The sequence below is a fragment of the Lonchura striata genome, chromosome 3 (assembly GCF_050655825.1).
Source record: "Lonchura striata isolate lonStrDom1 chromosome 3, ASM5065582v1, whole genome shotgun sequence".
NCBI lineage: Eukaryota > Metazoa > Chordata > Aves > Passeriformes > Estrildidae > Lonchura > Lonchura striata.
This window is the reverse complement of record NC_140705.1, coordinates 6,696,069-6,840,247: the sequence shown is the minus strand read 5'-3', so window position 1 is coordinate 6,840,247 and position 144,179 is coordinate 6,696,069. Positions and strand designations below refer to the sequence as shown.

General features: G+C 40.2%; 1 protein-coding gene across 2 annotated transcripts; it reads left to right on the top strand.

Moving 5' to 3' along the window:
• Nucleotides 1-40,898: 40,898 nt before the first annotated feature.
• PTCHD4 (patched domain containing 4) lies at nt 40,899-143,860 on the top strand. 2 transcript variants are annotated; one of them, XM_021529768.4, is made up of 3 exons: nt 40,899-41,700; nt 65,746-66,226; nt 118,396-143,860. In XM_021529768.4, exons 1-3 carry the CDS (start codon nt 41,101-41,103, stop codon nt 120,027-120,029), a joined length of 2,715 nt encoding a protein of 904 aa, XP_021385443.1. In that variant the 5' UTR covers nt 40,899-41,100; the 3' UTR covers nt 120,030-143,860. The 2 variants fall into 2 exon arrangements, with proteins under 2 accessions (XP_021385443.1, XP_021385444.1); XM_021529769.4 differs by having other exon boundaries at nt 40,900-41,526.
• The last annotated feature ends 319 nt before the right edge of the window (nt 143,861-144,179 follow it).

The following is a 144,179-nucleotide window of genomic DNA, read 5'->3' as shown; positions in this document are numbered from 1 at the left end:
TTCACCTGACACCCAGTGTCACAGAAAACACAAAATGCATGTTTACCTTTATTAGTAAATATAGATTGAAAAATCTGTATGAATAAATATAAGTTGTTATGGGCTCTTCACTCATTTAGTATCTTCCATTATTTTGACCTCATCACCTCACAAATTTAAGAGAAATGAGAAAGCTGTAAGATTCAGATTTTAAACTTTCTTTTCACACATTGCTTTTGACAGCTCTGATGACCTGATTTCCTGCCACCTCCCTGTGATTTCAATTTGAACCTGAGCGCTCAGAAAAAAAAAATTAACTTGGATGAGTCTGCAAATAACTTTGTATGTTCTCTATATTTTTCCATATTTGCATGATTCCGCTAATTTCAGTGAGTGCTCACACAGCTTTGCAAACTTAGGCACAAATTGATCAGGACCAGAGCTCAGTTCATGAAGTGTTCCAAATGACTTGTGAAAGTCGATGACACCGTGATGCAGTTTCACAGAGCAAGATGAAAAACTTGGGAGGCCTCATGGATACCTGGACCAGTACCCCCCATCATAGCTGGAGTTAATTCAGCACTCAGCTTGTCTGTTTAAAGACAGCTCAGTTAACAACAGCCTGCTCTGTGCTGTTGGTGAAGGAGGAACAGCAGTATCCTGTAGCATCAGCAGGATTCAAAGGCAAGAGAAACAAGCAAAGGGACTTTGCTTGAATTGTTAATGAATTATGGAAACTCCAATGTTAAAGAAGGAGCAGAGATAAAATGGATCATTCTCACAACCAAAGAGAGGAGAAAAAGCTGAAGACTCTGCATTTATCAGAAGAGTTGATTCTGCTGCTGAGAACATTTTGCCAATGAAAAAATTAAATGACACGAATTATGGAGATTGTTTAATGTATGTGACTGGTCTGAATAGAAGAAGTACAAAGGCATGTCAAAAGAGTGGGAAAATTAGCAGATGAATTTGGCAGCTAGCAAGGAAAGAAGGCCATGTGCAAGTCATCATGACAGCACAAACCAGTAAACAACCAGGGAGGGCTGAGATGTGGTTTGATGCAGTAAGAGAAGATTGGATGTATATGTGGTGAAAAAGCCTCTCAGAAGAATGAACAGAGAAATTGAGCTCTGAAGAGGCTGGGAGGTGTGGGAGAAGTCTATCAGAAAGCTGCAGGTCTACAAAAAATGAGGCTAGAACAGAGCTCATTGGGCATGACTGAAATGAAAAGATTAGAAAGACTTGTGGTTTTGTTTTTACAATGGTTTTTGATGCAAGAACATTACCTTGTGTTATATTTTCCATTTAAAAAAGTTCTAGTACAAATTCTAATACCACCAGATGTTTGCCTCAAAGTTAAGTCTTCTGTGTGAGAAATAATGTTATGCTTTCTCACAGAAGCAATAATGAGACTGATTTAAATCCTTCTCTCCTTTCTAGCTAGAACTTTTGCTTAAGCATCATCCCCATGAGCTACCACAATGTTCCTTCTTGCACAAGCTATACCCCCAAGGAATTGTAAGCCAGCACTGTAGCTGAGCTTGGGAAGAAGAACATGAGGCTACTGACCCATTATTCCCATGGGACACTATAAAAGTAAAATAACTGAGTTCCAGGGCATTCAGGTTTTCAACTCTGTAAACTTATCTTTAAAAGAAACCTTTTATGGGAAAAATAGCTTTAATCAGCAATCCAGTCTTGGTGAAAGAAAAATTCAGTGTAAGTTCCACATACATTTCTGTAAAAGAGATCTGGCAAGGTAAGAAATATCAAGACCCAGGTGGTTTGAAATGGGAGGAGGCTGGGTCACTACCAATGGCCAGGTGATGTGGCTGATCAATGAGATGGAAGATGATGAAACCAGTGGCAGTGGGTAAGCAGGGCTGGGGAGAAGAAGAATGAAGAGGAGAAGGAAAAAAACTCAGCATTTCCTATAGTGGACTGGGTTCAGAAGAGAGGGTACAGGGAAAAGACCTGTGAGCAAACCATTGTAATTTGAACATGGTACAAAGTGCAAAAGATTTTTGCTTCCTTCTCTTCACTTTCAGGAGCCAGATGATTCCATGTCTCCAAGGTACCTAATAAGAGTTAAAAGGAAAACACTGGGGCGGGGGGGGGGGGGAGAAAAGAACAAAAAGGGGGAAAAAAAACCCATAAATTCCATTCATGGATAAACAAATCTATATCCTCCTGTATCCACAGATCTATTAGTGTAAGTATTTTAATTTAATTTAATGCTTTGGTCATAACTTCTCAGTGTGGCAGGAAAGTAAATCAAATAAATAGGTCTGCAGTGGCATCAAATTCCATCCTCCCAGCTGTGTTGTGAAGCTTAAAGATGGTCACATCCATAGACCAAGCACTGAAGTTTGCTAGACATTTATTCCTTATCTGTATTTTAAAAAATGTGCCTTTTTCTTGCCCTCACAGAAAAAGGTTTTTGTGTCTAAATCTGTCAGTGGGATTCCTTTGAACCTAAACCCGTATTTTATAGAACCATTTTTATTCATAATTGTAGCTATGGGGCCTGATCCTATTTTCACACTAGAAAATGCAGTCGATTTCAATCCAGCCATTTGTGGTCGGACTTCTGTAAATGAGATTAGAATTGAGCCTATGTCAAACACAGTAGAGCCAGAAAAAGATTTATTTCTCTCATTGAACTCTTCGGGTGAGGATTTGTCCAATTAAAACATATTATCTATTATACTTTGGACAGCATGACCAAACTAAACTAACACTCAAAATTGGATGTTTGGAAGGGACAGGTTTCTGTTTTTCTTCTTCAACATGAGATCATTTGAGAGCTTTTGTTGATCTGGGAACTTTTCTAAGACACAATTTTTAGGGCAGGAAGACCTGCCCTAACACCTTTGGCAAAAGGCCTGGGCTGTTTTCCAAAGAAATGAGTGGGTGTTGTTCTGCAGGGTGCTCTGAATTTGAGGCTTCACACCCTTTTGTAGTCACTGATGTGTTGCAAAATTCATTTCATTCCCATGCCTTCAGGAGATCTGTGTTTGTGCACTGAGCAGGGGCTGTTCTTACTTCAGGTTTGGACAACTGATCTGCCAAAACTTGGCCTAAATCCCTGTTGATCAGTAATCAAATAATTGCCCTTCTCTAGCACTAATGAGCCAAGAGATGTAATCAAAACAACCAGCCTCACCCACAGGAGTGCATCTCCCCATCTTACCAAAAGCCTAAAACGTAGCACAATAACTCTTGCACATTTCCAGTGCCACCCCCAAAATGTCCTTGGGTGAAACAATCTCAGGTATGGTTTTCAATAATTGTGCCTGTGTCTGCCAGCAATTTCCACAGAGGATTCCCTGGAGCCATGCTCCCATTGCCAGGCCTGTTTATGAATTTTCTTGTTTGACCTTGAAGATTTCCATTCCATCTCCGAGGGAGGTGGATGCTGTGCATTCCACCATTTATGGGATAGTAATGCCTGGACAACCACAGTAAGTGTCTGAAGTATTAAGTGTCAATAGGTACCTAAATGCCCAGGGAAATCCAGGAGATGTGATTAGTTTCAAGATATTCTAGACACCCAAATATCTTTGAGAGTATGCGAGAGATTTTTTTTCATTCTTCATTACTTTCCCTTGGCTTTCCCTCTGTTCTTTCAATTTCTTGAGGTTTCTCTGATGCTCCAAATATTTGGCCCTGTCTCTAGAGATACAAAAATGCTGATCCTATGGACCTCCGCTGTCTTTTGCAGATCTCTTCTGCTTCCACCAAAGTCTTAAAATAAAACTCCTTTTCATTACACTTTGGCATAAATTTTTGGATATGATATTAGGATAGTGGCAGTATTTACCAAAACTATAAAAAGAACATGAAAAGATGATGTGATGAAGGAAGAAAATAAACAGGAACACAATAGTCCTTAAACTAGACCCTTTTAAACTTAGATATCGCATTCTAAAAGAGCCAGCAGTGCAGATAAAAAGGAATCACATCAAGAAATGTGAGCCACAGCCCCATTCAAAGGACTGCTCTGTAATTAGGTTTTTTTCCCTCTTGGCAGACTCACTGAATAACTGTTGAAAGAACCACTGATGTCATTGGAAGCACAGATCCAGAGCCCCTGCCACCACAGCACCATGGTCATCCTGAGACCCTTCTGCAGGGTCCTCAGGTCACATCAATGCACTGAAACCCCTTCTGAAAGGCAAATTTTAGTGTGAAATCTGTCATTCTTTTGTGGATCTAAGAACAGTTAAAGAGGTCACTGAACTTCAAGCTCTCTGCTACCTATTCTAGGTGAGAAATGATAAATGGTCATTAAAGCAGTCCTAAATCCATGCCAGTGCAAAGTGAAACAGGTTTCATAAAGAAAACCTCTCAGTCTTTTCAGTCCATGTCTCACTCAAGTCAATTAAGAACCATTTTTCAGCACAGGGTAGGAAACAGCTCTTGAGGCTGAAGGGGGTGAGTGATGACAGTGACCTCATTTACTGCTTACAGAGCCATCTGAGCATGTACCTCAGGAACTGACAATTACTGCTGGCACCTGCCCCTTACATGGCAATTTCATGACAGTTAGCATATGCATGGGCAAATATTAACTATTTATATTTACTGCAGCTTCAATAAGATTAGTGGAGATTTTTAGGCTGTGCACAGTGACTTCTGGATATGAGCTAGAAATGAAGAAGTCAGGAAAAACTGTTGGTTAGAAATATAAATGGGCATTACCTGTGTTTAAATAGGGTATATTACAGTATTAGTAGGCATTCTTTATTAGTCATATGGCATATTTTAAGCAGTATTTACAGGGATAATTAGTTTTAGACAGTTTGCATTCACAATTCCATGCTTATCTGAGCAGGCAGTTAATGCAATGAGAAGAAATCTTAGCTAGTGTACCTGTGTTCAGAGATGAATTCTGGGGGCTTTCAGGATACCTGGGAATAGGAGCCTCAGCCTAATCACAAGCTCAGCATCGGGGAATGGCAACTCAGCATAGAAACCTTCTATTATTAGTGTATCACCTAGTACACAATCTTCTGTACTTCTCTGTACCAGTTTCAGGTGAGTCTTGTATTAAATTATTTTAATTCCTATAAAGTAAGTTACTGCAGACATTGGTTTTCTAAATAGTTTAAGCAAGTGAATCTCATTCAAGCTGACTTTCTGATCAGTGTGGGAAAGGACCCAACCCTTTACTTATTTTTTAATATTCTTCCCACATTTTCTCATGCTCTTTATTTCCTAATAGGTAGCAGCTCTTCCTTGACATTTTATCAAGTTTTCATACTGCTTTATTAGATGTTATGCAGCTGAAATATTGAAGTATACTAAATTAAAATGTTTAAATTATAGGCTTGATACACTGCAGATGCATTACAAAATTTACTTGTAGCATGTAGTTAAGTGCATTAAAAAAACAGAGAGCTAAAGCACAAAACTAGTCAGCTGTTCTCTGTCAATGAGAAACAGGGTTTCAAAAATACTTTATGTAGAGTCCTGGTTGACGGGAGACCATGTGGTTCTCCCAGGGCTGAACATGCATCCTGCTTTCATTGCTTGGGGGATGAACGATGTAGGTCCCTATTAATCATAATAAGGATTGCAATAAATCATAACAAGGATTCTGTCCCGACCAAGGAATGAAGCAAATTCTGAATCTGGGGCTGATTGCAGAGACAAGTTAATTCATCAGTGAATTGTCAGCTAAGAATGTGCCTTAATCTTAATTACTGGTAGATCACTATGTTAGAGCCCTGAAACTTGTCTAATACGAAGAGCAAACATGGTGTCAGCATGGAGTGATGTGCTAATCTCCCATCCTGAGGTGATGCTGGATGCAAACAATTCTGCCTAAATTTGCAGGCACCTCAGATCTATCGAGTTCTCCTTGACGTGCTTGCCCCAGATGTAACACAGGAGGCAACAGAAAAACACTTCTCTGCCTTTCATACTGGAAGCTTTGGGATCTCAGGATCCCATGGACATGGGCTTTGAAAATTTGTGCATGAGGGAGAGAACATGCAGTTTCTTGCACTGAGACAAGGTAACCTGTACAATCTTGTGGTCAGGCCCCTTGTGGGATATTAAGATAAATATAGCTGACAATCATCAAATATTGATGATTTTAATATGTGGCAGAGCTGTCCAAATCCCATCTATAATAATGGAGAAAGGATTAGATTCTTCTAGGCTGAAATGCATTTTAAGACACATGTTACATGATTGATTTCTTTAAAGTCCAGAGGAGGTCCCAGAGATAATCAGGGGGCTGAAGCACCTCTCCTACAAAGAGAGGCTGAGCTTTGACTTATTGAGCCAGAAGAGAAGGCTCTGGGGACATCTCATTGCAGACTTCCAGTTCTTTGAGACAGCATGTGAAAAAGAGAGAGAGAAATTTTCTACACAGGTATATAGTGACAGGACAAGAGGCAATGGCATTAAGCTAAAAGTGGAATATTTTAGATTAGATATTAGAAAGAAATTATTTTCTCAGTGTGGTGAGATCCTGGCACAGGTTGTCCCGAGAAGCTGTGGCTGCCCCATCCCTGGAAGTGTTCCAGGCCAGGTTGGACAGGCTCTGAGTGGCCTGGTCTAGTGGCACGTGTCCCTGCCCATGGCAGGGGGTTGGAATGAGGTGATCTGTAAGACCTCTTCTAACTCAAAGCATTCTGTGAGTCTGTGACAGTTTTTATTCAAGTGAGAGTCTCCTTGACCTGTGATGCTGAATAAAGTTTTGCAAGTTATCATGAGATGAAAAATCCATGAATTTGAGTGTGTAAAGTCCCTGAGCTGTCACAGACACCAGCTAGTACTGGTTTCTGGTCGCATTTAAAAATGTTTATTTAAGAAAAGTAAGTAATCAGTCAAAAACATTCTGTGCTTTCTTGCCAAGATCTTCACCTCTAAATAAGTGCCATCCTCAGCAGTGTATTGTCAATGTCATTTATTTCTTTGTCTAGTTCCTATGCCAGAAACTTCTCTATCACTTCAGATCTTCATCTTCAAGCATATTCAAGCAATCTGTCTTTTCCTATCATTTCTGCCATCATTATTTCCCTCTCTTGGATATTGAAGCCTGGAAGCTCATACAAAGCAATTATTGCTCTTTTTCTAACTTGGCAGCTTTTGTTTGTAGTTCACAGTGTTTTTCTTTCAAACTTGTTTCCTCCCAAACTTTTTTCCTTCTTACTGCACTTCTTATTTTATTTTTGGTGCCTGTGAGCTTTTCCTTTCTAAGGTGACCTACAAAGGATTTTTTTTTTTTAATTGGACTTATAGTTTCTGTCTTTCTGGAATACAAAGATATTCTTTCTTTTTGTTTGTTTATTCATAGCAATTATTTTTTTCTTGGCTATTTCAGGAATGTCAGTGCTGGCCTTTTATGATTTTTCTGGATGCTACTTTGATTCTTCCCAAGGACATTTATTATTAGTTCTTACATTGCAGCTGACTGGATATGGGTGTTGAAAGTTTAATCTGTTATCTCCATAAAATATAATTACTTGTACCCACCAACCTTGAAACAAGCCCATATTTATATAAAAATCCCTTACTATTTCTCAGTGAAAGCAAAATTTACTAGTTACCTCATGCCTTCTGGAAATGTTCTCCAAAATGCTTGCTTCATTAGATATATATCATCATCTTCCCTTAGTCTCAGCTAGGCTTTCATATCTATGTACATGTGCCTAATATTAATAAAGTAAAATCTTACAGCCTACCACTCCCTGTCCCAGGAAGAAGCATATTGTACCTAATTTCCTTCAAAACTTCCTGAAGAAGATTTCACTGACACTGTGTAGTTCTCTAGTTTTTAGTTTCTTATTCCAGTATTAGTGCCTGAAACAGGCTCAGGTGCATCAAACCTTAAATGCCTATTTCTCTTCACTGAGTGTAAAGACCAGAAGCTCTTGCAACAATACACATTGCATCTCAAACACAAATAGAATTGTTAGGCTCCAGGACTTTTTTCCATCCTTTTTTCTCTTCCCTTTTCCCTTTCCCTCTCCTCCTTCCTGGGCAAGGCTTTGTGGTTTGCACCAGACCACGCCCCGTGCCAAGGACACCTCAAATCTTGGCCTCTGTGCTCTCAGGAGCAGCAGTTGACTTTTGTGTGACCTTGAAAACACAGTTTATGCCTGGACCTACAGGGACCAATTCAGTTTTTGACACTGGAACTCTATAAAACATGTGGCCAAGCAGTGACTTCTGCCAGCCCTAAGGGGATGCAGCCTGAGCTGGAAGGTACCTGTGCCACCACAACAAAGAGCCACCTAAGAGAAAAACTTCTCCTGTCCCTGTAGTTTACATTTTTCAATGCTGATTTTATTTTTTTTTTTTTTGTGTGTGATTATCAGGGCCTTTATGTTTATTAGCTCTTCTTGCTTCACAGGTTTTTTTTTTGACTAGTGGATTCTCTGTCTCTCTTTTTGCAGTTTGTTTTATTACACAGTGTAGACCAAGATCATTTAATCCTCTCTTAAGAGCAAAACCTTTTTCCTCGTAGACGTTAGTAATTTCTCTTCCTGGGTGATGAACAGTCAGGAGAGTATTAGATATAAGTCCTTTGCAGGGTCTTTTTGAAGGGCCATTAATAAGAAATCCCTCTAAATGGATACTAATACTTAACGGGTAGGAAACTGCACGTCGGGAAATTCATAGAACTATTTCACTCTGTGAAATATCTCCCCTCAAATTTTGCTATTATGGCTTTCATCATAAAACCATTTGGGTTAAAAAAGACCCGTAAGATCATTGAGTCCAACCACTGAGTCTGACTGTTGCCATTTGCTGGAATAAACAGCAATCCTGTGTTAAGATGAAGGGATCTGTGCTTTGAACACCGGTGAAGAGAAGTAGCTGTTGAATGGTGTCCTCTCCTGCTGTGGCCAACAAGCTCAATGACAGAGATAAATGTGTGCTGGCAGCGTTACTGGATCCATATTTCAAGCAAAAATTGAAGCCTCACTTCTACAAAATGCTGACAAGGCTATCTAGAAAGATGAACCATTAAGTGCAGGATCCATCCTCCCTCCCTCTCTTATCTGCTGTGCTGAGAGCTCTGCAAGTTGGTATTTCACATATCAGCAGAAAGATCCATCTGATGAAGTTAGGGAAGTCTTCTGAGTGGCAAAAAATACCCTAAAATGAATCTCATCCCTGTGTCGGTGTTTTAGGTGTTCTATTGCACCTCATATACCACCAGGCACTTATGTACTGAGGAATGAGCTGATCCCCTAATGCACTGAGCCCCCAAATGTGAACTGTTGGATGTATTTGTCTTCAGCTCAAGCTGAATCCCCCCCATGTCTCTGTCCTTGCAAGGAAAGGCTGTGGCTGACCTGAAGGTGTGGAAGCAGGACAGGAAATTAAGACCACTGGCTGCCTTAGAGGACATAGACACAGTCCCTGAGACCAAAATATTGCCATTTATTATTTCTTGATTTCTTGTTCCTTAATTGAAAGGAACGTGCCATTTGTTTCTATATAGCTCAGCAAATATTTGTGAACAAGACTCTGGTTACTTTAATTCTCTCCATTCTAAGAAATCTAATTGATTTCTGTTTTACCGTAGAGATTCATCCATCCATCAGGAGCAATTTTCAGATTTGTCCTACATTTCCAGAAAATCCTCTCTGACTTGAAATAAGTGGTTGACTGCTAAGTGATGGCCACTTGTAAATGTCAGCACCTTCACTCAGATTTCTGAGTAATCAACTGTTTTGAAAATTAGGCACATTTTGTCTGAAGAAGGAATTCCTGCTTCCTGTGCATGAAATACAATATCAGGAGAGTCCTTGTAGTCCAGGTTTCCTGTGGTTTTATCCCTATACCCACCATTTTCATGGAGGAGTTGGCCACATTTCATATGTGCTAGCTGTTTAATTGCTTATACTGGTAATGCTGATAATAAATTATTTGGAAAAGGCAAACTAATTTCACTGTTTAATATCACATTTAGGAAAGCCCAGAAGAAAAAGTCAGGGGATTAATCTAAAGAAGTATCTTGATTAAACCTTTGTTTTGAATTAGAGTGGATTGGATCTGTAGGGGTGATACAGCCTTGATTTTTCAACATTTCCCAAAGCCAGTGTCCTTTTGTGCTTCCTGCTGGGTGATTCTTCAGAATTATGTATTACCTTCAGCTCTATTTAATTTGTTTCCATACAAGGGGTGTCTGAAAACGACAAAAAAGTGTGCTCTTAAAAGCGTAGCCATTATAGTATCTTCTTTTATTGTCTGCTGGTTACACTGTGTTCTATTACATTGCCTGAAAAATAGAGTGTCTCTTCCCTGATTAGATAGAGAGGAAAGATGGGCACTGTATTTTGTCAGAATTTACAGCAAGTCATAGGGTAAATGAATAAAATATTCTAACTTAGTATTTACCTTGTGTTTTCCTTTGCTGACTATTGAGATCTCTTCATATTCTTTCCTTTTATATACCAACCTTAGCCAGAAGCACATTTTTCTTTTTTTTTTCTTTTTCTTTTTTTTTTTTTTTTTTACTTATCTTCATCATTTTTTTACTGGGTGCTGGAACTTATGACAATTCCAGGTCTTGCAGCAGATGGCAGTTTTCTGAGAGGGCTGGCTTTTCTTGCACTCCCTAAAATGGGGCTTTTAAATAAGGGAGTCTTCTAAAATCAACACTAAGAATTGTTTACTCTTTTGCTTTGTTCATGTGTGTGGAAATGAAGAAGTTCTGTGATGGATAAATCTAAATCAAAAGCCAGAATTGCAGATTTCTCTCCCCAGAAGTTTAGCTTTAGTGCATGCATTTGTCTCCTGTTTCCCAGCAGGGTGTGGAGACCTTTCACATGAAAACTGCCATAAGAAAACCAGCCTATGAGTAAAGAATTTCCATCTATTACTCAGTATCTATTACTAGTTCTACAAAAAACTATCCCAGTGGAAGAATATCAAGGTCTACATTTCTAAAGGAGGTTGGTGGTTTTGAGGAGCCTAATTTTCAAAGTAATTAAATTACCAAAAATAAAGAAAAGCCCCTTAGAGCCATTCTTGACAGTTCACAGTCAAGTCATGTATCTTCCTTTTCTCGTGACAGGTTGGCTTTGGGTTTTGGTATTGTTTGTTTGGTTGGTTGGTTGGGGTTTTTTTGCAAGCCTGAAAATCAGAGTCAACTTTGTAAGTTTGAGGCATTTAGGAGAGAAGGACTTCCATTCATGCAAAGCAAAGAAAAATGAAACACTCTATAAATGAGCCCTAATCCATCTCCCATGCCCAATTAAGATGTCAATACATGTCTTGCCTGACTTATGTCTCCGTTCAAACTTGACATTGGTAAAACAACATTCCTAACCTCCACTCCTCCCCTAAACTTGCATTATTCTCTCCATTTCAGTCATTCTGAAAAATAACACTTTCACACTCATCAGTCAGCTTATCATTTGGGCATGATATTTACACAGATGGATTTCTCTCCACTGCATCAAGCTGTTTCTAAATCTCACTGACACTTCCTGACTAAAAGCTGCAAGTATTTTAATCCATGTAAGGAGTTAAATTATATCCAGGCTCTTGTCACCTGATGTCTCAAGCTTCAATAAACACAGTTCTTCCCATTTCTTTTTCTCATGTCTTTTGCAATGTCTATAAAAACGATAACATTCAGATTAGGTGGGTTTTGCAAACTACTCCCTGTAACATCCTCAGTTTCTTTACAACTGACATTTTACTTATCTATTAGAAATTACCTGCTTAAAGAGTTTTGAAGGAATCACTTTTTCTTTTATATATGTACAGTAGCTGTAGAAATTTCAGTAAGATTAAAAACAAAGATGGCTATTACCTTTAAATGCAATTATTCAAATAATTTCTAAAAGTGAATAGCTTTAAAAAAATACATTGAAACAGCTAGCTCAATTCTAGCCAAATATCTGAGTAATCTTGTGAGAGTCATCCCCATCTTATTGAAAATAATGACCTGAAATAAAGGTAAATCTGAAAACATTTGGAGCTATCCTTCTCTATAAGACTCCAAGGCACACATTTAAATGGGATCAATGTTTACTTCTCATCTTTACTGAATTGATAATTTATTTTATTCCAGCTTGGTTACCCTACAAAATGAAGCTAATGCCTCCTAATAATGGCTGGCACAGAATACTGTGCTGCTTGGACATGTTTACATGAATTTTACATAAATGAATAAGTAAAATAATGGTGTCTGTCATTGCAATATTTATCATTACTGAATTGCAAGTGCACAGTTTAAAGGCCATAACTTGCTAGCAATGAGAATCTGCACAGGTTGCTTAAGCAAACGTAATTTTTTCTGTGATTTTAGTTTCATCTGCAACCTAGTGGCCAGCTGTATTAGCTGTGATTCAGCTGCCAGCAAAATAGAGTAGTGTCAGTGTAGAGCACCTGCAGACTCCCTGCTCTTCTGGGCTGTGTCACTGGAACCCTGTGCCAGTCCCATTCAGACAGGTCCAGCTGACTGGGGACTTTTGGGGAGCTCCTGGAGAGGGGTGCTGTTGGGAAGGATGGATAAATACAATTGCCTGGCAAAAGATTCACAGTAGTACAGCCAGGATGAAAACAATCCTCCGTACTGGCTGGACAATACCCTTACCTACAGGTAGGTCCAAAAGTCAAATGGACTGTTTCATCTCAACCCCCAAAATGTATGGTTCATCCCACACCTGTAACCCTCCCCTGAAACATTGTCTGTGACCCCATTGGCCCAAGTCTTGTTCCAGCCCACCTTGAAGCCCCCTGATAAGGGGTCTCCAAGGGGCCAGACGCCCTCTTGGAACTTCCCCTCTCTTGGATCTTCCCCTGTCTTGGATCTTTCCCCCTCTTAGAACTTAGCCGTCCTGGAGCCCAGCATTACCTACAGGGTGCAGGAAGGCACAGGTGTCCCACAGGATCCCTGTCACCTCTGCCAGAGCCAGGAGGGAATTTCAGATGTTCTTGTGCACCTCTAAAGGAGCAAAGTCTGATGTGAGAGTTGTGATGAGCCCCTGGGTCATATATAAACCTTCCTGCAGATGCCTGCCATAGCTGTGAACTGAGAATGAAATAACATCTGAGATGTCTGTGTCAGCAGACAGACTGACAGACAGACAGACAGAGAGGAGAGGGAATTCCCTGAAATTCAATCAGCTCAGCCTAAGACACAGAGAATTCAATGATCCCTGAATATGTCTTGATTATTTCATCCAATTGGCTAGGCTAAAGAAATGTCATAACATTAGATTTATAAAATTTGTGGAAATTATTCCTGTCCCAAAATGAAAATGAGGGAAATAATAAGGAAACAGAGCTCAGGATTTTTACTTAATGTAAATCTGTCTGCTGACAGAGAACATGGATTGAAGGGGGTGGTTCATCAGCACTGAAAGCACATGACCCTGTCACACAATCTGCAGAAATAGCTCCTAAAGGCTGGTACAGATCAATCTGAATAGTCTGAGGTTGTGTTTTAGAAATGTCCTGCATGTGCCAAACCCCAACATAATATTCCTGTATTTAGTTATTATTGTTACCGTGTACTTGCAGATAGTCCTTCAGAACTGGCACAGAGGTTGACAAGAAATCAGAATCACCTCACAACCCAGTTCTGACAGACTGAAAAGGTGAAAAATCAACCTTAAGGGGTTTATTTCTGAATCTACATGTGCAGAATTTGAGGATGAGTGAAATACCAGGATAAGCCCAGCAAGAGGTGGCAGGAATTGGCAGCTGAACCAAACCCAAGCTCCAGGAAGGCAGTTAAACTCACTCCAGGGGAAAATGTTCTTACTAAGGATAGCCAATTCTACACAGCTTTTTGTTTCTTGATTTTCAGTTTGTCTGTTTGTGGCTTTGTAGCCAGTATAAGAGAGGTGGCAAATCCCCCAGATCCCAGATGGTTTTCAGGACATGGTTCATAGGAATATGGAGAAATTCACAGGACTAAGACATCCTGTGATATATTTCCAAAGTGCACAGGCTACCTTGGTGTAGGATTCCAGCCTTATGAGGGGAAGAATGTCCTTTATTTTGGTTACCTTTCATATTCCCAACATCCAGTGCAATGCCCCTACATCTGCATTCAGCCTTATTACTCATGTTTAAATTGGCTTAATTAGTAGCATTGATTGAAGTGAGAATCATGGGAGTGGGGGGAACTTATGTAATAATTTTTCAGTACTTTTTGCTAATTTAATTCTGAGTTGTCAAACACTCGAACAACTGTCAAGGGCTGTCAGCCATGGAGTGGATATTGTATTGGAGCTTGGGCCAAGTTTTACCCCACCCCAAGCTACTTCTAATATTAGCTCAGGTATTTAGGAGAACAGAAACAGTGTTTTAAACCACTCTTATCTAGCAGCTTGTTGTGACTGCTGCCTGAGAACAATTCCTTAAGGCTGCCTGAGCTGGAGCCAGCCTGGATGCGAGTCAGTGCCAGGCTGGATGCTGAGCTGTTCTCAGCTGGCCACTCAGAGGGTGTTTGCAGCCATTCAGAGCTTGTATCATCCTAAGATTTTGACTTTGTGAGGTTTTAGCAGATGATTCCCTCATATCAATAGATTTCAGTGTCACTTCCTACCTATGGACAAAATCATCATGACTATAAGTTCTTTGAGCTTTAGCTTCAGTTCACACATGAAATATGCCTGGGGCAGGATCTAGGTTGGTCATAAATCTCAAAGAGAAGAGGAGATAAAAAGAACTAACCCATCAACAGACTGTTTAATTTCCCTTGCATTTAAAGTGATCTGTTCCACGTTGTTTTAGCTGAGAGATCACATTCAACATGCAGAGCTGAGATTCCATTACACAGTTTATCACATCCCTGAGTTTAAATCAGGAGTAACACTCCCTAGTGCTTATCATGGCCACTTGTGCTGCATATAAAACCTACCAAAGCCCCTCCTCCATGAAGTGAAGGGGATCCACACAAACATCAGCAATCAAGGTGGCAGGCCCTCCAGTGCCTCAGTGCCCAGATTATATATATAATTACAGCTGTAACATAGTTATAATCATATAAATATAACATTACATATCAATTAAATGCACTATAATATATAATTATAGATGTATAATATAGCTATATTACATGTATGATTTTATCTGTGCAAGAAAGAGTATAAATATAAATATATATGAATAAAAATCATACCTTATGCTCTTTCATGCATAGGTAAGTACTAAATCAGGTCTTGCTGTGTATCTAATGAAATGCAAATAATGTCTCCACCAGCTTTTTTATCAACTTACCTACACACTTCCTGTGTGCTCTGCTCCTGGAGGGACAGCCATGTGGGTGTGGGTGTAATATCCACAGGGTGTAGGGGACTGCAGCAGTTCCCTTCCCCAGGGTTTGCATTTTGGTTATGATTTTCTCTCTGGATAACACAGGAAATGTCCTATTTGAGATTCTCTGACTACTGCTTCCACAAGGAGCAGGATTGCAATGTCTATATTTCTCCCAGTGATCCCTCAGGCAGCTGCATTCCCTTAAACACCTGGATGTTCCACATTATGCAGACTGTTCTCTGTAAAGGGCTGGGATAAATGATGAGATTCAACTGCTGGGGGAGTAACCTAATCAACATACAAGGTCACATTCAAAAGCTTGAATGTTGCTTCTCAATTAGAGCTATGTATCAGATGGAAGGCAAGAGATTAAATATTGATGATTTTCTTCACTGGGTTACTGACTTTTTTCAGGGAAGCAGTTGCAATTTCTCAGCCCATATCCATGTGCCAGATGCATACTTCCACTAGAGTTTTTTTTTTAACTTAAGTCAGAAGAATAAATCTCAAATAAAATTTGAAAAAATACCCTGCAGTGAAGACAAACTCTGAGGTGTTTTGTTGATTATTTTGTTTTTCCCATTATTCTTTCACATTCTGGGTAGAAATGGCGAAGGTAATTAGCCACATTCCATTTCCAACTACCGCAGTTTCTTGATCCAAATTCTACTCTATATCATTAGGGATTGCACAGATAGTGCAGGACAGATTTGAGTTCACACATGCTCAAGGCAGTGGGTACTTCCAGGTGATGGGTAGGGCCTTTGACAGGAGATGTTTCTGGATGAGATCCAGAGGGAGCCTTGGTGCACTGAAACACCTGAATCTGCCACTGTGAGAGATGTTCAGGACAAGGGAGTTGGGTCACTAGCACTGAATAGTTCTTCTTACCTCTTCTGCTTATAAAAAGTGACATGTTAAAGTATTTCAGTGACCAGAAGAGATTTTCAGCTGTGTCTTTCACAATGACAGTTTCAGAGCTGTGCAGCCAGAGCCCTCTATGCACCATTTCCTTATTTACTGACTCACACAGAGGTTGGGGTTGAAAGGGACCTTTAAAGGTTCTCTTGTCATGAGCAGGGACATCTTCAGCTACATGGGGTTGCTCAGTGCCCTGGCACCCTGACCTTAATCCAGCCTTGCTCCTTACCCTTTTACCAATGATTCATTGCCTCCTCAGCATTACACATCTGTGCTGTGGAAGAGATGGGTGTAATTTTTCAGTGATTTGCAGACTCATTGCACAAAGGCACCAGAGCAGTTAGAAAGTTGGAGAACAGCTTCTGACTACAAATATTGACATTTACTCAAAAGTGTTCCTTTTCAAACTGAAATATTCACTCCCTCCCCTGATAAAAAAAAATGATCTGACATCACCTGGTCTTATCACAGAATTACAGATTGGTTTCTGTTGGAAGGGACCCTTAAAGGTCGTCCAGCTCAACCCCCCTGCAATGAGCAGGGTCATCTTCTACTTGACAGTCTGGACAGTGCTCAGACCCCCCTGAATATTTCCAGGGATGGGACATCCACCATCTCTCTGGGCACCTGTTCCAATGTTTTACCGCCCTTGTTGTCTAAAAATTCTATTTTATGCCTAATCTAAATCAAATATCTTTAAGTTCAAAAGCACTACCCCTTGTTCTATTGCAATAGACCCTGAAAAAATGTTTCTTTTAGGCCCCCTGAAAGTCAAAAAAGCCCATGAATTTTCTCTGGAACCTTCTCCTCTCCAGACTGAACAACTCCTTATGAAATGATCTGAAGGTAATGAAAGGGAAAAAAAACCAAAAAAACTAACACTTTCATGTCAAAGCCATGAAGTCCATCATGTCCTGAAAATATTTTGTTTGCCAGGTCCCTTTGCTTAGACTCTTAACCTTTCTTGATCACTGGATATTTTTGCTGTGATAACTGCCTCATTGCATAATTAATTTCACTGGAGAATTCATTTGTACAGTCATTGCTTTGCATTTTTCAATAATTAATTCCCTGCAAGTAGGTTCATATTTTTTGTATATTCCCTATAATATTCCTGACTTGTCTTTAAGGTTACTTGTCGTAGGCACATTCTTCTCTCTTCCAGGACTTTTCATAGAGGAGCACAGAGGAAAGAAAGAGAAAACAACTTCTATTTCTGCTCCTTGTTTTTCCCATGTGGAATGTGTTTGGAGAATCATTTACCTGGGGCGATTGCTTGATTGGATTCTGGTGAGCATTGTTTAAACTTGATGGCAAATCCAATCCAATCCAATCCAATCCAATCCAATCCAATCCAATCCAATCCAATCCAATCCAATCCAGTCCAGTCCAGTCCAACCCAATCCAATCCAATCCAATCCAATCCAATCCAATCCAATCCAATCCAATCCAATCCAATCCACCTGTGTCACGAGAGGGTCACGAGTTGTGAGAGAGTTAGATATAGTAGTTAGAAAAAGTAGGTATGTAGTTTTAGTATCTCCTTTAAATAGTATATTAATGTACTATAGTATAGTTATAATAAAGAAATCATTCAGCCTTCTGAACTGGAGTCAGACATCAGCATTTCTTCCCACCGGGTTCACCTACATTTACAATAGTTACCAAACCAATCTTCTCCCCAGACATTCTCTCTGTCCTTTTCTTGTCTCCCTTCTCTGCCCCTCCAGTCCTCACACAGCAATGACAATCTTTGTTCCTTTCCTTGAGGGCAAATGAACCCAGTTTCAGGATACACACAAAAATAAAATAAATTGTGGATGGATGAGGCAGCTGCAAGGCTTTTGGAGAACAATTCAAGCTAATGTCTGGCTAACTGATCTTGGCCATGGTAGGGTAGTCCCAGGGTCAGCAGGGTGGGCTGGAAGTGGCCAGTAAGGGTTTGTGAGGTCTGATGTTGAGGACTTGGAGGACTTTATGAGGTTCCAAAGACCTGGAGTGAGTAAAAGGACCTGAGAGGAGATTTCAAGGTTCCTAGTGGGAGAAACACGTGATGAGGCAATTTAAGGGTTTTTTGGAGGGCTTTTGGTAAAAGGAGGTTGTTTCTCTCTTCTCATGGTGAATAATAAATAGAGCAAGTTTGGCAACTCTTGGGAGTTTCAGGAAATATTCTGTGTATTTCTGCATCATATCACTCAAGTCTTACTCATTTTTGCTTTGTTTCAAATGTTATCATTCACAAAATTTGTGTTTCTTCCCAGGACAGCTGTTTCTCAAGCACAGCCTTGATCTCAATACCTGTTTCACAATTTCACAGAAAGTGATTTTTTTATTAGTTGATGTCTCCACATTTGAGTTTTCTGATCAAACAAATTAATGTTAGGGCAAGAGTGCTTTGGGAATTTTTTATCTGTATGATACATGATACTGATCACTGTTAGTAAGTAACTGGCTTCTTGGTACCACTTTGTTTTTGCAAAATTGATTCTAACTCCAGACTTTTTAATTTTGGACTGGAGTTATGCCACTGTTCACAGAATGGACTTGTTGTACCCCTTAGGTAGGTACAGTCAGTGAGATGGATCCTCCCCACAGTGTCTTAGCAGAATTTGTTACGTGAATTTTTATCCTTCCAGATTTGTAAATTTGGAAATATTTAAATTATTGGAAATATTTTCTGTTTCCTTCTTCTTTTTTTTTTTTTCTTCCAAGTAAAATTTCTGCCACAAAGCTTAATTACTTTCTAAAGGAGGTGAAAAAAAGAAAACTCAAAAAAATTTAAGCAACATATTATCTGGCTCCTTTGCTCAGTCCAGAGGACACAATCCAAATTTTCCTGATGACTTTGCTTGCCTTTGAATTAAGTTCTGACTGCAAAGTTTGGGTTTCAGGCACATTTCTGAAGAACAAAATACTGTTCAAATCACCAGCCCCAAGGGATCTGTGCTTCAAGGGAAAAAACAGGCAGAGGACAATTAAATGATTATATCTGGATTTGTCAGGTTTATTGAGACTTTTTGTATCAGAGCAAAACTCACATCTTAATATGTCAGGGCTCATCTACCTTAAATAGTCCATGGTATTCCAAATATTAGGTTCTAAGTTGCATCTGAAGTATTATCAGTAACCATTGTTAGAAAAGTGATACACTCTTTAGGGATTAATCCAAATATCACCAGAGTTGTTAGGAGCTTTACTTTAAATACATTGGATTGGAGATACAGCTGATTAATCCACTTTTAATCTGCTGATTTCATGGCCTTTTGAAGCCTGGTATGAGTTCACTCAACCCACAATCTGCAATGGCTAGAAGCTATTAATAATGGCAGCCTGACACTGACTTTGGGTTATGAAATCCTTTTTCCCTGAGCAGCATCAGAGCTGGCTTTTCACCACTTGTGTCTCTGCAACTTCTCCTCATCTTGGACACTGGAGGGGCTCAGGTGTGCACACAGCCCCTGAGATGGGCTCAGCTGGTCACAGCCTGCTGCTAAAACACCAAAGCTGTGCCTTAAATCCCCATATGGGCCATTTACTTGAGAGCTGGACACGATGATCCTTGTGTGTCCCTTCCAATTCAGAATGTTCCATGAATTTGTGAATAGATCAGATCCTTGGCCCTATTAGAAGCACAAAATCTTTGCTGTTGGAGTTCCTTATGCAGGCACAGCACATCAGGATTAGCACATTAGATGGACTCAAGATACTCAGAAACTCTGCCCTTGCTTATCCCTCATTAAAACAAGATTTAATATGAACTTTATTTGAATGCATTAGCATACATATATTACCATTATTTCTTAATATTTCATCATGAAAACATATTAAGAAAGCTATATATGGGAACTGAGTCTCTACTGGATGAAATTTGCCTGCATAATACACTCACACAGAATTCAAGCTTTCCCTCATGCCCGCCAGAAGAAGGTATTGTTAATAACATTTAAATAAAATTTTAAAAACTGTGAAGACAGAGGTGTACATGGTTCATTGCCATGGAAAAGGAAATGAAATTTACAGTTCTAAGCAGTTAAAAAAAAGAAAAAAGAGAAAATAATTTAATGATTTAGATTTAACATTTCATAAAATGACAATTCCAAATTGAAAAAGTAATGAGTTACGCGATATATTTGTTAACATTCTTATTCTAGTTTAGAATGGAAATAATTAGTTTAGAATGGAAATATTTTAAAAATTGTTTCCAATTGTGCAAATCTCAGTGTTTCCCTCAAGATTGAAACTCTCATTTGCTATTGAGTTGCAGATTCCACAAATATTGTGTACAAATTCTGGCAAAGACTATGCCTTCCATTGGGGAAAAGAGAAAATATTCTCTCTTGGCTCAAGCTCTTCCCACACTCAGTAAATGCCTGAAACAGATCTCCAGTTCCCCAGCATTTCTTGCTTCTTCCTGCAATAACCTGTGTCCGTGTTCCATGTGCCCTGTAACCCTGACAAGGGTTTCTCCCATGAGCTCACTTTGTGATGGTATTAACTCTGATCATTAAAATCAAACCTTGGAATGTAGTTTTCTGGTAGCATCCTGATAATGAAGAATAAATATGTGTAAATATGCTTTTCTTGTCATCTCAAGGAGATTTTTCAATGGGATTGAAACTCTAAATTAATGCACTTCACAAATTTTTATCAGCTTTAATCTGAGAGGACTGCAGAGGTTTTATGCTCAGTCATCTCTGTCATCAGTTGCTGCTGAAGAATTTACAGGCTCCATAGGTCCTTTCTTTCTTATGCAGAGACAAGTGTAGAGTCTATAGAGCTGATAAACTTTGGATTAAGTTTTCTCTTATAGAGGAAACTTGTGTTTTCTTCAGCAGTTTTGAAGCCCTGCTCTTTTCAATAAAGAATTATTTTCTTCACAGAAATGGACTCCTGGGACAATCTGCATAAAGACTAATTCCATTTGATTATATTTTTATTTATTTTTACAAAGCCACATATTCCAAAGAAAATCTATCTTTCTGTTAATTTCTGTATAGATTTCAGGTCCAATTGTTCATTCTTCCTACCACCCAATCACACTGAATCGAGGAAGAGTAGCTGTGGCCTCCAAGAATATCAATGCATGTTGCAGCTTAGTTATTAAAATAACCCAAACAAGCACCTCCCCTTACCCCCCAAAAAAAACCCCAGCAGTTATTTACTTCTTACTTTAGTTCCCTTTCATTTTAGTGGTAGCTTAATGAGATAATTTTTAGAAGATGTAAATAAAAATTATATTTTACACTCTTTGAGCCATTCTCCAACATTTATTTCAAGCAGTCACATTCCTTTTCCTCAGTTTTCTTTCTGTCTTACATCTTTCTGCTCTTCACTTGCTGTCACAAGACAAACTCATTGGGATTTGTTAGAGTTATGCTCAGCACCAAGTTATGAGAACATATCATGTTTACATTTTTGGCTAAAATACCTACAAAATTTTACATCTGATGTTTTTTGACATGTACTGATCTGTGAAACTTGGTGTTAATGCAGTCATGTCAAAAGAATTTAAAGAAAACAGAGACTGGTAACTGAAAGTTGAATTGCTTTCTTCCCCGCCCTCTCCCACCAGATATATCTTGTATTATGTATTGGGCTTTTTTAAAAAATGCACATACTCTTTAATGTTACTGGAAAGTTAGGGAAGAACAAAAGGGAATGTGTTTCAATGTTGGATTCCAGCCAAACATTCTTTGGCAGGTCTGAGTGAAAAAAGAAACAATGAAATTTTCAGAAACCTCCTTTAAAGAGAGATCTTTACCAGAATAAAAAAAAAAAAGGAAAAAAATTAAATTTCCTTAGCATATTAAAAAACACTAAAAATTTTAGAAGTGAAATCTTGACTTCATTGAAATCCCTGGCAAAACTCCAACTTGTTTCAATGAGACAAAGGTATTTGTTGTAAACTCTCTGATCTTAGAAGATTTTGGCTGATGGAAGTAATTGCAGATGATCTAATTTGGACAAGGAACAATCAATTAAATGATGAGGGATGTCACAAGGTTCAGCAGCCCACTGAAGAAAAATGTCTTATCCTGAAAGATACCAAATATCAAGTCAGGCAGGGTTTACTGCAAAGAACAAAATTAGACTCACCCAGCGTTTGTTCTCCTAACTCAGGCCTCTTCTCTGAGCTTGTCAGGCTGAGGTTCAGCTCCAGCTTCAGACATATCCACGCTGGCACCCACAACTGGGTGGGTTCCTGAAAGTGTTTCAATTGCTATTAGGATCAGAGGGAAGCTGGTCAAGTAACCTGCAAAGCTATTTAACTCATGCTGCACTCAGTGTCATGATGCTGTTCCCAGTCACTCAGGGAGGAAAGCTGCTCCTCTGGAGGGAAATTTATCCCCCTGATTTTCAGACAAGATGGACTGTGCTCCCCTGCAGACCATCTGACTCCTCACTGATCACTGAAGGGGCCCAGAAAATAAAAATAATTAAGCTTAGACCTCCAAACTCTCTTTCAAATAAAAGACTCTTGTAACAGGAGGGTTTTTGCAAACTTTTGTGGCAGGCTGGCGTGTCATTCAAATTGATCCCTAATCATTACAGACATCCTCTTGACTCCAGGAGCTTCTTGTCAGACAGAGGACGGTGATGGGGTAATAGCCAAGAGAAAAATTTCTGTCTAGGAAAGAAAAAGTCAGAAAACTAATGGCAATGAAACTTTGGGATCAATAAGATGCTTGAAATTTCTATGGAGGAAACACACATGAATGTTTATACCAGCCTTGAGCAGCACAATCACCATGTAACATCATGCCTTCTGCATAAAAAATGTCTTAAAGCATTTACCTCTCTTGGCATGAGACTTTTTTTTGATGTCTGACTCCTACTTAGGCATGAATCGTTAGTGTGCTTCAGAAGGGAAGATGGTTGAAAATAGAATCATTGCTGTTTTAAAAATAGGAAAGCTATTAAAAATAGGACATTACAGCTAGAAAAAAAATAACATTTTTATAAGTAAAGGCTACTGTGAGAAAGGCAATTCCAGGAGTCTAGCATTCACAAGCTAGAAAATGACAGGGATGTAGTGTAAAAAAGCTATGCATTTAGAACTGGAGATAAGGAAACAATGTAAATTTGATAAATGCTTACCTTGCCATTGGAAAACAGGACAGATATTTATGTCTCTTTTGGTGGCTATACATAAGTGTTGTCTGATATCCACCAGGAGCTGTGCACACCTGCCAGAGCCAGGCAGGACCACAATGCACTTAGTGCCAAACTTTCTCCTCCTGAAGGTACAGTTAAGCAATTTGGAAGTTGTCAAATACCCTGAGGGACTGGGAAGTAGAAATTATGGAGGCAACATGGCAAGATCAGCATCTCTGCAAGCAGGAAGCAGCATGAAATCCTAAAGAGGAGAGACTGTAAAGCTGCCAAATTAATATTCACAGCCTCCTTACCAGGGCTGCACATCTTACACTAGAAATTCAGTCCCTCAGTGGGAAGTGAAGTCTTCTTGTTAAAACTAAAAGTATTGCCTCTGCTTCTAATGAACATCAAAATCCTAAAGGTAGAGCCAAGGTAGAGCTAGGCTAGCTCAAGGCTCACAGGAAGCCTCTATGAGGGGTAACAGAAGCAGGAAACTTAGGCTGAAGGCAAAACATAAATGAAAGTGGTCAAACTGGAGAAGGAGCAGCTCTGCAAAGGTTGATGTAAGATGATGAATAAAGAAGGAATTTCTGTATAGACACCACTGTGCATTTTATACATGAAATTGAGCTAGATGGTCAAAATGCTGCCACATACTCTCAGCACTTGAAAATTTATCAGCTTTCTATCCTGGGAACCGAGTCTGTAAATTTCATTAATTGGCTACAAAAGGCTATGATCTTTGCTTTTCAAATGGTCCTGTTTATTACAACATGAGAAATCATCAGTTAGGCTAACAAGAGGGATGAACTACAGGGGTCTCTGCATAGAGAAATTATCAACTCTTCTAAAACTATACAGCCTTGAGATACTGGAAAATCTCAGGAAGCACATATTTCTTGAGGCATTATCAAACCAAAGACAGGGACTTTTCACTAGATCCACAATTTAAGAAATGCTTGCTATAGAGTTTTAATTTTTTTTTTTTAATTTTTTTTTTTGGTATTGGAAACACGACAAAACATTATGGCAAGAATGAGCATAATTTTCCTGTTGCACTGAGTCAGTTTTGTCAGGAACCACATCTGGCCAATCTCAGAATCTTGTATCTTCATGCAGAACTAAATTGATGCCAATTAACAGCATTTTTTTTACATTCCATTAAAAAAATTCATTACTGGGCACGTGGTTAGGGTGATAATTCCCCATATAGCCTGGTACTACCAGGTTGTTCTCTTATTTGTTCCTAGCACAGCAGATGAATTATTAGCATCCATGGAGAGGCTGAAATTCTGCAATGATGTCTTGCTCCACGCCCTTCATGCATGTAGGGAGGCCCTTTGCTCTAGAGAAAAGAAGGAAATAGGTCTCCTGTCCATCCACCTGACAGGACTTTTCCCTCTTCTTTACCCACTCAGATCCATCCATTAACTTTGATGCAGCCCCATCCCCTGTGTGTTCTAAGACCTGCCCTACTTTGCTTGGAGCCTTCAGTGGTGTGAGGCTGGAAATACCCACAGAACTGTAAATTCAGTACCAAAATTTGCCTAAGGGATAATGTCACTGCAATACAGTGCTGTGACAGGATAATGGTCTCCTGGCACAATAAAACTGCCAAAAAGAAGCCAAGCAGTTTATGGATAATAAATGTCAAATGGAGGTAGATGTTTATTTTCAGAACATCACAAGCCTATTATCCTGTCAGACCCTCCTGTTTTGATTTCTTTATTTTTGTTATGGTAAATGAATAAAGAAAAGTAAGGAATGAGGTGTCCTGCAGGCCAATCACATGCTCATTCAGCCTGAAGGCTCCAGTAAAGCATTAGTTTACTTCAACATACACTTTTTTGAACATCTGCCTTGCTCTGGTTCACTGACTGAGCTTCAGTCAGACAGGAATCCCCCCCACCTCTTCCAGGAGGTGTTTGTGTTTTAGCCTTGTAGCTCTTGCTTCTGTTAAAACTTTTAGTCCTGTTAATCTCCATTCCAGTGGAGGGGAGCACATAGAGGAAAAACAAGGAGGAAATGTTTGTCCCTGTGTCACACTGTGGGCATCTGAATCAGCTTGGCAGAGATGAGCATTACATGGTCTTTAGAGGGGTTCAGTGGGAGTCATGGGCAGAGTCAAACAGGGCGTATTTATGTGGGTGTGATCATTCCAAGTTTCTAGAGGTATTTCCATTTATGTCCATATTGCAAGTAGATGTGGGTAGCGTAAATCCAAAGACATCTTTTATCACAGAAATCACAAAATGGTTTGAGCTGGAAGAGACCTTAAAGTTACAAATCCCCTGGAGGCAGGGACACCATCCACTATCCCAGATTGCTCCAAACACCATCCAACCTGGCCTTGAACACTTCCAGGGATGGGCCATCCATAACCCTGTGCCAGGGCCTCACCACACTCACAGTAAAGAATTTTTTTGACATCTGCTCCCTCAGATGATCAATTGCTTTATTATATCATCTTATACTATATTATACTATACTTATTAATAAACTCAGTAACCCTTCCAGCCAGTCCAAAACAGCTTTGGCCTAATCAATCCAAACACCATCCAGTGTCCAATTAAGAAATTACCCTTTGGTAAATGAATCTCCATGACACATTCCACATGTGTACAACAGCAGGTGCAACAAGTGGAGATAAGAATTGTTTCTCATTCTTTTCTCTGATTTTCTCACAGCCTTCCCTGGGAAAATGGCTGGGAAAGTCTGTGCCTGCTCTCTGTGGCCAGAGAGCTGCTGCCACACTACATTACTATTAATTTTGATTAGTATTAATCAATAAGTATAGTACTGGTTGAAAATCTGTGCCCCAAAAGATGGCACAGTCTGTTGCTGAACAAAAAAAGAAGAGGAGCTGGTTGTGCTTTATTTGCTGCTGCATATAACAAAACTCAGAGCTGCTGTAGTCGTGTCATGAGCAAGCCATGCCAGCGTGGGTCTGGAGAGTGGGTATAAAGGGAAGCAAGCAGGAGTACCTGAAATGGGGTGAAAAGGGTGTTTCCAATGGAAACGACACTGAAGTAAAAGCCATCATACAAGAAGAATGCTGGGGTGACCTTTGTTCTCACAAACATTATTTTATGTGCAGCTTTCCATTCACCATCTAAGTCAAAAGGCCTCCAGAAAAAAAAGCAGCATGACTAAGGGAACTCTTGGCAGCTTTCCTGCACAGAGAATGGCAAGGACATGATATCAAGCTTCAGATTTCACTCTGTCCCCTTTCTCTTCCTTCACTGGTTCTCCTGAGATTGCTCCACCTTCTCTTGGGGGAATGGCACTGCATTAAGATTCTTTCACTCTCCTTCTTTCTTTATGGCTGAAAGAAAAACATCCAAGACAAATCCCCTCCACAGAGGAGTGATCTGGACATAAGCCCTAATATTCCATGCACAGCAGTCTGGACATCAGCACACGTATTGCCTAGGAATGACTTGAACAGCCAGGATTTGAAAACAGCATTTCCAGGGGGAAGATGGATCTGGGCACCAAGGGAAAGGCCAGAGTGTTGTGATAAGGCTGTTTCAGGATTATCTCATGGTAGATGGATGCAGTTCTTTGTGCTTGCTGTGACTCTTAATTGCATCTGTCCACAGAGCCTTGTTAATTAACGTTGTTACAGAAAGGAGACAGATTTACTGAAACTTTCCACATTTTCTGCACATAGGGATACTTCCATGCCCTTTCTGATTGGGTTGTTCTTCCCAGTTGCAGGGAGTGATGTCTTTGGTGAACAACCTGGATGAATGGTGGCAGCACAGGTGACACACTCTCTGAGAGTGAGGTCATCTCACCTGACTCAACCACCTTTACACAGGCAGGAAGTGACAGGACAAGAGGGAACAGTTCTAAACTAAGAGGGCAGATTTACATTAGATTTTAGGAAAAAACATTTAACTGTTTAGGATGGTGAGGCCCTTACACAGCCTGCCCAGAGAAGCTGTGGCTGCCCCAGGATCCCTGGAAATGTCCAAGGCCAGGCTGGGGGGCTTGGAGCAACCTGGGATAGTGGAAGGTGTCCCTGTCCAGGGCAGGGGGTGGAATGAGATGAACTCTAAGGTCCTTTCCAACCCAAACCATTCTGGGATTCTCTGATCTGAAGGTCAGGGGTCTGGTCTAAACAAACCATCAAGGAGCCATCAATAGTGCCTGAGGTAGACAGTCATGTCCATAGGCTGCTTCATCCCCATCTAAAGAGTTAAAATTCTAAGATGAACCCTCTGGTGAAGATGTCTTTTTGATGATTATTAAGGGACCTACCTAAACTGATAAGACTAGGCACATGTTTTTAACAGCCAAAGCAATGTGAGCTGTAGCCTACCCCATAAATGAATTTCATCACTTCCTATTGCATATTATTTCAATATTGCAATACAAAATACACTCTGTAAACTGAAATCAGAGGAAAAACGAATAGATGATAAAATTATGAAATTTAATTATATCAGATGAAATGATGGGATTTTCAATTATGTTTTTATTTCTATATTAACAGTCCTTAATATTTAATTTTACATTCTGACACCTCTGTTAATTTTAAAATAAGACTGAGATATTACTTCCATTTATATAAATAATTTAAACTAATTTCAAGAAGTTTAGGGTTCTTACCAAAGTATAAAAATGTGACATCATTTAAACTGTGAAAAGCGCTGAGCAAGTAGCAGGAAGTTGGAATTTAGGAATCAAAAAGTTGGGAAATTCTTTATTTCTGTCTGGAAGGATGACATTTACTATGGTGATGCTGTGATAAAATCTTAAAGAGTTCTAAAGCTATCTGATCAATTAATTTGTACATATTAAAGTTTAGCTTCATCACAGATGCAAATCATGTATTTAAAAGCTCTCAAAACCTGCTTATGTATCTAGGACATATAAGATAATTTTATTTAACTAATAAAAATTATTTTTAAAACCCTTGGCTTCTGTACTTTAATTAAATTCCTGGATCCATGTGGAAGTCATTTGGCACCTACTGTGCAGGGGGAGGGGAAGTTAATTACATCTTTAGAAAATAAGAAATTTATCATTCACACTTTTTTAAGCAAAACAGACATGAAAAACCAGAAAACCCAAATAAGGATATTCTGTTATTTTGTAGATTTTGTTATGTAAATGCATACACTTAAGAAATATCCAATATTTCCAAAAGTGTGTCCCAGATTCTGCCGACCACTGAAGGTGAACATAAGAACACACAAACACACACACACATACACACACACACACACACACACACACACACACACACACACACACACACATATATATATATATATATATATATATATATATATATATATATACACGTATGTATGTTAAAAGTATTTTTTCCTTTCTCTGTGCTTTAGGAAAAAAAACTCACCATCCATGTTTTCACTTTTTTTCAACTCTGAGGAGGGTAAGGTTGGAGAAATATGATCTGCTCCAAAGCTGATGAGTTTTGCATCCATAGCTCAAGACAAGGAATATTAGGAAAGTCATAGAAGGTTTCTAAAACCTTCTGGGCACAGAGGTTGGGAAGAGGAAGGAGTGTGATATTGCTGGTGAGACACTGGCACAGGCTGCCCAGGGAAGCTGGGGATGCCTCATCCCTGAGTTTGTTCAAGGCCAGGCTGGACAGGGCTTGAAGCAGCCTGGGATAGTGGAAGGTGTCCCTGCCCATGGCAGGAAAGTGGAACTGGATGATCTTTAAGGTCACTTCCAGCCAAAACTATCCTGTGGTTCTGTGATGATTCCATGACTCTACGAGGTTCACATCATGTTCATTAAATTGGTCCTAATATGCAAAGTGCTTCATGATCTTGGCATGGCATTCCTCAAAGACAAATTAATTCATCTCCTTTTGGCAAGACAGAGCCATTCACAAAAAAGACAGGGCAATCAGGTTGACTTATAGCAGAGCTCTGTGCAATTAGTTTACTGCAATTCTACTTCATAATCCCTCCCCATGGGAGAGTGTGTCACTGAAATCAGCTCAGCAAAGATAAAAGAGGTTCTTCCTGGGTTTCATAACCAATTCAGCAGGGCAACTTAACTTTGTGGGAGATAGAAACAGAAATATTTGAACAGAGGTAAATTTGCTTTTGAAAAGTTTTGTTTATCTTTTATTGCAATTTAATTAAAAGCCATTGATAGCAAATGATGAGGTTTCCACTGTAATAAGTTGCTCAGGCAATCATTTTCATGCTGATGATAGAAGAATATTGAAGTAAAATCCAATAATTAAACTCAGCAAAGAACATCAAAGGAAAATTATTCACTGAGGCCCCAATTCACGGCTTGTTCAGGTATGACATCTCATGACAGAACCTGCTTGCCATGAATTCTGTCTGATTTTGAGGCTGTTTCTTGGATAAATGACATGAGGGAAGTGGGCACTGATTCCTGAAACTTGCTATCATGCAGATATGATTTTGCAAGGGACATAGAGAGAGGACTGCAGTGACAGAGTTCTCTGCAGCCTGGGGAAAGGGCAGAGGCTGTGATGATTTATGCCCCCTTTGGGATGGGAGCAGAAGATGAAATCACATTACACCAACCCTGACTTAGCTCGTCTCCTTATGGCTTCCCATGAAGAAGCAATGGAAATGGTCTTTCAACAAATGAAACAGAGGTGACCTTTTTAGTCCAAAAATAGAAATCAAAGCTTAGAGTACACCATAATACAGCATTGAGAAAGGATCTTTCAAACAGCAACTTATCCTTGAGCTGTTCACTAAGAATTAAATTTTCAACTCTGGACCATACTTGCCCAAATCAAGTCTGTTTCTGGCTCATCTCTTCATAATTTCCAGCAGCACTGATGTTAAACCAAATCAGGCCTTAAGGTGTAAGCAGCAGTATTAAGTGACATGACTTAGAGACACATTCCATGTGATGTAGAATATTTTGGAAAATATCCTGGTTTGTGGTTATTTTTTTTTTTTTTTTTAAATGTGCTCAGGTTGTGATGAAATGAAAACTCATTCTCCCTATTTGATCATAATTATAACTCAAACTACTTGGTGATACTAGACCAAAGAGTCTTGACAAATCTGCCACAATACATCCATTTGGAAAATGAAACCATGCAGGAAAATTACTTTCAGGAAGTCATTTTCTAAGTAGTTTTCTATTCATCTTACTTTAGAATTAGCATGACCATCTTTTTCCAGTTTTTTATTTGTGATAAAATAGCATTAAATAATATTAGCAGACACCCTACAGTCTAATAGTTAGCAACTGCTTTTAGCTATATTGAAGCCTGAGGCAGAAGCAATTGACACTTTTCTTTACAAAACTACATTTCTGCTCATTTCCTTCTATGCACTTTCAGATATTGTTTCATTACCTCTGGTTGACTGGTTAGTGACCATTGGCTTAATATTCCTCCTCTTTCTTTTTAAAAAACTCCATTTTATTTGCTCTGTCCTATCTTATGGGACCTTACCTGAAGTCCAGGAGTTCACAGATATCAGACAAAAATTCCAAGATATTTTCAATTTGTTATCTGAGAATCCAATTTAAATTCATCAGTGTTCTCAGAACCTCTTCTACTTTTGTTCTGCTTTAATTTACATTCCTGGCATCACTTTTTTAGCCACTGATTTGATCACACCTCACCCTCTGGTTGAAAATAGAAGCAAAACTGTTATCAAATATTTATATGATGAAGAGTCTAGAGGATCCAGTAGAAAAAAAGGTTAATTAATATGATATCCCACAGTGTCCATTCCCTCATGGAATGATCTAAACCATCACACACCTGAGGTCTTTGGTGGGGATCCATCAAAGGCAGAAAAAATTGCTGAAAGGAGACAGTTTTAGAGAACCACTAAATGCAAGTGGAGAAGGAGGGGGGAAAGCAGAGGGAGATGCATTTTTGTAATGGGCGAGGCTGAAGTAACTGTCAGACTTTCAAGGAATAGGTGAGGTCTGTGTCAGGTCAGAATTGTGTGTTGATCTCCCTGCTCTGTACTAATTCAGGATTAACAGGTTCATTTAGGACTGGGGCTTTTATATTCTGCAGTTGCTACCTCTCTCCTTTCCTCTGTATTCCCCCCATTCCTCTTACCAAAGTCATCTGAAATTACCCTCCTGATTGTGTTCAGAACACAATCACAAAAAAAAGAGAGGTTCTGTAAAACACAGGAAGATTTACATACAGGCCAAAGTATCTTGAGTGCCCAAGACCTTCTAGAGAAATGTCTTCCAAAAAAAAGCAGAATCCAGGGGATGTTCCATAGGGTGGGAAGCCTTGTCCATAATATGTGTCAATAAAAAACAGTAAATTATATCTCCTGGGAAAGCCACAGAAGCAACAATAACTGAACTGATTGGGGGGGCGTGGGGGGGGCGGTGGGAGGGGAAGGCAAAATTAATGAAGAATAAGCAAGTAAGAGGAGATGTAATTAATTAATACTAGCCACCAAAATTTTACAGAAAACATCTCATAAAACAAATGCAATTTAAATTTTTGATGATTTTCCAAGGGTAGCTAATTAAGGTGATAACAAAGCTATAATCTATTTAGAGTTCAGCCTGATGTTTGACTTTTTGCTGCATAATATTTAGATTAAAAAATTGGCTTCACATCATGTTCATAAGGCAAATCATAGGAGATTAAGAGGGTAATGCACAAATCTGCAAGAGGATCTGTCATGATGGGAAATTATGATGGAGAGAAGATGCTTTTAGAAGTGTTCTAGACTGTTGCTAGGTCTGGTGCTATCCCGTGTTTCTGGAAGGCTGGTTGCAATTGCCATTAGCTGGACTCAATGATCTCAGTGGTTTTTTCAGTCTTAATGATGCTCTGATTGTTCTGACATATCTTTTCCTTAGGAGGGATCCAGTTTTCCTGGGTTGTCTCTCTAACCAACAGCTGTGGTCTTGGCTCCTATCACAGCAGTCCTACAGTAAGGACCCGAGGTCCCAGACAAGAAGTGATGAGAGGTGACTTGAAACCCTTGTAACAATCCACTTTATCTAATTTAGGTGATTGAATTTAGGCAGGCAAGATTTCTCCTTGGAAGCCTCCAGAGCACCCTGACTATCTCCACTGACCATGTCGGGAATTTCAGCTCTTTTTTGGGAGGAAATTGACACTGAGTCTGATAAACTGGATCACGTCCCCTTGGATCACTTGGCCTATATAAATTTACAGTCCAAACTGATAGGGAAATCTGTATCATTCACTCAGCCTTTCTTGCTTTTAAATTCATTAAATTAGTCCAGTGCGACAAAAACCTGATACCACACATGGGAATCACCTTTACTCTCTGTAGTGCATGTTCTGCATCAAGTGTTAAGAGCATCCAGAGTTTTCATTAAGGACAAAATATGACCTGAATTAAATTTTTGCTTTGCCAGGAATTTAGGGCATAAAAATTGAATTTCCAGTTGGTATAAGTGGAGACAAAATCACTGAGTTTCTGGTTTTATAAAGAAATAAAAGACTTTCCTTTTTCTAACACTCTGTTTTTCTTTTCTCTTTGCCTATGACTTAGTTCCAGTCATTCATAATCCATTCTTCTATTTTTCTATTTTATAGTCATCCCACAGGAATAATGTGAAATATAACCAATCAGTATTTGTAAAGCACTTTGAGGCTATCAGGTGGAAGGAAGTGTATAAATGCAAACTGTTACTATTGCTCTTACATTGCTGCCAAGGGACCTGCAAAAAGAATCAGGTCCCCATATATTCAGATATACACAGACTTAGTCACACCTGTGAAAGCCTCAGAAGATACAAGCTGAGGAAGCATAAGAGGATAGAATTTTAATAAAATATAGGAAAAGGTCATTCATGGATTGTTTATGAGTTCAAGACTGAATCACTTTTCTGCCACAGATTTTTGCTCCTAGCACTGTCCTCAATACCTGCTTTTGGAATATTATTACTGTGTTGTCTATACTGGTGTAATCTAATACAGCTTTTATGAAGCAATTCTCATGGCTATGGTTAGACATTCACTTAGTGACAAGTTTCATAGGATGACACAAGATATGGTCAAGTGTTTCTCATTATCAGCTACACATTGTCTGGGGCAGACCCAGACCTCTGTCCCAGATGTTGGCATCTACATTTGATTAGGCAAATCCCATCCTATAACTACCTCTGTCAGTAGATTAAACACTGCCAGGGAACATTCCCAAGCACTGGAATGAAATCATGTATATTCTCCAGTTTTAGGATGGTGCCTGGAATTATTCTGGCTTGAAACAACCAACACTCTCCCAATGCATTCCTGATGTGGCTCAGGATCCAGCACCAGCCAGGTGCCATTCCAAGGGTTGGTTTGGATGCAGCTACCCTGTTCCAGAGACAGGGATATTTCATGGCTGTAGACACTGACAGGCTGTGTCAGCTGCACTCAGAGATAGAAACTGGACCCTGGCACTGCTTGGTTTACCAGGGGAGTCACACCCACAGCTCGACACCCATCACAACTGTGACTGGGAGCATTCAGTGGTTCACAAAATTGTGTGCTGATGTCCAAAGCTGATGGAACATTTACAGCCCTAATGGATCAGAGCCTTTTCAGTACTACTCCATGGGAGCAGTGTGGCAAAGGCAGGAACAAGACCATATTCCCTGCAGGCAGCTTTCAAATGCTTCATTCTCTGCAACCACAGTCACTCTGGGTTTGGCTTGGTTTTTTGATTGTTCTTTTTCCTGTTTGTGTTCCCGGGGTTTTGTTTGTTGTTGTTTTTGCTTTAGGATTGTTTATTTATTTGCTCTTTGTTATTTTTTGTGTGGTTTTGTATTTTTTGTTTTGGTTTGTTGATCTGGCAACATTTTTCAAATGTTGCATTACTCTGTAAAAGACAGAAAGAAAGAAGCTGTGCTGATACATTTTGCATGGACTCGTGACCATGTAGGTTTGCTCTTCATGAAACAATTTCTCTGGCTCCCAGTTATAAATATCTTAAAGCAATGCAGCTTTTAGGAGTAATAAAGCACTTTATATTTAACCTCCTTTCCTAGGTAATAAATTAACTCATTTTCTTATTAGTTTTTACCTTTTATCGAAACAACCATGCCCTCATGATGTTTAACAGCCAAAAATATCACTAGGAAAGTTATTGCATACCTCTTGATTTTGTGGCAGTCTAAAGGAGTAAAGTCCTGGATCTGGCTGCTCTTTGCTCCCCTCATCAGTTTTCCTCACCTCACTCTTCTCTGTCCTCACAGGATTCACAACAAAGGCCATCTCAGGCCACCTCCAAAACAGCAGACTAAGGGGGACAGAATCAGCAGAGGCAGCTGCAATAAAGGAGAAGCAAGAAGCCTCTTAGAGGATGTTTTATGAAGGTGGTCTCTTCCACAAGATCTATGGTGTTGCCTTTCAATCCTGAGTCCATCACTCTAAACAGAAAATAACACTGCTGGGATCAGGGCATCACCCTCTGATCTGGGCTAAGGACAACACTGCCCTCCATCCTCCATAAGGAGCTGAAATAGCACAAGGCAAGCATCCAAGATGTTGTCAGACCAAGAATTAAAAACATCTATTTTCTTTCTGGGATTCCTGTGCTTAGGACAGATTTCCTCCTTCCTCTGGAACGGCAGCATTAAAAATACATTACAGTGCTTCCCCCAGCCAGTTTGGATACTCACAGCACACATTTGGTGTCTGTGTAAAACCCTCATGGAGGATGTGGGGAGCAGGAGTAATTGACAGTGCCACAGATCTCCATCTAGGGATGGGTTGTAGCAGGCACCTTGGTCTTCAAAGTACTTTTCCAAATAGGCAGAGCCATGAGAATCAAGTCCTATGGTGACAGAAGAAATGAATATTCATTGCTTGTCTTTTATGGTAGTAGGAAGCACAGCAGCAAGAACTGAAAAGATGGTGTTTAATTGTTTCAGAAGTGATAAGGAACACACATGGGAATGCATTAATTTGATTTTTTCACTCCTATGAGGTAGCTTCCTCAGTCATTTCCATTTTCTCCAGATGAATCAATATTTTCTCTCTAACAAAAGAAAACAAAACCACAACTTAACCTCCCCACCCACACAGAACATATTACTTAACTGCCTGCTGCTCCCAGCTATCTTCACAAGCTGTGTTCTTGCAGCATTTTAATTTTTCAGCCCTCTCAAGAAATATAATAACATTAACATTATGCATTTTATGATGCTCTTATTTGTTACAGATCTGGCAGTTCTTTTCTAACACTGGGAGCTTTTATCAGGTTACAGTGTTAATTAGCTGTAAAAGCTTAGAAAATGGCAAGAATGGATTTGCAACCAAAACCAACCATAAACAATTGAAAAACCTGTCTATATCTTTCTAATAAATTTCCAAGAAAGCTTCTAATTTGTTGTTAAAAACCCTCAAATTTTATAAGATTTTCAGAATTAATCAGGGGGAAAAAATTAAATTAAAACATGCTCCCAAAAGCTGGATTGACAAATATTTTGTTTCAAAACTCAGCTTGTTGTAGGAGAGACAAAACAATCCTCTCAATGTAGAATAAAGCACTGTGTTTACACACAATATTTTTCAAAATCTGCTTTTCATATGTGAAAGAATTGGCCAAGTTTATCCAACAAATATTAACTCTTTGAAAACCCTAGATTGGCATTCTTTACTTATGTGAGCAGTATTTTAGCAACTTCCCCAACTGCTCTGCAGATGCTTAAGAAAATAAAACCCAACTAGGGAAATAAAACTTTCACAATAAAGCTGAATACTTGAAAATATATCAATACATAATCCAATACTTGTTGCTCCCATACCAGAGATTCAAACACTCTTTAGCCTGTACACTCACCTATTACCACTACAGCCTCCTGTGCCTCTTCTGACAGCCTGGCTGTGCAGACTTTTCAGCAGTGTCTGGTGTTTCTGTACAGAATCTCCAGTGCCAGTGGGTGCAGGTTGCTGGTTCTGCAGGGCTCGACATTCTCCCTAAAAGGCACCTCAGTGTTTCATTCCCTCCCCTTCTTCATCCTGGAGGGTTTTCTCAACTATTTCAAGACCACCACATAGCACAGAAACAAAACAGCCAATTCAACCACACTAACCACTGGTTTTGCTTTGTATTTTTTCCCCTGAAGGGTCACCCCAGTTCTTACATCCTCTCACCTCTGCTCTCATCCCCCAGTAGGATAAACAAACCTCCTCTGTCTCCTCCTTCCCATCCCTGCTCTCCCTGTGCAGTGCTGGCCCTGCTGCTGTTCAGTGAAGTTCAAAACTGAAGCAAGGGTACCAAAAGGATTTTTTTCTTATGATCCATATTTCTAAAACTAAACTCTATAGCACATAAGAGTTTTTCTTTCCCAGTTTGAAGTAGAAAATCATAAAAGTGTATGAACATCAACTGCTAGTTGGTCTGAAGTTTGTTTTACTTGCTCTAATGTACACAGCCTCTGTTGCTATTCTGAATTATCCCTCTTCAGTATTTTTTCACTATTTAATGTCTTTTTTTACCATTAATTTTTGCTATATCCACCCAGATTAAACCATAGTAACTTAAAATCACTATGTCAATAGGACCTTTTATGCCTTTACTCTTTTTTGAATCTCCATATGGCAATCTGGCTTCCAGGCACCCAATATACCTTTTTACAGCACCTAATAAGTGTACCTATGCCAACCCCTCAAGACTGTTGATAATTCTTATTTAAACTATTGAGTCTCAGTTGCAATTTGATCTGAACACAGTCCACCAGCACTGCATCATCAGAGGGACTGTTCAGTCCTCCTTGCTATAGGTTACCCTGCAAGTAAATCTGGTTTGCTTTGACTTTCTGCTCTTTTCTAAAGCTTTTTCCAAAATCATGTCTACTTTGTCTTATGCTGTAATCCCATTATTTTCTTTGTGCTGAATCATTTGTTTCCAAAGTTGTCTCCTTTCTGGGAATAGGCAACTTCAATTATTTTCCTCAGACAGACCTGCACTTTTTACAAGCTGAATCGTCTCAAATATTTTGGAGTGTTTTTAGTTTCTCTCTGTGGTTTGCTGTTTCTCTGAGCTCCAGACTCTGTGAACCATCACTCAGCTCCCCCAGCTAACGTCCCTGACATGTCTGTTATTCCACTTTAAAGAGGATTCATTGGATGACACCAGGGAGGATATAAATATCAGCATATCCCAGCACTGTTCTCAGAAAAGGTGCTGATGCCCTGCTTGTTTCTGAGACGTACTTCAAGCTGACTTTTTAGATCCTCCATGGATTTTGCCATTTGGGATGACCAATATAATGCACTGCTCACTTTATCATCCATGTTACCTGCAGGGTAACACTTGCAGGCACCTTCAAATCAGCAGTATCTGGGCTTAAAACCAGCCTGAATTTGAAAGGCACAAAGTGCTTGCAGCACCCATTCCAGTATCTAAAAATTAAACCAGTTTTAGGGGCACTAATGCTGGATTACACGTTGTTACTGTGTACTCCCAGGGACAGGCAGGACCAGCTGGCAGTGCCCTTTGGCACTATTCTGTATCTTCCTGCTCAGGAAGGAAGCAGCACAGTCCCACCTGTCACCGCACAGTTTCCTTTCCCCCTCTGTCTGCTCTGTGTTTCAGCCGTGCCATGCTGGAATGCTCCACTGCAGCATCCTGGCCCTTGTTGTCCTGGTGTTGTCCTGGTGTGGTCCAAGACCTCAGAAGCTGCAGTAGAAAACCATCCTTTGCCATATCTTATTCAGGCACTAGAGGGACATGCCTGTCCCAGCGTGGTCCAGTCAGTTTGTGCTGTGTTCCTGAGCTGTTCCTGAGGTCACTCCTGTAATGAATCATCTCAATTACTGTGGAATTGTACACATATTACTGAAATACTGGGGAATGGCTTTAAGCTTAAAAGGGTGCAGGTTTAGATTAGATATTAGGAAGGAATTCTTTACTATGAGGGTGATGGATCAAGTTGTTTAGAGATGTTGTGGATCCCTATCCCTGGAAGTTCAAGGCCAGGTTGGATGGGACTTTGAGTGACCTGATCTAGAGGAAGGTGTCCCTGCCCATGGCAAGGGGTTGGAGCTGGATGTTTTTTAAGGTCCTTTAGAACCCAATCCATTCTGTCATTTTATGATCTGGCCAAGCTCCTGAACTCCTCAGGTCTATGAAGGACTCACTGGACAAGGCCACAGCAACAAAGAGAAGTGATTCCAGGTTTCTCCCTGCCCGACCAGCTCCCAGCACCATCTCAGCTGCAGGAGCAATAGGTGCCAAGGATCCAAAGGCTCCAGACCCACAGACCCACAGACCCAGGTATCGCTGCCACCCACAGCTTAGACATGGCCACAATACTTTGTCAAGGGCTGTCACAAGCCTGCACGTGTAGAAATTAGGAATCAGGCTCTGGCTTCCCACTCAAGGTCTCCCTTCTGTGTGTAAGTACAAAGGCTCCATAAAGCCTTTGCATTTGGACTTTATTCTCTAGGAGCACTCAACCAGTGGCATAAGTACATCATAAAATAGACAAAGAGCTGTAATATGTACCAATGGAGCTTAGCATTTCCTGAGGTTATTGAGGAAGGCAGTACCTGAAGATGTGCAGATAGATGGCTGACAGGGTCTTTTTTGCAGAACTTCCCTCCTTAGACCTCTCCTTGTTGCCTGTAAGAATTCCAACCCACATTTGCAGATCAACTATATCTAAGCCACTAAATAAAAACAGCCTGAATTTGAAAGTCATGATGTGTTTGCAGCACCTAATCAAATACCTAAATATTAGGCAGCTTTACCAAATGAAGTTGTTTCCACACTTCTGAAAGGCTTACGGCTCCCAAACTGAATCACTGCCTTTACAACCTAGCACAGGCCCTCCAAAGTCATCTCAGTTTGGCTCCTGCTCCACCAGTCCTGTCATAACAGAGTCATAGAGCCAAAAGACCTCAAAGGTCATCAAGTCCAACTGCTAGTAGCAGTAGAAGTATGTGTAGAAGGGGTGTCAGCATAGAAAGGATTGCTGAATATGCTGTTTCTTCTCCAAAACACTGATAAATACTTCAAGCTGGGTGCAGCCTGATGTTTGTCAAGTACTGAATCAGAGAGAGGCTGCTAACTAACATTTTTTGAGTTCCCGAGTTTCCAGTCACCTTCTTTTTTCTGTAGGGGTTTATTACGGAAGAGCCTTGTTCTCTCAGACTTTTCAGTGTCCTTGGTCCCATCTCCAGATAAGTTTCTGCTTGACAAAACTCACTAAAACATAGCAGAAATTTGGTAAAAGGGGAGACACCAAGCAGAGAGCTGCATTTTTTGTGTTTTGCTTTTTCGTTACGCTTCTGTGATTTAGAATTACAAGTTAAGTACAAAGCTTCTGCAAAGCCATCCTGCCTTTCCTCCTGCCTTTCCTGCAAGGGGCTGTCAGCTCTGCTGGGGCTGGACCTGCTTTCCCAGGCACTCCTGGCTTAGGCTCCCAGAGGAGCAGAGCTTGCTGCCTGGAGAGTTGGTGGGCAGCTTGCCTGCTGCAAATGCTTTTCTCTGCTGCTCTCCTTTGGTCCGAAGGAGCTGCAGAATTCTCCTACTCTTATGTAATGGTCTGCTAGTGTCTTTGGTGTCTTTGCTTGGAAAACCTCTTTTTCAGCCGGAGGGTGTCAGGAGCTGTGCCCTACCTCTCTTGGGTCACTGCTGAGAGAGCAGCTGGCCGAGGGAGATGTGCCAGGGTGTGGGCAGCAAAAGGAAAAGGAGCAGCTCCTCTCCCCTTCCTCCCCTTGTGTCCAGCATTTCCCGGGGTCGCCCTGTTCCTCACAGGAGCATGGGCCAGCTCCGTCTGGGGGACTCCGGGCAGCAAATGGGGGGAAAGGGGAAATTTAGGTTGGGAGTTCTGCCTGGAGCAGTGTGTACCGTGTGTCGCGTGTACCCCCGCCCCGAGAGCCACAGCGCGGATGGGGCAGAGCCGAGTGCGGAGGGGATGCGGGGGGACAGCGGGATGGGAGCGGAGCGCGGCTCGGGGGATGCGGGGGGACAGCGGGATGGAAGCGGAGCGCGGCTGGGGGGATGCGGGGGGACAGCGGGATGGGAGCGGAGCGCGGCTCGGGGGATGCGGGGGGACAGCGGGATGGAAGCGGAGCGCGGCTCGGGGGATGCGGGGGGACAGCGGGATGGGAGCGGAGCGCGGCTCGGGGGATGCGGGGGGACAGCGGGATGGGAGCGGAGCGCGGCCGGGAGATGCAGCAGCCGCGGGACCGGGGCATGGAGAGAGGAGTGCGGCGCGGGGATGCTGCAGCCGCGGGACCGCGGGACGAGAGTGGAGCGCGGCGGCTGCTGCCGCTGCTGCTGTGGGAAGCGGATCGCCAAGTCTCCGGGCCGAGCTCTCCCTCCTCCGGCAGCCGGCGGGGATGGGGAGGGGGAGCGAGGGAGGGGCGCGGAGGGGTCGGGGGACGTTAAAATGCAGCATCATCCTCCGGCCCCGGCGAATTCCGCGTGTGTGTGTGTGTGTGTGAAGGGGCGGAGGGGAAGCGGCAGCCCTGCCCGCAGCTCCCGAGCAGGGGGCTGCGCGGGGCTGCGCGGAGCGGAGCGGAGCGGAGCGGGCACTGCGGAGCCGGCAGCGCTCCCGGCGCAGCGCCCGAGCCTCGCCGGGGAAAGGGGGGCACCGGGCGGGAGGGGAGGGAGGGGAAGGGGGGCGGCGATGCTGCCTGGCTTGGGGGAGGGAGGAGAGCGGGGGGGAAAAAAAAAGAGAGAAAGAGGGAAAAAAAGGCAAGGAACCCCCCCCTTCCTCCCTCCCCTGCCCGGTCCCTTCCATCTCCGGCACACACACACACACACCCGCACGCACACACACACCCCATTGATCAATATTTGGCTGTCTTGCTGCAACTTGCTGCAGTCTTTTAAAGGAGTAGTAGAGAGAGAGGGAGAGAGAAAGGGAAACTGGCAGGAAGGGGTAAGGAGCTACACATGTCACATGTGCTTTCTAAGACGGCCAGGAGCATCTGCAGGCTGGATCTGGTGGAGGATGCTGCGGCAGGTGATACACAGAGGGCTCCAGTCGTTTTTCTACAAGCTGGGCTTATTCGTGAGCAGGCATCCGGTGTTTTTCCTCACTGTGCCCGCAGTCCTGACCATCATCTTCGGCTTCAGCCTGCTCAACCGCTTCCAGCCTGACACTGACCTGGAGAGCCTGGTAGCCCCCAGCCACAGCCTGGCCAAGATCGAGAGGAGCTTAGCCAGCAGCCTTTTCTCCCTCGATCAATCCAAAAGCCAGCTGTATTCGGACTTGCACACCCCGGGGAGGTATGGCAGGGTGATTCTCCTCTCCAAACCCGGAGGCAATATTTTGCATCAGGCTGATGTGATCCTGCAGATCCACCGAGCCGTGCTGGAAATGAAGGTGAACTACAAAGGCTATAATTATACTTTTTCCCATCTGTGTGTGTTGAGAAATCAGGATAAGAAATGCGTGCTGGATGATATTATTTCAGTTCTAGAGGATCTGAGGCAGGCTGCCCTCTCCAATAAGACAACAGCCAGGGTGCAAGTGAGCTATCCCAACACTAAATTAAAGGTATGCTCTTACTGCATGCTTTTGCCAATTAAAGAGGCAGCACTTCATTTCTTGTCCTAAACAGCAAAGAGAAATATAATCATATCTATCTCTCTCTTATCGAAATGTGTGTGATCTGGGCTTTCCTCGTGAAGCAGCTGAATCCGGTGCCTTGCTTTTGTTCTGGGCGAGGAGGGAGGGTGGGGAACTGGACGCTGCCGGAGCAGGAGAAGAAGGGAGCGGAGAAGAGCCTGAGCACCGGCAGACCTTGCAATGCCTCGAAGGTTCAATTCATGGGGGGAAAGGGACAGGAGGTCGGTGGGGGGTTGAGAGCTGGTTTGCACTATCACCTTTTCCAGCCTCACTGCTGTGGTGGAATAATTTGTCTTTAATGTGGTCAGGAAAAGCTTTCTTCAAAGGCACAGTGAGGTCCTGTGTCTCCCTGCCAAGGCTGTAAGAGCAGCAGGAGGTTTGGGCCAGAAGCAATTTCAGGTGTCCTGCCTTCTTAACCTGCATGCAAAGAAGGTGAAGGGAAGTGGGATTGTTGTTTTTTTTTTTCTCTCTCAGTGTAAAAATTATTAACTCTGTCGCTGATGGATGGGCTAGACTTTTGGGATGGATCCCACCAGCTAGAGGCTTCCAGCAAAGTTGAAACAAGGTAAAAGGTGAAAGAAGTTTCAGTCCTCCCCATTAAAAGAATAAACAATTTGGCACAAAGTATCTCAGGACTATTTCCCTGGCACACAAACACCCATCTGCTTTCCTTCCCATCTGGAGCAATTCTGTTCACCAGGACTAACCTGCTGTGAGTAAATAAGGTACAAAGTTTGCAGGTAGCTCATGAAAGAAGTTTTTGTGGATTACAGTATATCTACATGATCCCCTGGGCATTGAACCAGAGGCAGGATTTATTTAACAGAGTGTACCAAACTCCCTAGGACACTATTTACCCATGGCTCAGGTCATAGGGGAGAGGACATGCTCCTCTTTGTAAACCAGAGATCTCTGGGGTTATCTCTTCCCTTTTTCAAAGAGTTCCTTGGGGGTAAGGGACATGCTCTTGCAAGTGCCAGCACTAAGATCCTGAAGTTACAATTTGTTTCTTACTGTACATGTACCAGAAAAAGATCCCATAAAGTCAGTCCCTGTTCCAAAATCTGAAGCAGAGACATAGATTGATTTTATTTGATTGTCTTTTTCCTTCAATAAAAGTGCCAGGTGGAACAGCTTGGATTTGGTCCCATGGCTGTAGATGTTACAGTAATTGCTTTGTACAGAGTTGTGGCTGCCTGAGTGGAGTGTGTGAAAATGAAAAGGTGTCCTTGCTGAAAAGTCCTGAGTGCAAAGAGTGCTCAGATAAACAAGTTATTCTGGATTAAATATCCCTGGATGAATTTTATCTTCTAGTGTGCTGCAAAGACAATCCTGCTACTGCAGAATTAAAGTGAATCCTTTACATTTTACTTAGTTTTAGAATTAAAATTAAGGTAGTTCAATGGATAACACTGATAATCTAGACTAACAGTGTTATAAAGCAGCTTTATACAGAAATAGTCGTGGTAGTAGTCCTACTCTCTCAATCCAGGTTAATTCTCTTCTCTAGACAAACCCTAACTGATCTTATCAAAACTAGGATGCAATCACTTGCAATGTGGTTTTTTCTTGGGTTTTGTTTTTTTTTTTTTTTTTCATTAGAAGATTGCCTACAGCTCCTCCTTTTTTTAAAGATAAAAGCAAAGGAAAAGATAATGTGGTCTGAATTAGCTACATATTGGACTGCTATATAATTCACACACAGAGAAAGGTTTTCCCAAAACATAGAAGTCTAACTCTGAGCACTACTAAACACCATCCCAGCACCTTCAACCCCCCAAAGAGTTGTATTTCATCTTCTGGGTGAGGGAACAAGCACCCTTAAGTAACTCAGTTTAAAACTGGACAGAGCAGGGAGCTTTCTGCCCTCTTGCCAGTGAAAGAAGATAAAGCCACCAAAGCCTGTGACTAAACTTCAGAGAAAAGCCAGCAATTACAACCCATTTCTGAGGGTCCTGCTTTTACTGAGAAAGAGAAACACACTTTGCCACAATTTTCCTTCTTCTTATATGTTAAGGACTCTATTATGGATCTGTGGTCAGCCCTGAACCTGGGCTGGTCTTCAGTGATGGTGTGTCTGCAGACACTCACCTTCTCTGGTCTCTTTGGCTCCAGCTGCTGGGATTAAATTACTGTTTTGTATAACTAATTCACTATCTTATCTCTGTCATCTTTGCTGTCCCATCTACCATGGGTTACGAAGTTGAAGGGTAACATCTCACGATCTCCTTCAAACCATGGGCAAAATCTTGGTTTAATCCCAGCTCTCAAGCTGTTTACTTGACCTCCCTCACTTTGCTCCTGTGAGCAAAGGATGTGGAAACTCAGGTCTGTATTTCTTGTTTTGTATTTTTTTTTTTTTAAACAGAAACATCTCAGATGCTGCACCCATTTAGGTAGATGAGTTTCTGGATGTTCAGCAAAGGGAGACAACCCCTGTGACTGTAGCTGTGAGGTTTTGTATTTCTTCATACCTGAGTTGTGACATTAAGGAAAAGTTGTGGCTAAACCTCATGGGACTGCAAACAAGAGGACCAAATCTGCCTGTTCTTATTAATTGTGAGCTAGTGCTCATCACATTCTGTGATCCGTGCTCTTGGGGTTCTTCTCAGCTAAACTTTCCTGCATCATTATAACCCACCAGTATCTTCTAGGCTGCCTCACTTTCCCAAAGGTCATGTTCCTTGGTTAATACTGGTAGGTTTTGCTATTTTTTTAAATAATGGCTTCAAATTAAACAAAATTCTTCTAAAAACAATATGGGGATTTCAAAATCATGAAGGTGCCCCATATGTATTTAGTTTACAGCTGACATGGGTCAAGTGTCAAACTGTGGTCTGGGACACAATGACAGTGTTGAGCTGTTCCGCTTCTGCTCCATCTAGGAGCTGCAAAAACATCTTGTAGTTTATTATTTCCCTCAAACCTTGTGAGAAGCTTTTACTTTGTTTCCCTTCTCATCTCCTGATGGAAGCCAAATCAGTTCAAACCTCTCAGGTGAGGCTGCCTGAAGGGTGTCAGGGGGTGAGTTCTTGGCAGGCTTCCCACAGGAACTTTGTGGGGACCCCTCAAGCAGGTTTCAGCAAACTGCTCCAGTTTTGAAGCAGCTGCTATCAGGCTGCAAAATCTGATGAAACTGCTTGGCTTTTCCTGAAGAAATCTGGATGTGAAGGATAGTTGTTTAATCGTTACTTGCTGTAGTGTTGGAAGAACTTATAGCCCTAAATACTTCTACTATCACTATCCCTCCATAAGTCAGGAACTTGGGCTCTCCACTCAACAGGGAAGGAGCAGAGACACAACATTCACACTCAGAGCACAGATTGCAGGGTGGTTTCAAATGCCTGAGATAGGTTTAAAATCCACTCTGGCTACTTAGGGGTGATTGTAGGCAAGTGCAGATGAACCAGGCTGAAGGAAAATGCCAGCTTTCATTGCTTTGGGAGCACAGTAGTCTGCTCACTGCAGTCTGCAGCCCAGCCAGAGAGTGACTTGCCCAAGGTCATGCAGATAGACCGTGGCAGAGCAGGAAAACAAAGCTGGATATATGAAGTCTTGATGAAGACTTTTGAAATATTTCCTGGAGAAACTTTGCTCATGCTTTCCTCAGTTCAGGACATAAAAAAGATGCCTCTGTGCTTGGGGTCTGGACTGTGCCTTAACTTGCACAGACTGGACAAATTTGTGCTGAGCACTCACTGTCAGTCATCAAACTGTTAAATCTCAAGTTTTGGCAAATATCAACATTGTTTTTGTCAGCTGGCACTTCCAGAACTGTAACTGTGTGTGACTTGGGAGACAGCATGGGAAAGAGTCCACTCCAGATCAGTAAATCTGCTCCATCCTGCTGATAATGGTGTGTGGTGTTCTTAGAAGTGAGCACATTGTGCCTCTGCCTCAGGGCCAGAATGTGGTCTGAGGCACAGTCTATTTGTTGGTATAAACAGAATTATTGATTACCTGAGGATTACTTCTTGTGTACCATGAAATATGAGGGAAGAGATTGCTTTTTGACCCTGATTCGCCTATAACCAAAGAAAATTTTCTGTCCTATTCCAGAAAAAGCCAAAAAAGCTCCAGATAAAAATAATCAAAGTTATTTCTGAACACAGTCTTTATATGGAATGGAAAAAAAAGAAAAGTATAAAAACATTTTTTCAGGTATTTCATCTTTATTGTTTCTTTGTTGCTTTTATGTTTATTTGCTACTTTGTCTGAGAAAAGATAGTAACTGAGAACTTCCCTGTCTGAGTTCAAAATAAATATGACAACTGCTGGCTTAAAGAAAACTTTTATATCTGGTCAGCAGATTGGTTCCTGTAATATTGCCTTCAATTAATTAAGTATCAGTCATTTATGAACACTAGGCAAAACAGCAGCCAATAAACCAGAAATCTCTATTACCACATTTGTGATAAACACATCAGTTGGATATTGAGTCTGCTCTTGCTTAAGCTGAAGCATTACTTGCATTCACTCAACATCTTGAAACCTCTAATTGCAGTTTTGCTACTGGCCAGATTCTCAAGTTTTCTCGCATTAGCAGCTGTACTTTCAAATGAGTCTTGCTCCATTTGCATTTGTGGAGTCTTTCTGACTGCTCTAAGATTAATCCCTCCTTAGATGTCCCTGAGGGGGACACCTCTATGGGACAGAGAAAATATGAAACCAGAGCCCACTTCCATCAGAGTAGGCATCTGTGCACCAATAATATCCACAAACTGATTATCCCTGCAGTAAAATCATTTAGAGTGCAAGATTGCCCTAACTCAAACAAGCAGATGCTTCTTCAGAAGCAGTGTGGCTCTGCACCCTTTTGTGATACCACCTGTTCCAACCCAAGCATGTGGTTCAGGATTTTGTGAAGTGCTCTGTGGCTGGAAAAATCTACCAAGTCAAAGAAAAATAATAAAACATGTGCAGGGAGAAGATCAGAAGAGGGAGGCTGCAGGCTGCAGATAGTTTTCATCTCAGCATCGCAGATGAAGACAGGATGGGCAGGCTGAGCTCAGAATAGCTGCTCAGTAGCATGAAAGCAAGTGGAAAATGTTTGAAGCATAGGAGCATCTTCTGGCTCACAGATTGGGAAACTAATCTGGGGGAAAAAAGAGGCACTTCTACTCTTCCAACTGTGTTTCCATACTGCCCAGCAGCACTGGGGAGGGCTCCTGACCCTCCTCACCTGGATGGGCTGGTGGAGCTGTGCCTTTGCTGGGAGATGCCTCTGTAGATATCAGCTTTTGAAGATGTGATTAAGCAGCTCAGTTTGGGCAAGAAATTAAGTATTTCCTTTCATTTTTAGTAGAATTCTGCACTCCTGCCTTTGCTTAGTACATTAGGAAGGGTCTCTGCATTGTCTCTGACAGCCAAGCATTAAGTTAACACTCTCATGTACAGATAAGTCATTCCAATGTAAACAAAGAGCAGAAAGGTAGCAGAGACCAAGCAAGGCAAAAATGAGTGTTTGGGTGCTCTTTCTGAATTGCCATTCTTCAGTTCAGAACTTAACATTCCTTGTCAATCTCTGAGGGACATTCCACCTTCAGCTGACCAGGAGTGTAGAGAGCAAGTTCCTTGGGTGTGGGGCTCCATCCTTCCCATCCAGCACTGAGAGTTCTGGCCATATAGAAGACTGCAAAGAAAATATTCTTCGTTGACCTTTTGGATGACCTTGGTTGTCTTCCCCTCCCAGCTATTCCACTTTTAGTTTTGTCAGCACTTACAGGAGGACATGGCCTTTTGTGCAGTGCCAGGCCTTGATGTGAATAATAATAAAGAAACAACTGGAAGGTTGTTTAGGAGGAGAGAAGAGCAAAATGCAATTACAAAGCCCTTCTGCTAGTAATAATGGCTTATCCCTGGGGATCCCTGGGGTGGATGTCATATGCCTGCCAAAGGGAGAAAGCCCAGTAAAACTTTGCCATTTTCCCTAAAAAAGACAGTCCCTGGTGGACATAAAAAACATTTATTTCCTTTACATAAAATATTATTAAATATTTGGTTAAAGCTTGCCAATGTTTTTACAATGGCATGGTATCTTATAACAGTTATCCCTGTGTTTTCCCAAAAGGTCTTTGTAGCCCCCTGCTGTACTGGCTGTGTGAGCTCTTGGAGGGATCTGAACTTCTGTCTTCAGATTTACAACAGATGGGTATTCTTGATATCTGTAACAAGAATGGAACAAATTCAAGTACCACCAAGCAAGGCAGAATAAAATTTATTAACATTAGAAAAGAAGACATGACATATGCCCAGATGGAGAGGAGACCTTGTCTATCCTATTATAAGGATATACCACTTCTATTCTATGGTAGAAGTGAGAGGAATCTTGTAAGGACAAAATTAGGCTGATAAATATGGCCAAAGAGAAGTTCTTAAATTATTTATCATCCTTTATGCTTATGTGGGTATGCATTTACAGGCATATCTTAGTTGGCAAACAATGATGTAGGTAAGGCTGGGGTAGGCATTTGGAAAACAGTAATCTAAGAGCAAAATCCATATTAAACCTCTTCAGACATTGAGATAAAAGATCTCTCTGCAGTGGTTATTACAAAAGAACACGCTGACTGGTTCTCCAAGAGAAGTCAATCGAGTTGGGGAAACCGTGATCTTGCATTTGTATTGAAAGCTTTTAATTTATGCAGGCCCCACATCCACTGCCCCTTCATACTGCAAGCAGTGAGATGTGGCTGAGACTTGAGCTGTAAAACAGCTTTAAATACAAAAGAAAGTCTTCAACAATGTAGGAAAGCAGATACGAGAGGCTGAAGGAGCGAGCTATGAAGTATTTTATACCTCTTTTTCTCACTGCATTTGTGCTGTTCTCTGTTTTCCTACCTACCAAGGGGCGAGGTGCTCATGTGGGGAATAGGCAGTAAAGGAAGTTCTTGGAAGTGAGGCTGTGAAGCATCCTACAAAGGGAGAGAGCAGTGACCGAGCTCCTGAGCATTGCAGAGATGCTCACATGCAGTGGCACGTGTCATTGCCCTAGCCCTGGTGTGAATTGGCCTCACTTTTACACTGATCAGACCACTGAGAGCAGGAGCTTAAGGTGAGGTGCTGGAGATCTCTGATGACACTAGCAAGGGTGAGCTGGTGGCAGCAGGAAGATTTCTATCTAAAAAGATTTACTGTGGGATCAGCTCAAGGGCAAACTTGCAATCATTTCTGGTGGCAGTTCTGGTATGATGTTTTGCTTAAGTTTTTCTTCTCCTTAGCACCACTCATACATGGTAGGCAATTCCTACACAACAGCATTCCTGCATGCCCAGCAGCAGCTCTGCAAGATACCTGAGGGCCTTCACAGCTGTGAGTTGGCCAGATCAGCTTTTCTCCCCAGTTTTATGTTTTGCCACAAAACACACCCTCCTCCAGTCCACTCTTGCCAGCAAATTGGCATCACAGACAGGGAACTGCTGGGTGAGCATGGGTTGAGAGACTGGCATAATTAGCTGGCTAATTCAGAGAGAGTTTTCGTCTAATAATGATCCATAGCTAAAAAATTAGTTGGGACTACGTGTGTAACATTTTCTGAGTACGTATGATGGCAAATATTTTGGTGTCTTGCAGAATAATTCTTCTTTAAAAATTAAACAAGCCCTAAATCCTGCTTATCTGTGCTGAGGGCATCTGAGAAGGTAAAGGGCAGTCCTGCCTTCCTGCCCCACCCCTTTGAAGCCAACACACACCGAGACTCCTAGTGCAATGCAGTGTAAGCAAGGGGGATTAAAGATTTATCTCCAGCCTGCCACACTTATTTCCTTGTGCTAAGGGTGGGACACCTGGGAGGGCTGTTAAGGAGTTCCACAATAGTTCCAGGGAAGTCCAAACACTTGCCATGCATCTCTCACAATCTGTAAGGATAAACAGCACGTACAGGGCTGGTTCTGAGGCACCGAACCCTCGTGCCCAGTTTGGCACTGAAACAAGACAGAAAAGCTGCATTTGTGTACGACAGGGTCTTGCTTTTCTTACACTTTGTGTAATTGTTCCCACCAGTGTTACATGAGCGTTGTCAGCCTGATGGCAGGTGCTGTTCTTCCCACATGCATGGTGCATTTTTGCACACATGTCAACAGCTTCCTAAAGGGTACTACAATTCAGCAATGGCCACGGAGGTTTTAGCTGCTTCTGTTCTAAATGCTGAATTACCTGGACTAAATCATGCATGACCTGGCTGGCCCAAAAATCTTCAGCTGCATCTTTTTCCATCTGAAATGTCTATCTGAAATTTCAAGTATTCTTGAAACCAAAAGCATTTTTGAAACAATGTCCACCCTGCCCTTAATTTCATTTTGAAGGATGGAAATATTCAGGTTCCCACAATTTCATTTTGACATTCCTCTAACAAAATGTTCCTGGGTTTTTTGTATTAAAAGGGGTCATTCTAGATAGTCTTTCAAAATTTTTCCAAAAATATTTTTCTGTCACATTATCCTTTAGATTAGAAAATAAAGGAGGAAAAAAAAGCCAAAGTCACTTTAAGAGGAATTTTTTTCTGTATTCAAACTTTAGGGAAGGAAAATCACAACAAAATAAACTCACCCAGCTGGTTGAGTACACAGCCCAGTGCCCCTGCAGACAAATTTACCCACCAGGAGGGTGCTCTGGCTCTCGTTAATGCAGTTTTACACTGAAGACCAAGGCACTGTATCGATGGGACAAGTGATCCTGGGTTCCAGTTTTCCAAGCCAGTCAAGTTTGTAAAAAATTCTGCAGTTCATTAAGAAGAAAGATGTTGTTAGCAGTATTTCATTATGCAATTCCATCTCTTTGACAGAATCTGTGACTTAAATATAAATCACTTTTTTCCTAACCATTTTCCAGGATGATTTCTTAGAGTAGATTTTAATACATTAAACAAATACATTAACAAATTCAGTGCCAAGTAGACGCAACACACATTCATGTGCATTTTCCCCCTAAAATTCACAGTTCAGTTTGTTCATGTTCTTGACTCTTTGAGTGAGGTTTTATTCACAGATAAGCACAAAACATCCCCCAAAAGAGATTTCACCATGAAGACTTTTACACCCAGATGACAAACCCACTTCTCTTTAGGAGTGGCTGGAATATGTGGTAATAAATATTCTTACAGTGTTGTTTCTTTTTTAACTAACCTTAATTTTCCTGTCCATGACTGATTTCCCAACTGCATGTAGAAAACATTGGCCACCCAGTTGGTGCACAACAGACTTGTCATGGTAAATGGCATAGAAATTTGGGACACCAGCAGAGAAATGCAAACATTTTTGAAGACTTACAAATAAATGTCTCTCCACTCTTTTCTATCCCCAGGCTTCAAGATTAGCACAAGCATTAGGCTTTAGGTACATACCCCAAAATAAATTTCACAAGCTTGACAAGCTTAAGAACTCCCTGGTCTCATAAAGCATTTCATTTTTGGTTTTGGGAATTCAATTTTAAAGAAAATGGTGGGTTTTTGAGTTTTTTTTATACTCCTAAAAGAATAAACCCTGTATCCTTATGACTTTTACCATCTTCTTTCCTTAATTATCAGATTTTAGAAGTGGGAGAAGGAGGACATCCTTGAAAGGAAATTTGTCTTATATAAATGTCAAATGCTGTAATTACATATGATCCATTGTTTTTCATCACAATATTCACCTCAAAAGACAAGTTAAAACAGATCATTTGTCACTACTTAACAGATCTGAACAAAGCTCCTTTAGGAACTATTCTGATACTTCTCTTGTGGAAAACCTGATTGCATTTTAAAATAGTAAAAATAGCAAAGAAAAATAAGGCAGAATGGGATGTGTTTTCACTTCCTTTAGAGCAGCTAAAGAAAAGATAACCAGGATAGGGAATAGCCCAGGATAAAGCTAAAAAAACTCAGGTTCATGCCTAAACCATTTGAATTGGCTTTTCCCACAGCCTCTTCAATGAGGATACAGCGAACACAAAGGACAACATTCCAGATGTTTGGTAAAAGAGCTGTTTGGGGTGTGGGATGGTGGTTTTGGTGCAGGGCTATGCATTCAAGAATTCATATTCTGCTGTGACTTCTCCTTTACATTGATTTTTCCCATCATAAAGGATGGCTGTGGTGCTGCTGAAGAAATTCAAAAAGCTGCTGGAGTTTTATGAGACTCTTCCATGTAACAGCAAGAGGTCAAACACATAAAAGGTTTATAAGGTCAGTCTAACCCATTCCCTGGCTGGTGCAGGATTATGAGGAATCCCTAATAGAGAAATTAATTCAGATTGGCTTGGATGGGAAATCAGTCATTTGGGTTGGGAACTGGCTGAAAGATTGTAAATGAGGAATCATGATAAATGATAATGTAACAAGTTTATGGAAGATATCTTGCAGGGTATCTGGAGAATTTGTGTTAGGTCTGGTCTCATCTAACATCTCTATTAATTATCAGGAAATGGAATTGAATTGCACAGAAGTGAAGTTCACAGATAATATTAAGCAAGAAAGACATGTCAGCAGCAGCTGAGTCACAGAATTTACACAGATAGATCCAGAGCAGTTAGAAAGCTGAGCAGAAAATAATACCATTTTTTGAAGAGCTTTCTTTACATGCGGGTGCCCAAAGGGTAACATAGGATCCTCCTTTGGAACTGATTCATGTTAGCTGAGTTCTGCCAATCTCAAAGTGGAGGTGCAGCACTTAAATGACATGACCAAGGTCAAAGACAAAGTTGATGTTGAAGTTGGAGTTTTGCAGCCCCCAGAGAAAAGGCACTTATTTTAACTCCAACTCTGACACTGCTTTGCGAGGACAGACATTTCAGTACTCGATGTTCTCCTTCCTCCTTCACCTTCTTGCACATCCAGCTCAGCAGGACACACACAGTTCCCTGTGTAGAGCTTGAACAGGGCTTTGCAGGCTGCAGAGGAAGCATTAAATTGTCAGGGAAGTCTTGATGGAATTCTGCTTCTCTTTCTTCCTTTTGTTTTGTTCCTTTATAGAATGAAACAAGTCCTCTTCTGGAGTTTTGTGCTGACTGTGAATTTTTGATGGGTGATTTGATTTGGATTTGGATGATTTGTAAAAGTCCTTTTGCCATGTTGTGCATTGTTTGATTGTTTCACAGCACTTCAAATTTGAAAATCCTCATACCTCTAATGTCAAAAATTGGCTCCATTTTGTCCCTGTTGAAGTTTGTCATTTCTTAATTGTATTCTGGTTGTGCCAAGGAAAAATTATGGTAGCAGACAGTCCTAAAACTTAGTTTAACAGGATAGTTATGAAATATTCATCTGGATCCTATCCTAGTTTTTGTCCAACTTGAGCATGATCACAGAACTATTGTCTAGGAAATGGCTGGTGATGTTTGTGAAAAGAATTGTAGAGTCAGGCCATTTCTTCTCTTTTTGTTCACAATGTCAGGGCCTTTGCTGCAGTGGATGGGATCTGGTCTGGTCTTCAGAGTCAGGCTGTGACCCTTCCAATGAGGGTCTGTGGTGGAGAAATTTGTGGGTGCTCATGCAGAGAGTCACAAAAGCAACACATGTATTTCCTCTAAAAGCCATTTTCTATTCAGCATCTAATCTAAAGTGAGCAAAATGTGCAACCAGAGGATAGAAGGGTGAACCTGCAGGAGTAACTAATTTCAGTTTCTCTAAACATCTACATTAGGACAGGAGAAACTCACTATTCAGAGACATCATAGACCAGAGCAATAATATTTGTATTATGCATTAACCTTTCAGATGGTTAAAATTAGGTAAGTGAATGTCACTATACTTTTATTTCAAATTACCCCAAAAAAAGTTCCATGAAATTTCTGTAAGCATGAGGAAATGCTAAATCTAGAGATCATTAGAGAAAAGGCTCATATCAAGTGAGGATTTTCCAAAAAATCCTAGGGAATAATCTGTATGTGCACTGACATGAGAAAAATAACCTCCCAGAATAATTTCACAGGGAAAATCTAGGTTCCTTCTCAAGTCCATTGCAACTTTTTCTCACTCCAAGTCTCTGACAGGGCTTTGAAAAACTCTTTTTGGAAATTATTATTAGACAGTTGCAAAAGAACTAAAATACATTAATCTGAATAAGGAATTAGCTCCCACTGAAGGAACTGGAATTAAATGCCATCCTCATCCAAAATAGATTGCCAGATATTGGCAGTTTATTGCAGCAGGGAGACAGAAATTTTGCAGAGTGCTCAGGAGACAAATGTTGAAATTCCATCATCTGGAAGAGCTTTAACATCTGATTACTCTTTGGCTTACTCTATCAGAATTTTTCCCTAAATATTTGCTTGAAATCCAAAGGTGGCTAGATACCACAAGGCCCCACCATCTGCAACATTTTTGCTTTAGAATTAAAAGTCCAATCCTTCCTCTTCTGCCAGAACCAAAACCTTTCCAAATAGACTATACTAATATAAAATTGAAAAATCACTTTGCGCAGCAGGTGATTTTGAAAAACCTTTTTTGTTTTTTTAACACCTATTGCATTACAGTAATTATAAAATGCATATTTGGGGGGAAAAGCTTTGATGTATTGCAAGGAAACATTTGAAATAAGTTGAAAGGATGGTTGTTAATACTAATATTATTTACAGAGAATTTCTGCATTTCTCCGGAAGAGCTTATACGCAGAAATTAAATATTCATCTCACTTTGTATCTTGAATTCATTATTAACAGCAACACTACATTCATGTACACATCTAGGAACACATGCATTTTATAAAGGTACATAAACAAGGCTTTGGGGCACTGTAGGCTTTAGGAGGACTAAAATCCCTAAGAATGAGAGTCAGTCCATTTAAGATAAAAATTGCCTTCCAAAGGTGCCCTGTCTTCCTCTTTTCCTGTAGCAGGCAGTGAAGTAGTCCTGACATTTTCACAGTACTCCTGACATTTCCAGCCTGACACCTTGGTTAGGCAGCCTGACTCAGGACCTCAGAGCCTCAGTTGTGGCTTTTCATGCTTTGAGCTTTGTTCTGGCTGAAGAGACACATCCAAATCAGAAACTCTCCTGGAAGATAATAGGGATTGTGTATCCAGAGTAAGGACAAATACTCAGCTGTGAAATACAGCCACCTTTAGGATGGAGCCTTTCAGGTGTGGCACAACTGATATCACCATTAGATTGGGGGGTCTGAACAGAGAAAATTAAAGAAATCTTCTGCCAGATGGCAGCAAGGAGAGGATAAGGGGATTAAATATTTGGTTTTCCTTTCTTTTTTTCTTTCGCTTTTCCCCCTCCTGTTCATTTTGCATAAACCTGGATTATTTCTCCAATCCATTTCACCACACACCACATGAGCAGCTGCTCCCAAGCTTGGCAGGGAGGAGATGCAAGCTTATGACAGAGAGGAAAGGGACCTCGCCTCTGGCATCACCAGTTCACACTAAGAAATGCAGCTACTAAAGTTCAGCATCAGAATGGGAAGATTTGTGGAGCATGGGCAGCTTCTCCAGCTGTGTGTTTGCACAGCATCTTGCACAGCAGGGTCCTGGGCCCTGCCAGAACCCCACTGGTGACCAGTGATTACAGTCTGAACCGAGATCTCGGCATCTGCTGGACTTCATTTGTGTCCTCCCAGTCCTCCACAGCACAGAGGCTGCATTGAGATAATTTCCAGGCATGCAGACCTTGTTCAGTGGCACCCCCTGCAATCTCTAGGTGAAGGCTTTGGGATGATGTAAAATTTCCTGATTGTCCCATGCTGTTGTGTAACACTATATCACTGCAATGTGCTGTGTGCTGAGACAGTGCAAGACACCCTCTCCCACAGAGTATGACTGAGAAAACACAGAAATCCAACCCTCCTTGTGTCAGTGGACTTCCAGTGTAAGAGCTCTGCAGTGATGAGAGGCAATGGGAAGCCCAGAGAGTCATAGAATCATTTAGGTTGGAAAGAACGTCAAGTCCCACAATTAACCCACCACTGCCAAGTCCAGCACTAAACCACGTCCCCAGACACCACACCTGAATATTTTTGAACAATTCCACATGATGCCATGGTATGATGTGGTATTCCATGCCATGATGTCGTGGACTTTAAATTTTTTTAACTGGGATAAGAATTAAAGACTTGTGAGAGGATTGCACATGACAACACCTTCATCTCTGTGGGCTACTAACACAAGATTTTACCATGAAAGGAGTACATTACAAGGTGATCTTGAGACAAAATTCACAAATATAAAAGCTACCCGCTGATGTTCAAATGGGGGTGTCAAAAATCTCTATGAATGTACTGAATTAAAAGTACCCTGGGTCAGCAGAACCCCAGCTTTAGTTAGGTTTTAATGCATAAAACAAGGCCTACTTAAATGCCTCATTCCCTCTCCCCCTTCCCAGAGCCTCATCCAGCACCATGAAAAAAAGGAAAAAAGAATAAAAAAGGAAAGCATCTGAAAGCAGACATTTTTTTGGCTCTCTCCAGCTAACAAATGGCCAAACTCATTAAAACCCAGTGTGTGCTGGAGAGAAGGGAGGGATGCTTCATGGAAGAGAAATTGCTGCACAATGCCAAATTTGAGAATAATAAAAAAAGAGGGAAAACTGATTAATTATCTCTTAGAAAAGAGGAATTTTCAGCTAGAAGTGTTAAGTGTCCTCAACTGTATCTGCTTTGTGCAGTGCCTTGTTTTATCTTACTGAGCATTGTGAGAGTTTAAGTCCCTGCTAGGACTTGGATAAGAGCACAGCAGCATCTCATATTCAAAGCCTGGGCTTAGCTAATCCAGTTACCTGTAAATTAACCTCAAAACCATTCTAGACTCAAAATCTTGCCACATCACACTTGAGTCTGTCTGATTCTCAGTTACTTCTTTTCTTCCTGCCTTTCATAGAACATTTTTGCAGTGTTTCAGTACTTTGGCTGCTGGTCCCTGGAGAAAACAAGATGAGCAGAGACAGATAAAATTAAAGAGATGTTTGCCAACATAAAACATAATTTAAAAAGAGAAAAGTACCCTTTTCTGTGTCATTATTGAAACTTCAGATTGTAAAGGCTTAAACGATTCCTGTGGATCTGCTTTACTGCTCACTTTTTATTCTCTGTTGTTTGTTTTTTTAACATTTCCTTTAAATGAAGTAATAAAACCAGGCAAATCCAATCCTTTTCACTTTCTGGCAGATTTGCTTCCTATTTCTTCTGTGTATTGGATTTCATGTGGTGTAAGGAAAGCAATTAGAAGAGTCACACAGTGGGATGCTCACAAAGCAAGAGGGCCCACAAATATGTCAGTGAAAATCTCTGTCCCCTCTTTAGAATCTCCTGACAGCCACTGGGTCTCATCCCCAGTCACCCAAATCTCTTTAGTTTGGGTTTATGGAGTATGGGATGAACTTTTTCAAGCAGTTTTATGCCTTTTGCTTTTACTGATATGGAAAGAAGACTTTCTGTATTTTTTTGGTGCATTCTGCTGTCTTTTTAAATTTAGTATTTAGGATCTTGTTTAACCTATATCTCCATAGACCTCAAGAAATCTTAAGATTAAATATTCTCAAGAGATAGAAAGAATTTTGGTTAAACGTTGTCCTGCTTACTCCACTGGGAGAAAAGCATGACCCTCTTGAGATAACTAAACTGTTGAATTTCACTGGGGTACAAAGATAGTTTTTATTCATTAATTCACTTACTTTTTGTTGCTAATATAATTCAAATCATTGCATTTAGGAGAAAGATTTGTCTATTAAAATAAAAATTGAACTGTTCTATTCTTCCTCCTCCTCCCAAGCAGCTAATTTAATTTATTTTGTTTTTTATTAAAGAGCTAGAAAATCAACAATACTCTGAGACTCCAAAGGACATCTTCCATCTGTGTCATGGAAGACACTGTCTTGGTGCACCATAGTTTAGAAATGGACAGAGAGTGAAAACTGGGCTAGATGGGCCACTGGTCTGTGCTGAAAAAACACTCTAATATTTTTAATATTTGTTGCAATTTTCTTCCTTTCCTTTGAACATTTTTAATATTGCACTTAAGCTGTGGAGGAAATCAGAATGAATATAGAGTGTTCATTGATTAAAAGTACTCATGATATAGATTCATTGAGGCTGCCAAACATGAGAGACAGTTTCCATTCTTCAAACACATTACTGCATATGCCAGTGAGAGTGTTTAACTGTATATATCCAAATATTGGTGTTTTACACAATTCCCTCAAGGCACTGCTGTCAATGATTCATTCCTGTGTTTCTCCTTGGCGCAAACAAAATTTTTTGGTATGAAGAGTAGCTGTGGGCAAGACCACAAAGACCAGCACCTTTTTCTTTTTTTCAATTGTACCTGGGCAGTTTTCATGGCTTAGCAACTCGCAGAGGCATAAATGTTTTTGCAGTTTGCATAGGTGGAGAGTCACAGCTCTAGCAGGCAATGCAGGAGCTTGGATTTGCCCCCACCTGGCATCTCCTTGAAAAAGTTCTGACCTGCACTGACTACTTTTACCATCTTCCTTCTTCCTGGAGGATTTAGGGGTCAGTGCAGCCATTTCTTTGCTCTGTGGTTCCTCCACTGGCAGGGACAGGCTGTGAAAAGCAGAGGCTGGTGCCAAGGTTCTGTGATCCTAGGCAGGGCAGGATCCCTCCAAGGGACCGTGAATGGTGAGGAGGGAGCAGGAGCTCTGTGCCTGCTGGAAACAAGAGGACAGTCATGTTTTAATACCTTACCTGGTAGATTCACACACCCAGGGTAACCTACAATTTCTGAGGTCCTGCTGACATGGATCACCTTTGGAACTTGTGTCACCTACAAGGTTTCCTGAGCCACCCACCTTCCTCCTGAGTGAGCTATCCCAGCTCCCCAGGCTGCTGGGCATCCAAGGAAAGCTGTGCCCTTCACCCCTGCACCCATCTCGTGGGACTGGAGTGCTGAGGTGCAGCTCACCTGCCTGAACTGTCTGTGCCAAAGCTGCTTCACTGCTGTGCCTGTGTCCTGCTCCTGATGGAGGGCAGAGAAGAAAAAGGCAGAGACAACAGCTGTAGCCCAAAATTATCCTCCGGTGCTTGCAGTTCTCTTTGTGCTGTCTGTGACTCTCCCATCTTCCAGCACCCTTCCCACCTAGGGAGATGAATGATCCCAGCCCATGTGGGTATTGCTCATCAGCTTCAAGGACACCACTGTGTCCTTGGGTGCACAGGTGCTGCTCAGGACAGCTGGGGACAAAGCTCTGTGGGACAGTTAATCTATTCCTCTTTTCCAAAAGGAACTGGGATGGGATCTGAGATGGACTGAATGGGAATCTGACCTTGTGGGTGAAGGGATCAGTTGAGAAACAAAGATCTTGAAGATAGGACAAAGACTGAAGAGGGGTTGCAAAGGATGTAAAGATGAAATATAGTCTAGGAGGGAAGTGGAGTGAGGCTGGTGTAGGAGGGAGAGAGATTATCTTGTATTTTCTTCCCAGAGAGATGTGCAAGGGAAACAGAAGATGAAGTTAGAGCCTTTTTTCCTTCCTTTCTGTCCTTCCCTTGTCTCAACAGAGATGCCCATTGAGGGTGATGGGACACAGGGACAGCTTGTCCAAAGAGATGGTGGATGCCCCACCCCGGGAACATTCATGTCCAGGTTAGATGTGGCTGAGCAACCTGATCTAGATGAAGGTGTTCCTGCTCATTTCAGGGGTTGGACCAGGTGACCTTCAAAGGTCCCTTCCAACCCTGACCACACTATGGTTCTCAGAAAACCTGACAGGGTGATGCTGAAGGAACAAAGTGAGGAGCACCACTCAGAAACAGCACTGCCAGAAGCTCTTTCAAAGAGAAGAGTTCTCTAATGTCAGTCACACTTTGTTATTGCACTCTTATGAATTCTTCCATAATTTGATTTAATTCTAGGGCATTTCTTTTATTCTCTGTTATTAATACTACAATATATGTCCCTTTTAATCTGTTCTTGCTTCTTTTATCAAAATCTAGAAACCCAAAGCTGTTGATGGTAGGGGCACAGGCCCAGAGTCATCAGAAAGAGTATCAGATGGTTCTGGTTCCCTTTTGGGTGCTCTGTGTACTTCTTTCTTTACTTAAAAATCACCCTAGAATTCCATTATTTCCCTGGGAAGAGGCTGAAGGGCTGTGGTTTTGTTAACCAGCAGGACACGTCTGTGAAGGGGCCAGCATGAGCCAGGAATGACAAGGCAGATCAGGCATTTTTAGCATGATAAAATCTGGGGTCAAGTCTTAAGTAATCTCATGCCTCTGCTTTAAGGGCAGAGAAATGGGCTGAGAACTGCAGAGAACAAATCTGCTTTTGACCTGTACCTCAGGATGGAGTCTTTTAGATGTGCCTGACTCTTCACAGTGACCATAAACCAAATTTGCTTGGTTAGCTGGTGAGCTGAGCTTCATCATTGCTAGGTAGCTGGAAATTAAAGAATTCTTCTTTATTGCAGCAGAGAGTTAGACAATTATTTCCTGGATAACTTCTCATGGCCACTTTCATAGAATTAGTTTTTGCGGTGTGAACAGACTCCTTAGCCATGGCTCTGTCCCTGTTCCCAGCCAGACAAGGTGCAGCTCTACATCAAATGTGCTGCCCTCAGTGTTCACCTGCTCTGGATGCTCCCTCCATCCTTCATCCATACAGAGCAGCTGCAGAGCAAACAGTGCAGGAGCACCTACACAGCTGCAAGGACAGGAAAACTGAAAACTGCTACATAAAAATGTGGGGGAAAATGCTGACATGAATCAGCATTACGTGCTTTGTTCTGGAAAGGAATGCTGCAAGAATTTTTGGTAATGGGTGGCTGTGTAACAGAGATTGATTGCTACAAGATCTCTATGCATAACTGTACTAGGGACAGGGACAGAAGAACCAGTTTGATTGAGGAGAAAAAACCTTTCTCCAAAGTTTTACAGTGGGGCTGAAAGGAACATGAGCAGCCCAAAATGTTCAACCCTAAATGAAAGGGGACTTAAATTTTTTATTACTTTTTTTACCTTGAAAACTTGCAGCTGGCTGAAAAGCAGCTTGCTTCATCCTAACTTCTGTGGTTTTTAGCATAATACTTTCTATGACCTACAGTGGAGTAGGAATGTCCTTATCAGAGGGAGAAACAACTACATTGATTTCATTAGGATGTTTATCACACAATGTATTTCAGCAGACATTCCTGGTTGCCCTTTGTTGAACAGTTTAAGCTTTTAAGATAAAATAGCATGCAAGCAGGATGGCATGCTTTATCCTAACATTTCTATGATGCAGCTATAATGATCTATCACTCTAGTTGATGAGAAGAAGCAGTTAAAGAAAAATAAAAATAGAAATAAGTTTTCTGGCTAAGGTCCTGTAGGTGTACTTGAATGAGAGTGATCAAGTAGTTGGGAACAAGGGCTCCTTTCCCATTGCTAGGGATCTGAAAAGAGTTTTAGAACCCTTGCCAGCCCAACCTCTGCTGAGTGAGGTGCTAAGAAGGCAGGAGCCATGCCCTCTCAAAAATGCCTCCAACCCTCCCTTTTTCCTGTGAGAGGAAAGCCAGAGGAAGCTGATGCATCTGGAGCAGAGCTGAATGATATAATAATTCATGTTCAAAAAAGACCTCCAAGATGATGTAGCCCAACCATTGAGTTACCACTGCCAGGCCCACCGCTAATCCCTGTCCCTCAGTGCCAGTCCCCACAGCTCCCTGCCATTCTCTGCACTGACTAGAGCCCTGCTTTCTTCCTAACTTAGAGTGATTTTGGACAAATAAAACACCCCAGCAGAGGGTAAGGCCCTGTCGAGGGCGGCTGCTGCTGCGGTGACCACACAGAACCCCCAGCAGGAGCTGGGCCTGCAGCAGCTGCACTGAAAATATTAAGAAACAAAAAAAAGGCCACAGGTAATTTTAGTAGTGAGGGAGTATTTCTAGTGTCCCTCTGGGCTGCATGCTGGGAGGATCTGTGCCTGCTACTATTATCACTAGCAGAAGATATTTAGCTCAGTAGGAGCAGTGAGTTTCCTTTAACCTGAGAGGTCCTCAGCGCTGGGGCAAGTCAAACTTCCCATGCCACTTACACATCTTCCTGGGAAATTAAGGGTCCAAGCATCCTTTACAGATAAGTTTCCAGCCTGAAACATAGAAGGGATTTATTCTGTACCCATTCATTCACAATTAGTGAATCTTACTGCTGAACAAACAAGGAGTTTGGATTTTCAACCACAAGCAAGGTCAGCATAGACACGAGTGGCAAAGTCCATCGTGCTGGGGGAACAGGAAGGTGAAGCTGTTCATGCCTGTCATCTTAGTCCTCATTCTCCTCCCTTTCAGAGCCTAAATATATCAAATGGCTTTGGGACAACCAGAAAAAGAGAAGGGAGGATACAAAAAACAATTTAATAATGTCCATTGAAGCAAAGAATTTTGCTTACCCCCTGTTTTAGATGAAATATCACACACCCCAGCAGGTGATTTATGTTTCTTTGCATCTTTAAAGATGCTCAGGTCTGGAGCGAATTATCTGCCATCAGAATCTGGAAGAACAGACACTGTTAACAGTTCATCAGACATTAAAAAAAAAAAAAAAAAAAAAAAGGAAAGAAAAGAGAAAGACATAGACACAGACCGGGGATTTGCAACAAGATTCCAACCATGCAAGTGACCTTGCTAAAGTCAATTAGCATCTTCTGTTGTACATCCTACATGGGTAGAAAATCATGTACAACCAATAACTACTACTATATACTTATTTGGGGGGGGGGGGGGGTTGTTTTTCTGCATATAGTATCAGAGAGTAGCAGCAGATGTAGGTTAAAAAGTGTAAGGGGTCTGTAGTCTGAAACATAAAAATGTGTTATTAAATTGAGCAGTGTGTGGGCATTTGACAGGAAGGATGCAGTAATTATTAGCAGAAAGCATCTTTTTCATGAAGAACTATGTAGAATCTTATTCAAAACCTGCCTGGTTCTTCAGGCATCACTTACACAAGTCATTGTGGCCACATTTTGTTTCCCAGACCTTAGGCTTAGTAAAGGAGTTTAGCCCTCTGTGACTTGTTCTTTTACTAAATTGGTCCTGGAGGACAGCAGAGAACTTGGGGCAGTGAATAACTCCTCTGAAGCTCCCATGAGACTCCAAGAACAGGTAGGTCCCTGTGTTGGACTCTGGGAGGTGCTGAAATTCATGTTGGCAGAAGTGGGTCTCCATTTTTCTACGCATAATTTGTCATCCATAAAATGGGGTGAATGAAAGACTGTTTCCCCCCATATTTCATCTGCTTTCCTCTCTAAGATTGTAACCACTGCAGAGAAGCTGTGTCTGCCCCACCTCTGGACATGTTCAAGGACAGGTTGGACAGGGTCTGTAGCAATCTGGACTAGTGAAAGGTGTCCCTGCCCATGGCAGGGGCTTGGAAAGAGAGGATTTTTAAGGTCTCTTCCAATCCAAGCTGTTCTATGATTCTGTTATTCTCCAAGGGTTGTATCAGAGAAAAGCCTTCTGGTGCCACAGGTGGAGTGGTGCCACATTCTTATTAAACTGGAGCAAAGGCAAAATCCTTGCTTAGATAGGAAAGAGTTTGCCTCCAGAAAGAAGGGAACAGACAAAATATCCTCACAGCAATCTAGTGCCCGTGATTTCCTCGATTCCATCTGAAAGCTTACTCTCCATTTTGCTGACATATGAGCTGGGTGCCCTATTGTACATCAGTGTGAAAAATAGCTGTTATCTGGTGTTTCATGGGAGATACGGCAGAACATGACTTATTTGTGCCTGCTCTGCCGCCTCCTTTGAAATGTTGCCGTCGCTCGCTGCTCCCTTCGCAGGGGAAGGCAGATGGTCATCACAAAGTTCCCCATAACCTTGCCGTGCCTGCTGCATAGTGAATCAATGAAACCTGAATTACAGAGCTCTGCCTGGGCTGGGAGCTGCGCTGCTACAGAATCCTGCAGCGCCTGCAAGCCTCTGAATGTCAGCTCTGCCCAGACACTGAGGAAATGTGAAATTTCTCTCCAAAATTTCAAGGCGGTGCCGAGTGGGGATTTTTAGCTGCAAAGTTGCATCCGATGTGAGCCAGGACTGCATTGCTCAAGCCTTAATTACCAGCTTGGAAATGCACTTTTTGTGAGCGTTCAAATGTTAGGTGTGACCTCTCCTTAGAAAGAGTAGAAATTAAAAATCCAAGCAGGATTGGAATGTTAAATGCTGGGGATGAGGATTTTTTTGAGTTTGAACAGCAGCAGCTGCCCCTCTGTGATAGCTTTCTCTGCTTATGTGACATTTGCAATGAGGCTCCAGGTGATTTTGGAAGCTGGCACTTAACTGCAGTTCACCTTTTGTGTCAGCTCGTGCCAGGATATCCTTGCCAGAAGCCACTATTTTGGTGGGAAATAACAACTGGGAATAGGGAAAAAAATGAGCTTGTGAAAAGCACTTTGTCACGTTCCCTGGGCCGTGGCAGGCAAAGCTGGGAACAGTGTGAGCTCCTGCCTGAAAGTAAGCATAGGTAGAAATTTCTCTGTGGCAGGATTACCTCCTTTACATACCTGATTGAAGGCAAGGTGAGTCCATAAAACATTTTAAACACTGTCTCCCAATTTCTGATATTTATTTGCTCTATGAGTCAACATGCTGGAAGACATCTAAATTTTATAAAGCCTCATTTCACTGATTTTTCCTTAGAATGGGAATCATTGCTATGAGCAGGTCTGGCAATTTCAGATAATGACCTGCATGCAGCACAGGTGCTTCTAGAAACGGGTAACCCTGAATGTAATACATGTTAAAGTGTCTCCCCCAAATGGTTCCGACCTTTTGCATGATTGCTTCCGTGTCTGTGTGGAGGGCAGAGCCCTTCCCAAATTCAAGCTGTCAGCTCATTCTAGTAGCGTGTCTAGGCAAAGAATGCTCATATGAGCTCACTGCTGCTAGGTAGCTTAGACATCAACTGCCTTGATAATTTTATGCTTTTATTAAATACAAGATGAATAAATTTGAAAAATTTTAATCCAATTTTTGTTGGGGAGAAAGCAAAATATTATTTGGTGTGCTAAAGACAATCCCTGGATGTGAATTTATTTGATGAAAGAGATAACTTGTGCTGGGACAATTGTGTCATTGACTCTTATTCCTCAGTTTGCAACTGTATTTGGTCTTCTAAATCCACACAGACTTCTTCTGTCTTGGAAGGGGCACATACAGTTATCCTACTACCAGTAGCTAAAGAGAGAGGATCTTTCTTATAGGACCTTTTTTATTAAATCCTTACAGCAACAAAAGAAAAAAATAACCCTAAAGAAGTATTTAAATGGGGCCAGATAACTTTGCAGAAAAAAAAAAAAGGTCTGGTCTTGTTAACAGAGACTGAGTAGACTTGATGTGTCCTTTACTGATTGTCATGGAGGTTTCTATGTCCTAGCATTTACCAAAGTGAGTGAGACCAAAGTAAGGTTTATACTCTTGAAATGTATAAAAAAACCAAATCCTGGTTAAATTTAGGTTTAAGGTAGATTATTTTCTCTGTGCCATTGGTATAAATCAGTGAAATCTCAAATTAACAATTCAAAATTCTTATTTTAATTATATGTTTCTGGAGATGGAATAGCTATTAAACTTTGTGGATCCGTCTGTATCCTGAGGAATCAGGATTCATTTTATGTACATTTCCAGCTTCTAAAAATCATTTCCAAAGTGTCAGGAAATCACAAATCATCTAGAAATTAATCTTCATCTCAAACTTTTTGTAGTAATTTGAAATTTGTCATTGTCCATTAGTTAAATGTAGAAGGTTATCCTCTCCCATGGGGTGAGGAGTTTGCATGCAACATTTTGGTCCTGGATATCTGGGAATCCCTGAGACTGCAATGAGTATCTGAGCAGTCCCTGAACTGCAGCACAGAAATGCAAATGAGCCTATAATGGGTAAGATAGAGTTGTGGCAGGGAGCAGGGACAGATCCCAAAGGCCAGCGAGGGGGATGGCAAGGCTCCTGTTGAGTGCAGTGGTGTCTGAGCACAGCTCTTGGCTTGTCTGTGAGAGGAGACAGAGTCTCTCTGCACCACGTCGTAAGCACGATAACCACACGCTCATTTTTCTGCTTTCTCTCCCAGGATGGAAGGAGCAGTTTCATTGGCCACCAGCTTGGAGGGGTAATGGAAGTGCCAAACAGCAAGGACCAGAGAGTCAAATCAGCCAGAGCCATCCAAATCACTTACTACCTCCAAACGTATGGCTCTGTCACCCAGGACCTCATTGGGGAGAAGTGGGAGAGCGAATTCTGTAAACTGATGCACAAGATGCAGCTGGATCACCAGGATCTGCAGCTCTACTCACTAGCATCCTTCAGCCTCTGGAAGGACTTCCACCAGACCAGTCTCTTGGCCAGGGGCAAGATTTTGGTGAGCCTGATGCTGATTCTCCTGACTGCTACCCTCTCGAGCTCCATGAAGGACTGCCTGCGTAGCAAACCTTTCCTGGGACTCCTGGGAGTGCTCACTATCTGTATTTCCAGTGTCACTGCGGCAGGGATATTTTTCATTACTGATGGAAAATATAATTCTACTCTGTTGGGAATCCCTTTCTTCGCTATGGGTAATTATTTATCTTCATAATAATAGGATTAACAGAGTTTAATGACAGAATTGTAAATTGCATCCTGGGTTATAAAGTGCAGATTTTACTTTGAGTGAAATTCTAAGTCATTTTCATCTTTCTAAATTGGTCTGTGCCTTGCCAAAAAAAAAAAAAAAAATTAAAAAAGGAAAAAAAAAGAAAGAAAAATGGAAACAAAACAAAGCAGTAACAACAATAAAAAAAAAAATTACATTCCTGGAATCTCAGCCAACATGAGAGAGGGGCAGTTCTATTGATTTCTGTTACAGAATGAAGGAGAAATTGTTATTGAAAACTAGTCAGCTCAGCAGACAAAATGGATATGTGTTGACCCAACTTTGATGGGAGGCCAGCCAAAAGAGTAAGTTAAACAGGAAGGTACCAAGGAAGGGCAGATTTTAACATCCTTCCCAAAAAGGGCTTTTCTTTGAGCTCTGCCTGAAGGGCAGTGTGAGACTGGTTGGTGTAATAAGATTGATGGACTTTATCTCAGAGAGGAGATTACAGTTGTGGTGTTTGCCAGGCTGTGAGCACAGGAGCCTGTCAGGATCTGTGGCACATAATCCCTTGGTTTGTGAAATCCCAGATCAGCTGCACAGATTTCCATTGTGTTGCACCCAGACAGGGGAAGCTGTGGAAGAAAGAAAAAATGTAATACCCAGCTCTTTAGGCAGAAGAATTGCTTTTAATCAGTTGCTTTCTGGTGCTGTTTGGGTCCAAGCACTTCCAGGGCATCCATGTGGTTGATGAGTTTGCTGGGAAGTTTCATTGGAAAGGCTGAGGGAATGGTGCCCAGCTCAGCATTGTTTGGTGCCCTCACATCCAAGTTTGTCAGTTTTGCCATACCATGAGTCTGAGCCCCAGTGACAGCTCTGTGCAAAATCTCAGTGGTGACAGCCCAGAAGTAAAGGTTTCCATGCCTCAATTCTGGTGTCAGGGAATTTTACCAGTGGCCAGAGCTCTGCATTTTTACAGCTAATTTCTTAAATCCTGTTCATACTTCTAGTCCTCAAACTGACTACTGTGTTATGGTAAGAGTCAACTAAATATGCAAAGTCACAAGCCAGAGTCTAAGTTTGAAAAAAGGTCTTATACTTTCCTTAAAACCTCAATCTCCCAAAAGACCGTATTTTCTTATCTTCCCCTGAGAAAACTCCTGTGAGTATATGCATCCCCAATCCCAACCTCCTATTTAATCTAGCCCCTAATAATGCATCTGTATCACTAAACAAAAGGGCTGAGCTGTGGCCTCATCAGTCCTGCTCTCAGAATCTCTGGAGCAGCTGCTTGAGGTGGGAAGAGGTGGAGTGGAGGGATTGGTCAAGTCTCCAGAAAGGAAATAGAGGAGTGAGGCAAAAGACCCCAAGGAATTTCATGTTTGGTTCAGCCTCATTAACAGTGATAAACAAGGCTGTGCCAAAGCCTCTGATTCAGTCATCTGCACTGTGGCAATGGCCCTGACATGGACTGCCCTGTGCCAGCTCTTCAGATGTTGTGCACAGTTCTGTGGTGCCAGAGGAGTTGATGGAAAGTGCTGAGATGGGGAAAGGGAAGGAAGCCAGCAGAGAACGTGCCATGTTGTGATGGATGGATCCTGACCTGTGCGAGGGGTGTGGGTTTAGGAAACAAAGAATGGAGAAAAGGATGAAGAGGGGGTCATGCTTTTTATCAGATTTTGGCCACCTTTTCCTTGTTTGTCAGGAGGTGCATACCAAAGGAGGAACTAGAAGGCACTGCCTTGCTTGTGCAGCAAGTTGAAGTAAAGGTGAAAAAACCCTGAAGCAATGAAGAGCATCTTTCCTAAATTGTGCATTCCTCTGTTGGTGTCTCTTTTAGATGGCTGGAGAGATGGGTGGCACAATGTCTTTGCTTGACAGGTGCCAGACTTGTGACTCCCAAAGGAGCTCCTCAATTTAAACCTTCTGTGCAGCCCCAGGGTGAGACACAGGTCAGAGTTTCTGAAAGCAGAGTGCCTTAGTTTCCCATCTCAGTAGTTCATGACTTTGTTTGCTGTCTTAGGAAAAGTAACATTTATAACTTTCTGTTGTGTTTTGCTCTGTCATTCTTGTCACAGCCACTGCCAAGAGCAAAAGGAAAAGAAACAACAACCTCTCTTGAAGCGAGATGTTTGCAAGGATTGTTTCTATAATATTATATTGAATGCAATTCAGGTTGAATAAGAAAGCATTTACGTAACTTCTTCAGAAATTTCATTCAGGAGTCTCAGACTGAATTGAAAATATCATTACAGAACAGCTTGCAATGCTTGGGAACTGCTGTTTATAAATATTAGACAACATTTTTACAGTTTAGTGGAGGAAAAGACAGGCAGAATGTCTTACCAAAGTCTAACAGGGTTACAATCTGCAAAGCACCATGTGCCTTTAGTCCCTTAAGGGACACTGCCACCTAATGAGACCTTGCTCTGCCCAGGATACACCCACGGCCTCACTCACCTGGGCCCTTGCTGGGCAGGGTTTTCTGCTGGACTGGGCTGCCATGGACTGATCTGACAGCCCAGGACAGAAACTGTGAACTCCCCAAGACTGTTGATTCTGTGGGTCAATAAATCACCCTGGCCCACGTTGTACCAGTGTCCCTTGCTGCTGGCAGAGCAGAAAGCAAACAGCACATCAAATAGTAATTGAATGAATACAGAACAAAAAGTGTGCAAGGTGGGATTTCCCTGAACTGCAAATGCCAGATTTGCAAGTCAAACTTTCAAAGTCAAGTTACTTAGATTAAAAAAAAAACAAACAAAAAAAAAACCCAAAAAAACAAAACAAAACAAAACAAAACAAAACAAAAAAAAAACCAAACAGGCAATAACAGTGACAAAGACCCTGCAAGTACAATGCAGAGTACACAGGCAGCATTAATTCTGACAGCTCCCAACTTTGGAACACTTCAACCTGACATTTGCAAACCATCCATTTAAAGTACATTTGTTTGGTCAAAAATATGCAGTTTCTTCTAGCGTTCACTTTTCAAAGGATTAATTTTAATGGAAATTTTGTGATATTCTGGGCTTGTCCTTTTCCCCCTGCAAGGGTGGCAGGATCCTACCATCTGAATAAGCCTGGATGTTTAGATTCACAATTCCTCTTGCAGTGCAGAGCTTCTGTAGGTTTCAGTAGGCGACAGAAGTCTTCTATAGAAAAGTGGAATGTTTAATATTTTCCTAAATTTAGACTGAGTGACCTCCACCATAATTATTTACTGTAGTCCTGCTGTGAGGGAATGGTCTGCTGGGATAAAGCACATCTCTGCTGAACTCGGGGAAGAGTGTTAGCTCAGATTGGCTTTTCTTTATCCTTGAGGGTGAAAAATTTCAGTCTTAAGTTAGGCATGAGGACAGTGGTGGAAAATCCTGTTTGCTCTGGCTCCCTCTTCCCAGCCACAGTTTCCTCAGACAGCTCCTGTGGAAGAAGTTTTCAGTTTTCTCAGTACTGTGTCTCCCACTGCATTTGTTCAGCCATTCAGGAGAAACCCTTTGGGAAGTTCTCCTGCAAATAATTCTCTGGCTGCCAGGATCTCCTGCAAACAGGAGCAAGGGAGGCTGATTTTTAGCTGTTCATACCCCAGACAAATGGATAAATGCTGTGAGTTAAAGGTGCTTCTTTAGTTTCAGAGCTTCCTTGTTTATTAACTGAATTGGGTCTAAATATTTTGTCTTTTTTTCACTCAGAATTTAATAATCTGCATGTGAAATTAGAATATGAGACTGTTCTACCTGGAATTTATCTTCTGGGACAAATAAAACTTGCAGTTTCTTCTACAAATTTAATATCAGCAGAGCTGTCATGACAGGCTGTGTTTCAGACAGAGGATAGAGAGTCATATAATTAAATTTCAGATTTGTTCTAGCCCTGGTTAGATGTTCTTATCTACCTTTTGTGTTTAGATTCATATGCAATTTCAAAGGGGTGTTATGTATGTGACATAATTATGGTTTCCCATGCCTAATCATCACTAATTAATATAACCAGAAGGTTAACTACATAATTGAGATATTATTGCTCCCATGATCTGGTTTTTAATGCACAGGAACCAGACTGATATCATCAGGGAGATAATGATTTAACTCAGCTGAGGTCCCAACTGTGTATTTTTAAATGCAGGTGTAACAATTACATCATTTTACATTGCAATTATTTTTGGCCAGTCCATTAAGTACTTCATTATATAGATTAGTGGAAATCTTATGATAAAAAACTACCTACAGTATAATTATAGTGTAATTATGCTTTTTGTACTGTAAAGTGTATGTGTTTCTTATAAGGCTGAATCCACAGTGGATGTGAGAAATATTTCCTGTCATTTGTAAGGCCAGACAATGAAGTCCATAGGATATCTGTGGGAGCATCTGTTTGTAGCTGACACTTTAGAGAACATTAATTTCACTGAGTGCCCTACCACACACTGCAGTATTGCTGCCACTCCTGCCAGTAACCACACTGCTGGTAGAAATGTAACAAAGAGACACAAAAACTTTAAGATCCAATAGGCTGCCTGTATCCAGCAGTAGCCCCATGCCTGTTTTATGAGCTCAAGATGGATGGCAGAGATTGTACTTTCAGTGCAGAATTCTGTTAAAATTTCCCATTATTCCTTCCCCAGAGTTGTTCAGATGGAAGGAGGAATCAAGGCAATAGCAGACAAGACTCCAGGCAGTTATTAGCATTTCAGATGGAAGCAATCTAACCTCTTTCAGATGGCAGTTGTTGAAATAATGACTGGTGATCATCTTTCAGTAAATTTGAGATGTCACAGTATTATATTAGCAGCAGAGTCATGGAAAATTGCAGAAAAAAAAGTCCTAGTTCAGATGAGATTTTTTTTTCAAACCTCAGAAGACAAATGTGAGAGCCAAAGTAGAGGCTGTCACTGGTTTACCTGAACATGAAGTATCACAGTATTCTAACCTTTGCTTCAAGCAATGGACTCTGATTACAAATGTGACAGAAACATTTCAAGAGTGAATCAGACTATGGGATTGTCATTTTGATGCAGCAGTAAAGCAAATGCCATATGAATCTCATGTTACACCATCACCTCCTATTTGGGTGAGGAGCAAGAGAGCAAGCCTTTAGAGAAAAGAGACCTCCTGACATAAATCCCCACCCCTCCATGCCTTAGAAATTCTGTGAATCTGATATTTAGGTGTTACAGCAGTTCATTTCTCCACTCATTCAGCAGATGTTTAAGGGCTTGGAAGTACCTTGTCCTTAATTATAAAGTTTCTGTTATTGACTTTTACAGAGGAAAATGGGAACAAAAAGAAAAAAATGAAAAGATCAACAGAGAAAGAAATTGCAACACTTAAAAATGTTTAAATGTTTAAGATTACTTATTTGGACATGCATCTAACACAAGTAATTCATACGAATGGTTTAGAAATTTGCCATATTTGTATATTTGTAAAGTTGATTTCCCCATGACATGTTGTATTTCCTGACAAGTATATTTCTAGTTGCAGTAGGTGGGATTTTTTCATTTCTATAGGAAAGAAATTTCACCCAAGAACAATCTTTCCTGGAATTTGAGTAGAAGACTAAAGCCTTTCTGGGATAATCTGCTGCACTTTGACCATGCAGCCTTGTCCTGCAGCTATGTCCTGAAGTGGTGATGGTTAGTGAGAGGCAACTGGTCTGAGACTGTCCTTTCCTCAAACACGAGGGGAGATTATCTCTGAGCCAGTCCTTTGGGCCTTCTCACACCCAGCAGAAAGGATGCACAAAGCAGCCCAGCCAGCCTCAGTCCCAGCAGCAGGGTTTGTAGCACCCAGTCTAGGTATCCCAAATGTTCCCCCCTTAATTTCAATTTCCTTTGCAGGCAATAGAGAGAAATAGGAAAGCCCAGATGTATTTGGAAAATTGCTTAGTAGATGTTTGGGATGAGCTGTGTTAATCTCTGGAAGGTTTTCTCCATCTCTGAAAAAGGGTGACTTCTTAGGCTTTGGCACCTGAGGTTTTGTGGTTTTCGGGTGGTAAAATAGGCTCATTCCTAGACTGAGTTATTTAAGGCTCTTTATTAGATGCACTTTTTCTGTGTGTTGATCTCATTTAGGTTGGACATTTGGTTTGGACATGAGAACAAATTTCTTCACAGAAAGGGTGATTAAACATTGGAACAGGCTGCACAAGAGGTGGTAGAGTCACCATCCTGGAGGTGTTTGAAGAATAACTGGATGAGACATGCAGGTCTACTCGACATGGTGGTGTTGAGTCACAGGCTGGACTCAATAATCTCAGAGGTCTTTTCCAACCTAATTGACTCTGTGATTCTGTGATTCTGTTATATACATAAGTTCTAAGACATAGACACATGGATACAACAGATATGCAACTGCCTTGAATCCCTTAGAGATGGAATTCTAGCCCTTCTTTTCCTGTAGAGACTCTTCATAAGGTCTCTTATCAACCCAAATGTCATCCTTCAGGGATGGTGGGACTCCAGGGCTGCAGGTCAGTGGTTCTGAGGCTCAGCACAGGTTGAAGGATTCACCCATGGATCACTGCTGAAGCACAGACCATCACTGCCAGATCTGTAATGACAGAGAAAATACAAAATACATTTTCTGTGTTTGTTGCTTGAGAAAAGGCAAGCAAAGTCTGGCTTCTTTTGTCTCTAGCTGGAACTCAATTAACCCATTTGTCCCAAAATAAGTCTCAAAAACATGTTGTCTGTTATTGTTGTTAGTATTATTAAAACATTTTCCTCAGCTCTCCACCTGCAGCTAACAGGGTCGTAGATGTCATTTGAACTGCTTCTAATTTGCTGCAAGCATTTCCAAAATCTTTTGGAAAAAGTGAATTGATAAGAGACCATGATTTAAGCTAAAAAGTCAAAGGCTAAGAAGAATTATTTGCTTTTGCACTTCAAATATATGATTACTACTCAATCAATTCACCAATTCAGTTCTGATAGAGGATATTTCCTCTTTAGATGCTTCACACGTTTGTCTGAACAATTCTTGCATTCATTTTTCTACCTTTTCATGGCAATGTTCATTCCTGCAACTGGATTATTTAAGGTTCTTTATTGGATGCACATTTTCTGTGTGTTGATCTCATTAAAGCAGGAGTTTCATTCCTTGTGTTTAGTATGTATCGATGCACATCACATTTACCTTTGGCTAATTTGGGATGGAAAGGAGCTAGCTCATGGCAAAAATTATTTAGCTCCATGTATATCATCCTTAATAGAGCACTGACAAATCCAGCTTCAAATAGCACCAATAGCAATTCCACAACCTGCTTCAACAGCTTGTTCCAGGCTTAAAAAGCCATACATTTATAAAGGTATTTCTTAACCTTCCACTGCTGCAATTTGCACCTATAAACTCCAGGGTCTGTCTGGCTCAACTTTGGAGTGTAATTTTTCACAGTAACTATGTATATGCAAATACTTTTATGATAGTTTATACGTAGGGCTTATTTCAATTTGGATAAAATTTCCTGCCAGATCTTTTTCTCACAGATATTTTACTATTAGTTCACACTTTCCTGTGAGCTCCATACACACAGGAAGGTCAGTGATGACTTCTGGTCTCTGCAGAATGGTGGATATGCAGGAAAGAGCAGATGTGGGATAGGCTGAGGATGTGTCCTGTGTTCTTTGGTGTGTTGGGGAAATATTCAGTCTTACCCTGCTGTTTCTTCTGATGTGGAAAGGAAAGGTGGGCTCTATTACTCAAGGCAGCATAAACTTAATGTTCTAGGCTCCAAGAAGCAGGCTGTCTACTTGCCTTAGACATCATGGTCCCCTTCAGGGAAATACAAAATCGTGCCTCTGGGTTTTGAGCAAAAACTAAAGCCAGCAAATGTATCTGTTTTTCACCTGTAATACATTTTGTGTGCAAATCATCCCTGGAATTCACTGCTGTGAGATATGGCTGTGGCTCAAAAATTCAGCGTGATGAAGAAAAGGTTGGATTTTTACACAGCTAGCTAAAACATCTTCATTATTTTGAATAATATTGCAACTTTAAACCATAACCATAAGGAAGACGCATAAAAAGTAATGACCATTCTAAAAACCTGGTTCAAAAATTGATACAAAGAAATTTCACTTTTGAAGAAATTTTCCCATAGCTGCCTTCTTTTAGTCTGATGATTTTCCCCTGAAGAGTTCAAAAAGGGATACTCAACAGACTATTTGTCAAATGCTCTAAATCAATATTTTTCTGCTATATTCATGTGCAATGTTAAAAACTTTGCATAGAATCAAAAGCTTAAGAAGTCTATTGCAAATACTAAATGAACTAAAAAGACTCTACTCAGTATTGTATCATTTATATGTCTTTTGTGCAGCCACTACCTAGTTGAACTTTTAATAATTCAGTTTTTTCTTTCCATTCCTGATCCTTTTTCACTCCATTTCCTTCCCATGAAGTGACTTTTCCTCTCTGGTGGGATGACTGCCTGCAGTCACTTCCAGCATGCAGGACCTACACTGGCTCAGGGTTCACTGCTCTATGAGCAGCAACAAATGACAGCAGCAGCTCGTGCTATTCATGCCACCATCATGTGCCAGTGTTCCTGGCCTTCAGGGAAAGTATTCCCAGGTATGACAGCTGACTTCCATGTGTTAGTCCTGCTGGAAGTGTACAAACAGGTCATGCTCCATCCACTTGTCTCATGGTGAGACGAGGAAGGAGATTCTGTTTGGGATGCCCAGAGTGGCAGGGAGAGCCTCTGCAGCTGAAGATGCAGACACAGGGCTGAATGAGGTAAAAACCTCAGGCCTTTGCAGCTCTGGATCACGAAAAATGCTCTTTGGTTTTTGTTCTGCAAGAGTGAGCACACTGTCCTCACTGTCTTGGCTGGTTTTCAGTGAGGATAATTACATTTGTCTCTTCCTCCGATTCCCGCTGCTGTGCAGGTCAGATGCAGTGCTGTGAGCCCTGCCTGGATCCAAGCACTGTGCAGGTGCTGCTCTGGGAAGCAGATGCTGGTTTTTACCCAGACCTGGCTGAATTTCACTGGTGAATGCAATGGCCACATTATGTGGCTCAGCAGTCTCTAAAATCATTCTGAGTTCCCTGAGAACTCATAGCTGTGCCTAGACATGTTGTCCTTGCCTTTTCCTGCAGTCATCCCTGGCATTTCAACACTAGGAATTTTTTTGCTCATAATCTATATTCCTAAAGTCCAAGGAGGAAAAGCATTCCTTTACAGCCTGATATCACTACCCTACAAACATATCCCAGTCTGTGTTCAAATGCATTTTTCCCCTGGAAATGTAAAATACCATAGCTTTTCCTGGTGTTATGAACTCCATTGCTGTTAATATACTTCTTTTAAAGAAAATTACTGTGCTAGCATTGTCATGAAACCATTCAGTATTACAGCATTTTGCAAACCTTGCAGAAACTCAAAACTGCAGGTACAACCTAGAGGGAGCACTTGCACTGTTTTATAATGGCAGATTAGTGCACCTGGTGATGAACTAGAGGGTGAAAAATAATGTATTTCTCTAAGTTTCTAGCTGATATTTTTGCTATAAACCTTGAGAAATTATTATCCTGCAAGGAGGACATAGAGTTGCAAGAAGCTGAAGATGAGGAAGTGCTCTGCATACTGAGTGCAGAGCAATGAAACTTTCTGTCCTTCTACCATAACTGGAAACTGTTTAACACAAAGCTCTCTGCTAATGCAATTTAAACCTTCTAAAACTAGCCTGGGAGACTTGGGAACAAAAAGCCTGTTTGTGCTTAGAGTAAGTATCACTGGAAAAGGAAACTGTGCAAAGAACAAAAGCCAAACCCATCTAAAGCACACTTTTCTTACAGAAGCAGCTGAAAGAGAAGGCTCCAAAGCTACTCTCTTGAAAGCATTACCAGAATTGTTGGAGCTGTGCAAAAGCTGAGTACTTTGGAAAACAACCCACCAGTGCAAATATCCCTCCCAGTCAATTTAAAGATGTCATTTTTTGGAGTGGTAACCGCTGGGCTCACCTCATCTACTGCAAAAGTAGAATCATAGAATCACAGAATGGTTTGGATTGAAAGGAATCTTAAGCACTATCCAGTTCAAATTCCTCTGCTATGGCCAGGGACACCTTCCACTAAGACCAGGTTGCTTCAAGCCCTGTCCAACACAGCCTTAACACTTGCAGGGATGGGGCATCCCCAGATTCTCTGGGCAGCCTGTGCCAGGGCCTCACCACTATCACAGGGAAGAATTTCTACCATCTAAGCTAACCCCACCCTGTTCCAGTTTAAAGCCATTCCCCTCTGTCCTTGTCAAAGTCCCTCTCTGAACAGCTCAGTGCCTTTTGTATTCCTCTATGTGAACTTTCAGTATCTCTCCCATCAGAGCTGAGAAACAGCAAGAACTTTATCATGCAGCTAGCCTGCTTTTAAATGAATGACCTTGGTAGGATCTTGAAGAAAGGAAGGCTTTAATAATCATAGATGGAGATGTTCTAACACTTTCTTAGGGTATTTGGAGTCAGACAACTCAGTTAATGAAGCAAGATTCAAAATCCTCTTACATGGATTTTGACCACTAATACATTGATTCTTTCCCTGAAGGAAAGTAATAGAAACCCTTTATGGAGTGTTAAAAAAAAAAAAAAAAGATGTAGAAATTTATGATTAGTTTAAAATTGGTCAGGAGATGGTAAAGTCAAGGTGGTCAAGTACGGGCAAATAAGACCAAATGCATAAACTGGGCAAAACAAGGCAAAAATGTCAATCAATTTATTTAATGTTTTTAAAGTAAAAAAACTGTATATGTGGTTCCATTTTATAGCAATGAAATTGATAACCACTTGGGAGTTTTGTTTACAAGCTGAAAAAAACACTTGTCAGTTCTTAAATTTCTAGAACATTGTCAGTGATCCGGGAGACCTTTTCTTGTCTTTTGTGACTTCCTCTACCTGACCCTGTCACGTTTGCATTCCACTTCCCTAGAACCTGACACTCTATTGCCAAATGCACAACAAATAATACATTCTTTAGGAAATCTTATATTTTAGTTATTGGGAAAGTCTCCATGGACTTCACTCAAAGTTTATTTGAAAAGAAGAACACACTTCTAATTTCTTCAATCAGTGGCACAAATATCATTTTCATTGTCTTTTCCTGGAGCACATTGCAAGGTTTTTAATTCCCAGAGGAGATTGTTTTAACTGACATGAGTAAGGAAAAGTGAAAGCATTATGGAAATTGTTGATAAATAGAGGCTGATTTTAACCTGCAGATCAGGTTCTTTCACTTTTCCCTCCACAGTGTGTGGAGCAGTGAGCTGGTCCCCTATTAGCTTAAACAGGCAAAGGGAGTTCACTGCTCATCTTGGCAAGCCTTCAGCCTCAGGTGCTCTTCAAAAGAGGTGCCTTCCAGCTTTCCCAGAAGCGTTTCCCACCATCTCCTCTGAATTAGTTCAAGTACCTTAAAGTTTTCAATTCAAATATCACCAAGTTCCAGAAAAATGAAAGAGATTTTCTCACAAATTCAATTGACATGAAATGGTGAAGAATTATGTCAGTAGTTCACAAGCAGAAAACATTTATTTACTGATAAAAAAGGGATAACTTTCTAGTTTTCATAATTTTCAAATTGTTTACTTTCTAATTTAAAAGCTCATTTTACTTTTCCTCTGAGGAAAAAAAACTGAGAAAATAGGGGAAAAAAATCAGGGTGAAAGGAAATAAATGAAGGGCAACATCCCATAGTTCCTTTCACTTTTTAAATTGTAAACACAAAGGAATAAAACCTTACATTTTGTTAGATAAGAAATTTAAGAACAAAAATTCCAACAACTTTATGTACCTAATGTAAAATATGATGGTAACAGACATTTTAACACCATAAATCAAGCATCTATCTCAAAAAAAAATCAGTGCCATTTATGCTATAAATTGATGTTTAAATGTGCATGATATTATGGAAAATATGTCTTATTAGATAAACCTGATTTTTAAAACTTAATCTCCATGCTTACAGGAGAAAAGAAACCATGCTGGTATAGTCTATTTAAATAATGGCAATTTGATTCACTCTTGCACAACATTTTGATACATGCACATATTTGTACTACATTAAATCATTGTAGCTCATATTAAATATAATAATGAAATATTAAATTGTAAATTCACACTCTTCCTGCTGGAAAGACATAAATAACTGGAAAAAATTCTTCTATGGTATTCAATATCTTTCCCCATGTTCTGGAATGAAAAAGAAATCAATAGTAGTAAACTTCTTGGATAATGCAAGGTTTGGCAGATAAAAAATAATGAAAACGCAGCCCAAGCACATCGTTAAGCAGCTCATTTTGTCAACATGTGCTCCATCACAGTTAAGTGCTGGAATATGCATCTAGAAACAAAGAATGTATTCAAATTTGCAAGATGAGCAATTGTATCCCCAGAACAAAAAACAATGAGATCACAGTAGATAACACAATGAATATGAATTCCCAGTGTGCTGCTGCTGTTAACATGGGAGGAAGAAATGGGAAAATCTGTTAGGGAAAGAAAGGGGAGGTGACATCAGTTAGCAGAACGACTTCAGGAAGATGTTGGTTGTCATATGGGGTGGACTCACCCAATAAAATGCAGATGTCTATTATGTATGCAGCACCTCTGTGGCACTGCTGAGCTGTTCCTAGTGTCCATTTCAAGACAGCCTGGAAAACCAGAGTCCAGTGGGAGGAATGGGATGTTCATGTAGCACTCAACAACTGTTCAGGGCAGGTGGAGATGGCATAATAGGGCCCCCATGTCTGGAATCTGCAGGGAAAATCACTTGATACAAGAATAAAGACACAGTTCTTTTACAAGGAAAGCAATTCATCACTGAGCCAGTTCTTCAGAGCTTGATGGACCATATGATTAAAAAAATTAAGACTAAGATTTCATTTTGTAGTGTACAGGTTAGACCTCAGAAATGTGATTTTGCTGCAGAAATGAATGGTTGCAGTGATTTGGCATTTGATGAAAATATTTTTCCCTAGTCTTAAAATGCATGAAGTTTCTGTTACTGAAGAAAATAAATTTTGTCTTCTGTCTGTGTAACAAATCAGATTTGCTAATGCTCAACCTAAATTTTCAACTACTCCACTTTCTCAAACTATTCCCATTTTATGCCTGCCTTTAGGGAACTTTGTATAATTGTCTTTAGTCACCAGACTCCTACAAATATTCTTTCAGAATCATTTTATGCTTATATCTCTGTTGCATATCCATTATTCTGCAAGACTCATAATAAAAACCACTCTGCTACTTAATGGCATTTTGTCTGTGACAGTGAAGACTATCACAGTACAACCAAAATCCAAATTAACTTCCAAAATATTTTTTCTTAGAAAATTTTGATATGTGCACAAGGTCATCTGGCCACTCGATATACAAAACTGTTTTGGTGTTTTGTTTCATTTGTTCTCAAAACTTTCTAGCTTTTAGGCTCTTCAGAGCAGCTGTGGCTCTCACAACAAACTCTTCCTGGCCTACATGTTTTTTTTTGCTAATATGAATTCAACGTGTACAGAAAATACTGGAAAGCTGTTATTGTTCATATGGCTCTCTGGCTTTTGATCACATTTTTCCTGAACTCGTACAACAGTAGGACTACATGAGAGGTTACATCACAAGGATTTTCTCTTATGAAGGCATACTCCATCTCTTCTATTGGTTTCTGTTTTCAAATCACTTCGTGTTACACACTGGTCTTAAAAACTTTGCTCTTCCATAAACCCTTTCAGTGTTTCTACCTTGTGGCTGTCCCAACAGAGAGCTGGTGAATGCTTATGTGTCTAATAAACGATGTGTTGCCTCTCAACACAGGGATTAATTTCAGCTACTTCCCTTAACTGGTACCTTGTTAATGATATTGCTCTTTAATACCATAATATTTGCTTTTTCCTAGACATGAAAGCTCTTTTTTGTGGTTAGAAATTGCTGCACTTATCTCTTAAGGTCAGCAGCAGGATTAGTTCTTCACATCTTCAGTTCTTTGAGATCCTTTTTATGTCTTTCCAGTACAGAATGGCAGTGATTCAGTGAAGCTGGTCACAACATTCCCTTCACACTGGTATGGCACATGACAAGGCTGAGTGTTTTAGGTTTATGAAACACAGTGAAAGACTAGGACTCAGGAAGAGTTCAAATTCAAACTCTTCTTCATGGGAATTGTAGCACTTGTTGATTCTATGATCATCACAACCTGGATTTCACAACAGATTAGAGCCCATATGAAGAGTCTCAGATTCTAACACAGGGTAAGAATAGCCTGCTGAAAATTTTCTCTCATCACAGCTCTCCCTTTATGGCTTTCTTTTGGTAGCTTGCATTCTTCAGATCAATGCTGGGTACTGGATTTACAGGATAACAGATTAAGTCAATATCCAAACAATTTGGGAACCTAGTACTTTCTGGAAATCACAAACTTCTTCATAGTGCAGTCTATCTTTAGAACTACTAGAAGCAGGGAGCAATTTTAAAGGGAATTAGAAATAAAACAGTAATATTGCCTTTTTTTATTTTCTTTTACTTTTTATCCCTGTTATGGCAATTTTATTTGCTGCTGATCACCTCCTAGAGACATAGTCTGTTGCCTTCAGGGGAAGGCAAGGCGACCTGGTTGCAAGGAACAGCACGGCAGCCCGGCTTTGCCCGGGCTACTCGGGCCAACAACACACGCTAACACCAATGTGGTGGACGGTCGAAAGGCCTTTATTATCTTATCTCATGGGTTTAAATAGTCTCGGGGGACTTTGCTACGTATGGGGGGGTTGGTAGGGTCTCTAGGGTTAGTCAGGAGTGGAAAACTACTGGGATAGGTGTGGTTACATGCTCTGGGGGTAATAGATAACGTGCTGCAGGGTGAGAGGGGAGGGGTCTTTCTTTCCGTCACATCCCAAGATCTTCCGTTCGCCTGTCCCTATCTACTACAATAGTCACATTATTTTCCTCCTTCCACAGATTCCTCTAGTTATACCTTTTTTTCCACACTTTATTTTTGCCTTCTGTCCTCCAGGCTTCCCCTGGTCAATGTAGTTCATAAAATATTCTTCCTTTATCCTTTTTTCCCACAACCTTATATGCCCTTGACTCTTCAAAATGAAACTGTGGTCTTTCTTTTTTCTCTGTTTTCAGTTACAGTATTTGAGTCCTATTTGCATTAAGTGTATGGCATGTGACCATGAGCCTCCCCGAACTGCTCTGCAAATCTCTTTTTTGGTTCCTAAGGAATTCAGGATAACAGTGTTTCCCCACTTCTTCTTACAGGCAGCATCTTTGTAAATCCCTCTGTGCCAGATGTCTGCTGCCTGCACTGGTAATCCCCACATGAGTTGACATTGTCAAACTATAATCCAGCCTCCTTGTTGCCTCTTCCTATTTGCTAACACTGTTCTTTTAATAGTCAAACACAATAATCTTCCAAGTAACAACTAGGGCCTCAGCTTATCTGCATGAAACAGCAGAGGAACCTAGCAGTCAGTAAGGCTAGAAGGGGAATTTTCTTCCAGCCCCATCCCAGCAATCCTGGGATATGTGCTGCTTGTTCACCCAGGGGCTGGTTTATGGTGTCTGCCCAACCAGCTCCCATGGTGTGGGAAAACTCAGTTTCCTGTGAGGAGTGGGAGTAGGACCATTGTGAGGAACACTGAAGAACGTGACTGGCCAGAAGGCACTTGGCTCTCAACATCCTCACTCCCTTTCCTACATCCTTTGAAATTTCCTCATTGCTCTTCAGATGATGTAGTTGGTAAAATGAGCCTGGCTGTGCCTTTCATCTGCACCTTAGTTTTCAGGCCTTGAGAGGTGAAAACCTGCCATGGGCTGCAGTAGTTGTGTTCCTGATTGCCTCAGTGGAGTCTGTTCCTGCTCCTTCAGGCAAAGTCCAGCTCGTAGGTTTTACCTGTCTCTCAGCCCCCATCTCATCTGACCACAGGTCAATAAGTGCCTAAAGGAAGGTACTCTGTTGGCTGGACTGAGCTCTGAAGAGCTCCACGATGGCTGTGTCAGAAAGGACTTGCTAGTTTGGTCCTGTAAGAGCAGAGAAATGGGGGGGGTCATGAAATAGGAGGGCTCCTTGTACAAGAGACTTTAAAATACTTGATTAAAATGTATCTGTATTTTTTGTCTTAGAAAATATATATATATATATATATATATATTTCTGGCTTTGTAGTCAGGCAAAATATTTATATGGTGTACCTGAGAAGGGGCTCCTCTACTTCACCCTTTATCAGTCTTCCACCTTTCCAAAACTCTTCTCAATAAATCAGCGTGGAAATGGCAGAAATCATGCTGGGTTTGCTTTGGCTTCTCACTGTTATGCTTGAGTTCACAGGATAAGTCCATCAAAGTGGAATTGCCTCAGAATTTAATTTGTCTGGGGTATCTTGTGACAGATGTGCTGTTGGCTTCTGCTTTTATAATTGTTGTGCTTGTAGCACGGCCCTATTGTGGGAGATCCTTTCCAGTCTCTGAGGGCCCTGCAACTTAAAATCGTTCCAGAGACTGAGAGAACAGAAAACAGAAAGATTTCATCAATGCCACAGCAGAGACCAGGCTTTAGAAATGTAACATGTCCCTTGTGACTCCCGTGCATTGTCTGGATTGGGACCATGCCACCCAGGTGTCGCAGAACCCAGGTGGGAGTAGCCATGGAGCAAGCCAGATGTCGGCTTGGGAAGGTGCCCAGGGCCTGCCACCACTACAGAAAATGACAGAAGAAGCCACTAAAACTACTTTCTAATTTGATTTACTTGTGGTTGAAATATTTTCTCTCACTACAAAGTGTTTGTTTGCAATAGATGCAGCTGAATTTGGCTGTAATGAGGCCATGGGTTACTTGGCTGAGGAGGGTGTTGCTGCAGAGGTGGAGGTGCATTGCACCACTGATGTAGAGCTGTTTCCTTCATGTCTGGCTGTAAGCCACCACCAAAACCCTGTCAGGAGGACTGAGACAGCTGCTCTAATGCTATATATGTCTCTACTATGCACTCTGGGACCTCCATTCAAGGGCAGATTAACATTTTAAAAGGATAACGAAGGGTAGCAGCTGGCTCATCTGCTGGTCTACGCCGACACACTCACCCAAAGAGCTACAAGCAAGAAAGAACAGCCATATTCATTTTGGAGAGCCATAATGATATTGGGAAGGTCAGAGTCCTGCTGGAAATACCTCAGCCACACTAGACATTGGCTGATAAAGGGAAGTAGAGGAAAATTCTTTTGCTCAATGAAACGATAAATGATAAAGAGATCAGCCCTGGTGCCAGCAGAACTGCTAAAGGGACCAGCTTCACCAGAAAAGTATCAACAGCAATGGAAAATAATTTAAATCCCCAGCTGATATCAGCATCCTTCTGTTCAAGTCTCTAACTGAAGTCATGGAATAATTAACCTTGGCTGGGTTGTAAGATCAGCAATGTCCTGAAGAGACTTGCACTGAAGGAATATTTACTGTCACATATGTGGCTAGGAAAATCACCTCCAATTCTTACTAGAAAGTTGACATATGGCATTTCACAGATAAATGAGCATTTATAGGAATGAAATATGCTAAAGCTGAGATAAAAGGGCTGAGCCTTTGTAAGAGAGCTCTCTTTTTCATCTCAGTTTAGGTGCAAAGTACATCCAGAGTCACCAGGGGGATGAGGTCCCCAAGAGAGTAGCATCCTATGGAACTCTGTCTATGCAGGTACCACAGATTTGTTGTATTTTACCTTAAAACACACAATTCCCTGCCATGTACCTTCACACCAGGCAAGGCACTGCTCCCCCAGGAAACACCAGCAGGCAGTTTTGTGCAGCTGTTCCTGCCCCTCATGGAGTGATTTTATGAAAAGACTCTCATTTTTTGGCTTAGTGGTTGCCAGCACATCTGGGACAGGCAAACAGCAGCTGTCATCACAAGACTATTGATAAGGCTTTATCCTGTTTCATCCTCCAGCATTGCAATGTATTTAAGTAAGAAAAGCCTCCAAAGTTACCACTTAAATATGGATTAAATCCAGATTTGCTCCTTTAAGCATGTTTTTTTTAGTAGATAAGGAGGTTAAAACTTCTGGGTTTTTGATCTGAGAACTGAGCCTGAGACACAGAGCAAGAAACTATAAGGTCTTTTATGCTCCTCTGCCAGTAAAACCTCCTTGTATGAAAATGAAGCATCTACTGAATAGGGAGAAAGTTGTAATTGTGTCCTTGAATGGGTGAAGATATTCAAGATGAAGTTCAGGATAGGGAAAAAAAAAAAAAAGGAAAAACATTCCATCCCAAAAGAGACAACTAGAAGCTTTTATCTATTTTGATTAAGTTTTAATGTCTTAAATTTCTTCTTTGTGTTAGCAAAAATATTTTAAATATCTTTCTATAGAAATAAATTTCTACTCTGACAGAAGAAAAGATAAAAGTGATATATTCTCAGGAGCAGCCGCTATGATGACACTGTAGTAATGATGAGACCATAACATTGCAATTAACTTTAAAACAATTTTCATGCCCATTTTTCACATAACTGGCACTTCACCTACATGATGGAGTTATCACATTTTTTATTATTTATTTCTTGCTTAATTAGCCCATTGTAGCATAGAAGAAGAAACAAAAGTATTTTAGTCTAAAATACAGGTATATGGAAACAGCTTTAAAATTACAATATAATTGAAATGCCATTACCCTCTACAAGTAGTTTTATATAATGAAGTGTATGACCATGAATGTATATTTGGAAACTTTTGAAGTGATCATGGTTACGAAGTAGTCACATATACTGACAGATCTGGTGGAAAATCAAAGCTAGATATCTTAATATTAGTGGGTCTTCCTTCAGATAGAATTTCAGCTCCATGGGAGGGCCTGTGCTCAAGAGCTGAAGTTCATTCATTCTTATTTATTCTAAACAAAATATTCAAAAATACAGATTAGTATATGGCATCTTGCTGCTTTGCTCATCTGAGGGTTTATTGTAATTTCAGCTTTAGCTTTCTGTCATTCCAACATACCAATAAATCCAGTATAAAAAAAGGAACAAGCTGAAAGTAAGAATCTTTGACTTATGATTTAAAATGTGAGTCTGATAATTAATGAGTTAGAATAAAAACATCGCTGTCTATTTTAAGCCAAATGAAATAAAGAGGCTAGGGGGATCCTCTAATAACAATAAACATGGAACCAATTTATTTTTATGTTCTGTGATCACATAAAAAAGATCTAATATAAATAATTGCATTAGATGTCCTATTTTTGGAAAAATGCATAGCTAGTATTTAGGAAGACTCTTATTGCTCTGATTTATCTATTAAGGAAGCAAAACCCAGTTAATTACCTAATTTGCATGATATTTTGTATCCACATATATGCTGGGACGAGCACTGGGGAGAGGTTTTGCATCAATCCATTTTTAATAAGCTAATGAAGCTGGCCGGGGCTGACTCTGCAGATCAAATCACTGGATGTTTTTCTTTTGCTGAACTGATCAAGGTGCAGAACAAACGAGCTTGTGAGCTGAGGAAGGCAAGGCTTTTCCTTCTCCAGGTCACAGATCCCGTTGTTGCACTGCATCTGTGAATCAGGAACCTGCTTGATGTCCCACACTCTTGTCCCATGGCCTTGAGTGAGGAGAATATTGTAGCTTGTAGATTCCTGTCTCCCACCTTCTTCCCTGCCTGCTCCTCTGCCCCATTGCTCTGAGGCAGGACAGGACCCTAAAACTGCTAGCCAGAATAACTCAAATCAAGGTATAAAGTGGAGGTCTGCTGCTTTTGCACCCTTTTTATGCCCCACCTTCATGCTCTGAGGGGTTTCTCCCCATTCTTTGTCTGTCCCTACTCTTTGAGCCTGTCTGCCCCCATGATCCTGTGTTTGCTGTGGCTGCATCCCATGTGGCTGTCAGGAGCTGCTGCCCCAAGGAAAAAGAGACTTACACAATTTTCCCTGAGGCCTTCCCAAGCCCTGTGCAGCAGAGGGTCTGATGTGCCATGTAAAGCTGATTTGCCCAAGAATGCATCTTCTCTGACAATAACTATTTAAAACCAAAGCATTTGGTTCTAAACCAGCTGGTTGTCCAGGCTGAGCCTGCCATGGCCAGGCAGAGCAGTACCCCCAGGTAGTGAATGCTTCTTCCCACACCCAGGTGAGACCTGGAAATAGTTTTGGGTCCTTATTGATCTTCTCTTCTCTTCTCTTCTCTTCTCTTCTCTTCTCTTCTCTTCTCTTCTCTTCTCTTCTCTTCTCTTCTGGACAAGAGAGGGAGCTAAGGACAGCAAGTTTTGTGCATAAACTAAACTCTGCATGGCTAAAGTTGAGTGAGATTAATTTAATCCTCAGGGTTTCTGAAATACTCTCACATGCTCTATGAGATAAATTGCTCATTCTGGAGACTCAGCTACAGCATAAAAGTTACAACCAGCTAAAAAAACATTGTCCTAATTACACTGGATCATATATCAAAATATGATAATTTGAGTGCTGAGTCACTAAGACTGCTGAGGAAAAAGAAGTTTTTTACTATTAAAAAAGATTGATGAAGTCTGTGTTTTCTGGTTTTAAACAATCATTGTGAATAAGATAAAACTACATTGGCTTTTGATCAAATCAAGCCAATTTTGCTTAATTTTAATCCACCATTTAAAAAATACTTTTGGAGTTTTATTCAGATTTTTTTACCTTTGTGTCTAAGATGAATTTTAACAACTAATATGAGCATTGAAACTCAAAGAGCAATTTGAACTCCTTATTATTCAGGACAGAAAGATTGTAGACCCAGTGGAGAGTGGTAAATGCCTTCATAAAAGTTCATCTTAACTATTCAAAACTTAGTTTTATAGACCAATTAATTGTCTTAACTCTTTTTATAATTGCTAGTAACAATCAGTTGCCTAAAAAGTGATAAATCCCATGTATTTTACCTAGCTAGTGTTATAGTGAGGTGCCTGTCTCTATCAACAGACTTTAGTTAGACTCTGACAACTAATCTAGACCAGATGCACAACTTTCAGGTCTTTAAAATCAGTGAAATTAATCCTACCTAGACTGATACACTAGATGCATTTCCACATGCTACTAAGTTTAAAACTGCATTGTGTTTAGAGCTGGCAAAGAATATATTTTTACACCAATATTCTCCATTCAAAGCTGAGGGTGGAAAGGGAATGGTGATTTGTTTGAAATATTGTAGAGGGACAATTATCAAATCATAGGTTGGCAAGAAATTTACATTTCTAGCTTGTTGATATTAAACACAAATGTCATATAAAGATAACACCTGCCTGAAAAATCTTGCAAATGGTGTTGTTTAATACCAGTGGAAGCAAGCAGAAAACCTATTAACTTCAATTAGTATTTACATCAGGACACCCATAGCTCAATGAAATGCTTTCCTTAATGAAAGTCTTTAATACTCATGTTAAATATGACAAAAGTCTCCTGAAGAAGAACGGGCTCAGCACACATTTAATGGTTGTGCTGAATTAAGATGTTTTGGACAGCACTAAAGGACAGGAGAACAATAAAATAACCACTTTCATGAGGAGCTCATAGACCAAGCATATGCCTGAAAGGCCCCCATGCAGACTTGCTTTTACAGTCAGTGGGGAGAAGGACACAGCTGCAAAGGTCATTCATCCCTCTTATGGTCTCAAGAGGATACAGAGCATCTGCTGCTCCTTTGCTGCAAAGGAGAAGGCTGTCCTCAGCTTGGGCATCTCACCCAGGGGTACCTGAAAGGACAGAGTGCCACCTCCACCTGCAAGTGTTTGTGCTAACATCCCTACCATAAACCTCTGGCCTCACTTTCCTGTTTGGATGGAGAGATCCTCCCTCAATATTTTAACCTGAGTGTTTTTCTGGGTTTCTCCAGCAGTGTGTGGCCTGAATAAGCCAGTTTGTACCAGGTCCTTGTTCTGCAGCTTCTCTGAGAATAATATGAGATCTGTGTAGCTTTCATGCTCATGATACCATACTCTCACATCATGCCATGTAAACATTTTAAGAGATAAAGATACTTCCAAATATAAGCTTTAAATAGATTTTGGCTGCATTGAAAAATGTTCTGCCAGCCTTGGTCTCCCTTGCACTTTGCAAGAGAGGACAATGCCAACTGACAAGAAAGAAATAATACAAGATGATAAAAGTCTCAACTCAATTCTAAGAGTAATTGCAAATTTTCTCTATTTTCTAAATGCCTTCCTGAGCTTAGTCCAATTACTGCCTGTGGGCACTTTTGATATTTTGATCCAAATTTCCTAGTTGCCAGACAGACAATGAAGCAGAGCTAGATCATGACAAAAAGGAAAATGTAATCCAAAGGATTTCACTATCAGTTTAACTATTATTATAATAACATAGAAAGAATAACACAACATAGAGACATAAAATTCTGCAGTAATGATTCCATACTTACTTTAAATTCCAATGCTCTTGAGGAGCAACACAAAAATTCCCAGTTCTATTAGGCTTGAATTTCCAGCTCAAAGTAGCACAGAATTCTGGCGGGGGGGGGGGGGGGGGGGGGAGAGTTAATATCAATCACTCTTGGTTTGACAAAGCTCACCATGAATTCATCTCTGCTGTTTTACCCAATATTTTCCCCTAAGAATTATTTTCAGCCCTGGGTGATGCTCTGTTGGAGCCCATTGCCTCACAAAGAACAGGCTCATGGATCTGATCACATCTGTCAGCACTGTGCCCATACATGCACCAGGATAGCATCATTGCCAAGTATGGTGGGCTCAATTTTCTAACCACAATGCTGGAAAATTACACTAGAAAAAACAGATCTTAGAGAAACTGTCTGTTCTAGAATTGAATAAGGACTCAGCTGGTGATTTAGGAAACTTACCTTCAGGAAACAGATATATAAGAACAGAAATTAATCCCTTGAACCTCCTCTCCTCTCCTCTCCTCTCCTCTCCTCTCCTCTCCTCTCCTCTCCTCTCCTCTCCTCTCCTCTCCTCTCCTCTCCTCTCCTCTCCTCTCCTCTCCTCTCCTCTCCTCTCCTCTCCTCTCCTCTCCTCTCCTCTCCTCTCCTCTCCTCTCCTCTCCTCTCCTCTCCTCTCCTCTCCTCTCCTCTCCTCTCCTCTCCTCTCCTCTCCTCTCCTCTCCTCTCCTCTCCTCTCCTCTCCTCTCCTCTCCTCTCCTCTCCTCTCCTCTCCTCTCCTCTCCTCTCCTCTCCTCTCCTCTCCTCTCCTCTCCTCTCCTCTCCTCTTTCCCCAAACATCTTTCTCTGTTATCTTAGAAATCACTGTAAAAATCACCTCTAGGAATAACAGCCCAGGCATTCCAGAGCTTAAGTTCTGATCAAGAGCAAAACAATGGGATTCCTCTTTAATGCCATGGGCAGCACCCTCAGTGGAACTAGATGCCAACATTTAAAATTCTCTAATCAGACTGGCATTTAGTTACTTTATCCAGTGAGATGGAAAAAACAATCTTAAAATAGAACTAACTATCCAAATACATATTTGTATTTCTGAGGATAGAATTAAGGAGTTTTGTTTGATTTGTGAGAGCTTTGCAATTATTTTTTCTGCAGCTGAAGATTTTTTTCAAGATGGTACCCAAAAATAAGTGAAAACATCTGAAAATGTAGATTGAAATCTTATTATTTCCCAAGGACACTGGGTCCAAGAGAAGGAAAACATTAAACAGGCAGATAGTAGATGAGAAGGAATGTGACCATGATGAATAAACACACTCATGGGGAGGGGATGGGAGCAAGGAGAAGTCTGCAGCAGGTAGAGTTCCTGTGAGTTTGTCAGAAATTACACTCCAAAGGAAACATGGCTCTTGCAAAGAGGGAAAAAAAACAAAGCAAAACAAAATAGAGAAGGAACTTGCATAAAGAGGAGAAGCACTAAGCCAAAGGGAAAGGAAAGGTTTATTTAAGAACAGGCTATGATGCTTGAGCAGATAGAGGTGGAGGTGATGACAATGAGGAAAACACATTCCAGGCTTCTTACCACCTCAGAGCCTGTACCACTGACAATCAATAGACACATGCTGAAAACCAAAATCCCACTGTTGTCATCTCTGCTTGGATGCTTCCCCACTTCCAGCACCTATAGGTACAACCAATCCCTCTGCAGGCCTTGAGCTGCAGGACATCCCTGTCATCGCTGGGAAATGCATTTCTTTCTGCTCTGAGTTCATTTCTCATCCACTCCTACTTGCACAGCATTACAACCCCTTCCTCTAAAGATTACACAGTCCTTAAACAGAAAGGCAACTCTGAAGTATTCCATCCCTACACAGGGAGAAAAAAAAGAATATAAATTTGGTGTGACCAAATAATATTCCTTCCTTGATGCACATACTCTTCTGATATTTGATATTGCATTCCCTTTGCCTCAATTTTTATTTTTCTCAGAGCATAACACAGAAACTTCCTCCTTCACTGTGTTTTGAAGACAGAAAATCAGTAGGAGCAGCCTCCAAGTCAGACCCCTTTTTTCAGCTCATGGATGGTTTCCATGAGATGGAAATGTTTCATATGTATTCAACACCTTCCTCTGGTGCACCCTGAGGCTCCACCTTCTCTGTCTCTTACTTTCAGACACTCGTCTGAGATTCCTGCTTACCCAAGGTTCCCTACAGCCAAAGCAGAGGGATTCCCAGCAGGTGCTCCTGACCTCAGTAACCACTCTTCCCAGTGATTACAAGGAAGACCAGTGCAAAAAAATACTAATATATGTGCCTAGAAGAGTGTGGGGTGAAGTCAGGAAGCAGCATGTAATCTGAACATCACAATCTGTGCTGAGGTTATGCAGATACTGCCCCTCCCCATCTCTGGGCTGGTGCTGACCTGCACTGGATGAACCTTTCTTTGAAACCATCAAATACAACAATCACCTGCTAGATCTGGTTTCTTTCAGCATTGACCATCACTTGTCACTTCATCACGAGTCACAAAAATGTCTGGATCTTGTCTTCCTTTTTGCTATTGGATTCCTATTTTCACAACAATTCCCACTGTGCCTTCTTCTGTCCGTGAGAATAATTCTGTTGAGTTTTGTTGGTGGCATTTTTGAGAGACAACCAGCTCAGGGTAGGAGACAACAGGCAGAAAAGAAATTATCTCCTTTACAGTGAGACAGAGCCCCTACCAACCCAGGCAAACTGAAGGTGGTTTCTTATTCTTTGGTCTCCCTAAAATATTTTTTCCTCTACTTTTGAATTAATGAATTGTCTGAGCAATGAAGCTGGAACCTGGGAGACTAAAATATGAGAGAAAAGTTTCATTTAAGCTTTCCTGTAGAATTCTGTGATAATTGCACTCAGCATCATTCACTACTAGCAGGGAATATTCCATAATTTTTCACTTTAGCCTATTTCTTTGTTGACGTTTTTTGCCAAAAGGAAAAAAAATAACCTGTGGATTATTTATTTGATTTTCTTAAATAGGAATACTTCTAGTTAACTTTGTAGGGTTCAGCTCCTAACACCCTATGAGGTATCTGGTGCTATTTATTTCTCATGGAAGAACATGTAAATACAATGGACTAAAAAATACCTCAAGACATCTGTGGTTTTGCAAAACAATGCAAGTTTTTGACTGCCATATAGGCAAAAAACAATATTAGCAAAGGTAGAAACCTTTATGTAATTGTTAATATTTATATCCAATTTATATTTTCATTATTATTTTTTTTTTTATTTATGGCATACTTTGAAGCACAAGGCAAAACTTCTCCTTTTTTTGACTTGAAAATTGTGATGGAAGCAATCGCATAACCTCAGCTGACTTCACAAGGGAAATTATCTTCTCTCTATTTAGTGCTAGTGAGAACTTGCCTTATTTGATTGTATTGTGTTGATTGAGGAAGCCTAATTTAGGAAAGCTGGTCTGTAAAATCTTGCTACTTTCTTTTAACTTCAAGGTGTTGGTGTTTCTACTAAGAATGAAACAGGGACATAAATTTATGCTGTTGTAATTTTATAATGGATGTCTCTGGCAGGTGGCACATTTTAACGAGGTTGAAAAATCCCCATGGGCTCAAAAGAAGAACTGAGAACATAAAAAACGTTTCATAAGGAAGCTAAATTCAATATATTTAAAAACAAAGGAGGACTTTTTCCAGTAGTCAGCCTATATACTGAATGCTTTTATTCTCAAAGGTTTTTAAAACAAAACAAATCCCAAGCATTTTAAAGGTGCTTGAAAATATTTTTGCTCTTCTCTATGTTGTTTTTCATCCATTTTTTTACCTCTCTTGTACAGAATTACTAAAAATGGCAGTGTATATACATATTGCCTAAGGGATGTGACAGAAGAAAATCCTTATTTCTATCAGGACAGACTCGTCTTTGGTGCAACTTTGTTTATGACTAGAGACAAACTTTTAATAAAATGAAGCTGAACCAATGAAGTTCTTTTGCACAGGAGCAAATCCAAAGTAATTTAAGAAATTGTAGCAGATGTACTTGGGTTTAAGACAGTATAAGTGAAATGACAATTCAGAAAAGTATTTAAGCACAGACATAACTCCATCTCTGTTCATGCTTAGCTTTAAACATGCATTAAAATCCAATCACTTAAACACATGCTTAAATATTTCCCTACAGAATTCTTTCTTGAATCACATCCTAGACTCTGAAGCAATGTTCACAGTTTACGATGTGCAGTATATTTAAGTAATGTCACACTTCACAGGCATTCAGAATGGGAAACTTAAACTGGTTAGTGATATTTTAGAACAACCTTCCTTTTTATTATGCAGACTTGACTTCTGTCTCTGTGATTAAAGCCATTTTAACTTTTCTACTAAAATATAATTCAAATTCCTTATTTTCTCTCAGACAGCTTCAGTTACTTCCACACTGTTTTTTAACTCTTGGTTCAATAGTTCTGAACAGCACCATGAAAGACGGTGAGGAAAATCAGGACCTATAAAAAAGATGAGGGTAGATATTTTATGATTGGAAAAGAAGTAATGGTTTTGAATGGAAAGAGGACAGATTTAGATTAGATCCAACAAATTTTATTACAGTGAGGCTGGTAAAATTAGAACTAGTTGCACAGACAGGAGATGGATGCTCCATTCCTGCAAACATTCAAGATCAGATTGGATGGGGCTCTAAACAGCTTGATGGAGTTGAAGATGTCCCTGTTCATGACAGGGTTGGCTTAGACAACACTTAAAGTTCCCATCCAACCAAAATGATGCTTCATGGCAAACAATGTACATGGAATTTTAAAGCTCTGTTGGAATACCTTTTCTAGTCCAAAGTGTTATCTGTTGAGATTAGCTGCTTTTTTTCCACATCCAAAGGTCTCTCTTGAAATACACACTATGTCAATTTATTTTTTCTCAGATTCTGAAACACAAGATTTATATTTTAAATTTTAGATCTTACCTACACATCAGTCTCCACAAAAACTCTTTTAAGAGATTAAGCTCTTTAAGATCACACATTACAGGGAAGACAATGTGGAAAAATAATCTATACCCGATGTACTGTCTAGTATGATTAAGGCTTTGGGTATTATTTTGAAGTTACTAAGCCATAATAATTATGAGTTCACTTCCTAATATTTATCAATAAAAAGATGCCCTTATATCTGCAATTAGGAGGGTCTCCTTTTTTTACCAATGCCCAAAGAGAGCAGAGGTTATCATTTGGAACTAGAATCCTCTTTCCTTTACTGAAGAAGCTGACCCAACCACCCCAATGTTATTTTGCTATGGGCTGATCCATAACTGCAGTAGAGGCATCTCCATTTCCAGCTGAGAATGTGCGACATGAAGTCAGGCTTCATTGTAGCACTTATGCAAGGCAGTTTGGGGACTTTGCTTTTATGTTCCCTCACTTTTTTCTTTCAAAAGCCTCATTGGTCAGAAAATAACTTGTTCAAGACATTCTCAGCTAAAGAATTTCTACATGAGAGCACATGCTTTTCCCCCTGAGGGTAATGCTTGTTTGACAAAAACTAAAGAAAACAATTGACTCTGCTTTTCAGCAAACACTTGTTTCTAGGCAAACAAAAAACCAAAACAAAACCTCATTTTGATTGCTAGACATCTGAAATTTTAACCAATCTGAGATTAGTTAAAAGTTCCACCTACCTGAAACTGTAATCCATAAAAGAATTAAGGTTTCTCTTGAAAAGCTTAAACCAAAATATGAATTTTCTCATGGAGGATAACCTTTTTTTTTCTCACTGACTCTGATAGTCAGAGCTGTTATTTTTAAGCACAGCTTCTTGAATACTGTGCAGTTTTATTTTGAATAAGATTTGCTGTGGGTGTGCAGTTGATTTTGTGGAAACACATCTACTTTGTTCACCTACACAAGTTCAGAGATAAGTTGTGTAAGAAAAGAAAGTAGGATGATATTTCTTCATGCTTCAGGCTCTTCTACACCCTCACATTTCTGAGCTGATGGCACTGCTGGTGCCACTACCACAACACTGCAGCTGAATACTCCTGGCTATTTTTGCAAATTAGATTTTTGTTTAGCTTAACATCAGAGAAGAGAGTTTCTTCCTTCCCCCGCATTTGATTCTCTTCAGAAAACATACATTATTATAGTCTTCGAGCTATAAAAAACCTATGCTAATGTATCTCTAATCCTGACAGATGTCTCAAGACAATATTTCAGTAAAATATATTTGCTGCCAAATGGCTTTTCGAAGGTAATTGTCCGTTGTTAAAAATGGTATTTCATGGTAATTTGAGTTCTTTCTGAATTTAGGACACTTCACCATGCAAGAATATAACCTCATCAGAAAGAAAAATGAATTGTTGTGAGTGGTATCCTGCTGTAATTTCCATTTTCCACATTCTTGCCCAATACAGCCTGATCTGTTTTTCAGGAGAAACATATAGTGGAGCAAATGCTGATTAAATCTGAGTGTTTCCCAAATCCATTTTTATTAAAACTTGCAATGTGTTTTACTGGCATTATATCTGTAAGAGAAAAGCTTTGAGGTTTCTCTGCCTCCTCTTTTAAAAACAAATGTCAATCTGATCCAATAGAGTGAGAAAAGGGAAAAGCACAAGAGAGGCCCCAAAGGTTTCCTTGCCTCGTGTGGCACCAGGCATACAGGATTTGTACCTTGGTATTGGCAGGACATCCTTTGTCACCTCTGCTTCTCTCAGGTGCCAACCCCTCTAGTAAATGTGCGACCTTTTATGATTTGAACTCATCTTGAGCACACAACCACTCTGAGATGCTGTAAATTTTTCTCCAAGATTAAATTCAGGTTTAGATCCAACTAAAGACTTGCAGAAAATATGAAAAATTATGCTCCTTCACATCTCCACCTAATCTTTGGGAAGACTGAAAGGAGAAAAAACATTCTTTGATGTCTTCTTTTCCATGGCTACAAATCAAACAAAATCTGAGTTTTCTGAATTAAACTTTTCAATTTATATTTACTTTTTTTGTTCTTCCTGATGTATACAAGACTGCCAATGTTTGCTGACCTGACAGAAATGCTTTGCTGAATATTTATTGAAAACTTGACTTCCAGACACTTTAGTTAGGATGGATGCTGCTTTTATTATAAGGCATACACTACTTTAGAAAAAAAATTCACCTTGGGACAGTGACATCTGGAACCCAGAACTTTCTATTGTGATGATAGCTTGCTCTTCCTAAGAATGTGCTGCAGTAAGAAAATAAATTAGGTAATGTCATGTGCAAGATGCAGGAGGAAAAAGGTGGAGAGCCTTCTTGCCTTTTGAGGAAACAGGCCGAATGTGTTAATTTTCTCTGAACTGCAATAGTGGAGGGAGGCAGGCAGCAGAGGGGAACATCACCCATAAATGGATAGGATAAAAAAGCATCACTTGTGGTACCTGGTGCCTCCTCAAGCTGCTGAAAGTGACTTCCAAACATGATCAGCTAGTCTCACAAACCAGAGAGCCTTTGGATAATTCCAGTCTTCTGGAACAGAAGATCCAGTTCTTGCCTTGACAACTTTTGAATGTGGTATAAAAAAGACAAGGTGAAAAACCCAGCCACATTTACTTATATTTCATACTCAACAACTACTGCTGCCAATATTAGCTTCTTACCTATTTTATCTGCTTCTGCTCCTGCTTTCCCTAGTCATTGTCAAATATTCATCATGCATATTTTCTTCTTCCTAAGTAGTAAATTTACACATGGTGAGCATTTGAGCCCCTCTCCTATGTCAGAACTGTCATGGTAGCCCTGACAAGGAAGCTCAAACTCCAAGTAGGCTCTTTCAAGAAGAAAGCTTTTATTTCTGTGATTTGTTTCCAATTGTTGAACAATTCAAACAGTTCAGCTGTTTGAAACAATTCAGCCTGGTGCCAGGCATGGGAATGAAAACATCCCAGGGCTCTTAACACCAAGCTGGTAAGTGTTGGAATGCATGAGTGTAAGTTGGAAATCTCACCTGGCAGGGAGAGAACTTCATATGCTCCAGAAGAGTACCTGATGTTGGGTAACTGGAGAGGGCCTGTGGGGCTGTCTGGCGCCCATGCAAGAGTTGCACAGGACATCATTGCCAGACCATGATATCTCTATGAAACAATTGACAAAGTCCATTTGCAATCAATTAAAGGGAATCATGACCAAAAAGGGAGGGAAAAAAGGTGAGAAAATTGGATTAATGAACCAGCGTAAAGAAAGTGTGGTATTAAATGAGATTTGCATCTTCCCCCTCTATTTTAAAGGATAACAGACAACTCCATCCATTGCAGGATATTGCAGCCTCCCTGAAAAGGGGTTCATTTTTCTTTTTTTAAAATTCTGCCAAGGAATAATGTATCAGCAAATATATTCATGGTTTGCCCATCCAGCAACATGGAAGCAAAACCCATGAATAAAACAAACATCTTCTCTAGATCTTCAAGTCAGAGAGGAAATGACTCTCAGCCCAGGAAATGTAATTGGCCATAGTAAAACCACAAAACCTCAAATGAATTTGGATATCTTAGCCTACTGATAGGTGAGGGTTAAGTTTCTCTGAAGATTTAGGAAAAATCTGAGGTTTTTTTGTTCATAAGACACATCTACCAATCAGTTACAGGGAGAAAAAAGCACAGGACTACTGAACTGTGTTAATTATTTATTCTGACAGTCTGAACAAGCAAATGAATTGAGATAGCTTGGTGTCTCTGTTGACTAATAGGGGAGAAATATTCCAGAGTTTAAAGTCAAGGAGTGAATTGAGAGTGAGTATTTATTAATACATGGTTGAATTTACTACTCCAAAGAGAAGTTTATGTTATAGCTCTTTGGTTCTCATCTACAGAAAATAATAATTTGGGAAGGCCTTAGAATTGTTATGCAGGCTCTGAAGCATAAAAGCATTAAGATAGTAAAAAGTTAGTGGGAAGCTCCTGAAGGAGAATAGATAAGATGTACATTGATAATAATTCCTATAAAAAGTACAAACTAGAAAAAAACAGGAAAGAAATAAAGTAACTGGATAAAGGAACTTTTTTTAACAGACTAAAAAATAATTACACAGCATAAATAATTTATTATCACAGAAAACCTGAAAGACAGCAGACTTATCCTGAGCTTGTTTTATTCCATTTTTGTCTCTGAGTTTCAGTATTATGATGCCAACTAATTCTTGCTGAGCAGTAAAAGCTTTGTGAAAAAAAAAACTAGTAGGTAAAATTGAAATTCGGAAATTCACAGAAGGCCGAGGAAATAAAGGATGAGCTATACACAGTACAGCAGTCTGAGGTGGTTCCCACAGCAGGTCATTGTAGGTTCTCTCTCTGTAGTCAATGGGATGAAATATGCACTACTGAGTCATAATTCATCTGTCCTGATTTAGAAGCCTTACTGCACTGTAATGAAAGCAATCCTCTTTTGTGGACAGAAAGTGTCTAAACAGCTCACAGTTACCTGTGTTCAGATGACCTCACTCCATGTTTTGCAAATGTATGAAATTACAGGGAAGAAAAATGAGTCAATTCAATCCTAAATAGAATCTAAATGTAGCAAGGAAGCAAAAAAAAAAAAAAAAAAAAAAATAGAAAGAAAAGCCACCAATAATTTGTAGCTTGGATTGCCATTCTCTTAGTTTTATTCATCTCGCATCTCTGGAAGCAATGGCTGTATCCATAGCAGTTACCAAGACTGTGCTACTGTTTATTCTTTATCCTGGAGGCCAGCTGGCATTATCTGACAACATCCATATGTTTCAATTCTCCTAGCCCTCAAAAGAGAGTGGCCATATCCAAATCTCCTATTGGGAACAGTTCCTGGCCTATAATACATCCTCAGCTGTGCCTGGGAACAATTTATGAGAATGTTACTTGGCCCAGATGAAACCTCTCTGTCAATCAGAAATATGGCAAATAGTTTTGGGGTGTCCATTCCAGGGCATTTTTTAATGTAAGGATATAGAGGTACCCACTGAAAATTACTGCATAGCACAGCTTTGGAAACCCAAGCTACAATAACCTGCAGCGCATTTCAGTAGAGACAGTGGCAAAAAAACCCTTGGTGCATGTTGGATTCAGCTCTGTGCTATCTTGTCTCCATTTTCAATAAAATATAAGAAAATAGTTGGGAGCTACAAGGGAAGCTGATAATATAGTGAGAATGACTGACAGCTGGTGCTGATAAAGGAGAATATGTGCTGGATAACCCAAGTATATATGAATATAGGAGATACAATCAATGGGAAATGGGCATTAAAGTGATCACTGTCAAAAAATTGAAATCAAAGCAGGCTGGAAGAACAGAAAATGACGATATGATTTATTTCTGATCTCTTTATATAAGACATGAATCAATCACAACAACACAGAGCTACATTTATAGCTTATTTTTTATGTTAAGAAGAGGATAAATCTGGAGTTCTACAGTATTGCACATTGGCAGATAAGCAGTGAGGGGTCCAGTCCAGCAATGGGTGTGTCCTGACAACTCAGGCCCAGTCTCCTTGGGAATAGGTGGAATAGGAATGTCACCAACCATAACATGAACTAAATATCATAATCAATCTGGAAAAACAGACCTTCAAGAAGAGTGACAAGGAGATAAAAATCCACATTAGGGAACAATGGACAAGACCTGCATTGTTATCACCCATCTTTCCCTAACATAATCAAGATTTTTAACCATAGAGTAGGATTATTGCAAAATATAAGCTTTCTTTATAGAGGAATAGAATTAGAGTAGAATTTACATTTGAATATTAAAAAAAAAAAAAAAAAAAAAGGAAAAATGAATTTTACTCTGGAACTCTAGATGTGTGTATTTCTTGTGTGACCAAATTTGATTCAACTACTTAAACAACTTGATTCAAGATAAGGCTTTCTTGGTTCCTATTGTATCAACAGAGGTCAAAGCTGGGATTCATTGCAGATATCTTGTGCAGTTTAAGAAGCCCTAGGATATATTCTGTCTGGCCTTCAGCAACCAAAAGAAAAAGACATGAAGAAACATGTATCAAAGTATCTCAAGTATTAGTGACCATCTGCATTTCCCCCATTGGATTTCATCACCAGTAAACAAACACAGCTCTTCAGTTGATCAAATGTATTTCACTTTTCCACAAATGCATTCCACTTTCAGGACTCAGAACAATTTTCCAAGAGTATGAATTTTCTACAAGTATGAATCTAAGTGTCATGTTTGGGCACCTCAAATACTCTAGTCCTAGACACCTATAGTTGGGCATATATTTTGTAATATATTTTGGGCTGATTTTGTGTAACCATATGTTGCCAAGTAAGAAAATGTCTCCAACCCAGCTGATAATTAATTTGCAAAGGTTTGAAAGACTACCCCAAATTATCTTGTAAACATTAGCAATTATTCCCTTAGAAATTTTACCTGGCATATTAGAACTTGTGGAGGCAGAGCCCAGAGGATGGGGCTAAGAAAACACAGTACTTACCTCTATATAGCAGCCTAAGCAGAAGGATCCAGAAATGTTTAGACTGGCCAGCCTAACTGTGAAAGCCACAGAGAGGAAGGTTTTTGAACAATCAGTTTGCAAACTCCAGTGGGATAATAAAGTTATAAGAAAGAGTTAACATGAATTTGTCACGAACAGATCACAAATTTGATATCCTTCCCTGACGAAGAAGCACAAAGTTGACTGTAATGACACTCAAGGTGATTTATTTCAGTGATTCTTATATTTTCATTTTCCCATAAATAATGGATGCCAGATCATTAGTCCATCTTCATGTGCTTTTTATGTCTTGCATGTGTCAAATGCCTCTGTTTAATATGTGGCACATTTCCCAGGAAAATGTCATATTTTTAATTGACACCCTGCAGTAATTGCCATACCTTGGCAAGAACAAAACAAGACAATTATATCAGAACTTGTGATGGAAGTATTGCCCCATAAGAAATTGCTCACATCCTTGAGGCATACCCCCTTCTTGAATCACAGTTCTACACCTGTGTCTATCATGAGTAATATTTCCCAAGTAATAAAAAACAGCTGCAGTCAACCATTGATGTTATCAGCCAGATTTCCCCAACACCTACACTGGTATTCAGAATGCTGTGATCATTAAACTACACTGATGTCAAAGAGATACATAAGAAAAACAAAAATTCTTGATTTCCAGAAAAAATCCACAATATTCAAAGGCCCCATTTAGAGCAAAAAGAACTGTTCAGTAAAATGACTCATGAAGAACCAAAATCCTGAGGATTTAATATGAAAGTTATTGGCTAGAATTTGTGAAAACCCAAAGCCTCACTCTTAGTACTTTTCTGTTAAAGGTATTATAAGATAAACATCTACAATGTTCAGTGTTTTTTCCCACCTCAGAATTATCTTGGTGTACTTTTCAGTATTGGCTTCTAATCTTATTCTATTACATGAAACCTGCAGAAAATTATAGGTTGGCTTGCAGCAATTTTTTAAGCAGATAAAAAGATGCTTAAATATTAAATTAGCTTGGTGCACTCATCTTTCTCTGCACATAGCCCATCAGTGCTTCTTCAGCAGTTTTAGTTTAAAGAAATTCTCAAGAAAATCATTAAGGTGACATTCCTGAAGTTGAGTGTAATAAATTTTCAAAAGTTTCTGAGGGAAAGCTGTCAAATGTCAATATGTCTATACATGCATACATAGTGGAATTTTCAAAATTGTCTTTGAAGTAGAGAAGAAATTACTTAGATGTCTATCAGTCAGTTTAGATGTCTACATACGTTTTTAATTACCTCTTTAATGTTAAGAGTGACTAAAATGTCATCTCACCTAGAGTTATTAGCCTGAAAATTAAACTTCTAGACTCCCTCAGAAGTTGGTGATGTGAAGAGGGTGTCCCCAGAGAATCCATCCCACCTATTTTAAGATCCAGTTAATAATTTCTTTGTCTAAAGAGGAAGCTCAGGTGCCTATCCTTGTCTTGGTACCTTTGAAGACTAAACAACAAATACCAGGACAGATCATGTTCAGCCTTGCAGACAAATCAGCTGGGGGTAGGAACTGCTGGACCATCGAGCTGGTTCCTTCCTGTTTTACTTAATTGTAGACTGAAAAATGAAGATGAACAAGCTGAGCATGTCAGAAGTTGGAGTAGAAGTGTGTGCACTAAAGTACCGTGAATGCATTTGGAAGGGTTTACTGAGGCTGTTCTCTTACAGAGAAATGTCTAAGTTCTTCTCACAATTTTTTCAATATTTCTTGAAGTTGTTTTCAGTTTTTGAAGTCTACCAACTTACATTTAATCACCCAGGGATTTTCTATAGAGGTTCTTCATGCATTTGTAAAATTCAGGCTCAAGTTGGAGCGTCTCAAGTTTGAAAAACTTGCATCCAACTCGCCATACCTTTCTTGCCAGAAAAACACAATGGGGAAAAAAGAGAATGGCTTTGACATAAATGTTCAAATTGGCCTGAATCCCTTTTTTAGAGTCTTGGGGGAAAAAAAAAACAGCAAAGGAAATGAAAAAAAAAAAAATCCCTACAATAACAAATGATGAAAAGTATCTCCTTCCTGTCGGTAGATCAGTGGAAAGAGCACCTACACTTGGTTAGATCCGGTTCAGTGTTGATTCCCTGTCTGCCTGGGAGAATTAGTGCCCACCAGCTCACAGTCCATCACAGTCTCTTCATCAGCATGCAGCAGAAGCATTCTGGGGGAGGCTGTGCCTATCCAGGCACTGTTATTCTGTCCTGGCAATATTCCTTAAATCAGTGATTGATTTGAGATGTCTCTGGATTTAGTCCCAAATAAGTGACATAGTCCTCAAATGAGACATTCTCTGCTCTCTTGCTTTGTCTCATTTGACTTGGTTTAGGCATTTAAAGGCACTTTTAAAGCCAACTCCTAAGAACAGGAAAAGAAATAATTATGTGTTTCTCCAAAAAAAAAAAAAATAAAATATACCTGCCACATTTGGACTCTGTAAACTTATTGCAATCCAAACTTTATGGTGCAATACAGCAACTTGTACTAGGATTAGCATTGCCAGCATGACCAGGGCAGTGATTGTCCTCTGCGACTCTCCCCTGCATTGGTGAGGCCACACTTCAAATCCTGGGTTCAGTTTTTGGGACCTCATGACAAGAAGGACATTGAGGGGCTGGAGCATGTCCAGAGAAGGGAGTGGAGCTGAGGAAGAGTCTGGAGCACAGGTCTGATGAGGAGCAGCTGAGGGTGCTGGGAGGGCTCAGGAGGGACCTTCTCTCCCACTACAACTCTCTGATAGGAAGGTGGAGCCAGGTGGAGGTCAGCAATAAGGCAAGAAAAAACAGCTTAAAGTTTCACCAGAAGAAGTTTAGATTGGATATTAGGAAAAATTTCTTTATTGAAAGGATGGTCAGGCATTGGAACAGGCTGCCAAGGGAAATGATGGGGTCACATTCTCCAGAAGTGTACAAAAGTGTGTGGATACAGTGTTAGAGATATGGTTTAATGGCAGGTATTGCAGTGCTGATTTAATGGTTGGACAATCTAAGATGTCTTTCCCAACCTTAACAAATCTGTTATTCCAGAGTCAGATGTAAAGGCAACAATTCAGTCCTGAAAGAACAAAGATAAAAGAAAATCCCACCAAGATTTTTCATTGTTCTAGATCTAATCTCAAATAATAATTTTTAATACTGAATACTTACTAACAAGGCTAAAGAAATTCTTTCACTTTAATACAAAAAGAGAGGTATGTGGGAAGGAGGCATGAACAGCAGTGATAGAAATTGATGCACTTAACTACAATAAAATGGTTTGTAGTTATATCATTTTGATTATCTGCTTCTTCAAGTCAATATTCAAGTCAAATGGTGCCTGTGCAGGTTAGAGTCTCTCCAAAATCCTTTTTCAAGGGATAGTGTTTGTGGTGTGAAAGTGTGAACAAGTACCCTGGCTAAGTAACCTGAGAGAATAGGCTGAAAAGTATCTTTGACTTAAGTATCTTCTGTACCCTTATTTTTTAGTTTAGATTATTCCTTCTTGTGGTCCAAGAGCTTAAAATCGCTGCTTTCTTTGAATGAAAACTTGTGATTTCCATAGAAATTTGCCTTCTGTTTAAATTAAGTTCTGGGCTGACTGACCAGTATTAATTATTCTACTCTTGGAGACAAATAGGGGTCACAGAAGAAGTAAGATCATTCACAGCAAGGCTGGATTGGGTTTTCTGACAAGCTGCAAGAACTAGGGGAAGTCACCAAGTGCCAGGGGACACCCTTCAACTAGGGATTGGACCCTGGAGAAGAAGAAAATTACACCTGAACAAACTAATCTGCAAAAAGAAATTGAGAAAGGTCTGTCAACCACCTATGCTAAAAGGGAAAAAAATAAAGGAGAAAAACGTCTATATAGGAGAATGAGCATTTTGGGTCTTGTTCTATTTAGTTCATACCTGGGCACTCAGAAAACAGAGAGGAGATATATGAACCCATCCTGCCTACATCTGGGCTGCTGACAAGTCTGCCTGGACACACCACCTCCCATTCTGCTGTTCCAGAAGTAATAAAATCTGCCATAATCATCGTTCTGTTAGCAACAATGGCAAAGAAGAATTTTCTGCAAATTGTTTGTGAGAAAATTAATTGACAGCAAGCTTCTTGGCAGTTTGCAACCATAACATTTGTATGATCTGCTGATGCCACAGTTTTATTCCCTGCTAATCAGATATTGCTCTCTTTACTGTGCAAGGGCATCTCTTGTAGCTGTTGTTGGCATGCAGAAGGCAGACCTTGTAACAGTAATAATTCCACAACATCTTTCTGTCTATATGGGCACATATTGTCTCAGAACACTCCATGGAGACAACCCCAACACACCGCAGCCAAAATGTGACCATCTGCTTGATCACTTCATGATGTGGAAATTCAGCTTTGCCAACCACTTCCTTGGATCCAGGACAAATCCCTAACTCACCAAAAGAGCCAGTTCCTCAGTGATAATTGTGGTCTTGATTTACATGAACCTGGATTGATCCCACCTGGCATAAATGTGTTGTCAACACCTGAAGTTCTGTCTTCTTGAGCTTCCTCTGGGTCAGTGGAAGGAGACAGACTCCTGTAGATTTCCAGATAGATAAGCTACCTGAGGCTGCTCTAGATTTGAAGGGAAAGGGGGATAATACCTGCCCTGCACATGACAAGGGGTGGTACGTCAGGGTTAGAGGAACTCAGAACTATCCAGGACCCTCAGCTTGTTGCTCTGAGATAAGCTGAGTACACTGGAGAACACTTACAGAAAATCTGAAATCTTACAGAAACAGGCCAGCGTCTCCTGAGGTAACAGAAGCCAAAAGGAAAATATCAGGGAAATATTTCTAAGGAATTGAATGGGTGTTCCCTTAGGAAGCCCAGCTGAAGTGCCTCTACATGAATGACTTTACACCTAGCATAAGTAACAAAACAGAGAAATTGGAAGCCACTATGCTGTCAGAAAGCTGTGACCTAGAAGCCATTCCTGAAACTGGGTGGGATGAATCCCATTACCAGAGCATGGCTATCAGTGGCTAAACATTGTTTAGAAGAGATAGGGGAGGAAGCAGAGATGGAGGAGATGTGGGTCAGGTGAAGAGACAAGATAAGCCCCTGAAGTTTAGGCAAATAAATTCCAGCTCTTCAAGAAGCTAGTCCATATAACCCCAGAGGAAACTGGCCTTAGGGAGCAGAACGGAGCTAGAGGATCTTTAAGGATATCTGCCACAGAGCAAAAGACCTGGCAATCCCCTGGAGCAAGAAATTAGGAAAGGAAGGCAAGAGACCAGCATGGCTGAGTGGGGTCAGACCAAAAGGCAAGAAAATGTATGGGCAGTGGGAGCAGGGACAAGTATCCTGGAAAGATTATAGGACACACTCGGTTGTGTAAGGATGGGGTGAGACAGACCAAGGGACACCTGGAGCTGGACTTGGCTAGTGACACAAAGACTAACAGGAAGGGCTTCCACAGACATGTTGGCCAGAAAAAGAAGGCCAAAAAAGGCAAAAAATGCTGGCAAACTGGTAACACCAGGCCAGGAGAAGGCTGAGGTACTCAGCATCATTTCTGCCTGAGAAAACAGCACAGGACTGCAGTGATCTGATGCTAGAGCAACAGAACTCCATGTTCATGGCTATGTGAAACTTTCATCTTCCCATTTAAAATGAAAAGATACTTATCATTATGATTTCATATGAAATAACAACATTAAATCTAAAATGAGGTTACAAACATGCAGATTGTGCAGTAATTTTTAAGTGGGAACATTTTATGGGAACATTTTCTGGTTTTGTTACTGATTTTCTTGAAAAAATACATTTCAAAATTGTAGAAATATGGAATGGTTTGGGTTGGAAGGGACCTTAAAGATCAGCTAGTTCCAAACCCTTGCCATAGGCAGGGGCACCTTCTACATTCCACACAGGGGATATTTTACAGACCACAGCTAAAACTGTTTTCAGAAAAGGAATTTTAATATTCCTTACTGATACATTCTTGTATTTTGCCAGAGTGTTCTGGTTTGTATTTAGTAATCTTTTAAGCTTGCAGTTGGAGCCTTATGAATGAAAACACCATTTATCAGCTTGAGAGATATAGACTGAAACGGTACAAATTTCTGGCTCAGTCTTATAATGATAACTCATGACAATATCTAAAATCATTTTTAGTTCTTTAAAACTGAAGGGAAAGAGCAATTTGCTATGTCATTGCTGGGATAAATGAGCAACATTCTCAGAAGCAATCAACTAAAATAAACTGATATATAGGTTCCTGTAGGAGGCAAGCAATCTTAAAATCTTTTTCTAAAACAAAGCATAACTTTTCATTCTGTCCCACACTTAAATTGCAGTGATTTACAAATATAGTTAATTTTATATTTATTGTTATTTTCCTTTCTGAGTAAATTCAGGGTACTGAGAGCACATAGTGAAGTGCTTCTCACAATGCTTTGCTGACATAAAATTAATAAAACTAAGCCTTCCATAAGATCAGTGATCAAGGAACAGCCAGCACCTTGCTCCTGGCATAGATTATAATTTTCTTTCTTCTGAGCTTTGCAAACAAAACCTTCTCTTGGTAACAGACTTATGAGTCTGCTTCTTTCCAGATTTCTTACATGTCTCACTTACACATTCCAAGCTATTAAATGAGATTTGTGGTCTGAGTTTGGGGCATCTCTGCCTTACTCCCATTGCAATGACTGACAATGCAACATTTGAAATTTATTAAAAGCACTAAAAAGTAAGGGTTTGAAGTAATTTGATCCAGCAGTTTCCTCATTCCCTCTATTTCTTTCACAGTGTTGTGCTTCCTTTAAGAGGTAATCAGACTTTTTAGAGAGGAAGGATAGCTGGAGCAGTGTATCAGATGGAAAGAGAGATCATCTCCCCAGTTCCTGCCACCATTCTGCTAAAGGTCAGGTTTCAGATACATTAATGAGCTGCTAAATGCTGCTAACTGGAAGAGGCTTTTTTAAAGTCCTGCACAAGCCAACCCACTCATGTTTTTGATGGCAACACTGAGCATATCAGATGGCTGTGGGAGTTTTGCCATGAAGTGAAAGCTCCTCTTGTGCTTTATTTACAACCATTTCAGCAGAGTTTATGAGAAGCAGCTTGAAGGTGAGGCCATGCCCTACAAAATTGAGAAAGAGCTTTTTGGTCTAATTCCATCTCGTCATGGAGTCCTCTGGTGAGTGATGAGGGGAATGAATCAGAGCCATGTAGGGTAGGAGTCCTTTATTGGTGACAGCCCTGACTCTTGGAAAGGCTGAAAAACAATGTGGGAAGGAGTCAAGGGCTTGCAGGAGAAGTAGCAGTTATATGCTATCTAAAAAATTGGGAAAGCAACATATATTAATAAATGTCTATGAGTTTGCATGGTTTACATCTTCTGTGTCTTGGTCCAATGCCCAAGGTATCAGTTTCCAAAGTAAGACATATACATTCATTGATTGATTGATATTAGGTTTTAAGCATATAAATAGCAATAAAAATCCTGTGCTACTTGAGAACAGCAAAGCTGAGCAATGCCATGGGCTTGCTTGTGGAGCCTTCTGATAGTTCAAAACTAGACAGTTTAAAGCTATATAGATTAAAACTAGATTTCTTTTTGCCTCAGTTTCCCTGCCATAAAATTGGTGTAATACTCACAACAATCACACAGAGGTCATGATATTCATTCATCTATATAGTGCATGAAGGAATCAATGCATGCACTGCTATATCATCCTACAGCAAAATAATCAATTTTTAATCACTGATGTGCACAGGTGCCAAGGGTAAGTGGGACCTGAGACCAGGCATTGAAAGAGGCAAGTATTTGTATCAATTCAAAGCTAGGTTTCTAGATGGTATTGCTACAATACTAAAATTAGTAAAGTAAACAACTTAAATGCCAGATTTAAGGGCCTGATGAGCTGCACAACTTTAAGTCATGCTTCTTGTGCATTTGGGTTTTAATGCAGTCAGCCCCATGAATACAAAAGAACATAAAATCATTCAGATTGACTCAGGCCAAAGGATTTATCTAGCTCAGCATCCTATTTCTGATAGCAACCAATGGCAAGTGCTTTAAAATTGGGGATTTCAACAGGTCAGGCATCAAGTCATGCTCTCCCAAAACACTCCCAAGGCTCCTGCTGCTTCTTGGCTCATTGACTTGTGAATCCAAATATGTTATCGCTGACTTTAATGACCATTTCTGTGCAATTTCCCTCCATGAATGTGTGCAAGTTCTTTTAACTTGCTGAATGGTCTATGATAGTGTTACAGGGGTTTGAGCCAATTTGATACAGGAGTAGCTGCAAGCTGTGGAGCAGCAGGCAGAGCACCAATTTATCTTGTAGTTTTATTTTTCAGTAAAACTCCATAAAGAAATTTAAGGAGAATTATTTTATTCCAGCTGTCAGATAAGCTATTTCTTCTCTATTTGGTTCATTTTGGTTTTAACCCCTTGTCTAATGAGAGGAAACCCTTAGGTCCAAGGAAAGGTTTTTGGCTGTGAAGAGGCATGCTGAGCACCTCTGTAACCATTTGGTAGCTTGTCTGAATGAATTCCTGCATCTACAGCTTTGCCTGTCACTGCTGTCTGATAAATAGTATATATGTAACTTACAGATCCTGAATTGGCAACCCAGCTTTGGAATATGGGAGAGGGCTGCTGCTCCCCCAGAGTTGCTGTGTGAGCAGCTCAGTTTGTGTTTCACAGAGCAGGGCAGCAGCCACGCTGCTGCATCAGCTGCTTGGCAGCTGCCTGTGATCTAGAGCAGCCAGAGGTGAGGATGTGGGGATGTGGGGATGTGGGGATGTGAGGATGCTTCCCAGACTGAGCAGTCCCACTGGTGGGACAGCCTGAGCCAGAGCCTTGATGCTGCAGTGATCCCAATGCTGTCCCAGTCTTGGCAAGGGCAGTGGAGAAGCCTTCTCCCATGTTCCTGTGCAGTGCAGGAATGGGGATTTTTAGGAAGGGAAAGGGAGATTTAATACCTATCTTTCAAGTTGCTGAGTCAGTCCCTATACTTCCTTCACTCCCAGCAAAGAGAAGCAAAAAACCTCACACTCTGCCTTCCCATCCCTTTTCTGAAGTAAACAAATGTCAGCAAATCCTGCACTAACAACACTGTTAAAAATACCACCCTGTCAGCAGCCAGGTTCATTCCCTTTGTCTGAAGCTCTCTTTATTGCAGTAAAGGTGTGCTGTTACATCAAGATAAGCAGTCTAGGTGGAAATCTCAGTGTCCAGAAATGTGCTCTGCACCACAGTGTCACCAACTGGATTAATTTCCAAGTAGGAATTATTAGTGTAGGAATTTCACAGGATTTGACCTGGTAACTATCAAGGTAGAGGCTAGCCCTGCTTTACTCAGCTGGGGTAACAACTGAAAATGAGCTACTTCAGCCACGGTGCAGCACTCACTCTCTTTAGTGTGTTTCAAACCAAACTAACCGCAGCACCAGCTCTACACTCAGTGAGAAGATGGTGCCTCTTTAGATTTTGGGGATGTATGGAAAATATTCATGATCAGAGTGACTATATCCCTTTCAAAGAGAGGTAAATCCCCAAAAAGCTTTTCCCAGGTGATTTTCCATCTGTTCCAGGAAGGGGACGTTGGTTGTTGCAATGAATAATTTCATTGGAAAGTTGAAGAATGAACTTTTTCTGCTCATTGCTTGTTATGTCTGGAATCTTGCAGTTCCAAGACTTCAGATTGTGCAGACAAATGGATCTTGTCACTGAAAGGTAAAAGTTTTCTCCTTTCACAATTGGGTCCCACCACTGATAATATTACACACTTGCCTCATGGATAAAACTCCAAGAATTTGTCCCACACCCTTCAAACAGTGCTTTGCTCTCTTCATTTGCTCAAACTTACAAAGGCACTGGTCATTTTTTTGACATGTATGCTTTCATATCTATTTATTTCTTCAGCTATTTAGCTATTTTTCCTTTGAAGAATCTATTATTGTTCTGTCTTTGCCAGAAAGCAGAAAATGACCAAACATTGTTCCTGTAATGATTCAAGTACAGATTATTTTTGCTTGATGCCAGAATCTATGCTTGATTGAAACATTTTCCTTTCTTGAGTGTCACTAGTACCTTATTATTTTGGATGTTACTGGATTATCAAATCCAGGTGATAAAATGTTCCAGTTAGTGTCAGAAATCCATCCAAAAGTTTATCCAATGCTTTTAGCCTAAATAAGTGTATAATAATTTAATTAAAGACTTTATCTAAATTCATTACCTTGTCTTCTATATGTCACTTAAGCTCTAATCAATAAATAGCAGTTTCCATATGTGCAGTTCTTGCCTACAATGTTCATTAAAAGTCTTAAATGAGAAACAGCAAAAGCATTTTAATTCATTGCTAAGCACAGCAGAAAACAAAGCAGGATTCCAACTTTATGTACAATTTGCAAGCCATATACATTTGCTCAAACGTAAATCTCACTTAATGAGATGTGCAGCCCAGTTATTAATCACATCCACTGAAACATTCCCCATGTTCAGCTCTATTTCAGTCCGGGGGGTGCTATTTAATATTTCTGTTCCTTCGAAAAAGAAGAGTCTAGGCATGAAAAATTGTAAAATACTACCTTAAAATTAACTGAAGCAATCTTGAATACAAAGTGTCATTACAGTTTAGTTAGAAACATGTTTGTGTCTGGACTAGCAGGTCTTTGGCTTATCTCCAGGGCTCATCCTGGGCTTCTGCCCAGGGATACTTGTGGAGAAGCTCTGGAAATGTCTTTTGAATAAGAAAGATCCAAAACTGGATGAGATTCAAAATCAGAGATGCCAGTTTCTTGTTAGTATTAATTATTCTTAATTTAAACCAAGATCAGGGTCCCACTGTGGTGGTCTCTGTGTAAACAGGGATAAGAGTGTTTGCCTTGAGAACCTTCAAAATGAGAGACAGAAACTGATGTAAGATCAAGGATGTGCCAGAGGGATGTGATGTGTAAGTAAATTATCGCCATGTGATTCAGCTCAGTTCCCACAGTTGCTTTCTTATGTTTGCGCTTCTGTGTGTAGTCTGGGACATTTTGAGTTGGATTGGAAAAGGTAGAATGAGGGGGCTGTAAGGCCTGTGGAACAAATTACTTGAAGAAGAAACATATCAGAAAGGAGACTAAAAGAGCATGAACCACCACTTGTAATCTGTGTTTCCGACAGACTGGTGTTAATCTAATTTATAGGTTGGTGTTTCTTAGGAGGTTAGAAGGTAAGGGAAGAACTACAGCTGTGACTGCTGCATCTTTACACAATTTTCTTCCTGTACAGGTTCTTACAGCTGCGGCTGTGGTTGAGAAGTTGGCAGAATTTCATGGCAGCAGTGTTAGGCTGATACTGATCTTTTCTGAAATGCAATTATACACCCAGCTGCAGACAGAATCAAATGTTTGCCTCTCTCCTCACTGCTCCTCAGCCTCAAACAATCATGGAGTTTCTGTTTGCCAGTCTCCCCCAAAGTGGCCATGAGGAGATCAATGCTTTTTATCTCATTGGAAATTCTCAGAATTATTTAAAAGGCTTTCTGAAGTGCTCATGAAAGCAGAAACAAATGCAATTACTGAGTACACATGAAGGAATAGTCTGTATATTTAACAGGAGTGCCCTATGATGCACTGCTACTTTTTAAATGAGGTTCATATTATGGGGAAATACCAAAACTTGGGAGCTGGAAGTATTGATGTGTTTAGGCTTATGGCAATGTGGCCATAGTCTGGCAGAAATACTTTTAAGGAAATCAAAATAACTATTATATGTAACTGACTTTGATGCTGATATTTGTTATGGATTTAAGTGCATTTTCTCTGTTTATCAGCTGTGCTAAAATGTAGCAATAATGAAATCTCTTGTGAAGCACTGGAGATTTCCATGAGGTCCCTGTTACTAAAGATGATGGCTCAGCTGGCTGAGGTTTCATTGCACTTGGTTAAAAATTCTTTCTATAAGAAACAGCTTTTTAAATTAGACAATTTATTATGATAGAGATCTGCTACTTAAAAGAAGAATTCTACCCTGAATATTTTTCAAGACAGAAAGGCACAGCAGGGTGTAAAACCCCTCTGTCAGCATTTCTACATAATCTCGTTAGAGAAGAAATTGTGCTTGTAGTGACCTCACAGGAGAATGGACCTAGAAAGAATTTAATTTCTCTGTTTACATGCTTCTAAATATCATCAAATGACATGTACCAAATGAAATAAAGAAGTACAGGTTTGGTGAAAACAAAATTTCTGCAGGAGCTTCAGCAGGAGATTTTGACTGGACTTCATTTTTTGCTGCAGTTGCTGTAAGCTCTGTGACATTCAGAAGATGTAAATACTGTGATACCACAGAAAATCCTATTGTCTGAACTATCCCAGGCAGGATGAGGTCTGACTTCACCTCTAGTAGGACATTCTGGAGGAAAGGTAAACCAGTAACCATGGTGAGAGGGGTTTAGTTCCTCAGCTGCCTCATCAGACCCTCCCAGTTACCACTAAAGCAGCACAACATCCAAGGCAAAACTAAGTATAGAAGAAATAGTCAACAACCCAACTATGTGAACAATCAACTACAATCACTTTACAAGTACCTAGAGAGATGTAAAATTAAAACAATTTTTTTTCCTACCTACATTTTAGATTTGTTTGAAAACATATTCTCTATCTTTTTCTTCTCCTTAATCAAGCTGGGAATTACTTTCCTCAGTGTTGTGGTTAGGGTCCACTTCTTAGCTGGATGCATTGTGTTGAGATTTACCTTTAGGAATGGGATCTAGATTAAGGTACACATTAGGAAGTGTCCTACTGCTACCTAAAGTATGACCAAGCTTCAAATTTTCTCTGCCTTCTACATCAAAATCCCTAAGGATTTACTGACTCCTCATAAAGAAGAGGTTTAATAACTTTTTCTATTCCTTCTTCCCTCCCTGAGATGCAGAGAGTCCTTGGTGACTGTGATTAATTTTCTTAATCTCTGTGCTTCAGTTTTTATATGTAAGTGGGGATACCAATATTAATGATACTAATATTAATGATTTAGCAGAAGAACAAATGCATCCTACACTGCAATGTGTTGAGATGCAAAGTTGTTCCTCTGTAGAAAAAATGATGATGTGAACCTAAACTCACTGAAATGGGTTGTATTTTCAAATCAATAAACCTGGATAAGAGAGTCCAAAGAGCCAGCAACCTGATCTAGTAGAAGGTGTCCCTATCCATGGCATAGAACTGGAATTAAATGGTCTTTAATGTCCCTTTCAACCCAAGCCATTCAATGATTCAAAGATTCTGCACTTCAGTATGCTCCTAATGATCATGGCCCCTGCTATTATGGGGCATATATTAAGTAAAACTAGACAATTTTTTCTAGAACATGAATTGCCTATCTGCTGGGGGAAATAATAAAAAAAAAGGTGTGTTTCCCCCTAGATAAAATAATGTAAAGTTTATAGGATCACAGCAAAGAATTATAATGTAAAAATATACTTCCTGCCCACCACTATGATTTAAAAGAAAGCTGCCTCCTCATCCTTTGTATGCATTACAAGTTACATTAATGAAAACTGAGGACAATACTTGGATTTCTCAGAGCAGAAATGCTGAGTAATCTGTGCTATGGCACTTCTAAGACTTTTGCTTGTTTGTGTGTTTGTTTAAAATATAATGTAGGCACCAAGGTTATCACCACACTGACTGCTGTTACCTATTGCAGCAAATAATCTTCTTTATGCCTTGATTCAATAAAAAGTGCAGAGTCATCCTGATCTCCCTTCCTAGAAAGTTTACAAAAGCTGGCAGCAGCCAGCAGCTCTCCTTCCAGCAGAGCCTCATGGCTCAGACTGGGGTATCGGTGGCTATTTTGAGGAGTGATAAATGCAGATCAAACTCCTATGCAAAGAAGCTGACTGATCGTGGCAGAAGCAATAGCTAAATGCTGAATGGGCATGCTTTGGTTAAGAAAACACTGAAGACAGACTGGTTTTCATGCTTAAAAAATCTTAAGCATCTCAAGACAGAGTTAGGTATGATGGTACAAAAGTAAGAGACCTCAGGAATGTGAACAGAATCTGCCTCCCAGCACTGACAGGATGTATCCAGCACCTACATTAACATTTATTAATTTAACCTTTAGACTTGCAATGAAGAAAATTTTATCGCCTCCTTAGATTGTGTGTTCCAGAGTTTAATGAAGCTTAAAGAAAGAAAGCTTTGTTTTTTGATATCTAATTTAATGGGTTTTGGGGATTTTTTTTCCAGATTAAACCAATGACTTCTTCTCCTTTTCCAAGTAGAAATTAGACTTGATTGTTTTCCTTATACCTTTTTTATGTTGATTCCTCACTAGCAATCCAGTCTATGAGGGGAAAAAAATCCAACTCGCTCAGTTTCACTTTGATTTTCATGTATAAATAACAGGCTGTTGTTTGCTGGTTTTATTCTCCAGGACATTCAGCCTATTTTTTCCTTTTTTTTTTAATGCCATCCACAGCAGAGGTCTAGAACTAGGTGATTTTAAAGGTCCTTTCCAAACTAAATCTTTCCATGATTCAATTTAAAAAATTATGCTTCATTTTAAAACAGTGCTCCAGCTCTTTTTGAAGATGTATACTTTGCTTCTTCTTTCCATTCTTCTTGGACAGTCCTGTCTACATTTATCCTCTGAGATTATTTCTAATTGTTCAGAGATTGCTTTGGCTTAACTTTTAACTGATTCATTTCTCCAGGTTGATTGAATTTAACTCAATCAAGTGTTCTTTAGTCTCTCATTTCACTCTTTTAGTTTCTATCCCTATTCTCTTCCAACGTATTTTAAATATCTGCTCATAATTAATCTTTTCCTTTTAAATTTGAGGCAAAGAATGCACTACTACTTTTCATCTTCTCTGTGGCCTCCCTTTCTTGCTCTCCTACCCTCACAAATAATGGAATAAAAATTTCTTGTCTCCTTTCCTTTAAAGAAGTCATAGACCATTGCCTGTCCAGCAAATAAAAAATTGCTGCACTTCATTCATGTCATGTTAGTACCAGGGAAATTTGGCAGTTTTGACCCAGAGCCAAAGACCCTCTGAACATTCCTAGAACTTCTCAGTGAACATAAGTCCACTGTCAATGTTGTTGTGGCATTAGGAACTAAGCTGAAGGAACAGAATTTTATAGAGTGACTATGTTGTCTGAATCTTGAGAACTGTCAGAAAACTTTCAGGAAAAATGGATTTGTATCCTTGTTGGGAGAAGGGAATAGACCTGCTTATCTGGGGACAGCAACAGAGCTGACTGGAAAACTTGGTATCTGAGTGATGACATGGGCAAACCAGTCAGGCGAAGATTTCCTCCTGTGCCAGCAAGGGAATTACTGCTCTGTATTCCCCAGTACCTGTGTTTGTGTGATAGAACTGAAGACACTTGTAAAATGGGAATAGGTGGAAATAATAAGAATCATAAGAAAGTCAGTGCCAATTTTGATACTTAAAGAAGCTACAAATATCAATAATTTGTTTCCTTAAGATAATATTTGTTCTATTTGCAAAAAATGCCTGGAGTTTAATTACAGTGTTGTAATTTTGAACATTATCACAAGTTTGGAGACACACATTAGTGCATATTCTTGCATAGCTCTTCACACATGTGTTTGACACTAAAGCCCCTCTCTATTATTTATTGTGCAGCTATCCCAAGGTTGCATTCATCCAGCTATTCATCACTGAGAATCTGATATGTTAACACTTATAAATTAATAACAATAAAATATGGCAAAGATGCAACTGTGAGCATAAACTTGTAGGAGGGCAGATGAGTGAGATTTTGGAATAAGGAGAGAAAAGCCCTTATTGTTAATTGCTGATAGAGTTGCTTCACTCATTCCAGTGTTGGAGTGCATCCAGAGAAGGACAACAGAGGGGAAGGGGCTGGAGCTCAGGTCTGATGAAGAGCAGCTGAAGGAGCTGGGAAAGGCGCTCAGCCTGGAGGAAAGGAGGCTCAGGGAGAATATTCTGGCTCTACACAACTCCCTGACAGGAGGGGAGTTTGTTTCTTCTCTCAGGTGATCAGCAATAGGACATGGGGAAATGGCCTGGAGCTGCTCCAGAGGAGGTTTAGGTTGAATATTAGGAAAATTTTCCTTCACTCAAAGGGTTGTCAAGCATTGGAACAGAGTGCCCAGGGAAGTGGTGGGATCACCATCCCTGAAGGCTTTTAGAAGATGTGCAGATGGGTTACTGGAGGTCATGGTTTAGTGCTGGGCTTGGCAGTGTTGGGTTAATGGTTGGACTTGATCTTAGAGGTCACTTCCAACCTAAATGGTTCTGTGGCTTCTGTACCATTAAATTAAGCAATTCCAGAACATGGGACCTTGAAGTGGTGACCAGCCAGCCTGGTCCATAACCTGCAGGAGACCTAAACACTTGCTACAGTCATATAAAACCTGCATTCAGGTCACTTGATTCTTCAGATTTATTCTGCAGAAGGAGACAATCCTTTCTGCTTGATGGTCCAAAAATGACAGTTTGAAGGGCAGCTGTGCCTTGAGAATTTGAACAACTCACCCTAAATTTACCAGGGAATTCAAGGTCCCTCCTGAACTGAGGTGCTGGTTCATAAGAGAGCAGCATTTCCACATAGGCCTTTTGCTAACTGCAAGACTTCTGTACTACTGTATGTTTATCTTTCACTGGGGACACTGATCTGCAGTCGAGCAGGTAACACTCACAGAACCTGACAGTTTATGCTGTAATTTTCCCTGTCTAGAACGGCTGTCAGGAGTCTGCTTTGGGCAACATAAGCAGCTGTATGAATCCAAACAATTTAAATCTAAAGACAAACTCAACAGACCTTTCATTGCACACACTTGGTTATTTGCAAATCTCCTGTTGTCATATTTCTGGGTTTGATGTGAGAAAATTTGCTTTGTGCCTGCTTTGGCTTATGCAATTCTTCTACTACAGAGAGTGAAGGCCCACAAACAGAGGTAGAAACATCTGCAATCTACTCCTACTTCTTTTTCTGCTCAGTAGTGTGTCTCCTTACATTGGCCAGAATTTTCTCAGGGCTAGATCCAAAGTTTAAAACTTTCCAGTTTCTAATCAAAATTCAAATTTTTGGTTATAACTGTTTTAATTTTTTTTAAATTGTTTTAATTGTTTTAAATATTATTTGAAAGCCAAATGCAATTTTTATTTGAAAGCCAAACCATTTTGGATGGGTTTTTTGAATGTTGGCTTTTCTGTTTTCCCTCAGTTGAAATTCTGAAAAGAAAAAAAAAAAAGAATGTGCATGTGTGTATGCATTCTCTTCGACATACACATTATATGAATATGTATATATGATACATAACTTATTTGTTAAACTTTTCCATAAGATCAGCTTCAGCTTTACCATTCTGTCACAAAATTTAATAGCTGTAGAATTCCTAGTCTGTGACTGTGACAAGTCAAATTAAAGTAATTCTGTATTAAATTTTAGTTTATTAAAATATCATACCCCTAAAACATTAGGAATGGAATACAAAGTCAAAACCTGTCATGGAATACTGACCACATCTGACTTCTCTGAAAGTCCTCTCACATGAGCTAAGAGAACTCCTTGTCACCAGGAGGAGCTCTGGATAGCAGAGAGACACAGATATAATCACAGAAAATAAACCCATATGTTTTCTAGACAATTAATGTGGACCAATGGCTTAGCCAGTATACTACTCTCCATCATTATCACCAGCATGTCAGTTTTGTCTGAAAACTTGTGTGCTATCATTGAGAGTTCCAATTTCACTCAGTAGGCAGAGAATCATTACACAAATTACTCTGGTAATTTGTACTTACAGCATAATTTTTCCTTTATCATGTACAAAGAAACAAGATGACCCATTCTTGGTCACAACCATTCATTTCTCATATAATCCCTTTTATTTATACTCTTCAGAAGAAAATATTACTTGCATTTTTAAGTTTTTTCAAGTTGAATCCCTTAAACCTTGAAAGATGTAATAGGATGACAAAAAGAATTTTTAGAATGAACCCCAGACTTGAATCAAACTTCACATTCTCCTGTATTTGCAGTCCATTTTGGAAGTAATTCAATGTCCATTAAAATCAATTCATGTCTTCATTTTTTTTTTCCTGAGGATGGAGAGTCCTAGAATGTCAGGGCTGTTAATTGAAGCACCTGCAGGTGAACATGGTATTTATCTTTAGACAGACATTTAAGGGTTTTCCATTTGTTTAACTGGTGACAAAAACAACAAAATTTAGCTGACAAATTTTTTTTACTGCTGGAGGATGGAACACCTGGGGGATGATTGGACCCCCCTATACATATGCACAAATATAAACTTTGTTTTCTCATTTCAGGTCACGGAACCAAGGGAGTGTTTGAACTTCTTTCAGGATGGCGCCGGACCAGGGAGAATCTGCCATTCAAGGACCGAGTAGCAGATGCCTACTCAGATGTCATGGTCTCCTACACCATGACAAGCTCCTTGTATTTCATAGCCTTTGGCATGGGGGCAAGCCCCTTCACCAACATCGAAGCTGTAAAAGTCTTCTGCCAGAACATGTGTGTCTCCATCCTGTTGAACTACTTCTACATCTTCTCTTTCTTTGGCTCCTGCCTGGTCTTTGCTGGCCAGCTGGAGCAGAACCGGTACCACAGCATCTTCTGCTGTAAAATCCCCTCGGCAGAATACCTGGACCGGAAACCTGTGTGGTTCCAGACCATGATGAACGACGGCCATCAGCACACTTCCCACCACGAGACCAACCCGTACCAGCACCACTTTATCCAGCATTTCCTCCGAGAGCACTACAATGAGTGGATTACCAACATCTATGTCAAGCCATTTGTGGTGATACTGTATCTCATCTATGCCTCTTTCTCCTTTATGGGGTGCTTACAGATTAATGATGGAGCCAACATCATCAACCTTCTCGCCAGTGAGTCCCCAAGCGTCTCCTATGCCCTCATACAGCAAAAGTATTTCAGCAACTACAGCCCTGTGATAGGCTTCTACATCTACGAACCTCTGGAGTACTGGAATGGTACTGTGCAAGAAGACCTAAAAACACTCAGCCAGGGGTTCAACACCGTGTCCTGGATTGAACAGTATTACCAATACCTTCGAGTGGGTAACATCAGTGCAACCAACAAAAGTGACTTTATCAGCATCCTCCAGAGCTCCTTTTTAAAAAAGCCAGAATTCCAGCACTTCAAAAATGACATCATTTTCTCCAAAGCTGGAGATGAGAACAACATAATTGCTTCTCGTCTGTACCTTGTGGCCAGGACTAGTGAAAACACACAGAGGGAAGCGGTGGAACTGCTGGAGAAGCTGAGGCCACTTTCTCTTATACAGAGCATTAAGTTCATTGTGTTCAACCCTACTTTTGTTTTCATGGACCACTATGGTTTATCAGTAACTATGCCTGTCCTGATTTCTGGTTTTGGCATCCTGCTGGTGTTAATACTGACCTTTTTCCTGGTTATCCACCCTCTGGGAAATTTCTGGTTAATCCTTAGTGTCACCTCAATAGAGCTGGGTGTCCTTGGCTTGATGACCTTATGGAATGTAGACATGGATTGCATTTCTATACTGTGCCTTATCTACACTTTGAATTTTGCCATAGATCACTGTGCACCCCTGCTTTATACATTTGTATTAGCTACTGAGCACACCCGAACTCAGTGTATAAAGAACTCCCTCCAAGAGCATGGGACAGCCATTTTGCAGAACGTTTCTTCCTTTCTTATCGGGTTGGTCCCCCTTCTCTTTGTGCCTTCAAACTTGACCTTCACACTGTTCAAATGCTTGCTGCTTGCCGGCAGTTGCACACTTCTGCACTGTTTTGTTATTTTGCCCGTCTTTCTAACCTTTTTCCCACCTTCCAAAAAGCACCACAAGAAAAAGAAACGAGCCAAAAGGAAGGAACGAGAAGAGATCGAATGCATAGAGATTCAGGAGAATCCTGATCATGTTACAGCAGTATGAAAGGCTTAGAAAAATACAATAGTATATTCTCTTTTTAAAAAAGCGTTGCACAGAGATGCAGGGAAAATAGAGCAAAGATCTCAGCTGCTTGTGCTGGCCAGGTCTGACAAAGCAAAGGAAGATCAAGAAGGGGTATTCATGACACCTCAAGGTGTAAACTTTTTTAAACAAAAATAATGAAAGTGAAAGAATCTCAAATGTTTCCTTTGAATCCTCATTCTCCACCAGGGAAGAGTCTGTTGGCCATTAAGTGTTCCTGAGTCTCAAACTATAGCTCTAATGGGAATTGCTTAATATGTCATATGTAGGACTAAAGCTAAGGTGAAAAAAAGAGTTACCATTAAGTAAACACTAGGGAAAAAAGCAGATTTGTCTGAAAAAATTGTCCATGGAAGAGAATTAAACAATATTTCAAATGAGAAAAGGTTACAAGAGAGATTGAAAATGCCATAGTAATTTTTTATTTTCTTGGGCAAGTTAGTTAAGAAGAAACCTATGCAGTTGGGAAGTAAATGTTTAAAACTGTCTAAGCCAAAGTGCTTCCCAAATCCAATATACCTTGTGTATCTGTAACACCACAATTAGAGCATTAGTGCAAAAATGGATGGCAAAGGGGTAGAAGTACTATTTATCCAGGAGAAGAAATAATCATAGCCATTTGGAAATCTAACGTGTAGTTCCTTTAAATGTGACATATCACTGTAACCCCAAGAGCTCACAGCTGGTAGTTAATACCATACCCCTATTTTGGTAATTATGAATTTCCCCTTGAATTAACAGATCTCACAAAACTAACGCAGGCCATCATCATTGCAGCACTGTTTGCAGTTCCTGCAGTGTAACACTTCTGAATCCTAATTTATCAGTGTTGACATTAAATACTGAATATTAATCAAGCAGGCGCTACAAACGTAATGATGGATTGCATTTCACAGGCACAGTGTGACCGTGTGGCAGCTGAGTCAGCTCTGGAGCACCTGCACAGTCTTATCATTATATATTTGATCCAAGGAATGAAAGGATATGTTTGCTGGTCCCTGCAATATGCTGCAGGAAGTGGGATTTTCCCCTTCTTTAAGCAAAGCATTATACAAAAAATTTATCACACTAAAAAAAAACACCTTGTAAACATTTGCATGGGGCTGGATCAACCTCTAGTTGTAAGAAGACAGACTGGTCCCCTGTGGGAAGGGGAGGGGAGGGTAAAATGTCTTTTTTACTGTTATTATTATTCCTAAATATTTGAGTCTTGATCATCTGCAACATAAAGCTTTGTTATGGCAGTTGAAATTTCACAGGAGAGTGCAGTAAATCCTCAGTTACTATGTGGCACTAGAAATTGTACTGTAAAGGTCTATGAATGACTTTCTCTGCTTTGTAAACTATTCAGCTTAGTAGCCCAAGGGAAGGGATGAAAACAGATCTAGCCATTTCAGTTTGCTCTTGGCCCAGTTCTGCACTGGAGCTTGCCATGTCAATCTCTCCTTTCAGTAATTTAAAAGGGCTTGCTTTCTACTTTCTGGAATATGGTATAGCATCACCTCCATGAGCAATGTCTTCCTGAACCTATAGTATCCATGAGGACACTATGTAAAGATATCGCTATATCAAGTGTCTATGTCTACTTTGTATTACTTGTGGATACCTTTAAAAAATAATCTGGAAGTTGTTTGCCTTCCAAAATGTGTATACATGTCTACTTGTGGCTGATAACTCAGTCTCAAACCTGCAGAGTTTGCTGATGAGGAAATGTACATATGTCTTCCTAAAAAGTTCTCTGCAAGATGTTAATTCTTTGCTATGTGACCTGTCTCACCTTTTCCTACTGTTTTATGGTTAGGGAGAGACAGAAAAAAATTACCTGCAGTACAAAAAAAAAAAAAAAAAAAAAACAAAAACAAAAAAACAGCCATTTGAATGCCAGTTCTAATGTTCATGAGCTGCTTCTGTTTCCAAGGAATGCAATTTCACCTCTTCTCTATATTTTCTGAACTTTACCATTATCATTTGCCAAAAATGACCTCTGTGTTTTAGGAGTGGTCAAAGCTCTTGCTTGTTCGAGAAAACTTTTGAATGCAACATGTCTTAGAGAGGGAGGAACTTTCTAGACAGGCAAAGCTTCCAAAGTTTGAATCTAGATCTAAACTTCTAGATCTAAACTTCAGGGGTAGCTAGATCAATGTTACTGGTTTGACCCAAAATATTCAAGGGCCAGACACAGAACCGAGATCTACATAGTTCAGTAAGGTTTGCTGGGGATGTTTTAATGTTGGGTTATGGGTCAGATATGTCCCTAGTTGGGAAGTTTTTACTGACCTTGATTTGCATCTTGATGACATTGTGCAATATTCATCCTATTTTGAACAGTCCATTGTGAATGTCAAGCATCCCAATCTTTTTAGGTTTTCTCCACTGCCCACACAAAACCTGGATTGTTGTAGCACTGTGACCCTTGGTTATCACTTCTGGAAGTGTCACCTGGGAAATTCCTGGTCTTCTCTTGTACTGTCCAGATGTATCCCAGGGATGTCTGTCACGCATTGTGTTGAGGGAAATAGCACTTTCCAAAGCCATCAAAGCCAGGATTCATCTCATCTAAGTTCAGATATTAGCAATGTAGATATTTATATCTGAACTTCCTTTATGGCCATAAGAGAGTGACAGACACTTCTGATCCATTTTACAGCTGTATATTAGGAGTAAATAAATCACATTTTGTAAAATGCAGGTTTCTGTCCATCAATGATCAAGGAAGTTCAGCAATTGGTTCAAACACAGACATCAGCAATGCAGACTCATCCAGGCTTGGAAGATTAACCCCATTTAAATGACAAAATATCAAGAGAAAGAAAAAATATTATAAACATGCCTCCCAAGGTTCAATTTTAGGGATAAATCCCAGGAATAACTCAGCCCAAATTTTATGTTTTGCTTATGAAGTTTTATGCACAACAAATTCTTTTAAAAACTGGAATTCCCATGGCAGAGTATAGTAAGTCAAGACACTAGAAAATGTCAATATTAAAGGTGGGCTCACACAAATGAGCAAGAATTTGATGAGGTGTCAAACCAACTCCTTTCAGTGCCATGCAGGTGCAGTAGCACTTGTATGACAGGTACCAAATATATAGATAACCCACTGAGACTAAAAAGTTTTTATTTCTCTGTTAATTCAGGAGTGAAGCAGAAAACAAACCACACTTCCATGGATGTAATTTTGTTTTTTTCAACCAATTTCCACATCCACCAAAAAATACAAGTTCAGCCTTTACTTCTGCAAAAACGTCAGTCTCTGTGGAACAAGGAAAACTGGAATAATTTTGGGATGCATAATCTGTATTTTTAAATTCTTTCTACTTGTTTTTGCTTATTTTTCTTTAAATTTTTTCAGTACATGATACCTTTTACTACAGCACCTTTTCAGTTTAACTGGAGCTGCATAACACCTCTGAAGAAAGCACTTAGCTCATGCCAAGCAATTTGACACTGATGACATGCTGCATACTGGATATCCATTACACAACTTTTTCCCCAGTTACCATAAATCCCCTGCAACACTGTGCATATTTCTTTAATGTCTGATTTTATATATGGTCTAGAAAATCTTCCAAGAACCCTGTGTGCATCTCCTGCTTGGTTTGGTTTCATTCCCTCAAAGTATATTGCTTTGAATTCATTGTTGAAATAACTCTGTTGAAGTCAACAGATTTATTGCCATGATATATTTGATTTTGCATGTCTTCTATCTGGTAAGGAGTGATACCATGACAAATAAGCCTCTTACTTCGTTGGTGTGCTTGTTGAACAATTTATCTGTCTATACTCTATAGCCATAGTTGCATGCTGCACTCGGGGGCTGCAGTGAAGGTCTGTTTCTTTACACTTTGCTCTGTGGGGTGTTTTAACCTCAATCTAATCTTCTGTCTTTTTTTTTTTTTTTTTTTTAATTAGAGCTAAGTCTTCACCTCTGTAGTCCAGTACTTGATGTAGTTTTAAAGTAGGTTTTAGGAAAAAATTCATTACTGTGAGGGCACAGGTTGCCCCGAGGAGCTGTGGCTGCCCCATCTGTGGTTGTGTCCCAGGCCAAGCTGGACAGTGCTTGGAGCAGTGCAAAGTGTGCTGCCCATTGCAGGTGGTTGGAACTAGATGCCTTTAAGGTCCGTTCCAACTTAAACCATTCTATGTCTCATAAATGTATTGCCTAACAAAGCAATGCACTTTTTAAGTTCAAGGTAGGTATGGATGCATAGTACCTTGCATGCATAATTTAAAGAGATTATCTTCAGGGTTATTATTCTCAACTTTTTACTTCAAACAATTCCTATTTACAATGTAACATGCCACATGTTAATGTCTATTCAAGTTCCTTGAACAACTCTAGTTTTGAAATTTTCTCTGATGGGAAGGAAAAGAACCAGGGGGGGAGGAAGAATATACAGTTAAGTGGTTGTGTAATCAGCATTCTTTTTTTCCCCAAAGGCTTTCACTGCTCTACTGCTAATTAAGTCACACTGAGTAGCAACTCTAGCATAATTAAGATTTATTTCAACGTAGTTATTCCATATTTCACTATGACAAGAGCTTGGTTTATTGTCTTTATGCAAGTACCATGCTAAGTCTCTGATTAATTTTTCAGCAATTATAAACTTTAATAAGTTATTTTTCATTGCAACACTAGGTTTTTGAGTACTTCAAGCTCCCATTTGATCTCCTAGGAAACACTGTAAGGAAGCAAAGTTAGGCAGTCAGTGAGCAAGAGAAGTGTTGTGGTGTTGGGAAAATGGGATTCTTCTCAAAGAGGCAGAGTCTCCTCCAACAAGGCTTTAAACAAACAGTGATACTCGGGATATCTGAGAAAATTAGGGTGAAGTGGAAACCAAGTGAAACATTGTTTGGAGTGTAACCAATTTATTATAGACAGATAAAGCTTTGATTCTTCTTTCATAAATTCTTACACAGGCAAAAGGCATTTGAACAGGAAAGGAAACTTTCAAAAAGAGCTGAAAGATGCCAGCAGAGGTATTTCATGCTCCACTTGCTCTCTCTTTGCCTTCTCAAGAGCAGCAGCCCCATCAGCCCCTGGTACCACCCTATGCTGAGTGCAGGAATTCACAACTTCCCCAGGAGTAACTTGGAATTTGTGACCACAGCAGCTCACAGGTTGACACAAGCTGATACATCTCTGACCAAGGAGACTTTAAGGGCTTTTTTTAGAGATGTTCTTTGGGAGTTTCCCACTTGTCACTACAGAGTCCCACACAGCACCTCATCTGCCCAACACTGGAGTGGTGTAAACACTTCTTCTGATATGGCAGTCAGGTAAAATAATTTTCTGGAAGCTTTTCTTTTTAATCCTAGAGGCTTTTCCCAAATACAATCTCTTTTTTTTTTTTCCCCTCAACCATTTCCTCATCTCTTTCTACCTCCTTAATGGTTTAAAAGCCAAGGATCCAATGTGAAATTTGGATGCTCATCCTACCCATAGCTACGCAAAACATCATTATGCACAGGTTTGAGGTGGGTTATGGATGTTCAGGTCAAAAACAGAGATCAGGCTTTCTTGCCCACACTGGCAGCCAAAACCCTGCTGAAAACAAGTACATGTGAAGCAGTTCATCTTTCCTAGCTCTCTTTGTTTCCTCTCTGACATACCAGTGTGTCCACAAAACTACTCTAATTCTTTTCCTGCTTCCTCATTAAAACAGAGTTTCTCTTTCCTGCTCCCTGAGGCTATCTTCTTTTTGCAGCTCAACTAATTTCACACTTTATTCTTCTTTGGGTACTCTCAACCTCTTCAAAATTTCCCTATGTGTTTTTGAAAATTCTGAGAGCATAACTCTGTTGAAATAAATAGATGTTTCTATGCTTCAAAGTGCAGCCTGTGGTACAGACCTAACTAATTTACAACAAAGCCCAAATACCAAAATAATTTCTTCAGACAGAAAAGTGCCTGTAAGAAAACTCATCCAAAAATTAAGCCTAAATTTCCATTTTTATTAGGTTTTTACCTCATAAACTTCTACTTTTGATTCCTTTACTTTAAGCATTTATTTTTCAGCACACTTTTATCATAGAAATGCCTAGTTTTTCTCTGCTTTTCTGTCTCATCAAGAAAAATAAATGGACATTTCTTCATGACCTCTAAAAGAAATTATTGCCCCTGCATGGAACAACTTTTTCATCAAATTTCTGTCCAGAGCACATTTTCCGGGTTTAATTGCAAAAACCACTGGAAACAAGTATTCTAGTAGAAATGCTGATACAGCCTTAACTACAGAAGAATGACTGGTACTTCAACAGTGTCCTGCTTAATTCCAGCACCACTGCATCAGCCTGCTGGATACTCCAGGCAGTATTCCTTATATGGATTGATAATCATCTCCTTCACTATGTGGGCAATATCAGCACATCAGAGTCTACCCTGCTTACACAGAGAAATCATGAACAGATAAGCCCAGCTTTTTCTGGAGAAGGGAAATATCCCATGGTCAGGCAGAGTGGCAGCCTCTGAGACTGCTTCTCAGTCTGCCATCTGTGTGCTGGATATTGCACTGAGCTCCTCTGTAAAGGACAAGAAGCATCACTCTTCTTTCCATAAGCCATTTGAGAATAGGACGTGAAATATTTTAGATTTAGTCATGGATAAACATTTTTTACATGGGAATTTGAAAAGAGATGTCAATCAAATAGACTAAAAGTCTCCATGAATAGAGAAATCTGAGTCTGCAACATCTTGCTGTCCTGACTTGATACTTCTCTGATCTTGTTTTCTTTCATCAATAAGGACTGAAATTTTTTCCCACTTACCACATTGAAGATAATCCCTGACCTACAAAAACATTCTGATTGCCAGAAGCAGACATTCTCTTGGAGGAAATCCCATTGGTTTCAGCTCCATGTCAAGGGAGATTTTGCAGGATTTGGACAGCAGTGTTTGGAATGTATTTCCCCAGGCATAAGCCCTCATTCCCAACATGCAGATCCAAATACTAAACATGTAGGATTAGTAGGATGTGTGATTTTGCCCCTACAGAAAAAGAAGAGGTCATCGCAAAATTCAGCTCTGAATTCACCATAGGTAGAAAAGCAAAGAGTGGTCAAGGAGTCAACCTTGCTATTACTGTACCTGTGTGAAAATTTCAGAGAGGGCTCATCCAGCTGTGAAAGCTTAAATAGGGACAGTATCATTCCCTGAACAAGAATTTATTCTTTACTCACTACCTCAGAGAGCCACACTGCTCCTGAACAGCATCATGGAGCCTGTCCTAGGTCCTAGGTATGATAAAGTTGAAGCACAGAACTGAGGGTGCATCTTCTTAATACCAAGTCATTCCAGGTTTTGTAATGATGCAGGTGTTGGAATTCAATCTTCAAAGCTACTAAATATCTAGAGAATTCCCTGGCACAGCTTTGCTCCAGAAAACCAGCTCTCTCCCAGCAACCCTGGCATAGTCTGGGTGCTGGCATCTCCCAGGGACAATTCCCACCAGGCAATTGAGTTACAGTCACCCAGTTTTTAGACTACAGGACTGTTTCATAGCATGGACAATGACAGACCACATCAGCCTCGTTCAGGGCTGCTGAGCAATCCTGACATTACTTGATTTATTCTCAAAGTTATAACTTTAGACAGCAATGCAGTCTATGTTCATAGTCGTATTTTACATCTGAAGATCTTCATCTGGCAAAGTACTCAAGTAAATGATTTCGTTTAATCAAATTCTAAAATCTCATGGACTGGGATATCTTTAAATTTAAGCATATGTTTAAATACTGAGCTAAATAAGGATGCACTTATGTCTGTGCTTCAAGTTAAATAGGAGCTTTGCAGAAATAGAGGTCTTAAAAGAAAAAGCTTTTTTTCCCATAACATACTAAATTCTACAATTATTGTAGCAATTTCACAATATGTAGAAAAACCATGCCAAGCACATATATTTTTCAGGGTTTCAATTTCCCTGATGCAAGACATCTCAGGGACATTTTAGTGATTTGTAACAGTCATACAACACTCAAGCAAGAACAAAGCCTTGCTGAGCATTTTTTCTGGAAAAAAATTAGCAAGATATTTGACTCAGAATGAGAATACAGTACCTAATGATGTTAAAGCTCATTTCTAAATGAAAAAATGAAACTTTTAATTTAACGTAATTCATTATTTCAAGTGACATATTAGAGAAGTGCTGGATATGCCTTTATTATGAATAAGACAGGGATTGCTCAATGAAGTTAAATTAATCTTTGCTAATAAAATTATAATAGCACCCCCCATAAAAAAAATTAAAAAAGAAAAAATGGCTGGCTTTGTGCCTAGTGTAAAATTTGTCTTGGCATCATCTATTGCTTTTTAATTAAATTAAATATGAATGGTGACATAAATAGGACATAAGTGGAGAATCACATGTCCTAGGGCTGCATCTGTTAAAGAACACTTATATACATTGAGAAGAGAAATCAAGTCCCCACTTGTGGAAAAACAAATACAACTGCCAAGCCATAAGCATGGTAAATAATCCCATTGGCTTCAGCTGGAACCATCAGGATGTATATGAAGATATGGACATAAGTCTTTGTCAGTCTGAGGACTGGGGTAAATTGATATTCTAATCTGAAGAGAAAACAGAACTCCTTAAGCCAGACATTTCCTCAAAACCTTTCCAAGAAAAAAGCTGTTTGAAAAACTTTGTCTGAAAACATAAACTCAGTAGGTACACAAGGCTCCATAAGCATTTAAGAGTGCAATGAAAACCATGAAGTAACTCCTCCCCTGGAATGCCTGTAGACAATACTTTGTGTGAACATGTGGCCAGTTGGAAAGGAACGTGCAAAAATCAGATATTAGAGGTGTCTCTTCCCAGGCTACAGTCAAAGGAGAGAAACATGTGCTGCAAGTCCTTGAGCTCAGGTGGACCTTTTAGGATGAGGGCCCCTGCATGAGTCTGGCAGCAGCTGCCAGAGCTGGGGAATAGTCTGGGATAAGCAGTTCATGAACTTCAGGGCACTGGCATAAGATGTGGTCAGGCTAATGCCTCTGAGGCATCTCTGTTCATTGTAACTGCAATGAAAACGCTGGGAAGTAGCTCTGGAGTGATGGGCAGGAACCAGTTTGGCTGTTCTCTTTGTTTGGTGGGGTTTAGGGTGGGCCATTAGGGCTCCAAGAGGGCAGGTCAGTGACTGGAGCAGCACAAACAAGGCAGCTGTGAGCAGCCAAGAGTCACTAAAACAGGGGCTGAATTAAGCAGGTTCTTTAACGAAAATACAGATAAATTTTCCCATTTTTTAGTTCCATTTGCCCCTTCTTTTAACACAATGCTTGGATTTTTTTTGGCTTTTTTTTTTAAGCCCGTAATGGTCAGATTTTCTACCTCCCTTTAAGTTGCAGAATTTGCTTAACCCTTTTTTTTTTTTTTTTTGGAATGTAGATTAGATGTTTAATTACTGGGATTTCTCAGGTGTAGGCAACTTTACTATGCTACAGATAAATAACATAAGTCAATATTGATTTTCCTCCCTTGTAAAGCTCCCTTGCTGCTGAAAACTGTTAACATTTTTCAAGATTCAACCATGACCATATTTGTATAACAGCCTTTTACTGAGCTTGAAATTCTATACCAAATACTGATCTTTTAAAGACTGAAATCTTCAATAAAATATGTTACTCGTAAATATTAGGATTTCCCCTTTCTTCAATAGAAAGATATTCAGTATTAATCCATATTACAGTACCATTTTTTCAGGTGCCTGTTGCCTTACATTTAGATTTAGGGGAAATGAACAGGGGTCTTTTGAGAGAAAATGTGGCGCTAAAATGTTGGGCAGCAGTAGGAACTGGCACCTCTATCCTCACAAGAGGTACAGGGCATTTCAGGACTTGGGAAGAGTGGGTCAGAGCCAGGGAATTGGCAGCCCTGAGCTGGCATATGGTCCCTCACTGATTCTCTGCAGATAGGCAATTTACAGGTGCCCTGGAGCTGTGTGAAATGCAACCAAATGTTTCAATTGCAACCAAATGTTTTGATTTCCCAGACAGAGCTGGCCACACGATAGCCGGCACAGAACACAAGCCAGTTCCATTCCTCCCCAAACACTCCTGCCAGTGGATCCCTTCTCACCAAGCTTCCTCCTGCTTTCTAGTTCAGCCTTCTCCCCTCTCCCCACAACCCCAGCAGCTCTCAGCTCCTCTTCCCACAGTGGTAGAGTTGGAATTTCAAGCCCTTCCAAGTCAAAGGCATGGGACAATCCTTCCCAGGATTTCTTGACCGTCTCTGGAAAGACGAAGGAGATCTGCCCACGTTGCACCCAGAGCTGCCCATGGCTCAGAGATCTGTCCCTGCCTCTGTGCTGCCTCTGCTCTTGCTCTCAGTAGTAAAGGTACCATGAACATCCCTCAGACCCTGCAGTTTACAGCAAGCTTCTAAGGACACATTAAATCATTCACATATTCATTCACATTCCTCCACCCAGTGCAAATATTTGGGCTTTGCCTTCAAGTCTCTGTCTGCATCCTGAAGTCCTGATCTGTGGCACCCGTCTAGAGGGAACGTACTGGGCTAGGATTTTGTGCCTGGTTTCCTTTCAAATGAAAACAGGCAGAAAATACGACACAGCAATTTTCACCTGAATGTGAGGAAGGACTTATTAGCTGTAAGGGTGATTGGGCACTGGAACAGATTGCCAAGAGAGGTTTTGGAATCTCGTTGTCTGGAGATACTCCAAAGTCATCTGAACACGATCCTGAGTAATAGGCTTCAAGGGACCCTGATTGAGGGGAGTTGGACTAGATACCCTCCAGTTGTCCTTTCCAACCTGAACCATTTTTGTTCCATTTAACTAGGTGGGTAAAAAGTAGAAAATCTCTATTCTTCTTCTAATAGATTTATTTCAAGCGGAAAAAGAATTTTCTTCTATTACATCATAGCTACTAAGCTTTATTTGGGAGAAGGTGTTGATGCCTGCCAAGGTGAATGAAGCAGAGAGGCAGTGATGTCTCAAGGCCAGGTTGCATGGGGCTTGAAGCAACCTGGTCTAGTGAAAGGTGTCCCTGCCCATGGCAGGGAGGGTGGAACAAGGTGATTTTTAAGATCTCTCCTACCCAAACCATTCCGTTATTCAGTAATTCTATTTCTTCTTGCCTGAGCTAGGTTCTGCCATTTCTGCTTCTGTTGATTCTGTGCTAGTTTCATTTTCATGAGGGAGGATGCAGATTTGATCCAAAGTTACAGAAGTATCCTAGAGAAGGAAAAGGGTCATTTCAATGTATTCCAAGGAATAGTTCAAAAACTCTCTAAATTATTATGAATCAGAAAAGGTAGCCCAGAACTGTGGCATGAATTTTTCCTCTTCATTGCCAAGGACATAGAAAACGTTGATGAAGTTTTCTGTGCATGTTGCAAATAAAACAATTAGAAACTCATTTCAACCAGCAAGGCCCTAAAACTGCTGAGCTCCTAGAAGCAAAGTGATCTATGTCTGTCTGTAAGAGAAAGATCCCAAAGGGTTGGGACTGCATGCAGGTTTGGTAGCAGCCATAACATGATGAGAGATTTGGCAAATATATTCACTATTAAAATTAGGGGTGGGGGTGAAACTTTATTATGAGTTTTGCAAACAAATTTCTCTTCCCACCCCCCAACCTGGGTTTGGTCTGGGAAATTACAACAATAAAGTAAAATTAATTACAACAAATCTGTCTTTCAGAGGCAGGTCAGACCTGCTGGCAGCAGCATCTCTTGTTTGTCAGTAGCCACTATAAAGAAGCAGCAATTACTGTTCTGGCATATAAAGGAACGGCTGAAAATACTGAGGTTTTGCTATTTTAGCTTATATTGGTACTTATGCTGCCCTCCAGTGATAAAGACAGTTGTTCCAACCTGTATTCTAGATTTCTGTAGCATTTTACTTCTGATCTGCTCAATTTGCACTGAAAACTGCAGTTCTCATTCCTGAATTTTAGCAAGTTCTTGTCTAAAAGTAATAATAGTATATATGTTCCAGTTAATTTTATTTGTAGTTTTTTCAAAACTAAAAGGAAATGTAGATCAATTTCATGTGAGAAATAAAATAAGTACATGGATTTAAATATGAAAAAAGCACACAAATATATAACTTTGGACCTATTAAAGTATCACAGTTAATAAGAGTTTCAATTAAGTTAATTTTAATAGAGATTGACATTTTAGTTTTAGTTCTGCCAAAAAAAAATCCATATTCATTGCTGTTGTTATGCAAACATCTCCCTTGTACTCTCAGTACTGGCTTTTGGTGGAGGTTTGATGGATGGATCTTAGATCTCTTCTGAGTTCCTGGTTCTCTCCCATGCACCTCTGAAATCCCTGAATAGTGTGAAAGTCAGGTGGCACCTTCCTGGCAGCACACAGACTGACAAAGAACTGGTGGCATTGAAGCTTCTATGAGCTCATGGTGCAACAGAAGAAATGTATGTTCCTTAAGTCAAAGGATTGGCCCAGCTTCCCACAGCAAATTGAGTGTTGCAGAGGTATTATTGGTGCTGTAAGAACCCATCACCTGCCAAGAACTGACCTGTATTTTGGCTGATTCCAGTACCTATAAAAATATGAGAGAGTGGAAAAGTTTGAGCATTACTTTACTCTGCTGTTGCATTCATGACCACTTTTGGATTCTAGCTGCAATTTACATTTCACTTGGGAATGATGCAGTGGTACTGGTTGCTTTTTCTCTGTTTCTCCTTTACTTAGTGCTTTTTCTAGCATGTATCTCAGATATATGGCTGAAGCTCACACAGACATTTCTGAGTTTTAGAGTAGGGGATACAAACAAAATATTTATGAGTAAGTGCCTGAGTGAATGGCTTGTGCAGAAACCCCTGTTTCCCTCATTATCAGTAGCAACTTTTCTATTTCTCTTAAAACTAAATGAACCTTTGTCTCCCACACCCATTGCAGCACCCTGGGTTTGTACAGTGATCAGCAGGACAGGTCAGAACAGAATTCCTGTGATCTGGACCTGAAGGAGTTTGCACAATCTTCCCTTGGCAATTGACATTTTAACCACCACTGACAGTTTAAAGACCATTCACTTCTTCAGTGAGAAGCAGCCACAGAATTTTTTAGGTGTAGACCAGTCCAGGCTGAGCAGGTTTTTTTCTGCTACAATGCAATGACCAGAGCCCCACTGTGAGGTGGTGTGTCCACAAGATTCCCCTATTATAGAAAGAAATGGTTTCTTGCTTTTTATTAGTCTGGGGTAGTAATTTTACCAAACCTTCTGGTCTAGACTTCTCCAAAATAGTATTGAACAAGAGCTTCAATGGGTGTGTGTAGCATCCAGGCAGAAAGCTTGCTGAACAGATAATACTCAGTGAAAGAGTTAATAACCAAAAGGGTTTGAAGAGTATCCTCAGGGTTTTCTGGATGTAAGTCTGGTTTTCAGCAGCCAGCTCAGGAAACAATTTTATGTAAACAGATGATGTGCCTGAAGGTATCACTGAACAACAGGCCCAGGAATGGAAAAATACAAGACCTCATACCACACCAGAAGTTTTTCATTCTTTACACAATTGAATCTGCCCTCTTAATTATCTCAATCTGGGCCAGGTTAATTGGAGCCTTCCCTGACGTGAGTCAGTCTCACACATTTTCTGCATCTTTGCTAATTAAGACAATTTTCGCCTTTTATAGTTGCTTTAGTATTCAGAGCAGTTTGACATAGGCTAATTATAATTATTGAATGATGGCTTTAAAATTTCATGTTTGTGATGACATTTTATCACATTAAATTGGAATCCCATAATCCTTCTCGTTCCGTGATAGACGAGGGGGTCATCTCTATTCTGGAAGTCATCCACTGTCTGATACTGTGCTGTCATTGGCCATTTTCATTCAGAACAATTGCAATCTCTTCTACTCTTCAACTGAAGACATCCAGCATCCATCTGATTCCAAAGGAATACAAAAATTCTGAGTTCAGGATCCAGGGCACAATCCTTTTGCTTTGATCCTACAGATGTCCTTGCTCTGTGTGATTTGGGAGAACTGGATGTGAAGGAACTGAGGCTCAGGAAGGAAGAGGCCAAGGCAACACATTCTTCTCATGATTTCTTCTCTGTGTCCAAATCCACAGCATTTTAAGGGCATAATCACTGATGCAGAGTGGAAAGTCTTCCCCTGAGATTTTCAAGGTTCCCTTGAGCTGGAGGAGCAAGAAGAGCTCAGTCTCATCACGCAGTCATAGCTGCTTGCAGTCAGTGCTCTATCACAGCCCACAGCAGCTTTTCCCCACCACTTTGTGAAGGTGAAGGCTCCTGCAGATGTTCTCAGGGGCTTTCTAGAACTGACACTTCCCTGGAGTAACTCTGAACTGTTCAAGGCTTGACAGCAAAGTCCCAAAACATCTTCTTTGCTTCATCGCCACGGGTTTGCTACTTATCACTCTAGTTGCAGTCCCTTGGCTTTTGGTGCAAGTTTGTAAATAGAAAAATCAGGGCATAAAGTGGAAGAAACTTCAGTGACTTACATAAGCATAGTTTACTTGGATTCATCCTATAGTGTGCAAGGGAATTTACTTACTGAATTGTAAATCTGTGCCAACCTACAGGCTTGCAGAGGAATTTTCTACACTGAGTAGTGCTGTGATGGTGAGGAAACAGAGCAGTTTGCAAGCACAGATCAGAGCTGTGTCAGCACAGCCCTGTGCTGGAGCTCGTCCCTCCCGTGTTGAAACAAGGCTATCAAGTAATATACATCAGCACAACCCAATCATTTTCAAAATCACACCAGTACCTTTGCTCAGATCCTTTACAACTAACCCTGCTATTCATAGCCTGGAATAGCTTTACAAGCACAGATATTCCTACTACTTTCACCCAAAACTTCCAGGCACATCCTCCCATCCCACTGGTGTCTGTAGGAGAGAACGTATGCTTATGAGCTTTGTTCATTTTGCTCACACAGGATTTGAAGATTTTATTGAACTGTAAGTAGCTGGGTGTTTAATTCCTTCTAAGGCAGGAAGAAAGGCCAGTTGCAAATGGGATTTGCTTTGTTCTGGGTTGAGGAAAAGAAGCTACAAAGCTAAAAATTAAATTTGGTGGTGCAGAGAAGCTGCCATAGCATAACCATGCTGTTACTTCTTCTTGGCTTCTTGTTAGAAGACTAAAGGTTTCTGTTTACTAAAATTCCATCTTTTTAGCCCAGGTGATTCTGTAGCCTGTTTTACCAGAATTTCAAATAGACCTGAAAATTTGTATCTATGGTGGGTTTTTTGCTGCAGAAATAATGTCAGATATAATTAATGAGTCTTGATGACTGCAAATTTGAAGCTTATTATTTATGACTGATTATATAGATAAGGCTGTTATTTCTTCTATCTTCAGTTAAGGTAAATATGGCTCATATCTCTCTGTTCTGTTGTGCTGTGCAGATCACAGTCTCTTCTAAATAGCTGACAAAATATAGCCCCTTGAGTGTGTGTGGACCAGCTGAAATTTTTCCTGATTTCTTTAGTTTTTGATCAAAGCACCATGAGATTTTGGGAAGGTAATGGTGTCAGCAGAGGTAAGCAGAAGCAGCTTTGAAACACAGCCCTGAAAAATACTGTTAAACATCTGGGTTTTTTTAGGACTACCCAATAAACTGTGCACCTGTGGAAATACAGAATTCTATTCTAGAAAAGTTCTCCAGGCTCCATTGTTTCCAGAATAGTTTCAGAGTTATGCAGAATTTTTTTCAAAGATGCTTGCACATATTTCTTAACAAGTGATTGGAGGTTTGCAGTCCTAATCATTTTCTCAGAGTACATCTTAGAGCATCTCTGAAGGAGTCCACAGCCCTTGGATTATAAGTAAATCTGCAGCAGCAGAAGGCAAGGGAAAATTCACTCCCCCACTACATTTATAATGTCTAACACCAGTAAAAAAAAAAAAAAAAATCAAAAAAAAAAAAATAAAAAAAAAAAAAACCAAACATAATAGAAATTGAGATAGGAATAGATCTATTTTTAGAGCTCAAATTTTTTTCTTTCCCTTCCTGGCAAATATCCATATTTTGGAGGTTGCAGTAATTTCTGTTGGCAGGAGAAATCAATAAAGAATTCAGCTATTTCTTCAGCAACCTTCTTTTTCACTTACAAACATGTGAAAGGCACAGCCTCCAGGCAGGAGGAGGCTAAAGAAAGTCCCCTCTTCCTTCTCCCCATGTTCAAACCAAAAATCTCCCCCAGGAATTTTCAGAACTATATTCCCACTCTGGCTGTAGTGTGGATTTTTATATCTCCACTTTTCTGGTGTCTTCTACATCCTTCTTACCTGTCCTTCTGACTCAGAGGCTCAAGCACCCCAAACTTGTCGAGTCACCCTTTCCCACACGGACCCCACATGCTCTGGGTAACTCCACAGGCCTGGGATGGAGGGAGAGGTGAAGCTCCTGCCTCCAGGGATGAGCTGCATATTTCATTTACCCTCTCACCCTTCCTTTTCCCTTTCTCCCAAGGCACCTCCTGGACTCATAGAACAGTTTGGGTTGGAAGGGACCTTAAAGATCAGCCAGTTCCAGTCCCCTGCCATCCTCAGGAACCTTCCACTATCCCAGGCTGCTCCAAGCCCCATCCAACCCAGCCTTGAACATTCCAGGAATGGGGCAGCCACAGCTTCCCTGGGCAGCCTGTGCCAGGGCCTCACCATCCTCCCTGCCAGGAATTTCTTCCTAATGGCAGTTCTGAAATATGACTGGGGGTAAGAAAGGCAACACCAGCAGCAGATCCAATGGTAGACAGCATTTCTAATGCTGTCATCAGTGATGCTCGTGCTCAGCCACACTGCCCTTAACTTTTAAATCAACAGGGCAGGGTTTGACCTCTGAGAGCTCCAAATGAAGCGAAATTCACGTTTTTATATTTGCAGGCAGTTCAGACCAAGTATTGTGCTACATCCACTGAGCAAAATAATTAGTCATTCACTAAAATCCTTTCTCCTGCTATCAGCAATGTTTTGGCCTTTGCTGTAAATTAAGATTATAACTGTGATCATAAAAATGCAGCTACGCTGGCATAAATTTTCTATCTATATTCAGCCACAGAGATGACAGACACCTTTCTAAATAGAAATGTATCCATTTCTGCACTGTAACATTAAAACTCTTCCCCAAATGAATTAGTACTTGGATGGAATACAAATCAGGTTATCTCATCATCACTTTTTTTTTTACATCCGTATAACAGAAACGCTTCAGTTTAAAGAAATGTAGTTGGTAGCAACTGACAGCTTGGCAGCATATAAATTTTGTGTATTTCTGTATGTTATTATTCTCTCATTTTTCAAGCATTTAATTAAATCCCTGTCATTCAAACAATAGTGTTTTCCCCTAAGATTTCATTGTGACATTATACATCAAGTTCTCTAAATAGTTTTACCACATCAGTTTGGCCATCCTGTTATAAATAGCTCCTCAGCATGAATTTGCATCTATGTTCTCAATCAGACAACTTTCTATTTTTAATTCTTCAGAGGAATTCCCAGAGGAATAGCTCTTTTAAGACCTCAGAACTGCAAGGGATCTCCTGCTCATAAAATGTAAAAAGAAGTCCCTTGACAGCTGGCTCCTGAAAAATGTGATTCATGCACTGACTTGCTAAAATAGATATGTCTGAACCAAAATAAAAGTTCCAATGTAACAGAAACCCCGTTGAAACACTGCCAAAAGTATAAGCAGTCTCCACAAAGCATTAATGACCCGCGGTGGCCAATGTCTACAAAAGTCAGGAAACAAGGCAGAATGTTTAAGAGATTCCTAAAGCTGGTGCCTGGCTCCCATTGAGGCTCAGTGCTTAGGAATTTTTTTTTTATAATCTGGTTGAAATGTACTTTTATCATTGCAAAGGCTTTGAAAAGCCTGGCTGTACAGCAGCTTTGAGATTGCCTTGTTAGTGGAGCTCCCCAGATGGAGAATTTAAGAAGCCCATTTTTCTGAGCTTGTACTTTCATCACTTTTGTACCCAGTAAGGGATATCTAATCAAGGACTCAAAAATCCTTAGATGTGATCAAATACCCTGGCCATCCTAGTGTTAATGGGAGAATCCAAAAAAAAAAAGTGAAATTGCCTAGAAATAAAACTGAAATAGAGCAAAGAAATTTCATTTCTTTTGAAGAGTTTTGAAGAGTCTATTGCAGAAGGAAATGGGAACCAAAACCAGTTAAAAATGCATTAATCTTTTTAAAAGTCATTCATTTTTAATAATGTAAGGTATAGGTTCCATTATTCATGCAGGTAAAATCAACTTAAAGCAGCTTTTGCTAAAATCCTGACAGAATCCCTTTGATGTCTCAACCCTCAACTTTCATCAACAGGAAGGAAAAGCTCAATTCTGTTCCCTAGATCCAGAAATCAGTCGCATTGCATAGAGCCCTCCCCAAGCTGACCCACTTGCATGATCAGCTCCACAAAAACAATAAGTCTATATTCTGGGAGATGAATCCAAGCAAAAATAAATCCTGATTATGGCACAGTTTAAATGCTCAAAAAGAAAACATTTTGGGAAAAGTGCTGGACAGTTCTGTGGAAATTGGATGTAGGTGGAGCAGAGGCAAGGGACAATGCACAGCTGTAAACGAAGCAGAGAACCTTTACAGGCAAGAGATTTTTAACATTGAGGCAGCATATTGCCCTCCTCCCCTCTGGTTTCAGATGGCCAGCACTGTCCTGATGTGTCTCAGGTCATCTGGAATTGTTTCAGAGATCTCACTGCTGGTTTGAGAGCACTCAGCATGAGCCACAATCTTTGGATTGCACCTTGAAATGACAGAGTTCCTAATCCAAGAAATTATTTGTACACATACTGTCATTTTAGGTCGTTCCCAAGTGACACAGTCTGGACTTGGGAATTTGGTATCTCTCCCAGCATTTGGTATTTGCTATAAAATCATGCCCTCATATGGCTTGTACCTCTGCCTTCTGTTTGGAGGTTTGGGAACAGCTGTACCTGAACACTTTTTATCAGAAGCTGAAAACATAAATAAGAGCAGAACAAAGATTGTCAAGTCACTGAGGACCTTTTAGCTGAATAAGCCATGAAATGGAGCAAGTTACTCACTGTGACCCAAAACTCAATAAACTTTAAGTAGAGCAAAGCCAAATGGTAACTTTTTAATTAGATAAAGGAAGCAGAAGAGACAAAATAGTGTTACAGCAAGGGCCACTGTCAAGAAGATATTTTTACTGGCATCTCTGTATAATTAACATCCTAAATGAAAGCCTTTGAAAAATGAGGGGACTGTGCAGACCACATGGAACAGAGAAACTTGATGCCACAATAAATACATCTGTGGTGTCGTCCAGAGTGGCAGAGAGAAAACTTGCTATGTGCCGTATTACTCTTGGATTATTATGTCCAGACACCATTAATTGCTCTAAGATCAATAGGAAGAAAAGATTTCAAAATTTCTAGAGTGTGTGAGGAGCCAGATCTGAGGATTTAGATAACAGCATATCAGAAATTCCTTTTTATGTCATCTTAGTAGCTGACAGACTGATATTCCTAGAAATATAATTCCTTGACAAGAGAGAGAGAGAGATAAAGTGTGAAATACAAGATAACACGGTGAAGAGTGTATTGAGGAGGTGAAGGGAGATACAGTAGAAAAGAACAGAATAAAAGGACATTGTTAATGTGTTAATCTGCATGAGCAGCTTCTTGAAGGCATTATAAGGTGTTGTGCTAAAGCACACGGAGATATTTTGTCCTGTCAGAGATTATGACTCTGAAAGATATTCATGTGCTACTCAGAGTGCATATCCCTCTGCTCTTACACCTTGCCCATGGTGTTATCTTCATGTGAAACCTTTTGCATGGCTGTAAGTACATGAATACTCTGCCTAACTCTGAAACAAGCTTCTCCTGGACAAAGCATGTTTGCTTTGGTACCCATTGAAAATCCTTTTCCTGCATAGAAAGATGCAGTTATTTACCTGTTGGCAGTGTGGATATCTCTTGTCCATGAGAGGATATCTCTGGACAAGAGATATCTCTTGTCCTGAGAGGGGCATGTAAATGTTTTGTGTGTGTGTTTGCACACGGTCAAGGTCAATTCTTTGTGTAATGAGGTGCTGAGAGCTAGGGGTTTTTATGTATGATGGGGTTATTATCATGTCCCTTCCAACCCAAGCCATTCTAGGATCCCATTGCACTCAGCAACAAAACTTATCAAGTTTTCTCTATGTAAATTTTGAAAAAAAATTCAACCAACTAAGTAACCAAAGGTGGGAAAAGTTGGTGGAGATGTCAAGTTCTCAAGGCAGCAGTGGAGTTTCTGCCCCCCTTGAGCCCGTTAACCATGAGCTGGCAAGATTTCCCAAATCATGTGCCATAAACTGACTCCTCAGCATCGGCTCGTTAAACCCCAGCTGCTGATGACTTTCAGTACCTTGAGGAGCTGTTGTACAAAGTTCTATTTCTCCACCATGTATTGGCCAGGCTCTCCAGCCAAACAGCTCCTCCCATGGGCTGCCAAGGTGGGGGAATCTATACATCTCCCTCAGAAAGGGGCTGTGGGACCTTTGAATCCCATGGGAATTGTGTTGGCATTGAGGTAGCCCAGTTTTGAGGTAGTCAGGATGCTGAAACTCTAACACCTAAGAGGAGACAGTGAAGCAATGACAGGGAAATATAGTTTTATGTCCTAAGGACAAGGACTGAAGGAATTTAAGTTCAAGAAACAAAACAGAACATTTGCAGGAAAAATACTGAAATATTTGATTCTATTTCAAACACATGAAAATGAATAATTTATAAATCCATCTCTTTTAGGAATTAGGAATAAAATTAATAATAAATTATAATAATTACTAAATACCAACAGTAAAAACCAACTTTTCATGCTATTTTTAACAAAGCAAGTGTTGATAAAACAGCACTTTCCAAGGACAAGGAAAGGGCAGTACTCAAAGGGGTCTCTTGAAACAAAAATACTCAAAGATTGCACCAAGGCAGCTAAAGCTCTTGGGAAGGGAGGTGGGAAAAGACATGAAAATTTAGGTCAGAAAACCAAAGAGAAAGTCCTGATAGTAGCTACCTATGAAAATTCCTACTGTATCTTACTTATGTGATATTGCTCTGCTCTTGGTAAAATTTAACAGTTTTGGATTGTGCCAAAAATAAGCAGGGATTCAGCCCTCACATCTTCCTCTTACTTTCATAATTATATTAGGTTTTCTTTTGTGGCAGGTGAAATTAGATTATTCCCAGCAAAATTAAACAAAGAACACCCAAAATGATAGCAAAAATGAAGGAGCAAGATGCCATTTCTTCTCTGCTTGAAAGCCTGGGCAAGGATTTCCATGTGCTTCCCCATTTGTGCAGAAGTTTTGCGTATTGCTCTGGATCCAAATTTAAGGACGAAGGAACTCAAGGGATTTTAGTTCAGAACAAATGTTGTGCAGCAAAAGCAAGAAAAGTTTCAGTGAAATTTGCATCCCCATTCTTGTTTTCCACTGCAGGGATAAATAATGGATAAGCAACCTCATGTTTTATTGCCAAATGTAAATAAATTATTAATTTATATGTGTGTATATATTTTTTTTAAATTGTTTGTAATCAAATGATAAATTTTACTAGCTCATGATTCAGAGTTTAGTTCATGGTCTGTGAGAATGAAAATATACAGTATGAATCAGTGAAAGGTTCTGCTTTCTCAGCACATCATTGCAAAGGGTGATGTCTAGTATACATTTAAAACAGAAAATTCCTCATTTTCTGTTCCTGTGCTCCAGGATTTCCCAATATTAGTTACCACTGAGCATTAAATTGTCCAGCATTTTAGTGAAATAATTTAGATTATGCTGTCCTAGAGGCAGTGTGTCTGGTTTTTGCTGAATATGTCTTTGAGACTCTTTGCCATGGCCTTCACTAGAGTGGATGAACACCAAACATTTTGAATCCTGCAAAAGCTTAAGAGACAGCTGGCAGCTTCTGAGACTTGAGTCTCAAAAAGGAGATAAAAGCTTTTGGAGCCTCTTTTGGATAGAGGCTCCCACTTGGGCTCATCCTGTATTTCGCTTCCTTGCACTGAGGATTGTTCCACAGCCTCCTGGAACTGTTGGAAATGCTCCCTTTGACTTCTGCAGGGTTTTACATCAGTTTGCAGGGGGATAAGAGAAGGCTGTTTCCAAAATTGTTGGTATAACTTGACTGGAACATAAGAGAATGCAGCCTTTTATAGAGAGGTCAATGGACTGAGCAATAATACAAGAGCAGATGCTAAAATAACACCCAGGGTAACATAAATCTTATATTTTTAGTTCAAATCTTTCCCAGGATCCATTCAGTTATTAATGATATTTTCAGGACAAAGAGGAGATAATGCCATGCTTTCCAAGCCGTTTCATTTTGACCTTTCCTTGTTGTTTTTGAATTTCAGGACCTAAATTAGGAAGGGAGACTGTGTTGCATTTGTTATACAAAGTTACCTTCTGAACTGATTTTCATGTTTGAAATTGAGCACCAGAACAATGAAGTTATAACTTCATTGCCATCAGAAGTTTGAACATGGAATTTTTTGGTTTTTAGTACACAGTACTTGCAGTTATGAAACCTTCAGCATTTTGAAACACAGGAAAGAGCTTGAAATGCATCCATGTGTTCAGCCAAACTACCTGCACATCATAATGATGATTCTTTTGATGATGACTAGTGACAAAAAATAAAGATAATTCAATTCCATTCTATTTTTTTGATATAAGCTCTGATCCAGCTGTGTTTTCTTAACTAAAATAAATTCATCCTCCAGCAAAACACATGGTTAGGAATCCTTTGCAATTTCAAGGTGGCAGTTTCCTGCCAAGTGTCAAAATCACACTTTTCAGTATGCTTGAAATAAACAGACTCATGGCTTCTGCAGTTGAACTTTATCAGTGCTGGCAAGTAAATTATGACTGCTTTTAAAACTTCCAAGCCAAGCATACAAGCATGAACCAAGACTCTAGCATGAGAGTCTGGGATTTTTTTGGCCAGAATAGGGACATTTCTAGACATATTTGGCCAAAAGATAGAAGCAGGCATTTCTTGGGCAAAATCCATTGTGTCGTGACAAAGGTGAAAAAAAAAAAAAACCAGGATAAATGAATTGTGCCCTAAAATACCTACTTCTTCCTGCTGAAGAGGAAGGAAGATTGAGAGCTCTAGTTCATGCACAGATGAATTATCAGATGTTGTAGTTATGCATAGATGTAGAGGGGAGGTGAGATGAATGCAATTCTGAAGGGATTTCTCTTGGAATAAACCTCCTCTGATGACAGCCAACAGCTGGAACAATGGGTACAGCCAAATACCTGCAAACTAATTCCAGGGAATAACAGGAAAACTACAAACACCAAGTAAGGCACATCCTGAGACTTGCCTGAAGCCTAGAAATAAGAGTATTTTTATGACCATTAGTGGGCTTTAGAACATGACTGCTGAGAGAACAGTCTGAGAACATGTTGACAAATGCATCTCAGAAGAGGTCTGGATACATACAGAGGAATCAGCAATGAGGTGTCTACCAAGAGGAGCTGCATTATTGCTATGTTCATTGCTGATCCCAACCTTGGGACGACAACAAATAATTGTTTTCAGTGGAGCTTCCATTACAACCCAGGCTTAAAACTGTATGTGTATTTGTAGCCTGGGGGAGGGGGGTAAAATCACAGAAAATTATCTAGATAGTGTCTAAAAGTTGGTTACTTAACAATGACTATTTCAGACAGTGCAATATACTTGCTCAGTGTAGTAATAAATTATGTGCAGTTTGCCAAGTAATTTACCCAGTCCTCTTTTCATCATTTCAGCTTCAAAATGCTTTAAATAAACTGTGACACTATGTAAATGACTGTGTATTTATTTGTTTCTCTTAGACTCTAATCATGCAAGTGAGAAAATACTGGGTATTAAATGGACTATGCAAAATAGATACAAAATCCCAGACTTTAGACTCCGTTCTATTAATTAGATATGAATGATAAACTGTTTGTCATTTTAATGAGGAACATAAGGCGATGTAGATATTGTATATTCATTTTTCATATGAGATTTCATTCCCCTGCTCGGATTCCTCTTTCCAGGGAAGCAGCTGCTTTGCAAACATGCTGTAAAGAAACTTTGGGCCCTTTCCAAGCGCCCTCGCATGTCGGTGCATGGGTGAGCTC

Bases quoted from the DNA above. Each gene is read 5' to 3' on its own strand.
- PTCHD4 (XM_021529768.4), top strand. From the start codon at position 41,101: ATGTGCTTTCTAAGACGGCCAGGAGCATCTGCAGGCTGGATCTGGTGG. The intron at 41,701-65,745 runs GTATGCTCTTAC...TTTCTCTCCCAG, and splicing joins ATCCCAACACTAAATTAAAG to GATGGAAGGAGCAGTTTCAT. The intron at 66,227-118,395 runs GTAATTATTTAT...TTCTCATTTCAG, and splicing joins AATCCCTTTCTTCGCTATGG to GTCACGGAACCAAGGGAGTG.